Source organism: Humulus lupulus, chromosome 3 (assembly GCF_963169125.1).
Source record: "Humulus lupulus chromosome 3, drHumLupu1.1, whole genome shotgun sequence".
Taxonomy (NCBI): domain Eukaryota; kingdom Viridiplantae; phylum Streptophyta; class Magnoliopsida; order Rosales; family Cannabaceae; genus Humulus; species Humulus lupulus.
The window spans coordinates 263,160,792-263,271,333 of NC_084795.1; the positions used below are offsets into that span (position 1 = coordinate 263,160,792).

General features: G+C 39.4%; 4 protein-coding genes across 6 annotated transcripts; 2 read left to right on the forward strand and 2 right to left on the reverse strand.

Annotated features, from left to right (window-relative positions):
* Positions 1-36,102: 36,102 nt before the first annotated feature.
* LOC133823936 (heme-binding-like protein At3g10130, chloroplastic) lies at positions 36,103-38,586 on the reverse strand. Its single transcript, XM_062256788.1, has 8 exons — positions 38,320-38,586; positions 38,142-38,228; positions 37,983-38,053; positions 37,777-37,878; positions 37,441-37,545; positions 36,853-36,988; positions 36,532-36,641; positions 36,103-36,446 (listed from the first exon to the last, which is right to left on the reverse strand). The coding sequence occupies exons 1-8, from the start codon at positions 38,519-38,521 to the stop codon at positions 36,375-36,377; spliced, it is 885 nt and encodes a 294-aa protein (XP_062112772.1). The 5' UTR covers positions 38,522-38,586; the 3' UTR covers positions 36,103-36,374.
* Positions 38,587-47,607: 9,021 nt separating this feature from the next.
* On the reverse strand, positions 47,608-57,745 carry LOC133823938 (1-(5-phosphoribosyl)-5-[(5-phosphoribosylamino)methylideneamino] imidazole-4-carboxamide isomerase, chloroplastic). The gene is made up of 8 exons (XM_062256790.1): positions 57,412-57,745; positions 57,261-57,322; positions 56,759-56,966; positions 49,744-49,829; positions 49,427-49,528; positions 49,014-49,147; positions 48,358-48,406; positions 47,608-47,990 (listed from the first exon to the last, which is right to left on the reverse strand). The coding sequence occupies exons 1-8, from the start codon at positions 57,536-57,538 to the stop codon at positions 47,814-47,816; spliced, it is 945 nt and encodes a 314-aa protein (XP_062112774.1). The 5' UTR covers positions 57,539-57,745; the 3' UTR covers positions 47,608-47,813.
* A 258-nt stretch (positions 57,746-58,003) lies between these two features.
* Positions 58,004-76,862, forward strand: LOC133823939 (uncharacterized). 3 transcript variants are annotated; one of them, XM_062256792.1, is made up of 4 exons: positions 58,004-58,478; positions 58,841-59,008; positions 59,086-59,445; positions 76,348-76,862. In XM_062256792.1, exons 1-4 carry the CDS (start codon positions 58,254-58,256, stop codon positions 76,516-76,518), a joined length of 924 nt encoding a protein of 307 aa, XP_062112776.1. In that variant the 5' UTR covers positions 58,004-58,253; the 3' UTR covers positions 76,519-76,862. The 3 variants fall into 3 exon arrangements, with proteins under 3 accessions (XP_062112776.1, XP_062112777.1, XP_062112775.1); XM_062256793.1 differs by lacking the exon at positions 76,348-76,862 and adding an exon at positions 71,108-71,582; XM_062256791.1 differs by lacking the exon at positions 76,348-76,862 and having other exon boundaries at positions 59,086-60,221.
* A 1,226-nt stretch (positions 76,863-78,088) lies between these two features.
* On the forward strand, positions 78,089-80,186 carry LOC133825623 (uncharacterized mitochondrial protein AtMg00810-like). The gene is made up of 3 exons (XM_062258538.1): positions 78,089-78,193; positions 78,859-79,790; positions 80,132-80,186. The coding sequence occupies exons 1-3, from the start codon at positions 78,089-78,091 to the stop codon at positions 80,184-80,186; spliced, it is 1,092 nt and encodes a 363-aa protein (XP_062114522.1).
* The last annotated feature ends 30,356 nt before the right edge of the window (positions 80,187-110,542 follow it).

Consider the following 110,542-nt stretch of genomic DNA (forward strand, 5'->3'; position numbering starts at 1 on the left):
TCTCTAACAAGGATATTATAATGGACTATAACGCCTGGATTTGTCTCTGGAACAAATGTCTCAACCTCACTTTGAGTTCCTTTGAAACCATGACATGGGGGAGAAATGTTCTCTTCAAATCGAACTTCTTTATTAATGTTGGGAGACGCTGATGCATTTCTTATACCTCTTTTCTTAACCAATGTCACACATAGAGGAACCAGCTTCTCTATAGATTTTGATGCTAACTCAATGAATGCACGCACATGCCTATCGTTTTTTTATTATGGTAGGTTTGACGGATTGTGAGAGGCATGTGTACGAGACCTCAATTTTCAAGTCATACACACATTTATCCACTTCAAGCTCATCGTACAGAATGTCAAGTAGTTGCTCATACGTCACACCCTTCTCCAAAGGCAGAACTTGATTTTCAGCATCCCTGAAAATCCAATCCCTATTTTCCAGTTCCCAAACACCATTGAATGCAACAAATATGGAAACATTTGAATCTGTATCAAAAAAACAAAAATATAGGTCACAAATTAAAACTATAACATAAAACAACAAAAAATCAATTTCTATCGAGATATGTCGAGGCCTATCGAATACAATCGAGGCAAACAATCCAACGTAATTCTTATTACCTATCGAGGTCTAGTGAGGACACTCGAGGTACATCGAGGCAAACTGCCCAAAAAAATTTCTTTTGAACCCATCGAAGCACATACTACATACATTAAGTTCTATGCCTCCATCAAGGACCATCAAGTAATATCGAGGTAGCCAATTGACATAAAAGTACGAGGGTTTTATAGAGGACTATCGAGCCTCATCGAGGCATATTGAGGTAGCCAATTGACATAAACATATGACGGTTTTATCGAGGACCATCGAACCTCATCGAGGCAGACAAAAAATCCATAAAAAACTAAGAAAGGAACAAAAATCCATTCCAACAGTGAAAAATTACAATAAAGCATGAAGGCATACACAGATCTATTCAAAATAGCACAAGCAATGTAGATAAACAAGTTTCCTCACTACATATAACAAATATATACTTACCCATACGATTTTTGCCCCTAAATCCGAAAAAGAAACCAAAATGAAGTTTTTTTGGCTTGAAAGGGTTCACAATTTGCTCCTAGATCCGAAATACGAAATGAGCTCGAAAATTAGTATAGATTAAGATAATGGTGGCTGCCTTTGTGTATGAGAGCTAAGAGAGATAGAGAGGGAAAATGTGAGAGATAGAGAGTGTAACTCCCACTTCTTTCTACAAATGCATTATAACAATTATGAAAAATAAGAGAAGATATTTTTTATTCATAATTTTGAGTGCATTACAATGTTAATCAAAAGCTAGAGCAATTAAGTAAAGTGGAAGAATAACTAATGAATACACAACTATAATATCCATGGGCATTTCATTAGTATAATACCCATAGAATGATGCAAAGTACAAGCAAACAATCACTAAAGTTATGAGAAATAAAGAGAAATTCATGATTAGATGATGAATTTTTATCTAGAAGGGTAAGAGAGGAAGAAGTTGTTGCATGTAAATGGTTGAAGGAACAACTATTTATAGGACAAAATCTAGCCGTTATGACCGTTGGTGAATAGTGATCCGACCGTTGGAAACAATAACCTGACCGTTGGGAATATAGTTGTTTCTACTGTGAAATTTTAACAATTCTAAGTTTTTGAAGTACCTAATACATGAGAATAATTAATTTATGGATGTTAGAGAAACTTTTTCAGAAAAGTTTGTGAGTAAAAAATGTTGAACTAAGTAATATAAGAAGATTGGGAAATTTTTCATTTTTTTGTTACTATTCATGACACTATTCATAGTGGGTCCCACAGCAGGGTCCGCAAGGGTCCCACAGTAGGGTCCACATGGGTCCCACAACGGGGTCCACCCCATGGGTCCCACATGTTGATGCAGTAATGATACAGTGATGACCTTAGCAAATTACTATGCTTGATATTTTGAATATTTTATTATTTCACCATGCTTGATATTTTAAATATTTTATTATTTTACTATGCAGCATAGTAACCCAAGGTTTTCCTATTAATAAGTTCTTCCAAAATTCATTTTGAATTACAAATCCTCATTTTCTTTCTCTCACTCTGCCTAAAAATCTTCTTAACACCCTTTTAAAGTTCTAAATCTCTAAGATCTAGGCGAAATTTTGTCTGTAACGCTAGCCTACGAAAACCTTTTAGTTAAGCTCCTTCCCGAGCCTTTCAGTTCAGTTATTTAGCTATTATATATATATAGATTATTTTACTATACCGTTATAATGCCAAAATTTATATAAATATTATTTTACTATGTCATTATAATGTCAAAATTTATATATAGATTATGTTACTATGTCGTTATAATGCCAAAAATTTGTATATAGATTATTTTACCATGCCGTTATAATGCCAAAATTTATATATATATTATTCTATCATGCCAATATAATGCCAAATTTATATATAGGCTATTTTACTATGCAGTTATAATACCAAAATTTATATATAGATTATTTTACCATGCCGTTATAATGCCAAAATTTATATATAGATTATTTTACCATGTCGTTATAATGCCAAAATTTATATATAGATTATTTTACCATGTCGTTATAATTTACAATGCCAAAATTGAAATATAAACTATTTTTTTATGTGTCATTATAATACTAAACTTATATAGGCTATGGTCACACGTTAGACTGTTATGGAATTTTATTATATTACCTTATTCCATATTATTATGGACTGATATTATGACCTGGACATTTCCGTATGACCATGACTACGACTTTTAGACCTGGATCTTGCCATGGACAATTATAGTATGACCATACGTCTGAACATAAAATAAACAATAAAATAGGAAAAATAGAATAATAACAATTATAAACTAAAATTACATCATGTAGATTTTATGTAACTTAATCGTTTGTGTTTTTATCAGGAAGCTAACAATTTCGGTTGTTTTATCAGGACGCAAGGTAAGTAGAATCCTCATCTACAACACAAGTTTTTTATGTGTCCTATGTGCAAGTATATGCTTTATATGTTATTCTGCCATATTGTATTTATGCATAAGTTATTTTCAAGCATGTTATATTTATTATGCATAAGCACGCTTAATGTTTACAGATAAATTATTGAAAGCGTTAAAGTAGAGGTGCTGTTTGGGAGACGTATATCCCAAAATGTAATAAGGGAGACGTACTTCCCTATATAATGAATGTTTATGAGGGAGAAATTCCTTATTATCATGTTTATGTTCAGGTGGGAATGTTGTTCCATATGTAATGCCGGCAGCAGCATCCTCTAGGGCCCAAAAGAAAGGAAAGTGAAATAAAGAAAATACATAACATGTGGCACATTTATTTTAATGCATATGAGGTAGTTATTCTGCTTACTAAGCCCTAGCTCATCAGATAATGTTTGTGTTGTAGGTAAGATGCCCAAAATATAAATCATTGATGAGTATAAGTGGAGCCAACATGGCTGTACATATGGGGCTGACCTGAAGGGAGTGGAGTTCTGCTATGCTATATTATAAATAAACGAGATACTTGATTTTATATTTATATTTCATAAAAAGTATTTTGGGAACTTTATAATTTACACAAAGCTTTAAAAGTATTTCGTGAACTTTGTAATTTACATAAAGCTTTTAAATTTATCGGTTGGATACATCTATAGTTCTACATTAAGGTGTTGTAACGCCACGTAAATTATTTATAAAAGTATTAAGATGTGTAAGTAAGATAAAGTTTTTCATTTCGTTGTGAGTATTGTATTGTTTGAAGTTATGAACATTAGTTTGTGTATTGTTTAATAAAGTTTTTTTTTTGTAAATTCAGAATTTCAGTATTGCCACATTCAGGTTAAACTTTGTTTTACACTATATATATGTATGTTAAGAAAGGAGGTCGTTACAGAGAAGGAGAAGACAATAGGAGAAAAAAAGAGGAAAGCTTATATCAGGGGCATTTTGGGAATGAAAGGCAATACTAAAATAAAAATATGATATTTTTTAACTAGGTATTATTTTGACATATGACCCCTATTATGCATCAAAAATCAAATTTCCCTATCAAATTAACTTTTAGCATCAAATACGGAATTACTAAAGAATTGTAGACTAGATGACTTAATTGATAAAATTAGAATTTCATAATCAAATTAATATGGGGTTTTGTTTATATAAATATATATATATATTTACTTTTTTAAGGTTCTTGAATTTTTTTTTCAGAAATACTATCTTAAATTTTTAAAATTGTTTATTTATAAAAATATGGTGTGAAAAAATCAATTAAAAACAAAATACGGTGCTGGTAGTTAGTGCTTTCCATGAGAACATGGTGCCATTTCTCACAGTTGACTTGATCATGTTAGTCAACCCCTTTCGAGTAAACCACCATGGGTTTATTATGGAAGAAATTATCATACATCACTATAATGTATGGATATATATATTCATATCTTGAGTATCAGTATCAATGATGAAGGTTCCATTTAGTTTTGTCTCCTGCTTTGGAGTGTTTTTTTACCTATACCGTTCACACAAGCATAATTCAAATGAATTTAATCTTTTCATTACAATTCCTCTAGTGGCATAATCATAAAACATAATTTCCATTAGTTAATTAAGTTGCCACATTTCACCGTACAGTTAGCTAAATACGAGTAAAGATTCTAATAAAATTTCCTGTACTAACACGCACAATATAAAATGTTATTCTAAGAGACATTGGAGTGCTAGTCACAACTAAAATATGTGTCTGTGCGTAAAATATAAAATAATAAAATTTAATTATATTAGTGTACGTGTTCAATACTACAAATATTGTTCTGATATTAGATAGATATACTCTAAAGTAATTTTCAACAGTTTCTCTGAAGCTATCAAGAAATATCTTCTATTATATAAGTTCATTTATAGTCAACAAACAACACTCACTTTGAGTGCAAGGTTTGTAAAACTACCCTAAAGGAATGCACGAGAAGATGTTGTGATGTCCTTTCAATTGAGTCTTCCAAACTTGGTATGCTAATACATTTGAATGGGGATGAATTTCAACGTACCAGGACGAATGAGAAACTTTGCCTCAACCTGATTGAAGAGATAATAACGCAAGTAATGAACTAACCCCACAGTTATTGGCATTAAAAGTTTGGTTAATGGTTTATACTTTATATAAGTTTCATCACATTATGGGTTGGTAGGTAAAATTCTTCAAACCTTGCAAAATCATAATAATAACAATAAGCAGACTAGTAATAGTCACTTTGGATTATAGTGGGAGGTATATATATATAATATTCAATGTCCACTAAGTAATAAAAACGCCCCACTATGAAGGCCCCTCTCATTACTAGCTAGGTTGCAATTATCCAGAGTAGCTTGCTTTACTACCATCTTGCCCAAAAGTACACAATGCCATGAAAATAACATGTATTTCTAGTGAGTGAGAAATGCTAAATACACTATGTAATTATACTATTTTATGTTTGTTTTCTTACATAAACGAATGACACGTGTATTTTACTAATGATTTAAAAATATATTAAAATATAAAAAATTAAATAATATTCATATATCATGCATGATGAAAGAGAATATAAAAGAAAGTACAATAGAGAATTTTCTCTGTAATCCTCATTTCTCATTCCAATGTCTATATTTTTGTGCCTGTCAAATAAATTTAAGGACAAGTATCACGTGAATTAATATGATTTTTTTTCCCATAACTACTGTTTGATAGGTATTAATATTCAGAAAAGAAATTAAGCAAAACGTAGCATAGTACTTTGAAGGAATTTCTCTATCAATAAGCATTAATTATATAGCAACAAATGTAGAAAGCAAAATGTGTTTTTTTGAGAGTCTCACGTTATTTTGAAATACTTTCTTAGAAAGGTATAAAGAATGGTGGTTTTAGCTTTAGAATTGTATAAAGAACCGTGGTTTTACCTCCTACAAAATTGATTATTCTTTTTGGATAAAAATATTTTTTTTATTATAACGCGAGGAGTGTTTGTATTGTACATTCTAGGCAGCCACAGAACATCCTATAGAGAGTCACCTATAGTACACAACTCAAACTAGTTTATTAATTTATTTGATAATTTGATTCCTTGTTAAGATCTGCAACAAGAGGCTATTTATTTTAAACTCTCCTACTACGTTCCCAATCCTATATAGCAAACATTAATGCTTCAAGCATAGTACTGTTTGATAGCTATTAATATTCATAAAAGAAATTAAGTAATACGGGCCATATAGCATTGTACTTCCTGTGAAGTAATCTCTCTATCAATAAGCATTATAGCAACAATGTAGAAAGCAAAAAGTGTCTTTGAGTCTCATATATTCTCAAGAGTCCCACATTGATTTGAAATAAAAAAAATTTAGAAGTGTATATAGAATTGTAGTTTTAGTTTCAAGTTTGTGTACTATAAGGGTACCCACCTTTGTGGAATGAAAGAGTGATGAACCCCAATGGTACCCTACTCTCTCTACAAAAATGGTTATCCTTTTTGGATTATAACAATTTGATACTAAAATAATCTTTTTATTTATTAAAATGTTTTTTTAAGTAGTAAACAGAGAATTAGTAGAGCTTACTCTTTCCCCTGTTGAATTGCCCAAAAATAGTTTTTTTCCATTTGATTTTCTTTTGTCTATTTACTATGGGAAAAAGAGACAAAGAAGAATGAGAAAATACATTTTTCTTTTAAATTCAATTTTTTATGATTACCAACTTAATTATTTAAATTAAGTAATTAATTGCTATACCGTTACAGAAATGTTTAAACGGACACAGAAACTGTTTGAAAAGAAACTAGATATGTTTAAACAATTTATCAATAGAAGATAAAAACAAACATAAAGTAAAGAACACACGAAATTTTACGTGATATCAGCAATCTTTTCAGATTACTACTAGTCCACGGGACCAGGCCCAGAGAATGAAATTTATTAGAAGAATATCTAAACGATTACAAAACCAAATTGACTTATACAAATAAAGACTCCCTCTTGAATTTTTCGCAACTGTTGTAATCTAAACTCCTAATCAAATTTCTGATGTGCTAAGATCTTGAACTCCCTTCAAATCATAGCACTTGCACTTTTCCTCCCGAAAAGTGACTCACGAGCAAGACTTCTCCCGAAGCTTGATGAACAATGACCAAGTATGTTCAACCTGCACAATTAGCACAAAGAAAACAATACAGATGTACACTGTAATAAACCACTAAGAACTTGTTGGACTCAAGTTCTTCACACAATAAAAAACTCTCTCTAAAACTTGAAAATATTTGAAAAATAATACACCAAGAGAGATCAAGAAAAACAAACGACCTAAGGATGTATATATACCCTTTAGAATCTCTTTAGGTCGTGGAAAACAAATTAGAAACCAATCAGCCAATAAATAGAAAATCTTCCCAAAAATGAAAGTCAGAATCTGTTCAAACAAACTGGCAATCCGTTCAAACAGATTCATTGAACCTGGACAGTTTTTAAACCCAGTTTCCTTAAATAAATAAGGAAACAATATATACATTATCTCTACAAGCTATACACGGTTTCTAGACAAACAAATCAGATCAAGAAATTGAAATAAATACCAATAATTTCCATATATACAAAAGTCAAGGAAAGATATTCTTTTATAGGAAATTGTATATTTATTTTATTAACATATATAGAATAATCTGATTAGAAAACATTTCACAGTAAAACAAGAAACAAACCATTTCTAAAATACCATACAATATATTTCGAAAATACATCCATAATTAATTTTGTCAATTTTATCTAATATGCCAATAAAGGATTTTACACCTTTCATGTATAATAATTTATCTAGATACATAACAATTGCAGAAAAAATTGAATATGATTGTCACAAAAATTAAGGAGAACGTTAGAGTATACCTCCAGCCATTGATTTTGATAATCTCGATCTAACAGCTTTAGATATGCAAAAAGAAAAGAAAAGAGTATCAGTGAGGGTAAAGAACTTCCAAGCTATCGGAATGAGCATTGAGCTAGATGACCAGAACCCTATATTTATATAGGTGAGACATTCCATCAAGGTTTCTGCCACAATTGATGTCAGAATATATGACAATCAATAGGATATGAAATATTGGGCAACTCAATATTGAGTAACCACCTTAAATGTTGATCATATTTAGAATATTTGTCAATTAATCTCAATATTGACTTTAATCATAATTATTTAGAATTATGGTTTTTGGTAACTCTAACTAATTTAATAAAATATTCTAACATTCTCCCACTTGGTCTGCATTTAAACTAAAGTATTACTTAAGTCCAATGATTATTCTTGTTAGGCAACAACCACATGAATCATATCAATATGTCATCTTTTATGACGAGTATTATCTTCCATGTATTACAATGTATTTATTACTTAACAATAAACTTTATGTGGCAATGCAACTTAATGAATAAACCCTATGTTTATTCAGGTCCAATGAAGATAAATTTTCTCAAATGAAATTAAGGTGCACATGAATATGAGAAAATATCTAAATAAGAGCTTCATTAATAACTTTTAATGAAAAATTACATAAGGGAAATAGAATCTCATATATTCACTTTATGATCCTTGAATTTATGTAGTGGCATGCCTTTAGTCAAGGGATCTACAATCATTCAATTTAGTGCTTGTGTGCTTAATGACAACTTTCATTTTCTTTAACACGCTCATTCATGGCTAAATACATAATGTTGATATGCTAGCTTCAACTACAATTATTGTTGTTTCAAGCCATATATATTGCAGCTGAATTTGTCGCAATGTTTTTCTTGATGGCTTAGAAATAGAATCTACAACTCTAAGACCTAAAACTCTAAAATTATACACCATACGATGTATCCTCAAAACAATTAATGAATCTGACTTCTAAAGTGGAAATATCAATCGGGGTTTTCATTAACACAACTCTACTAGTAGATATAAAAACATAATCAAATGTTGAATTATGTGAATCAATATAACCGGAGAGATCTAAATCTGAGTAGTTAACTATTTCCATATTGTCAATTTGTCTCAATATATGCATGTAATCATTGGTATCATAAAGATACCTCATCACTTTCCATGTAGATCTTAGGTAGTCTAAACTTAAATTATTCTAATATCTTCCCATCATACTAACAGTAAATGTAATGTCGGTTTTGAGCATACATTAGGCTCCCGACAGCAGAAGCATAAGGAATGTTCTTCATTTCTTCCATTTCCGTATCATTATCTAAATATTGTCTCAAATTTAATTTATCACCCTTAACAGGTAAATAATCTTTCATCTGAAATCTTTTTAAAATACATTGATAGACCTAAAATACATTGATATCTATCTCGATAGATCTTAATGTCAATGGCATAAGATGCATCACCCATATCCTTCATCTCAAAGTTCTTTGAGAGGAAATGTTTCACCTCATGGAGAAAACCCCTATCATTGGTTGCAAGAAGAATATCATTCACATATAAAACAAGAAAACAAATCTTACTCCCACTAACCTTCCAGTATATACATTGATCCATGGCATTCTCTTCAAACCCAAAGGAAGAGATGACATCATGGAATTTTAAATATCATTGGTAGGACACTTGTTTTAACCTATAGATGGACTTTTTTAAGCTTGCATACCAAGTGCTCACCATCACTAGAGGAGAATCCTTCTGATTGTTTCATGTATACTTCCTCCTCTAAGTAACTATTTAGGAAAACAGTTTTCACATCCATTTGTTGTAGCTCTAAATCAAAATGAGCAACTAATGCCAATATTACTCTAATGGAATCTTTCTTAGAAACAGGAGAAAAGGTTTACGTGTAATCAATTCCTTCTTTTTTAGTGAATCATTTAGCAACAAGTCTCACTTTATGTCTCTCAGTGTTTCTTAATGAGTCTTTCTTTGTTTGAAGACCGGCTTACACCCAATGGCCCTCGCCCCATTAGGCAACTCAATAAGATCACAGTCTTCATTGCTCTTCATAGAATTCATTTCTTCATTCATGACATTGTACCACAATTTCAATTCTTAACTATCCATGGTTTGTGAAAATGTTTCTAAATATTTTCCGGCTCCAATATTATAGTCAGATTCTTGCAAATATATAATGTAGTCACTATGAATTTCCGATTTTGTCATTCTAGTGGATCTTCTTAAGGCTACACCAGCAAGCTCTTGGGGAGCAGGTGCCTCAGCTGGTTGTTCATCAACTGCAGGTAATTCGTGAACAACTTAATCCATTGGAATATCATCATCGACTTGTGGATTTTCAATGACTTGTGGTGGTTGTTCAACATCCTTTGAACTTGAGAGATGCATTAAACCACTATCAATCTTGATGCTGAGGTGGAAGTTTCTAAATGATCTTTCTCAGAATTTGAGTCATTTGATTGATCACTCCCATTACTTAAGTCATTTTCAAGATATTTTGCATTTCTTGATTCCATAATCCTAGTGTTATGAGATGGACATTAGAATTTGTAACATTTGGACCTTTCAGCATATCCAATGAAATACCTACTAATGGTCCTATGGTCCAGTTTCTTTTCTTATGGATTATATACCCTAACTTCAGATGAGCATCCCCAAATGCGTACATGTTGCAAACTCGGTTTCCAACATTCAAAAGGTGTTGTTGAGACTGCCTTGGTTGGAACATTGTTTAATATGTACACAGTTGTTTTTTGAGTTTCAATCCAGAAGGATTTAGGAAGTTTGGAGTTGCTGCTAAGCATACTCCACACCATATCCAATAGTGTTCGGTTTCTTCTTTCTGGAACACCATTTTGCTCGGGTGTACCGGTCATGATGTATTGGGCAGTGATCCCATTTTCTTCACACAAAAAAAACCTTGCAAACGGGCCAGGTGTTTTTCCATCCTTGATGTATCTACCATAATATTCTCCACCCCTATCGATCTCACTATCTTAATTTTCTTATTGCATCATTTCTCTACTTCAGCTTTAAATGTCTTAAAGACATCCAATGCTTTGATTTTGTTATGAAGTAAGTAAAGATACATGTAACGTGAGTAATCATCTATAATGGAGATGAAGTATTTCTGAGCATATGAGTCCATATCTGGACTACATATATCTGTATGTACGACTTCTAATATATCAAAATTTCTATGGACACCACTTTTCTTAAACTTGTTGGTATGCTTTCCTTTAATGCTATCCATACAAGTTACAAAGTTGATAAAATCCAAGGTATATTAAGTACCCCATCATTTACTAACAATTTAATTATATTAATGGAGATATGTCTCAATCTCCGGTGCCACAATGTAGAGGAATCCTCATTCATAACACATCTCTTATTGCCAGTGTGAACATGCATAACATTATTAGTGGTATTATTTTGCATATTAATGTAGTAAAGACCATCAGACACTGTATTATTCCCAACACATTCATATTGATATAATAGATTAAAATATTTGTTAGAAAATGTAAAGGAATATTAAAAAAGGTACAAATCTTGAAATTGAAATCAAGTTTCTATAAAAACTTGGAACATAAAAGATCTTTTCTTACTTTAAAACAAAACTACTACTTAAAACTAAAGTGCATGTTCTTATAGCTTCCACATGTGAGCCCATCTTGTTTCTGGATAAGATGATTTGCTCACTTCCTACTGGCTTCATTAGGTTTTGTAAACCTTGAACGAAAACTGAAATGTGGATTGTTGATCTATAATCAATCCAACATGTCTTAATGTTAACATTAACCATATTAGATTCATAACATACATATGAAATTAGAGTTCTAGTGGTGATGGCGGGTGTTTTATAGATCTTAATTGCACAGAAAAAGTCTATGCAACTTGGATGGAGGAGAATACTCTCCTCCCACACTTTGGAGTTATCACCTCAAAGTTCGAGAAGTTCTTTTGGGACATTAGAATAAATGGGTTGTAATGTTGCATGAATAGGATTACAAGTTTATCAGTATAAAGTTTTGAGGTTTATATAAATTCATGTTTTTTATCAATGGACAAACATGCTGAAGATGAAATTTAATTAAACAAAAATTACATATGGGCTAAATTTTTAATTTAATAAGTTTATATGTACATTATGATAGTTTAATCAAACAATTGAAAAACTTAAGGTTCGATATTTTTATCTAAATAAACTTTATGATAAACTATTAAATTAATTATCATAATCATGTGGGTAGATTAAGAAAATTAATTCAATATAATATTTCAATTAATTATATAAACATAATAAAATCCATGTGTTGTAAAATTATTATATATATATATATAATTAATCACAATTTATGTCCATTATGTGATCCTAATCAGCTTAATATATAATTTTATATAATTAAATATGTGTCTACTCTCTAATTATTTAAAATTATATGGTTCACTAGATATTATGTTTTTAGGCTCTACTTAACTCCTAAGAACAACTATGCAGCAACATAATAGATAATCATTAAGGGTGCTCCTAGTGTGGCCGTCCGAAGATCATCAAAAATCATTCTAGATTGAACATTGTCTCAGCTTCATGCTTTTCCATGTTAACCACAAAATAATTTTTGTATTATTCATAACTTAATTATTCTATCTAAGTAATTATTCTAATTAATTAGAGAATATTTTATGAATCTTAAAGTGCTAAATTTTAACTGAACTGTATCTTAAAAATTTTATGAATCCAATTTATTTAGCACATAAATTATAATTAATGTCTAAAATATTTATGTGATCCTTATTGCCATGTAATATATAATTTTATTTAATTAAAGATGTTGTGGCTACTCTATAATCAAATAAAATTATATGAATCACTTACACATTTTATGTATGCTTAAAATTTTATGAAATTTTATGAGTATATTTTAGGGTTTATACATTTTTAGACCCTGTGTTTTACCTCATTACCTGTTTGGACCATGTGTATTGACAAATTATTTTTTGGACCCTGTGTTTTGTAAAATAGTTTAAATAGGCTCATAAACCTGATTTTGTTGAACAAACAATTAAATATAACAACACAATTCTTAGGCAGATTGATTGTATTTTTGTTTTGAGTTGTCAGTTTGATGAATTATTTGTGATTTTAGTTCAAAAAAATTTGATCAAAATTGAGTTTAGGAGTCTATTTGAACTATTTTAAAAAACATAGGGTCCCAAAAAGTAATTTGTCAAAACACAGGGTTCAAATAGGTAATGAGACAAAACACAAGGTCTAAAAAAGTATAATCCTTATATTTTATATAGCAAAAATTAAGTATAATTTAATGTATATTATATTAATTTCTATGCACTTAATTATACTCGTAAATTGTAATAAATTACATAACATGAATAAGATTATGTAATTAGCATTCAAGCACAAAAAGTACAAATATGGAATATATATCATGCATTTAAACCCTAAAATCATACATATAATTTCTCAAAATTAAATGTACTAATAATAAATATTGCATGAATTAAAACATAAATAAACATACAAAATTAGTATAATCCACTACATTTATATGTATGATAAAAAATAAATGCAATAATTTCATAAATAATTAAATGGCATAATTAATTTAAAAAATTAATACTTAATAAGGTAATAAATCAAGTACATGATATTTGGTAAATTAATAAACAATTGTACTAAAACTTAATTGTAAAACATTAAATGTAATTACATACCCAAATTAGTACAATTATAATTATAGCATGCTCATAAAAAAATTTAAAAAATCCTGCAATAAATATACCAAATCATTTTTTTTTTGCACATTTTAACTAAATTCCAAAAAACATATAAATTACCAAAATTATAAGCATAATTAAAATAAGAAAAATTAAAAAAATTAAAATTTATTGCCTAAATTAATGTAGAAATCAAGAAAAATATAAATTTCAAAATATTTTGAAAAACTTAAATTTTTAGATTTTTCTTAATTAATTTTTTTTTTAAACTGCCATGGGGAAGTTTTTTTCCCCTTTATTGTGTCGTTTGGATTGTCAAAACGATGAATCATTTTTCTTCATCAATCGAGGAAACGACTTGTTGTTTCCTGTCATCTTCTTTAGTGAACCGGGTCACTTTGACCTGGTTGTCTATAAGTGGGTCACGCTGACCCACCTTCAAACTCGGTCGGAAAAAGCCATTTTTGACGTCGAATTTGAGATTTTAAAACCCATATCAAACCAAAATGCATGGATTTGGGTATTTATGGCTTTATTTTTCATAAACAACAACTTAAAAACAATCATGAATATCAAAAACAAATTCGGTCATTATCGGGTCTGTAGTTTCAACGACTTTAGGAGTTTGAAAACTTGTTTTGAACGCACCAAATCATTAGGAAACATAAGCTTAAGAGTTATTAATGTTATTTAGATTGAAAAACGATTTGAATCAAAAAACCAAAAAACTTAGGCTATGAACCTTCGGCCATGAATGTGTGATGTCAAAAGCTCCTTAATCTGAGTTTATAACAAGTTTTCCACTCTTAAAATCATTTCCCATTTATGAACTTAAAGATTTATAGTCTTAGGTTGTTAAAGAAACAACAATAAACCAAACTTTGATTTTCCTTAAGTTTCAACCATTAACATAAATGCAAAATTTTAAAAAACTTTGCTTTTGTAAGTTTGAGACTCATTTTTCTTTCACAAAATCATTAGAAACGTGAACTAAAGGATTTCTAATGCTATTCTTTATGGAAAAATAAATTTTAATTAACAACAAAATTTGCAGATATATAAGGAAACATATTCTTTAGTTTTATTGCCCAAAACAGTTAGAAATTTAATAAATGAAGCATTAATCCTAACATCAAAAAGCAATAAAAACGCAAATATACAATTCATATACACGAATAAATATGTGTATATATGAAGACAAAGCATATATAAATCATATAAATATATATATATATATGCATGCAACAATATCATGGCAGAGGCAAACGTGGCTCTTGATACCAAAATGTAGGATAATTTATCTAGATGCATAACAATCTTAATATACATAATAGACTAAATAGGATTGTCAAAAAAATAGGAGATCGTTAGAGTATACCTCCAGCCATTGATTTTGATAATCTCGATCTAACATCTTTAGAGCTGCAAAAAGAAAATAAAAGAGTATTAGTGAGAATAAATGACTTACAAGCTCTCACTAGCTCTTTAGATGGAGTATGAGTTGAGCTTGGGAACCAGAACCCTATATTTATATAGGTGAGATATTCCATCAAGGTCTCTGCCACAATTGATGTTACAATATATGACAATCAATAGGATATGAAATATTGGGTAACTCAATATTGAGTGACTACCTTAAATGCTGACCATATTGAGAATATTTGTCAATTAATCCCAATATTTACTTTAATCATAATTAATTAGAATTATGGTTTTGGTAACTCTAATTAATTTAATAAAATATTCTAACATTTCACACACACAAAAAAACAAAAATGTTTCATTCTCTCTCAGATTACCGAGTATACCAGCATGAAGAGTGTGTATTTCGGCCTTCCTTCAATGCAATAGGAGATCAAGATAGAGGTGTTTCTGAACTATTTTTACTCTGGGGACAGCATGACTTGTAGACTACTTGCATATTATAAGCAGCCACGATATATCTTGAAGAGAGAGTCCTAGTCTTGCGACTGAGGTAGTAACTTTATTTGATAATTTCATTCTTTGTTAATATAAACAGCAACAGACTATTTTAAACCCTCCTACTATGTTCCCAACCCTATATAGGAAACATTATTTATATATTTATTTGTTTCTATGAATACATATATATATATAAAAAAAGATATTTCCGGCATACATACCCAATGTTTTCGGGTTTATACACTTATATACCCAATCTTTATTTTTGACGGTAAAATCACCCAACGTTACTTTTTCCTTGCAGCCGTCACCACCAGCTCCGTTGAGAGGTAAAAATGGACACATGTAAGGTGGAGATTAAATGGCCTTTTTTCTTTTTTCATTTACATTTTAAAACAAATAACTATTTGTAAAACTATTTTAATTAAATATAAAACAAATAAAAATTAAATTCTTATTGACTGAATATAAACAAAAAGTTGATAAACCTAAGGGTCGAAATTAAAAAAATTACCCAAAGTATACTGCACTTGGTATTCTAAAAACACGACCATTGAAGACGATGAAGAGAACTCTTGCTCGGAGACGAATCGATAATGCATCTTTGGCGGCTACCAGGGGATGACCCACCAAAATACAGTAAGAATCTTTGCATTTTTTTCCCTTTTGTTTTGTCTAATCAGTAATTTTTTAGGGGTTTTGGGGTTTGACGATTTGACCGATTATGGTTTTTAACTGGGTTTGTTTGGTCTGCGAAAACTTATATAAAAATTATTTCTTTATGTGGTCAATGGTGCTAGTTGACTTTGATGACAGTGTGTAGTACTTGTTTTTGTTGGTAAGTTAGGTGTGTGTATTATTAAAGGCATTGTGGGGTACATACTTTTGAAGAAAGTGTAGTTTCACATGTGCATTCACTTTATTTGGTCATTGTTTTGGAATCTTTTTATATGTGTAGAAGGAATATATGCTTTGGTTGGAGTGGATTTTTTGTCTGTCTTGGGCTGTCTTGGTCATTTCAAAACAATATTTTAATCATGTACCTTATTGAATGGCAGGGGTGAGAATGTGCACTTTGACTATTGTGATTGAGAGTATTTCAACAGATACACCTTTGAGGAAATTGCAATGGAACTTGGCTATGAGCTGCTAGTAGGATTTTGGTGGAGGCCATTTAGGAATTTGGTAAATGAGGGTGCAATGTTAAGTTCAGATGAGAGCATTAGGGTGATGATTTTTGATATGGATAGAAGGGGATATAGACAAATTGACATTTTCTTAGTGCTTCCTGATAAGACCATTTCTGGTTCGTTCCTTAAGAGTCGAAAACCAGTTGTGAGACCTTGCTGCAGAATTCAAATTGCCTGATAAAGTTGATGTTAATGAGGATGTTGTAGTGAACCCACCAGGGCATCCAGAGGGATTTGTGAATGAGTTGGAGGCATCTGATGAGGAGTTAACTCACTCAAATGAAGACAGTGAGGATGTTGAAGATAGGAAGATGACCAAGGTTTTTATTTGCAAAAAAAATGAAGATGAAGACTCGGATAATGTGGAAATAATTGATCTAGACAATTTGGACCAGGAGGAGGACCAAGAACAAGGCCAAGAGGCCCAGACAGCATATGAAGAGGGACATGATTCGCAACAAGCCCAAGTACCCACTGAACAAGCCCAGGAGGTAATAACAAAGAGTGGGGTTAAGAAAAGGAAGGGTAAACAGCCACAAAATGGAAGTGCAAAGGAAAAAAGAAAGAAGAAGACTAGATCTGATGAAGAGGATGATTTTGAGCTGGAGGAGGAAGAATATGCTAGCCAAAAAGAGTATGAGAAGGACTTACAAAACAGCACTGATCCTAGAGAATGGTGGTCTTCAGTGACACAGTTGTGTAATGAGAAAGATGGAGATGAATATGATGGTATAGTGTCTGAAGATGACTTGGTTAGTTTGCATAGTGATGATGAGGACAATCCAACTAGGAAGGGCACAAGTGAACATAACTCAAGAGCAAAATTTGACGAATTCAAGTTCAAGCTTGGCATGGAATTTCCTACCATTGATCATCTAAGGTATGCCTTGAAAGAGTACTTTATCAAGACTGATAGACAATATTATTTTGTTTTCAATGATAAACATAGGCTTAGAGCGAAATGCAAAGCTAAAGGATGTAAATGGGTTATATATGCAATGTTACTGAATAGGGATGGAAAAATTGTTAGAGTTAATACATAAGTGGATGTGCACGAGTGTGGTATAGTATTTGATAACAAACATGTTACTAGTGGTTGGTTAGCCAAACATTTCTTGGAGCAATTCAGGCAGAATCCAAATATGGAGTACCCGGGGTTCAAGAGATGACATCTGCTACAAAATTTAGTATTGTTTCAGATTGGATTTTCTATAGAACTAAGAATAAAGCCAGAGTGATGTTGGAGGGATATGTAAAAGATCAATAAGCAATCCTTGATGATTATTGCAAGCAGTTACTGGAACCAAACCCAGGTAGCACTGCTACACTTGTGGAGGGAAAAAGAGTGTTTGAAAGGGTTTACATTTGTTTAAAAGCGTGTAAAGATGGTTTCAATAAGGGTTGCAGGCCTTTAATAGGCTGAGATGGATGTTTCTTAAAAGGATATTGCATAAGGATGTTGTTGGCAGCTATTGGGATAGACCCAAATAACTCTCAGTATCCAATTGCTTATGCATTAGTTCAAAAGGAAAACAAGGATTCATGTACATGGTTTCTAAAGCTACTTGTTGAGGATCTTGAGATTGAGAGGTCTGCCACATTTACAATGATGAGTGACAAGCAAAAGGGCCTAGCAAATGCCTTGGCTGCCATTTTTTAGATTGCAAAAATTAGATTATGTGCGAGGCATCTTCATGCCAATTTCAAAAAAGAGCATCCTGGTCTGCTTCTTAAGTAGATGTTGTGAGCTTGTGCAAGGGCAACAACACCTGTGGAATTCACAAGAAAGATGAATGAGATAAAAGATGTGGATGAAAAGGCATACCTTAAAGAAAGCACCAACAATGTTATATGCTTCTTAATAACCTCTGCGAAAGCTTTAATGCAGCAATTTTTCCTGAAAGGAACAAGGCCATTGTGAAACTGTTGGAGAATATTTGATTCTGGCTAATGTGTAGGTTTCAAACCAACAGGGAGGCTGTTAAGAATGGGTACACCCAGTCAATAAAAAGATCTTGGAACTTATTGAGAAACACAAGCAGGTTGCAAGACATTGCAACACACCCATTGCAGGCAGTGTCAAATTCCAAGTGTCTGTCAAAGGAGTGGAAACACTGGTGGTTGACTTGGTTGCCAAAAAGTGCACTTGCAGGGGATTCAATTGACTGGTTGTTGGGAATTGTGCCCTTAAATCAATTGTAGTAGAAAATGGCTTAAATGAATTAAATTATTGTAGATATATATAGCTTATGTATTATATTATTGCTAATAATATTAAGTAAATATCATAAAATTCCCAAGTTCATCTATGTGGTCTCAATCTCACATTGGTATGAGATGGCCAAGATTGAGATAATGAACTTAAATAGTTCTCAGTAAAATAAAGTTATGGAATCTTTAGATTAATTACTGCTAGTACGATCCACTAGTATTATGAATACATATGACCCAGATCCGGGTTACTAGTGTAGTAGGACACTTTAGTGGAGGTACTTTGCATGCTAATAGTATGTAAAACTGGACCAGATGTGATTTAATAATACTTGTTTAAATATCATTTCGTAGTATTATAAAACTGTTACACCCAGATTTCGAGCCATAAGAATTGTGATCTCGAAAGCTAGATTCGTAATGAATGGACTCGTAATGTCTGGAACATGTCCGAAGCTTAGGCATCGAGCCTGCGAAGAGATGACTTCGAAGATGGTAGCCTTGAGATCCTCACAAGCTCGAAAGACAGACAACGAAGTACGTCTGTTCTCAGGAGGGCCTCGGATCAGGGGCTCCGAGCCTGACACAAGTATGAGCTCGAAGTCATGTGATCTCGGGAAGATGCTATAGCTCGAAAGTCGATAAGATACCTGGGTGAATAGGGCCTTGGTGATATAAGATAATAACTTTGAATATCTTAGTGAATCATCAATGAGAGACGCGGTCTACATTGATGGCTATAAATCCCCTATAATCAAGGGATATTAATTGTTCAGTTATACGCCCCCTGATCTTCAGGGGACGTTTCCTTGTATATAGGATTACAGGCTTTGAATGCCATTAAATTTATTTGCATACAGAATAACTTCCCGAAATATGTGGGATAGTATTCTGAAATCTTCTCTATAAATAGAGAGGTCATGCACCATTGTAAAGGACGGAATTTTTGTGATCTTGAGAGAAAACTCTGGAAAATTCATCCTTGAAGAATTTTCAGAGATCAACTTAAGTTTAATAACAAAGACTCGTGGACTAGGAAGATTTAACTGCTGAACCACGTAAAAAATCTCATTTGCGTTATCATATTTATTGGCCATTACTGATTATTGTTTTCGTGCTCTTATTTCACTGTTGACGAAAAATGGCGTCAACAGTTTGGTGCTTTCATTGAGAGCCTTAAGCATTCAGTCCCTGAACAAGTTATGGCCGCTAATAATCAGAACGTTCCTGAAGAAAATTATCCAAGACGTCCTGGGAAACAGCCGATGGAAAACCCAGATGTTGAAGAAAGAAGTGGATCCTCCGATTCTCGGGGACCACCCGCTCCACCAAGATATGAGGACATGTATTACAATCCTGAGCGATATGTTCCCATTGTGGAACTTGAGAACCGGCAGCTGAAACAGCAATTGGCAGAAGCCAACAAGCGGAATGAGGAGTTAGCGAGGATAGCCGCAGAGGCGCAGGTGGCTCAGCCCCCGCCTCCGCGTGAAAACCAAGCTCCTCCTCCTAGGGACGTGCATGTTCCTCCCCGCAGGCCCCGTGGGCGTCCACGAAAGAATGCTGCCACAAGAAGGTCGGCACAACCTCCGGCGCCAGCAGAGCCATCCACTCCCTCTAGGCCCCAAAGAAGTACCCGGGCTGGGGCCCCGGTTAATCCACCTGTGGAAATACTTGCGGGAACTGAGAACAACTGAGAACAACTGAGCCCCTCAAGTCCCTGGGAGCGCACCAAATTCAACCAACCCATCTCGGGCAAACTCCGGACCGTCTAGGCCGTGAAATGGGTGGCAGCCACCGTCACCCATACAGTTCCCTCCATCACCTATAAGATATCCTTCACCCCCTCGCAGGAATGCTCAACTAGTTCGAGATCAGGATGAAATGCGTGCGGGGAGGAGACAAGGAAACAGGGAGGCTTTCAAGGAGCGGAGAGGCGCCCTATCAGAAAGAAGTCAAACATCTCGGTCTCGCACGGTGGAAACGAGGCGGCATGGAAAAGATCCATCTCGAAATAACCATGCGACAAGTTTTACTAGTGACGACTCTGGATATACCAGATCGGTCAGCATGCATGATCGAGGTCGTAAGAATACTGGAAGCCGCAAGAATCGCTCCGACCTACGAGAACATTTGAATCAAAGTCAAGGTAATGTTGACCCGATAAACCCAGACCTGAGGGATCGCTTGAATAGGCGTAAAGACCCCCTGCGAAGGCGCGAGCCTGGAATTGTGATCGACAACAACCGATTCCAGACGGTTCACCTCGCGGACCCAGTCCAGGAAAGAATTGATCAGTTAGAAAAGGCCTTCAGGCTTTTGAAAAATGAGCAAGGTCAGGATCGATATGACGATTCTGATGAGGAGCTTGAACCGTTCGCTCCTCACATTTCCAACACTCCATTTCCCCAAGGATTCTGGATCCCTCACATCCCCACGTTTGAGGGAAAGTCTGACCCGTACAGCCATTTGGGTACATTCAATACCATAATGAGAGCAAGTAACGTGGGTTACGAGCTCAGATGCATGTTATTTCCAGCATCACTGACAGGACCAGCCAAAAGCTGGTTCGAAAAATATAAAAGACACTCAATAACCTCTTAGGATCAGCTGTCGAAAGACTTCAAGAAGCAGTTCAGAGCCATGATGGGGGTTAGACCCGAGGCGTCAACCCTGACTAACATTCGGCAGCAGCCAGGAGAGACATTGAAAAGTTACCTTACGAGGTTTAACTTGGAAGTTGCCCGAGCTCAGAATGTGGATGATAGCGGCCACTTAATGGCTGTTCAAGCCGGAGTTACACCAGGAAGTGCTCTCTGGGATGACATGCAGAGAAAACCGGTGAGGTCACTAACCGAGTTTAACAAACGAGCACAGAGGTTTGTCAATGTAGAGGAAGCAAGGTCGACACTTAATGTGACTTCCCAGCCCGTAACTACAATGATAAACGTGAACTCTGCCTCAACCTCGGCAGACCCATCAGCTTCAAAGCCTGCTACGAAAAACCCTTCCAAGAGGAAAAAGAACGAAGGGAATAACCCCGAGGCCGAAGGAGGAAAGAAAAAGAAAGGGGAGAGATATTTCTCCGTCTACAGAGTGTACACCGAGCTCAACGAGTCTCGGGAGAACATATACCTAGTTAATGAAAACCAGGTCCCCTTTAGGTGTCCAGACCCAATGAGAAATCAGAAGTCCAAGAGGGACTCCAGCAAGTATTGTCGATTTCACAGAGACACCGGGCATACTACTGATGAATGTCGACAGATGAAAGACGAGATCGAAGGATTGATCTCGAGGGCTTACTTTAGACAATATGTCAAGAACCAGAGTACTAATCAGGCGACCGCGAGGCAAAGAGCAGCCGCATCGCAGCCCACACAAAACAATAATTCCCGAGCTAGGGAAGAAGATAGGCCGCCTCCGATAAATGGAGAAGACGTGATAACCATCTCGGGAGGGCCTCATCCCGCGGGCATGGGCAGAAATGCCCAAAAGAGATACGTTAACGAGCTGAAGACTGGGGACGGGTCTCCCTATGAACCCGAACCGAGAGCTCCAAAAAGTCAGAGGATTGAATCCCAACCAATAACCTTCACTGAGGAAGACGCGTCCCATGTTCAATTTCCTCACCATGATCCACTGGTCATCACTCTCCAGCTGGCAAATAAAAGGGTCCACCGAGTTCTCATAGACAATGGGAGCTCAGTTAACATTCTCTATAAAGCAACCCTCGAAAAGATGGGACTCTCCCTTCGTGACCTGAAAGTGTGTGCGACTACTTTATACAGCTTTTCAGGAGAAGGGACCGCCTGCATGGGATCCATCGAGCTCCCCGTAACCTTGGGAAACTACCCGGTCTTAGCAACCAAGATGATGGAGTTCGTGGTAGTGGATCTACCTTCAGCCTACAATGTGCTGCTCGGGAGACCTGCCCTGGTTGGGCTGGGGGCAGTCTCATCAGTAAGGCATCTGGCCCTTAAGTTCCCGACCCCTAGCGGCGTCGGGACATTGAAGGGAGATCAGTTAGCTGGAAGAGAGTGCTACAACATTTCCTTAAGAGGAAAGAAACAGACGAGCGCACAAGCACTCGTCATTATTCAAGGTAAAGACGGGACGGTCTTAGAGATTGATGAAGAGATCGATCCAATGGTTGAGGAGAAAGCTGACCTCGAACCCTTAGAAGAGCTCGAAGAAATTCAGCTCGAGGAAACTGATCCCTCGAAAAAGGTAAAAGTTGGAAAACACCTCCAGGAAGAGACAAAATAGCAACTAACTTGCTTTTTAAAGAAAAACCATGACGTTTTCGCATGGTCACATTCGAACATGGTAGGGATAAGTCCGAATATAGCAAGCCACGCACTAAATATAGATAAAAGCTTCCCTCCGAAGCAACAAAAGTGAAGACAACTGGATGATGACAGAAAGAAGGCACTGAAGGAGGAGGTCGACAGGTTAAAAGCAAACCGATTCATTAGGGATGCTTTTTACCCTAACTGGGTAGCCAATCCGGTGTTGGTCCCAAAGCCTAATGGGACATGGCGGGCCTGTATTGACTATTCGAACCTCAACAAATCTTGCCCAAAGGACTGTTTTCCATTACCAAGGATTGACCAGCTCGTGGATGCCACGGCGGGGCATGGCCTGATGTCGTTCATGGATGCCTATTCTAGATATAACCAAATTCCCATGCATGCCCCCGACCAGGAACATACGAGCTTCATAATGGATAAGGGGCTATACTGCTATAATGTCATGCCATTCGGGCTCAAAAATGTTGGGGCCACATACCAGCGGCTCGTGAACATGATGTTTTCAGAACAGATAGGGAACAACATGGAAGTTTATGTTAACGACATGCTTTTCAAGTCTCAACTTAACAATAACCATGTTGATGACCTCAAAGAGTGCTTTGGCGTGCTCCGAAAGTATGACATGAAACTAAATCCCCATAAGTGTACTTTCGGAGTATCTTCAGGAAAATTCCTGGGCTTTATCGTGAACGCTCGTGGAATAGAAGCCAACCCTGACAAGATCCAGGCCCTGATTGACATGCCCTCACCTCGAAGACACAAGGATGTCCAAAGTTTGACCGACAGGATGGCGGCCCTAAGTAGGTTCATTTCAAAATCTACGGATCATTGTCTTCCGTTTTTCAACCTTTTGAGGGGAGGTAAGAAATTTGAATGGATGGAGGAGTGCGAGCTGGCTTTCCAGGAGCTTAAAAAGCACCTCGCAGAACCCCCCATCTTGTCAAAACCTGTTACGGGAGAAGTACTGTACCTATACCTTTCCACCACCGAACACGCGATAAGTGCAGTGCTCGTGCGAGAAGAAGAGAAGGTACAGAGACCTGTTTATTACATCAGTAAAAGGTTACTGGGGGCAGAGTCGAGATACCCCTTGATGGAGAAGCTGGCTCTCATCTTAATTCATTCATCTCGTAAACTTCAACCCTACTTTCAGGCGCATCCCATCCATGTGTTGACTGATCAACCACTTAGGCAAGTCTTGTCTAAACCGGAGGCTTCAGGTCGACTTCTTAAATGGGCTGTTGATCTCGAACAGTTTGAGATCACCTACCACCTGAGGATGACCATTAGGGCACAGGCGTTGGCAGACTTTATAGTAGAATGTACTGGCATGGCCAACGACGAGGTTATAACCCCGGCCCACGAGCTGTGGAAACTTTACGTCGACGGCTCATCTAATGAAAATGGATCAGGGGCAGGGGTCATTTTGGTTACCCCCGCAGGGAGCAGATTCCATTATGCCTTAAGATTTGACTTCAAGGCGTCGAATAATGAGGCCGAATACGAGGCTTTACTGGCGGGACTTCGTATAGCCAAGGAGCTCAAAGCTAAAGCAATACATTGCTACAGCGACTCCCAGCTCGTGGTTAATCAAATCTTGGGAGAATACCAGGCTCGTGGCATGAGAATGGCAGCTTATTTGGAGAAGGCAAAATCCTCATTGGAGTATTTCGAATTTTATGCAATCGAACAGGTTCCCCGAGAGCGGAACTCAAATGCTAATGCCTTAGCTCGGCTCGCCACCTCTGCTGAGAATGATGAACTGAACGTTGTGCCAATAGAACACCTCTCGGCACCTAGCATTAACGAGCCAGAGGAGGAAGATGTGTGTATGATTGAGTCAGAGCCTACCTGGATGACCCTGATAGTTGAATATCTCGAGAACAGAGTCCTTCCAAAAGACCGGAGCCAGGCTCGAAAATTAATGTATCAACTTCCCTGTTACACCATTTTGGATGGAAAGCTGTACAGAAGGGGGTATTCCATGCCATTACTTCAGTGCGTAACTCCACCCGAAGCTAAGAAGATCATTAAAGAAATTCATGAAGGGTTCTGCGGAGATCACACCGAGGGGCATAGCCTATCCAAGAAAATCATACGCCAAGGATATTTCTGGCCTACCATTAAATCGGATTCTTTCGAGTACGTGAAGAAATGCAACAAATCCCAGAGATTTGCCACGATTCCTCGAGCTCCACCATCCAAGCTAATCATGTTGACTTCCCGATAGCCATTCGCGGTATGGGAAATCGACCTCATAGGCTCTCTCCCCACTGGCAAGGGCGGCGTGAAATATGTTGTAGTCGCTGTGGATTACTTCACAAAGTGGACAGAGGCTGAACCGTTGGCAACAATAACTTCCAAAAAAGTCCTTGACTTCGTGGTAGAAAATATCGTATGCCGATATGGGATGCCGAGGAAAATTGTGTCCGACAACGGAACCTAGTTCGATAGCGACTTGTTTACCGACTTTTGTGAGAAGAATGGAATAATAAAGAGTTTTTTGTCAGTAGCTCATCCTCAGGCGAATGGCCAGGTCGAAGCTATAAACAAAACTCTCAAGAGTTCGCTAAAGAAAAAGTTGGAGGAAGCAAAGGGACGATGGCCCGAAGAATTGCCCCAAGTCCTATGGGGATATAGGACTACAGCTTGAACATCAACAGGACATACCCCATTCTCTCTAGCATACGGATGCGAGGCAATGTTGCCTATCGAGGTCGAAATTCCAACAATCCGAACTCACATTTATGACCAAAACTCAAATCACACTCAGCTCGAAGAAACCTTAGACTTTTTTGAAGAAAAGAGAAACGAGGCTCAGCTGAGGAACGCGGCCTACCAGCAACGAGCTACCAGGTATTTCAACAAAAGGGTTCGAGATCGAAAGTTTGGTGTGGGAGATCTGGTGTTGAGACGCGTATTTTTGGTAACACGAGATCCAGCAGCTGGTGTGCTCGGGCCAAATTGGGAAGGACCATACCAGATAGAGTCAGTCATCTGGCCCGGTGTTTACAAGCTAGCGAGATTGGATGGGAGCCTGGTACCGCGAGCATGGAATGGTGAACACCTAAGACCTTACTACCAATAGTATAGGAAGAGTGTTGCCTGTAACCATGATTTTTTATCTGTACTAATTTGTCTACTTTTGAATTCCATCAAATAAAGATCTATTTTGTTCAATATGTTATATCTCTTTTTATTTTTGCAATCTCTCTTAATTTAATAACCTATGGTCACACTCATAGGATATTAAGGGGGCATCATTGGTATATATACCATCAGCTTGAAAAATAAAATAACATTCACGAAATACATACAAGTGTTTGGATGTAACCAGATGCGCGAGCTTAGATAGTTTGGACGTAACCGAATTATCAAAAACATACAAGTATTTGGATGTAACCAGATGTGCGAGCTTAGATAGTTTGGACGTAACCAAATTATCAAAAGATAAAAATGTTTGGATATAACCAAATATACGAACTAGGTTAAAGATATAAGTGTATGGACTACAAACCAAACATGACCTTAATAGGTTTGGAGCAAACCAGCTAAAACTAATCGACGATAAGTTGGAACCTAAACCTACTTCGAGATAAGTCGAGATCGAGGCTGGATTATCTTATGGGAAAATAGTTTCGAACTCATAACCTCGGAGAAATAACCAAGGACGAGAAAAAGTAACTAAGCAATAAGATATAACTAAACCACTTGCATTACACACCATACAAGTACTTTCGGGTTCATGGTTAAAGTAATATCCGACCTTGATAAATAACGAGATCGGAAGCGGATAATTCGAGCAAATGATGCATGAACACGTCAAGTCTTGAGCCTAAATCCAAACTATGTTTGTATGAATAAATAAACATATTCGATTCTTTAATATAAAATGTGCAAAATATTTTGAACCAAGAAATGTAAAGCATATGCATTAAAATAAAAAGAAATTGTACCAACCCTACGGGCATAAATTAAAGTAATTACAAAAATAAGGGGACGCAGCCCCAAGATAAGATTTCCCCCGAGATCAGATTCAAGAAGGAGCACCCTCCTTGGCCTTCTCAGCGTCAGCAGCATTGGACCCCTCAGAACGAATAGCATGACTATCCTTCTGAGCACCCTCGGAGGCGGCCTCCCGAGCAGCCTCTTCTGCCTCAAACCGAGCATTCCACTTATCTAGAAGCTTCGCCTCATGAGGACCTAGGAAGCTGGTATCGAGGTCTTCGTTATTGGCCCACATTCTGTACATGGCAAAATCAACCGCCTGGTCCTTCTTCTCTTTATACTCAGCAAGGAGGCGAGCCTTTTCACCCTCAATTATATCAAAAGTAGCGGCCTGGTCTTCTTCGAGCTTTTTGTTAGACTCTTGGAGCCGAGTGTTCTCCTTCTCAAGCTCTGCGAGCCCGACATTCTCTTTCTCGAGCTCCGCGAGCCTAGCATTCAGCTTCTCAAGCTCGGATGCCTTGGCCTTAAGCTCCTCGGCTCCTGCCTCAAGCTTTGCATTTGCTGTCTTCAGGTCATCACTTGCTTTGAGTTGAAGATCCTTCGCCTCCTGAGCATTAGACTTGCTCGAATGGATCTCGTTGTTCAACTTATAGTTGAGCTGGGCAGTAACAGCAAGAGTCTGACAAAAGAAAAAATCTTCATTAACACCAGGACTGTATAAATATAACTAAGAAGTAGAGGAAAAGTTACCGCGGCGGCAAGCTCAATACTCTTCTCATAGAGGGCAGTGCAGTCTCGGGCATTGTTCAAAAATTGCCATTAAGGAGCGTCGAAACTGCTAAAGCTCTGGCCAATTCGGGACATAACATCTGAGCCCAGCATAGACCCATGGGATCCAGCCGCATTGTCAATTACATAATCCTCGACGTGAGTAGAAACTGACAGCTTGTGAGCTCGAGAAGCAGAAGGCTTTCTGGGAGGTGGACCAAGTGTCAGCTGGACCACTACAGGAAGTTGGGGCTCGGCCATAATGGAGGCACCGACCTGTGAAGTTGGCGCCACGATGGAGGCACTGAGCTGCGAAGTCGGCGCCACGATGGAGCTCCTAACAGGCAGAGCCAGGGGAGGAGGTGTTTTTTCAGTCCTCTTGGGGACTTTGGCAGGCCGGTCAACCTTTCGTGACCCCCCCCCCCCTGGGACGCTTGCTCCTCTTGGCACCGCCACTCTCGAGGATGTTGTCAAGGTCGGAATCCATCTTGCCTACACAATCACGCCACAATGTGAATCATAACAAAAAGAAAAAGTATATAAAGTGATTCAGCATCGCGTAGATATACAAAATAATGATAGAATAAACCTAACTAGAACTCTCCTCCGAGCTCGAACTCGGAGACCATGAAATTCCCCCATCTTCAGAAGAGGCGGGGGGAGTACCTTCCCTATAGGTGGACGTCAACCTCGAAAGGTCCCTATAGTCATTGATCCCATATTGGACGGCTATCCCATCCCACACCTCGTTCAGACTGTACATAATGTCATACTTCCCGAGCCAACTATCAAACCTATGAACCCGGTCATCTACCCAAGTCCATATATAGAAGTGGTCCCTATCATCCGGGCATAAAACTAACCTATCGGGTTTGTGATTTAATAAGGTGGGGGACCAAATTTTCGAGCTAAGGATGACTGTACCTTGATCATCTGAGCCTGAGCTCGAAGATTCGTCGTTGGCCTCGTTCCCCGACTGCGGGCTCCGCCGGCGAACCGGAGGCGGGGGCCTCACCTCTCTCCTCTGAGGGAGGATGCCAGTTGGCAGTGGCACAAGCTCCCAGAGGTGGTACTTTTTATTGGACCAATCCGAGGTGGACTGGCCATCTCCCAAAAGCCCACAAGCTCGGAGCTTACTCTCATGCAAAAGATATGAGAGAGACCTCCTGCCATAAGGGAGTTGGAGCAGAGTCTCTCTACGCTCCTTCATCGCATCGTCCGAAGTAGGACGATGAAAGTTGGCTGGAAAATAAGACACATTTCAACTAAGTGTGAACCTACAAACAAAAGTCCGAGCACAGAAATAAAGAAGGTTGGGATACTTACGGATCCATCTGAATGAGTAATATCGAGACGGGGATAGGCCATCTGTCCAGAAGAAGGCCTTCTTGACGCCAGGTGGATGATTAGGAAGGTCCTCAAACATCTTTTTCTCTTTGGGGTAGCTCGAGAGATAGTAGAAGCCGTCTCCTCCCCGAGCTCGGGAGGGATTGCTTTTCAGACAGAAGAGATATAAAATCTCCTGTGGTGAAGGTCCTTTCCACTTCAGCTTGTGGTATAACGACCTCAGGGCAGACAGAACCCGGTAAGAATTGGTGTTGAGCTGGAATGGAGCCAGCCCAACAAAGTCCATGAAGTCCTTGAAGAATGACTTCAAAGGCAGTAACGCTCCTGCCTTCATATGCTCTTGGCTCCAAGCCGCGTACCTCAGTTTGTTATCTGGATTTCCATCTCCTGGGGCACGACAGCTTCGCTCGCTGGGGGTAGGGGCTCGACACCTTAGGGTGCTTGACAGCTTGAGACCGTGGAAGGCCAGAATATCAGTTATCTGACCTAGTGAAGTAACCGAGCTCCAGTAGTGCTCGGCCTCAAAGAAATCCCTCCTCGGTTGTGAGGTAGAAGGCTCCCCCATCACTGAAAATTGGAGCTCTCCTGGACTGTATGCAATGGTCACTTTTAACTTAAGGTCGAGGGGGATCGGCCTGGGTCCTGAATCAGATTCCGGATAAAGGGCCTCTCGAAGGGTTCTCCTTTTCCTTTCTATGACCTCAACGATTTGGTGGGGATAATGAGCTCGGGTCTCCTCCTGTTCGCGCGCGAGGTCGTATTCGCGAATCAAACGCTGATTTCGAGCAAACAACGACTCTGGGCTCGGGGTTTTTGGCGAGTAAGGGATTGCCAGCAACGACCCCCACCGTCTTTCCAGATTCTGTGACATCTAGCGAGAAAGAAAAAATGGTGAGGGCCATGCATGCAAGGGTTCAAGAATTGCGAGCTTGACAAGACAAGCTCGAAGAATGCTTGGATATGAAACGAGCTCGATACTAAAACCCCGATTAAAGAGTCGGAACGTGTATTCTTCGAGAAAAAGGAGGAGAGTGGATAAAATTTTTAAAAATCCCGAAATATCAGGGAAAAAGGGTGACGGTTATTCAGAAATGGTAATCTTGGGTATCGTGCGTTCTTTAAAACCAAGATTGTGTACCTGATATCTTGGCATGCAAGATATGTCTTTCAAATTTTGAAAACCCAGGAAAAAAGAGACTTGGTTCTACATCAAAACTGGGTTTGGGACCAGTGACTTAAACCTAGCATGGAGACTTAAACGTGAAAGCCTATCGGTCAAAAGTCTCCTAGCGTGACAAACTAAGAAAATAAACTAGTGCATTCACAGAAATAAAAGAACAACACAGACAGAAACTGGCATAAAGAAAAACAAAAAGATCATCGGATACTTACACACTGACGGCGATTGCAGAGAAATCGTTGATTGAAGGAGAGGCTGCAGGTATAACCTTACGGTCTTGAGCAAACTAGTGCTCCTTTGTTTCTTCGGCTGGGAAAACATACACAAGCCAAAAGCTCTCTGAAATGGCTTCTGGTTTCGTCCCTTTTCTTTTGTCTCTAATGCGTATAAAATAAGAGGAAGACGGTGACTGGGGTCTTATATATAGATGGTAAAGAAAGGTTAATCTGAGCCATTGGCCAGAATCCTCATAAAATCCAATGGTCAGGGATTGATGACATGATGGTACCAAAAAGGTGGCAGGCAAATGATCGTGGGTGGATTTCCAAGGTACTCGAGTACCTTGAATGAGCAATACCCAACTGACACGTGTCCATTTTCAAGTATGTGACGGTGCGGTTCCTGAAGAAAGTAGTTCAAAAGTTTCCTTCTCATAGGATTCGAACAAATACTTTTGAGGGGGCAAAATGTTACACCCAGATTTCGAGCCATAAGAATTGTAATCTCGAAAGCTAGATTCGTAATGAATGGACTCGTAATGTCTGGAACATGTCCGAAGCTTAGGCATCGAGCCTGCGAAGAGATGACTTCGAAGATGGTAGCCTCGAGATCCTCACAAGCTCGAAAGACAGACACCGAAGTATGTCTGTTCTCAGGAGGGCCTCGGATCAGGGGCTCCGAGCCTGACACAAGTATAAGCTCGAAGTCATGTGATCTCGGGAAGATGCTATAGCTCGAAAGTCGATAAGATACCTGGGTGAATAGGGCCTTGGCGATATAAGATAATAACTTTGAATATCTTAGTGAATCATCAATGAGAGACGCAGTCTACATTGATGGCTATAAATCCCCTATAATCAAGGGATATTAATTGTTCAGTTATACGCCCCCTGATCTTCAGGGGACGTTTCCTTGTATATAGGATTACAGGCTTTGAATGCCATTAAATTTATTTGCATACACAGAATAACTTCCCGAAATATGTGGGATAGTATTCTGAAATCTTCTCTATAAATAGAGAGGTCATGCACCATTGTAAAGGACGGAATTTTTGTGATCTTGAGAGAAAACTCTGGAAAATTCATCCTTGAAGAATTTTCAGAGATCAACTTATGTTTAATAACAAAGACTCGTGGACTAGGCAGATTTAACTGCTGAACCACGTAAAAAATCTCATTTGTGTTATCATATTTATTGGCCATTACTGATTATTGTTTTCGTGCTCTTATTTCACTGTTGACGAAAAATGGCGTCAACAAAAACATATCAATTGATGATCATATACAAACTGATCTTAATCTTGGAGTTACTATGAACTCCTATATATGTCACTTGATCCTTTTATTCATGCATCACGGTTTGTCAAAATGATCAGGCTAAGAACTATTGTTTTAGGGACTCAAGTATGTATATGGCTGGGGACATAACTTAACAGATATGGAATCTATACCTTCTTATAGATTGAATGATGGTTCCCTATTGGGTTGGCTTTTGGAACTGAAAAGGTTATTGACGTCAAATTCATAATCAGATTATGAACTAACCTTCACTAGTAAAGCCAATGGTACATTAGGAATCAAGATATAATTAAAATGGTAAAATGGTAATTTTATTCCCATTTAATTATGAATCATCAATAGAGGATTAATTTGTATGTAATGATTATATCAATAGACACTTTATGATACAATAAAGTACTCAGTAAATATATGTATTTAATTCTCAAAAGTTCAGTCTCATATTTATAGTGGAATAATCATGAGATTAATAAATATGATTATTGAATCAAAGAGTTTTGGTTAATAATCTTTTATTTATTGGAGCTTGGAATTATTAGTCCATAGGTCCTCGGGGCGGCTCAATCAACACTAATTAAGGTAAGAGTTAATACAAAGGTTAAACTGTGAATGGACTATTTGAGATAATATTTATTTCTCGGGATAAATGTGCAATTATGTGATAATTGAAGTTGCACAATTTATTATTGCATTTGTGCAATTTCGAAATTGTGTAGAAATAAAAGAAATTGATTTGAATCAATTATTTTATTTAAGTGTGAATAAATAAATATGGATAGTCAAAATTGGTTTTGATTATTATATTTATTTAATTAATAATAAGATGATAATGGAAATTCAAATTTTGAATTTTGAAATTTGAAATTTAAGTTGTAATCTTTTTCCTTTAAAGATATACTTTATTTGAATATCTAATTATTAATTAAAATAAAAACACATGAAAAATCAAAATCTCATTTTTTTAAGGATAGGCCACACGCATAGGGCTTGGACTGCTCTATGTGTGTGAAACATCTGATGTTATCAGATATTGGTTTTTCATTTTTATTTTTAATTAATTAAATAAATATTTTAAAAAGGTGTTTTAAAATGGAATGTTAGATTTTTGCCTATTATCATTATTATAAAAGATGATTGATTTTTATTTATTATTATTATGGTAATAATGTCTATATATTCTATTTGATAGAAAATAGAAACAACAAGTCTTTACAAGTTTTATACAGAGAAGAAAAACTTTCATCTTTTTCACAAAACAAAAAAAACATTTTCTCTCTAGCTTATAATCAAAAGTCACATGTGTTGAGAATACTTTTGATTCACAAAATTGATCCTTGTTCTCTATGTGCCCACCCACATCTTGAGGTGTAGAAAACGTCTTGGAAGATCTAGGAGTGAGTACTCCAACAAGGATAGAAAGATTGAAACATATACGAAAAGATTCAAGGATTCTTGATAGACTACAAGAGGTAAATCATTTTCGTATTATTTTTCATATTCATATTATATATTGATTAACATATTGCATATTAAAATATCCTCTTATAAAGATTGTTTATATGAAAAATTTTGTTGTATACCATTACCGCAATTTTTGCTGCGCACTAGGAACCGTTCCTAACACTGGCATCCCTTGTCCTCATGCACTGGCTTGCATTTGGGCATCTGTTTTGGATTTCTTGGACTACATTGAGGACTAGTACAAAAAGGATGCTTACATTGCTGCATATGTTGGGATAACTGAACCCATGCCCAGCCCTGACAAATGGCCTCAAACTGGCCTAAACTTGATACTTCCACCTCCAGAGCATGCCTTACCAGGCAGACCAAAAAAAAAAAAGAAACAGAAGTGCAGATGAACCACCACCTGAAGCCACAAAAACTCGAAGGACAGGTCAACTACAACATTGCAGTAATTGCAAGCAGACAGGGCACTCTAAAGTGACTTGTTCAAATCCTACTGCTGTTCAGGTTAATTTCTTTTTTATCACTAACTTTTAATTGTTGTGATAATGTTCTAAGTGGCCTAACATGATCAATATCACCACTGCAGCGAAATGCTCCAAAGAAAAGGGGCAAACCAAAAAAGTTGAATCTATAGCCTGAGATTGTCAAAAGTAATCAAAGGAGAACTAGACAGAAAGCAAGGGAACAAACCTCTACATTTCAGCAACAAGAATGAATGCAAAGCATATGATGACTGTTTTTTGTTAGCCAAGACTATTTTTTGGTTAGCCATGGAGATCACCTTTTGTAAATGACTTACTGTTGTAATATCTCCCTTAGACAATGGTTATTGGCTTTTAGTATTATATCCACTCTTTATGCATAGCTTTAATATGTTAATTTCTTGTTTTGGAACCAAACTCTGCTTAATTATGCATAGTTGTAATATGTTGGCTATGTTTGTTTTGGAACCAAACTCTGCTTAATTTTGCAGCAAGTGAATATCAGTTTATTTTCAAATGTTGTTTAGCCACTCAATTAATTAGTATCTTTCTATTGGTATCTGGTTTCCATTTTCATTTATTTATTTACCGTGAAATATATTAGTAAAGTATGTATAATGGCAACATAATGTATAGAAATTGCAAACTGGTTTTCTTTTATTCAAATAATCCATATGGACAAAATATAAGGCATCAGGGTGTGTACCAACGAATACAATACAAATTTTCATTTACATATCAACCAACAAGCAACCATACAAACAAACACAAATATCAGTACACTTATTCTTATGCTCGGATTAAGCCAATCATGGCCATCCCTATTTGCAACAACTTGCTCTCCCAGATACCATTTTCCACATACCATTGGCCCTTGCATTCTAACTTCATGTTCAATAGTCTGTATAGGACCTGAGAAATTGGCAATCTCATATTCCAGCTCCCTAATTTTTCTAAGCAGCCCTGGTATGACATTTTTGGATCTATGACACATTTCAGGGTCAACCCATTTGAAAATTTTGTATCCACCTTCTGACCGAAAATTCATAAACACATATAAACCAAACAATTTACATTATAGTTCTAACGTTATAATCATCCTAAAAAAACCCAGGTAAACCATATATTACTCTCATCTTGTAGCAAGATATGAACCTTCTGCCCGGATTATCATCGGTCCAGGAAGTCCTCTCAACCCGCGGTAACCCACAGAAACAACTGATGCTAGATTGAGCATTGGATGTTTGAAATCCCATTTTCGTCCCTGGCCTCCTGCAAGAACTCTCATAATTGTAACTTTGCTTCCTTCAATGTCCTAGTTCGAAAAATGTCTGGGTATTATGAGATTCTTCGATTTTTTATTTTAGGTTTAACTGCAATCCTTAGGTTTTAGGTTTATATTCAGTCAAAAATAATTTAATTTTTATTTGTTTTATATTTAACTAAAATAGTTTTAAAAATAATTATTTGTTTTAAAATGTAAATGAAAAAAAGAAAAATGACCGCTTAACGGAGCTGGTGGTGACGGCTGCAAGAAAAAGGTAACATTTGGTGGTTTTACCGTCAAAAATAAAGATTGGTATATAAGTGTATAAACCCACAAACATTAGGTATTTATGCCGCAAATATCCCTAAAAACATCTAATTTCTTAATTTCGATAGTCATAATATGTAATGGTCACATTTGATAAGATTAGATTAAAATAATATATAAAAAGAAGTGTGGAAAAATAAATGAGATAATTATTTACCAACAATACATTATGAGAACAAATTGGATATGAAGCTATAATTTTTTTCTTCTGCCATTGAATATATGAAAACAAGGGTTTGGAGAAAATAAAATTATCCTAAACTTAGGATTAAGTTATCCCATGCTAGGTGGATTAAGTAGGTTGTTTGATTAAATTTTTTTTTAATCATCTCTAATTTTATAACAAAATCACATGATAAATATTTAATCCTATCCAATCCAATCCTATCTTTTAAATATGATCAATATATATTTAAGACCCTTTCAATGTTTGACTAGAACAAACTATTACGCTTGTATAGATTCCCTTGACTTACCACTTCAGCAGAAGATCGGGGAGCATAAAATGCTAGTTACTTCAATATACATTTGAGGGTACTGTTCATCTATGTATATAAGTATATAAATTGTGAAGTAAGATGCAACTTCTAGTAACTTTACAAGATCACTATACATAGTAATACCTGATTTTGGAAGATGCCAAAGCTATCATTTACAATAATTAATCACACCAAAACTTTAAAGTTGCTAAATAGCAATAGCTACTCTCTGTTTTCAAGTTCGAGTGCAATCTCATTACGGCGTTGAAAGGGGAGTGTAAATGGCGGATTATACTGCAAATGAAATTTAAAATGTCTTTGAATAAACAAAAAAATGAATGGAGAACTTTCTGTGCAATATTTCATTCATAATTCTTACCTGAGAAACTTCTACTGAAGCGCCCTCCTTCACTTGAAATCGTTTGTCATTCTTTAAAGCTTTTCTTAATTTGGATTCACGTTGTTTAACTTCTTCATCAGTAACGAAACCTGATTTGACATGAAGAACATAAACTGCCATGTTATAATTCCATGTGTCACATTCGATACTCCTCAGAGGACTATGCACAAGTGCCTAATCACTACATATAACATAATAAATCAAGAAAATACTGTTGAATTTATCAGGAAGCAGAACAACAGATCCCAAACATCACACCAAAACTTCCATGAAGTAAGAGAGTTCACAGATCAAGCAAACCTGAAAAAGCAACAACTGCAACAATTTTTTTTGGAACCTCCTTGATCTTCACAGATGGGTTGTTGGGCAAGGGCACGTCTGCACCATACTTTGAAGGCAAGACAAAAGACATCTGCCACTTATCTTGATCTTCCACCTATAAAAAAATTTAGGTAAATAAGATCATGATAAAAGGGAGATAACAAAATATGAATTTGAACAATAAAATAGGAAAAAAAAACCACTTCCAGTGTTAAAAGTAACAGTTCTTTTCAATTCTCAAAAAGAAATATAATCGAGACTCACCTCTAGAACAAACGAAGCAGTGTGACTCGACTACAATTTACATGGCCAAGCATATGCAGGTTAAAGTTTTTTACATTCTCATTCATTAATGAAAAAAAAAATGGAAATGTTTAATTGTTAAAGTTTACCAAAGCATATCATTATTACATAAGATTTTTTTGTCCTCCTAGATCATCTCAGAGACTCGTAATGAATATCATGACAGATACAACAAAGTGCATTTGTGAGTATCTTCAATCACCTATAAAAAGTTTTACTAATATCAGTAACTAGTCAAGCAACCAACCAATGCAGAAAGCTTACCCTCTTTGTTATAACAGGAGTTGTCATTTCCATTTTCTCCCCGTTAGGTTGAGCTTTACGTGTAATAACTGGTGTGGTCATCTCCATCTGCTCCCTTTTTGTATTCTAAAGCACAGCAATACCAACAAGGAGACTATTAAAAACCCAAATGTAGGAATAAAACATCTTATGCCACTCGAGATTGCCTCAAGTGATGAGGTCGGGTGTGTGTGAGAGAGTAAGGGATTTCGGTTTAAACCTCAGCTGAAACTAAATAAGGGATAATATTTTAAAACATTCGAAACATGTCGAACTTAATTTATAATTCAAAAAAGAAAGCAAAAATAGTAAATTTACCTTACCAAACAGGTATTCGGCTAAGACATTGAAGGATTGAGAAGCTCCATTGAAATCAAAACCAGTTTTTCCAGGCATCGTCGTCTCCGCTATAAAATAAGGCTGTTTTCATGATAAAAAAACAACAATTTTATATTTATTTAGAAATAGAAAAAAAAAACAAAAAAAAAAGACATCACAAAAGGTATTTAAACTAAATTCATTACCTCAATTTCCCTTATCTCATACTGGTCTATTCTACTCAAAACCCTAAAATTCAATGTCTCAATATCCGGAACTGCACCAAAAACACAAAGTAACCAAACACGAAAAACCGAGAACTCAACTCTATAAATCGTCTCACAACCCAAATTTTGCAGAAATACCTGTCATCAGAGCTTCCTCAAGAGTGCGCGACTCGAACCTTTTCGGGAATACGTATTTTGCTGTTTCGGTAGCCAACTCCGCCAAAACTGCCCCCAAAAATAGAAAATCAAAGCAAATTAGATTGAGAATGGTTCAATAAGATTAAGCACAGTAGTGGTGTAGCTATTGAACATTTACGTCGCTGAGAAGTGGAGGAGGTTTGAGAAGCGAGAGCCAAGACGAGAGACACTCGAGCTTCGAAAGCAGACATGGACCTTCTTCTTGGCGGGACTTGCGTGGCTCTATTGGCAGCCATGGAGATTGTTGTCATCGATCTGTTAAGGAAGGTTAGAGATGAGGAAATGGTTGGGAATACGGATGAGATTCCATGGGCGGCCATGGAAGTTTTGCAGAGAGTTGAGACTTTTTTTTCTTCTTCTTCTTTTGGATTTGGTTTTGAAAATCCGTTGGTTATGATATATACATTTTTTTTCTTTTTTAATTTTTACCGGGAACTAACTGTTGTTGCTATGTCATCCGCTTATTATTATTTTTTAATTTATAACTAACAAATGATTTGTCGTTTTTCTTTGCCGAGCCATAAATGCAGCAAACGACAAGCCGTTCGCATGAGAAGTACAGTTTGCAAGGGAAACGACATAATGTTAACATACTTAAAATGTAGCTAACACAAAGCTTTCCTTTTCCACATGTATGTCAGAAAACAAAAATAATAATCTTTCATTTAAATAGGCTCAAAATTATTGTTAGGTGTTAAATATATGAGGGGTTCTTTTTTAAAATTTGTTTGATAAAAAATGACTATTATTAACTTTTTTTTTAAAATTATCCTACAATCTCTTAAAGTTTTTAAAAAGATGGTGTTAAGTTTTTTAAAACATGTTTTATAAATTTTTTTATTATATAAATACATTATCTGTATACACCAAACAAATACCTAACAAATATTAAAAATCTACTCAATATTTACTACACATATACTTTTTCCCTCTCTATACATATATATAAAGCAAATTAAAAAAAGAATTAGGTTAGGTATATAGCACGCGTGCAACAAACTATTTAAATGTATCATACATTATTTGGAATTTCTTTTGAATTTGTGGAATATCCCTTGTAACTACATTATACATCATTATGTAAAAAAATAGAGTTACAACTTATTAATGTATCAAAAAAAACTAAAAATTATAGATAGTCAGTAAAATTAATCAATACCGAATAATTTATATATATATTTATATATATTGTATGTGTTTTCACCGAGAGACACACGGCACGCTTTAAGGGGAATTAAGATTCCTCGTAAGCTGATTAAGTCTCTCGGAGCCTACTCTGGCTCCACATGAGGTAAGTCCATCCTTCGCCATAGCTCACCGCCACCAGAGGAGTACATCCTCCAAGAAGTGTCACTTCCCGAGAACCATGTCCCAAGATGGTGCTCTGAGTCTCACTACAAGACTGTCTCCTCCCTACAGCTCGTCTAGGTCTGCGAGGACCTTCCTCCGGCCCAGGAGAAAGGTGGCCAGGTGTCAAGCACAATGACCTTAGATCGCCGATAGCTTTCTGACATCGACTATCACATGAATTGTGATGTCGATTATGTACAAGCGGCAAAATGGATATCCCACAACGCCGCCTGACACGAGAAAACGTGTAGCTACCACCCTAACAGTGTCAGAGGCATTTTCCCCAACAAAGTAGTGGGCTGACATTCCCTTCTATGGGCCTATTAAGATACGTTAGAGCCCACCAACTCATTTACCACAAGAATGTACATTTATCATGTAATAAATCTCCATTAAGGAAGAATAATAATAATCAACTCCAATTAAAAAGCTTAATTTCCCCAACAGCCTATTAATAGGATTAGGGCACACATTGTAAATGATCTCAATTTTTACTTTCAGAGTGAGCCTATACTGTAATGCCCCAAATTCCCTAATATGGCTTAGTGCCTGGATTAGGGGGCCGGGAGGCAATAATTGAATTAATTGAGTGTTTATGTGTTATGAGCATGTTATTATATGAATTATGTGAGTTATATTATAATATGACTATATTGGCATGTTTAGGTGTATTAAACATGCATGTGGGCCCATTTCTTATTAGAATGGCATTTTCGTAATTTTGGCTCTTTGATGACATATTTGAATATATGTATGATATATGATTGTGACCACATTATTATGTGGATATATTTGAGTTATCCGGCACGAGGCGATCCTAGGGGACAAGTTAGCAGTTTAGTCATAACGAGGTCAAATACATGGTTCGGGGTGAGCCTAGGGGTATTTTAGTAATTTAGCATATTATCGAGATCTATCAGGTGATGGGGAAATTATTTAATGATAATTTGAGGATATTGGAGATAATGGTAATTTATGAGACATTAATTATGATTAACGGGGAAAAGTGGCAAATTGTAACGCCCTAAACTCCAGGGACCGTTACGGTGTGCCTTGTAAACAGTGTTAAACTCGCTAATCGAGTCATTTGGCCAAAATCGTGTACTAAGTATGATTAGCAGTTTAGGGATTAAAAATTTTGGTTAAGATGTAACGTTTCACTAGAACGTTTATTATATACATTGGGATCCCAAAAATATAATTTAAAGGTTTATTACAAGAAATTTACAACCAACCGGTCTAAGCGGCAAAACAGGGTTTAACCCTAGCTCCTTTCCTTCAAACCTCGGCCGTGGCAGTCGAGCAGCTGCATATGTACACATCGCCACCTCAGTTCTCCAACTCAAGGATGGTCCAGCTTTCTTTTGCCTTTACCTGCACCACATAGCACCTGTGAGCCGAAGCCCAGCAAGAAAACTCAATATGATCATGAACAGTAATAACATGTCATCAAATCATAAGGCACACGCCTAGCAGATATAGCCCTAGTCAAGTAGGCAAACAAATCCATGTAATGATGGGTATCCAGGATTAGAAATCCTGCCCTCCTAAGTGGATGACTATCAAGTCAATCTCAATCAGATAAATGATTTAACACTGGTGGTTTCGGTAACCATACCGGGCTGATAGCCCTGAATAAAAGAGTGACAGTGGTACAAGTCACTAAGGTGGGTTCCGTTCCCTTTATAAATAAGTGATCCTTTCACTAGCTTAAACAGGATAGGTGCATGATGATTAGTCACCAACATAACCTTCCTCATGACCCTAGAGTCATAACTATGGAACACTGTTCCCTAGCCATGTGACAAGCAGTCACCTAGGCCTTAGGCTCTGGCTCTGAGTAACTAGTCCTAGACTAGCCAAGCGGTTATAATTTTCATCGACCTTCGGGTCGGTCCAGCATTAATACCCCATATGAGTCATTCAACGCTGATATCGATTAGATCTAATCTTCATTCGGCCCTACGTTCTTGACTCTTATGCCGTTTCTGACTCTCAGGTCAGTGATACACGGCCAGTGCCGATCCTGAACAGTTGGTGCCACACACACAAGCAAGCAATGCTACCAGACATATATCATATGTCAAATATCCAAATATAAGGCATTCCGCATGCTTACTTAACCACTACCAGCATAATTAGGACCATGCATAAACACAGAGGCTCAAGCTCTGAACAATCTCATATTCAATACTCATAGCATGCCCTAATCACATGTTTCTCGTGCAGCACAAGCATCACATTTAATCACTTGACATGCCTCAATCATAACCATGCATATCACATTTAATCATCCAACATGCATGTCATATATACACAGGGTGCAGTTTTCTTACCTCTGATTCGAACGAGAATTAATATAAGAACGACCCTTGAGAACGATCAACCTTTAAGCCTTTAGCGGTTACCTAGTCATAACCAAATATGGGACACCATCAGTAAAATGAACACCAAAGGTTCCCAAACCAAGATCTAGCCTCCGGGACATCGATCCCCACTAATACGGGTAGTAGGAACAATCCCGAGGCCTAAAACCAAGTTCCCGGGCTCAAACCTGTCCAAGGGTTGTAGCCCTAACCCCTTGGGTCGCGACCCCCAGCCACTCTAGGAGGAAGGGCCGCGGCGCCCTACACCTAGGGCCGCGGCGCCCTACACCTAGGGTCACGGCGCCCAGCAAGGCAAAAACCTCCCCAGCAGCTTCTTCAAGCTAGGGTCACGGCACCCAAGAACAGGGTCGCGGCCCCCAACCCAGAACCAGCCATAAACCTGATTTTCTTCATCCCAAACCTTCCAAAAACATACCTAAACACTTCCAAATCATCAAATCAAACTTCCCAAGCTTCCCAATGATCCAAAACCTTCAAATCCCGAGGCTCAAACGAACCAAAAACCCAACGATTCACAAAATCCAATTCTAAGCTTAAAAACTTTAAAAACTTAAAACTTGAATTACATGCAATTTAGTTGTTTCCAACTAAATCCTTCGACTAATAAGCTTCCAATCTTTCCTAGGATCGCTATGCCTCAATCCTCGCTTGATTCCGACTCCTAGAACTCGAGATTTCTTCGAAAATGCTTTAAACGGTAAAATGAACTATCGGGAAGAGAGAGAGAGATTTTCTAACGTACGGTTCTATCTGACAAGCTACTTCAAGCTTAAGTAACCTCAAATAAAACCTAGTGCTCGGGGTCCCAAAAACACCCCCGGGGACATTATAGTCAAAACTCCTGAAATTTCCTCCTGATCTCAATAACTCCCAATTTATCATCAAATAACATCCTCATAACTCAATATCCCAATAAAAGGATCCCGTTATGACAAAACCGCTAATCAATAATATAAGACCGTCTCATGCCGAATAGCTCGAATATATCTCGATAATAATGGGATCTCATTCACAAATCACCATATGCACCCAAATATACAAATATACAAATATGCCCTCAACAGGCCAAATTACCAAAATACCCTAATAATCAAATGTGGACCCACATGCATGCATATAACATCATATTATAATATAATTTACATAAACATGCATATTACCATTTAATAACATAATAAATCAATTATGGCCCTCCCGACCTCCTAATCAGGGTCTTAATCCTTATTAGGAAATTTGGGGCATTACACAAATGGTGGTAACTAACCAAAGTGCCCTTGAGAGAATTGGAGAGGAAAATTTGGGTTAAGGGTATTTAGGTCTTTTGGATAGACCTTAGCTTGACTCATCTGGTTTGGAAGGCTGTGGAAAGTAAAGGAACACTCAGAAAACAAAAGGAAAAGCTATCACTCTCTCTTTCCTGTAGCTCTCTCTCTCTCCCTCCTTGGTGACTTGATTATTTTGAAGATTTTGAGGAAACAAAACTTGGGAATCAAAGGGTTGGTGATTAGGATCAAGCTAGGAGTAACTTGGGGCCATAATTCAACTATTGGAGGTAAGATTCGCTCTGTTTGTCAGTTTGATTTCTGGTGGTTTAGGTTTTGTTAGAATTTTAAACCTTGATGGGTTTGGATTTGAGTTGGTTATTGGGATGTTTGGGATGCATATGTTGTGTAATAATGATTTTGGGACTCAATTGGGACTTTGGGGGAACCTTGGGGTGATTTTGGAAGGTTTAGGTTTGGAGAAAACACAGGAAAACCCCAGTTTTTCTGGGTTCGCGAAGGAGCGTTGCAGTGCTGTTCTTCCGAGCCGCGGCGCAGGGATGTTCTAGAGCAGGGAGCCCTGGCTGTGTGCCGCGTCACTTGGGGGGCTCCGCTGCATCGCTAGGCCAAATTTCAAGATCCCAAAAATCCAATTTTTAGGGTTTTTTCCCAGGGGCTCGGAGGACGACTTCACTACCCCGTTTGGTGGAATGGGAGGTCCTGAGAGCACGGGATTGGTCCCGGGATTCATTTATGGAATCAAATATTGATAAGATATTATCTATGGGCTGTGACTAGGTTATCGCTAAGGCTCAAGAGAGGATCATTCTCGGGAGTCGTGCTTGCTTGCTTATTTGCTTGTGCTTGGACCAAAGGTAAGAAAACTACACCCGATGCGTAAGATACATGATTAGGGCTCAGCCCCATTGTTAAATGTATTATGATTAGGGCTCGGCCCCGTTGTTAAATGTATTATGATTAGGGCTCGGCCCATTGTTGAGTGTATTATGATTAGGGCTCGGCCCCGTTGTCGAAAGTATTATGATTGGGGCTCGGCCCTACTGTCAAATGTAATATGATTGGGGCTTGGCCCAACTAGTAAATGTATTATGATTGGGGCTTGGCCCAACTATTAAATGCAAACATGATTAGAGCTCGGGGCCAGCTAATGAGCATGATTATAATTATGTGTGTGTATACCTGCGTAAGTACATTGTAATGCGTTGTATCTGTGTATGATGAATGTATTATATGTATGTATGTTCCCGACTGGGAGGTTCGGCTTATAAGTCGAAAGTCTATCTATTGCACCTAACTAAGAGCCCGACCTGCTAGTCAAGGGTATATTTGATTAAAAAGGGGCTCAGTTTATAAGCCGCCGGACAAAAAAGGCTCGGATTATAAGCCAAGGGACTATAGGGCCCCGGCTTATAAGCTGAGCGATTTAAAAGGGCTCGACTTATGAGTCGAGGAGTTTACAAGGCTCGACTTATAAGTCGAAGGATTACGAGGCCCAACTTATAAGTCGAGGGTTTACAAGGCTTGACTTATGAGTCGAGAGTCTACAAGGCTCGACTTATGAGTCGAGGGTTTGCAAGGCTCGGCTTATGAGCCATGATCGACATTATGCACGTTAAGCACAGGTCGTTATGGCTAGACCACCCAGGGAGTGCATTATGCACTTGACTGGCTCGGATGCCATAGGAATGAATGGGAGTGCATTATGCACTTGACTAGCTCAGATGTCATAGGAATGAATGGAAGTGCGACATGCACTTGTGTGACCTTATGGTCACTTGCTTGTACAGTGTGTATGCTTGGTTCCAGTTATTACTGTTCAGCATGCTGTTATATTTTGTGGACTATCTGAATTTGTTAATGTGTCTTCTTGCTGAGTCTTTTGGCTCATGGGTGCTTTGTGGTGCAGGTAAGGGTAAGGAGAACCTTGGTCAGCCATGAGTTGGAGAGTGTTAGGGGCGATGTGTACATATGCAGTCTACTCGACCACCACGGCTGAGGTATCTATGGGGAAACTAGGGATGGACCCTGTTTTGCCGCTTAGGTCGGCTTATCTTGTATCCCTGAGTTGTAAACAAATTTTAAAAATTGTATTTTTGGGAACCCATGTAAAGACTAAAGTTTTCTTTTAATGGAAATATTTATTCGTTGACCAAGATTTTTAATACATAAAACATTAGGGGCTTAATCACATGTTTTAGTCTAAATGACTCGTTTAGCGAGTCCCGCACTATTTTAAACACGCGTGGTAACGGACCCTAATTAGCAGGGCGTTACATATATGCTTCCTAAAACCCAAGAGAACTTGAGCTTTGTAAGTTATTAGCATCCTTATACAAGTGACTCATGGACTAGGATTGATTCACAACCTAGAACCACGTAAAAACTTGTGTTTCATTCTTCTTTTTCTTTAAGCTTTAGTTTAATTAGTTGTTAGCAAAAAAGCTAGTCAACAATATATATATATATTAGGTATAAGCAATGTGCAATACACGTTTGCTTAGTTTTATTTTTAAATTATTATATTTTTTAATTATCAAATAAATTTTAAATAAATAAACAATGTCATATATTATAAAAGAATAACACCAATATATTTAAAAAAAATTAAGCTAAAACATTGTCTATAATTTTAAAAGAAATAAATAATATCATAATTTTTATTTTAAAAAAAATCGGCAAACGAGGAATCCATTAGATACGCATTTTTTACATATAAAAATATGATGTATTCTAATTTTAAAGTAATTATTTGATGTTATTTATTAGTTATAAATTTAGTGTTCATAATAATTTAATTTTTTGTATTTTTTATGTTTTGATTTATATATTATATGTGGTAATTTTAATTTTAAAATTAAATACTTTTTTTCTAATTTTCTTTTAGAAAAAATATTCAATAAAATAAAATATTTAGAAATTCTAAATTAAAAGTATGAATTTAAAAATTTTATTTGATCAAATTTTAATTATATAATTAAAAAAAAATAAAGCGAACAAAATTTATATATAAATATATATTATTCAATTAATGGCCATAGCAATTAAAATAGGTAATTTATTATTAAAAAACTAAATGACAAAATAAGAAATACATATATTTATATCTATTGGTAATAGTTTGGATAAACAAAATATATTAAGTGATAATATAAATAATTAATAAAAGAAAGAAAAAAATAAATTTAAACACAAATATTTTTTTGTAATAATTTTTCAAGCATAATTGAAAGAGTAATTTAAATGTTTTAATATGAAAATTTAAAATATGTGATGAGAAATTATTATGAATTATTTTTTATTTTTTTATTTTTATTTTCAATTTATTTACCTTATTTAGATAACTTTACTATTTTTTTTTTATTTTTTTAAAATGTGTTAGAAAAAAATAAAAAAAAGTGTTAAATCTATCATAAACTAACATTTATAATATAGAGTAAATGGCTCCTAAAATACACAATGTTTTCAAAAAGTTGTACTTTTATACCTAATCTTTTTTTTGTGGTAAATATACTCAATATTTTCAAAATGTTGCACTTTTATACCCAAACTTTTTTTTGGCGGTACATATACTTAATGTTTTTAAAATGTTGCACTTTTATACTTATTTTTTATTATTTTAATAAATAATAAGAAAGTGAAGAGAAAATATATGATTTTAATTATTTTTTAAACTTTAAATTATTTTTTCTTTCTTATTCTTTCTCAAAATAACTATTTTAAATTAAACATTAATAAATATTTTATTAAAATTAATAAAAATGATTTAAAATAATTAAAATCTTATATATTTCCATCAATTTAAAATATAAGGTTAATTATTTTGATTAATTTTCTAATCTTAATTTTTTTTATTATTTTAAATGTGAAAAATAATTAAAAAAAAATAAAAAATAACTAAAATCATATATTTTACGAAAAACTTTCTTATTATTTCTCAAAACAATTTTACAAAATAAGTATAAAAGTGCAACACTTTAAAAATATTAAGTATATTTACTGCCAAAAAAGATTTAGGTATAAAAGTGTAACATTTTAAAAATATTGAGTATATTTACCGGAAAAAAAATTGAGTATAAAAATACAACATTTTAAAAACATTTGGTGTTTTAGGTGTCATTTGCTCTATAATATTTATTAAAGATGCAAATCCTCACAACACTTGGGTCATCCTACTTCTTGAAAAGGCGGAGACAATACCTCTTGTTGTGACAAATTAAGTTTCAAAAGCCCATTATCACACCAGTCAAAGAGCCATCAGACCCTTTAAAGTCACCTTTTTTACTAATTTACAAGGTTTTTCTCAGGATGTCTTTCATCAAGCGAAAGGGGCAATAAATGGAATAAACTAACCAAGAGAAAATATATATATACATAATGTACAAAAACTGTAAAAAGGTTACTAGATGTAAATTTCTCTCCAAAATAAATACTACAAGATAAAAGTTTCCTCTGTTAGCCTTAAGTTGCATAGGCTGACTTTGAGTTCACAAGTCACACTCCAGTGTCCATAAATTACAAGTAAAAGAAGTCAAAATCCATTTTGAAGCTAGAAATGATAAAAGCACGACATATAAAAGAACATGACTAGGATACTAGACTGTCAAGATCTGTTGCCGGGCATGCCAATCAACCACATCTGTGTAGGCCAAGTTGCCTCCAAAGATGTCCAAAGCGCTTCCCACTGTGACATCCACACGCCCCTTTCCTGCCATTCTTATTACCTCTAAATCGGCCATGACTGTGACACCACCAGCATAAGTGACCGGAATCTGGCACCAGCAAGATTGTTTTAAATTCAAAATTGTTCATGTTCATTCAATATGAGGATGTGAGCAACTACTTTTGAATGCCTCAATTGTGATGCATTTTGCATTAGTGCATAAAAGTCTTTCATCAATTGTGATGCGTTTTGCATTAGTGCATAACAGTCTTTCATCAATGACAGAAAACAGTAAAGCAGTGGCTCCCAGGTTGAATAGTAGAGGTATTCATGTCATAAAAATTGTACAAGGGTGAATCAAATGGCAGATATAACCGTATTCTAAGTTGGAATCGAATAAATCTACATGAAGAGTGTTTTCAGCAAATCTGGTAGTTAGACTTGAAATCATAAAGGTAACATATCAGGTAACTAACCGGGGAATGTTTTCCAAGCAATGCTACAAGCTCTTCATCAATGCCCAGCCTACAAGAGAGATATAAGAGAAGTTTGAAGATGGTGGAAGAAAAAAAAAACAGAATTTTTCTTTCTACTACTTTTCATTTTAACCCTCATCTAGAGAGGCTACCATAGTAATTTACTAAAGTCATGATCATAGGCAAGGACATTTGAAGCTTTTCATAGCTTTGACTCATCATATTTGTCAACTCTACAAGTATGATAATCTTGAGCTTCCAACATTTCTGTAATTGGTATCTAATAACAGCACATTTAGGGCACATGATAAGTACAGCCACTGCTGGATACGAAGTATCTATTAACTCATAATTTTTTAGATACTTGATAAGTACAGCATTGCTTGATACAGAATATCTATTTTGACTCGGTCAAAATTTTGTATCCAGCAATAGCAATGTCCTTACTTGTCATGTGTCCTGAAAGATCCATGTCATGCTATCTGTACGATAGACAAATGGCAACTATACGGAGAAGCAGGAGTGATATAGCACAATCAAGGAGATTTATGGGGAAGATGGAAATCTGTTATTATTTAGTAGATATATTATCTCCGGACTATAGGTATTAATGATTAACCCGAGTTAAGGTATAACGATAGCAATATAAAACTTACTTTTTCCCTTCAACATCAACACCATGGACCAGAAATTCATCCGCATAGTTGGCAAGAAAATCCAATACTTGCTCATCCAGATACACATCACTGAACTTCTGCCATCTATCAGTGACAATTGCATATTTACCTTCCTGCCAATCAAAGCCAACAGAGACGGGACCAAGGAGTAGTTAGCTGATATAATTATCTTCACGCTATTGGTTTTATAAATTTGAGATATCATTAAACTCGGTATACTAGATTTTATGAAAGTTGCTCGATACTACAGTTCAGAAACTCTCCTTAGCTCCAAACGAGGTAGAAAAAAAAAGATCCTAATATATCTAAATATCCTGGCTAAATCCATTCCATTTGAAAACTCACGAACGCATAATTCCTATGCATAAGAGAATAATATCCTTTGAACTAACCTTCTTTCTGCAGCTGAGGTCCAATATAAGTCTTTCCTTTCCAACAACACGAACAAGATCCTCAAGCCTCTCAAGGTCCATTTTCCCATTGTTGAATACATACTACAAGAAAACAAAGATCAAAATATTAAAAGATAACAGATTTTGAAAAAAAGTGCCCAAAATAGGACAGTTTTCCTTCAAAAGAATTTTGCAAAATATATGTGGTATGCGTAATTCAGATCATGTGTCCTAGATCACATTGCTAATTCATGGTAATGCAAAGTAAGACAAGAACAGCTATGATAATTTATCATTTGAAAACATTTGTTTCATACCGATGTGACAATCACATGGCTAGCCCCTTCCACTATGTAACTCAAAGCATTGTCAGAGTTAATCCCACCTCCAACTTGCAGACCGCCTAGATATTTCCAGTCCTCGCAGTAAGTTCAGCAGAGGAAAAATCTGTAAGCTATTAAACGTATTATCAACTCATAGATCAAAGCTGCAAGTGGGCAAACTAAAGGCACTCCACTGATTTGAAATCTCAGTATGTGAAATGAGAAAAGAAATAACATGGCTTTACCGAAGATATCAATTGTGGCAGGTTTATTAGTAATTTCAAGCTTTATTGGTAAGAAATATTGAAATTTATCTTCTATGATACTTAACAATGATTATATGTCTAATTAGAATGAGATCGAATGAGAGAGATCTAGAGATCGAATGAGAGAAAGTTCGAGTTTTTCACATAACCCCACTGGTTTTGTGAAGCAAAATATCCATTTCCCCACTGGAATTGGACGTAAAAATGTTTCTGTTCTTGATAAGTCCAGTAACTTCCCTCATCGCTATTGGAGTTTCAAAACAGAGCACAAGGTATTCATGGTCACTTTCACCAACGACGGTGGGGCAGTCCGATTGTGTGAAAGAACAAGGTTTTCTGGATTTGAGATTAGGCTGTCCTTAGAAGGCGCAAGGTGGTTGGTTGATGAGATTAGGCGGTTGTCGGCCTCGAAGGATGCGAATAGGAAAGGTTTCAGAAGCGCTTTCAGGAACAATAACCAAAGGGTGACATTTGAATGTTTCAAAAATATCAGAGGAGTTTTTCTCAAAGTTTCAACCTTTATTCATAGTGCTATTAGATGCGTCATTATCCCGGAGGAAGGTTGGGAATCATGCTGGATGGAGCTGAACAATTGCCTTCTTGGTTCGATTGGGAGACAGGCAGGTTTCAACCAGAAGGAGTTACATCAAAAAGCTAGCCTATCTAAGAAATCATGGGCCTTTCAACCAGAAGGAGTTACATCAAAAAGCTAGCCTATCTAAAAAATCATGGGCCTCTGTGGTAGCAGGGATTGAAGAGAAGGAGAGTGATGATAAGCTTAGAAGTCGAGCCAGTCAATTCTTCTCGGGCAAAAAGGGTCATGCAGTGCTGGTGTTTCGCAGCAAAAGCCAGCATCAGTGGAAGACAATTTTGGAAGGATTACAGGAAGTTCTAGGAGTCAAGGTGGATTCAACTTTTGTGTCTGATGATAGAATGATTATTTGGTGCCCTCATGAAAGCTTACAACAGGAACTAATACGTAGAAGGGAGATCACTATTGCAGACATGCAAATTTTTTTTCAACCTTGGAATTGGTATAATCAGGTGGCAAATAGGAAAGTCAGTTGTTTCCAAAATTGGATTGGGATCGAGGGCATCCCTCTCAATATCTGGAATCATCACGTGTTCAAGGTCATTGGGACTCTTTGTGGTGGTTTAATGGCAGTGGACAAAGGTTCTTTAGAGATGAGAGATATTTCTTTTGCGCGGCTGAGAATGTTTGGAGATTCTAATGGCTTCATTCCGGGCTCAATCTCCCTGCCATATGAAGGAAGCAGCATAGCTTTAAAGTTATTCAACCTAGATGATCAGCCTTTTCAGTCCCAAGTTGGTGTCCGAAGTTTGGGAGTTAAGAACGTGGTTGTTGATAGAGGAGTACAGCTTGAAGAAAATAAAGGAAAATCAAAGGAGATTCAAAGAGTCAGGAGAAAAGTCTGGGTTAGAAAAACAACCCAGGTTCCGGAGGTTGTTTCTGAGATCCTGACGGCGCCTACAGAGGTTCAGAGGGAGGGATGTCCAGTTGGGGTGGCGCCGGGGTCCAGCGATGCAACGGTTGAGGTGATGCCGGAGATCAACCAAAGCGTTTCCCAGTCTCACGGCATCATTAATGAGGTGGCGGATTTTCAGTGTGCAGATCGCTTAACAGCAGGGACCGTTTCCCTAACTTCTTGCTCCCCTTTAAAGTCTATTTTCCAAAGACTTTTTTCTGACTTATCCTGTGCAGTAAAGGAGAAGGATAGCATGTGTAACCGTTTCTCTTCTTTCAAAATTCCCACGTGTTCTATGCAGAAGGCTATGCTTTCTTTTTCATTTGGAAGGTTGGGCTGGGCTTTCACTTTGAATAACAGGGCTGCATCTTTTATTATTCAGTTTTTACATGTTAGGGCTCTCTTCAATCCAAGGTTTATGGACTTTGAAGTGGGCTGCCGACCATTGAAGAATTTAAAAACACCATGGACTAGACCCCTTCGAAGGTTTAGAAGCCCAAAGACTTGTGAGGACTTCGGCAAAGGCAAAATTTTACTTTGGAAAGACCATTCAAAAACAGTTCGGTGCCGTGGGGAGGTTTCTCTTCAAAAGTCAGCTATAGAAGAGACGGGCTTTGACTTTTTATCTAAAAGCCTGAAAGTTTATCAACGTAGGCCTAAGGATTTATGCCCAGAGAGTTTTTCTCTTTTAGAAGAACAACTAGAGACATCGATGTCTAGTGGTCAAGATGTGGAAGAGGATGAATTCATTGGTTCAGTGGAAGATGGTATTTTGGAAAATTGTAGTTCAGAGGAGGAGGATGTTGATTTGGACTCTGAGGTAGACAGGGAGGAATTTGAAGATATCTTAGTCCAAGCTAGAAGGCTGTGGGGTGAAGAAGTTGAAGAGGAAGGTTTGGTGGTTAACCAGGTTTCAGGATCCCAGAAAGTGAACGTGGGTTCAGAGAAAATTACTGTGGTAGAGATGGACAAGCCTCATGACTACTCCAGACTTGCTTCAGTGATGGAATCGTTTGGAATTTCTTTACTGACTAGCAATCAAGGGGAGGTAGAGATCGGGAGCCCTTTTTCTTTGCCTAAAAAGAGTGTTCGTGAACTTAAGAAACTTGAGTTTAATGTTAATTTTGATAAGAAGAGAAAGTTTGGGCGTCGAAAATTCTCATGAAGATTTTATCATGGAATGTAAGGGGCAGCGACAATAAAGAGAAGCGGCGGGCGATTAAAGAAACCATCTGTAAGGTAAATCCTGACATTATCGTGCTTCAAGAGGTGAAAAAGATTAAAATTAACAGGAGTTTCATAGGGAGTATTTGGAGATCCAGATTTAAAGCTTGGATTTTTCAGCCGGCAATAGGAAGATCAGGCGGAACTTTAGTGGTTTGGGATACTCGTAGCGTGTCAGTTTTGGATTCTTTGGTAGGGGAGTTCACAGTTTCCATTCGAATTGAGGCTGAGGGTAAGGACCCTTGGTGGTTTTCCGGTGTCTACGGGCCTGTGGTTTATGGTAAACGGGATAGTTTTTGGGATGAGTTAGCAGGGTTACATGTCATCTGTGGTAGTCATTGGTGTTTGGGGGGAGATTTTAATGTGGTAAGGAGAGGAGATGAGAAACTAAATAGCTCGTCCAACACTAGTAGCATGAAGAATTTTGACGCACTCATTAGAGAGATGAACTTGGTGGATCCTGAGCTCCATAATGGTCGTTTTACTTGGACTAATTTCAGACAGAGGCCTATTTGTAGTAGGCTTGACAGATTTTTATTTTCGCCACTATGGACTGAGTTTTATCCTTTCATTCGCCAGGAAGTGTTGGTTCGTCTCGTCTCAGACCATTGTCCTATTGTGTTGGATTCCAACCCCCCTTCGTGGGGCCCTAGCCCGTTCAGATTTAATAATTCTTGGCTTGAGCATAAAGATTTCAAGGCTCTTTGTCAAAAGTGGTGGAGCTCGTCTACGTTGTTGGGGTGGCCGGGTTATGGTTTCATGGAAAAACTTTCGTTGGTTAAAGATAAAATTAAGGGGTGGAGTCGGGAGGTTTTTGAGTCAAGATCTTTGCTTAAACAGTCCTTGGAAAGAAGGATGTTTGAGTTGGATAGATTAGAGGAAGGTGGCCAGTGGAATGATCATTTACTTATGGGGCGAAGGAAGATTAAGAAAGAATGGCAGCAAGTTGTTTTTGAAGAGGAGAGAGGAGTTTGGTTTAAGTCAAAATGTCAATGGGCTAATCAAGGAGATTCTAATTCAAGGCTCTTCCATAGTATCCTTAGTGCTCGTAAAGCTAGGAATTTCATCTCTAGAATTGAGCAAGAGGACGGTACTATCCTAGACAAAGATGTGGATATTGAAAAGGCAATTGTTGGTTTTTACTCTTCGCTGTATTCAAATGTCCATAGGAGGTGGAGTGGTGTGGAAGGTATCTCTTGGGAGCCTATTCCTTCCTTTTTGTCCTCTCTCCTTGAGAGGCCATTCTCGGAAGAGGAAATTCGTCGATCATTTTTCGAGTGCGATGGGTCTAAGGCTCCGGGACCGGATGGATTCTCTATGGCTTTCTATCAGGATAATTGGGATACAATCAAGACTGATATTCAGGCTGTGTTCGATGGCTTCTTTAAGGATGGGGTTATTCATGGGAAGACCAATGAGACATACATTTGCCTAATCCCGAAGAAGTTGAATAGTTGTCGGGTGCGAGATTTCAGGCCAATCAGTTTGGTGACTAGTCTCTACAAAATTATTTCAAAGGTGCTGGCTGGTCGTCTTAGAGGAGTTCTTTCTGATACAATTGCTGAGACTCAAGGTGCCTTCGTAGAGGGTAGGCAGATTTTGGATACGGTGTTAGTGGCTAATGAGGCGGTGGAGGAGTATCGGAGTAAAGGAAAGAAGGGTTGGGTTTTCAAAATTGATTTTGCGAAAGCCTACGATTGTGTCGATTGGGATTTCCTGGGCTTTGTTCTGGATAAGAAAGGTTTTGGTGAAGTTTGGAGGAAGTGGATGCGGGGGTGTATGTCTTCTGTTACGTTCTCGGTGTTTTTAAATGGGAGACCAAGAGGGAAATTTAAGGGTTCAAGAGGTCTTCGCCAAGGGGACCCCCTTTCACCTTTTTTGTTTACCTTGGTTGTTGATGTTTTGGGGAGGATGGTGGACAAGGCCAAGAGCGTCTCGGCATTACGAGGTTTCAAAGTAGGAAAAGATCTTGTGGAAGTCGGCCACCTTCAGTTCGCGGACGATACTATCTTCTTTCTGGAAGATAATGAATCTCTGTCAACGCTGCTGGATATTCTGAGCGTCTTTGGTGTGGTTTCTGGTCTTTCTATTAATCTGCAGAAATGCCAATTGTTAGGGATTAACTTGGAGGAGGAAATAGTTGAACTTCGTGCAAGGGAGATTGGGTGTGAGGTGGGTCAATGGCCTATGAAGTATTTGGGTCTTCCTCTGGGGGCTTCCCCTCGCAACAAAGGTTTTTGGGAGCCCGTCGTTTCGAGCTGTGTTAAGCGGTTGGATGGGTGGAAATGTGCTTTCCTTTCTAGGGGAGGTAGATTGACACTTATTCAATCGATTCTTTCTTCTCTTCCGGTGTATTACTTGTCGTTGTTCCGTATTCCTAAAGGGGTGATAGATGTTTTGGAAAAGTTGATGCGGGACTTTCTTTGGGGAGGTGCGGATCACAACAAGTCGGACCATCTGGTCTCTTGGAAAGAAGTTTGTAAATCTCGGGACCATGGTGGCCTTGGAATTGGTAATCTGGAAGCAAGAAATAAGGCTTTGCTCATGAAGTGGCTGTGGCGTTTTCCGTTGGAAAAAGATACCTTGTGGCATAGAGTGGTGCTGAGTAGATATGGGGGGATGGAGGTTTTTGGGACACTGGTAGAGGAGGGAGGTTGTCTGTCCGTGGTCCGTGGAAAAATATTTATTCTCTTTATGAGGAATATCTTCAGTTGGTTAGTTTCAAGGTGGGGAAAGGGGATCGTATTCGTTTCTGGGAAGACACTTGGATTAACAGTGCACCTTTAAAGTATCAATTCCCTGATCTATTTTTGGTTTCTACCTCCAGTAACTGTTTGATTAAGGATTTGGTGGTTCTCGGAGGAGAGTCGGGCTTGGATATTGTGGGGTGGGATTTGCGTTTTAGAAGGAATTTGTTTCAAAGGGAGATCACCAGCATTACCGAGTTGTCACGGTTGTTAGAGAGGGTGGCTTTGCCAGCAATTTTGGAAGATCGGAGGGCTTGGATTCCTGACGTTAGTGAAGTCTTCTCTTGCAAGTCGGCCTTTTGGAGGTTGAGTTATGCTCAGTTGGGTTCAGTTCGGGAGTGGGCAAAGTCTTTGTGGAAAAGTGTCTCTCCCTCGAAAGTTAAAGTGTTTGGTTGGTTGGTTTTCAACGATAAATTAAATACTATAGACAACATGCAGAGAAGAAGACCTTACCATTGCTTGTCCCCTGGGTGGTGCGTTTGTTGCAAGCAGGCAGGGGAATCCTCTAGCCATTTATTCACAGATTGTCGTCTTGCTAGAAATGTGTGGGGAAAAGTCTTAGCGGAGTTTGGTATTCTTTGGTGCATGCCCTCTAATTGTTCTCAATTGTTCCTGACAAGGTTAGGGGGCGGTAAGCGGGTTTCTCGCCTGTGGCAAACTACCGTTCTGGCAACGTTTTGGGCCTTATGGTTAAAGCGAAATAATAGACTCTTCGAAGATATTTCCAATACTTCTGAGTCTATTTGGGATAAGATAAAATTCTGGGTGGCTACCTGGGTTTATCGAAACAAATGTTTTGGGGGGGTTGCCTTTTCGGACCTTATTAGAGATTGGAGCAATTTCTGGTTTTAATTTTTGGGTTTGGGGTCTGTTGTGCTTTTTCTAGTTGTAACCACGGTATTCCTCCGCCATAAGTGAGGGCTCTCAATTTTATTGGGAGGAGGTCAGCCTTTTTGACCTCTGTCTCTTTTTTCAAAAAACAATGATTATATGTCTGAAGTAAAACTTAAGTCAACCAACAGAGAACTTTCTCATTCAAGAAAATTCATTATCAAAAGGATAACTTATTTGATGTAATGGATAACCATTAACCAATCAACTTGACTTGAGATGCTGTATTAATAATAACATCATTACTAGAGGACGAATTCATATATTCTGATTCCAAGATTAGACTTATATGAAATGAAATCTAGCAAATTTCCAAATACATTGTAAAAAAAAGAAAAAATTTGACGAGAATATTTCATATCGAAGGAAAAATTATTCAGCATATGCAGCTTACCAGGATAGGCATGTAATGCTTCTATAGCTGCAGCTTTGCTCAAAGGGTCTGCTCCGAGCATGATCACATGACCACCTGTAAGTCCATATTCTTTGTACAAATTTGCATACTCAGCAGCTGATTTATCAGATTCAAAATTGGTTACAAGACTCGACCCATCTTCTTTAGAGTCGCTAAGGGTTGAACCCACAATCTGTTTCACTCTTCCCTGGAGAAAATATAATAGAGGAACAACAAATATGAAACTTTTATTGCTATTTCATGTCATGCCAATCCAAACAAAGGAAAGCACCATAAAGAATAATTTTAATCTAAAAACCAAAGTTCGTATGATTTTCCCATCTCTCATTAACCTTAAATCAGCTACTACAAAAACCATAAAGATAGTTTCTTTTCCTGTATATATGAAATGGGGAAAGCCTTAGATTTTCTATTATATACTTGCATATAAAATGAAAGTAAAGACTGAAAGGAACGATGGAAGAAATAAATCCAAAAATACCTTGTGTATATCAATGCAGGGTCGAAAACGAACCGCACAGAAGATGGAGAACCGCTTAAATACTAAATAAAAAATAAGATTCCAAGGTGAGTTCAATAAAAATGGAGCTGTGAAGACCAAGTAGTAAAAGCAGAAAGAAGAAAAAACTCACTGGGAGCCGGAGAAGGCGAAGCTACGGTGAACTTGGGCTTGTTTAGGCGACAAAACGAGGAGGGTCGAGCTGCGCCGAACGAGCTCAAGTCGCAGGGTGAGGCTACATCGAGGCTATGGAGTTTCATTGTGGTCTCAGTTATTACAGAGGCGTAGCTTTGTGGTTGAATTGAGGCTGCGTATAGAAGAGAGGAGAGATTCAAACGGCGACACTTCGTTTTGATGTTCCTGCTTGTAAAGCTGGTTTTTTATAAAAAAGTATATATTAAATTTTATGGGAGTTTCTAATTATTCTATTGGGGAAAAAAGATTTTGGATCTTGGTTGTGAAAAAGTTATTGATGCCTGTTTTGCAAAATGAGATAAAATAGTATGTCACCCAATTTGATAAAACTTTTTAAATATATGACCAAAATACTTTCATATTTTTACTTGAAGAAACTAAATAATTAAAATTAGATTTTAAAATAAAAAAGAAATTAAATTGATTTTAAAATAATTTTTTTAATTAAACATATATATTTTTAATTCTAAATGTAATTTAAATTAAACCTAAAAGCAAAATTAAATATACAACCTAAACTTAACAACAACAACAAAAAAAAAAGCAAACTCCTACTAAAAAAACAAAGTCAAAATTGGATGTGGGCATTACTTTCTTCTTCTGCTGTTGGCATCACTTTCCTCCTTTTATTGTGATCTCACCCCATCGTCCACTCAATGCCGAAGTCAAAACCTATAATGAGGTCGCCATTGGAAGGAATCATGGGCCATGGGTGAAGTTTCCCTTGCTTTGGGACAGATCTGGGCTTAGTTGGTTGAGGTTGTGAGTGGGCCACTATGTATGTCATGGATTCACAAAGGGCAATGGCAACAAAGGACTGATGGAGGGAGATATCGGACAGAGTTCTCATCTTCACAGTCGGAGCTTGGACGAGGCTTAGGTAATGTCGTGAATGGAGCTTGGACGAGGTCGAGAACGGACGATGAGCAAGAAGACTGGAGGTGTTGGGTCAATGATGGGCAATGGCGGATCTGGGCCTCTTTTCCTGTTCTTAGTTCAGTAAAGGTTTAAGTTTTTTATTCCTCCATTGGTTTTTGTTTTTAATACATATGGTTTGATGCTTGAGGACAAAGAACAAACCAATGTTTGAGTTTTGATTTTAATTTTGAAATGTGATTAGAAATCTAGGTTAATATATTAGATTTATAGGCTTATTCTGTTTTGTATTTCTCTTTTGTTATTTTTATTTATTAGTTTGTTACGATATTATTGGTCTTATGCTGACCTTTACTAGTTAGTTATGATCTTTATTATCTTTCAGCTTATTACTTTGTTATATATAGCCCTTAGTTACTAGATTGTATGTCATTCAATTCAGATTAATAAAAACTTTTTCTTCTTTCACTCATTCCGTGTTATGGTATCAGATCCCGGAAGATAAGCTTCCCCGACGATCCGACTTCTTCTCCAATCCTCTTCCTGCTTGCCGTACTTCCTTCTCCGACAACGCAGCGTTTTTCGATTCTTCCGAACCTGTGTTTCGTTTGGTTCCATTCATCTCGATTCAACCAGTTTCTCAAGATCTTCTTGCACTGGTTTTCTCATCTGCTCTCTATTTCTTGATCTCTTTTATTCGATTTTTCTTGTCTTTTCAGTTGTTTTCACTATACAGAATATGTCGACTAGTGGCCTTCCTCCATCATCAACTTTCGTGGTCGATGACAATGTCTCCTCAACTGTGGATGAATCACAGAATCCAACTGGACAACCTAACCAGAATTCTCAAACTACTCACTCATTACAATCTCTTGAAGATCCAGCTGACCCTTATTACCTTCATCACGCTGACAACCCTGGCAACGTTTTGGTCTCTCAATATCTCACAGGTCAAAACAACTATCCTTCTTGGAGCAGAGCAATGAAGCTCTCAATATCAGTCAAGAACAAAATGGGGTTTCTCAATACATCTATTCCTAAGCCTTCATCCACAGATGTGTCTCTCTACAACGCTTGGGTTCATAACAACAACATGGTAATTTCTTGGATCCTTAACTCTGTTTCTAAAGAAATTTTAGCGAGTATCCTATATGATGAATCTGCAGCAGAAATTTGGCAAGATCTTAAAGTTAGGTTTCAGCATCAAAACAGACCACACATATTCAATCTAAGGAAAGAATTAATGAATCTTGTACGCCCTGATTTTCCCACAGGCTGATTAGCGAGTTGAGGTACGGCCTAATCATGATTACCATGAGGACGTCCCCAAGACCGGAGCTGCCATCGTACGATCCTACCTCCTTGGCTGGAGGTAACCTAAGGGTTCGCCAAGATTACTTGAGGACTGAGTGTGGACTCTGAATGCCGCAGGTCGAGGGAAGCATCCAGCTCGTGGTACGAGCTGGAGTTGGAGGCTGTGACCTTTTATAAAATCAACCACGCAAGATAAACGTGCATATATCAGACATCACGTGTCTGATATGTCCCTGACTTCTCGGATACGCAGCAGGAATGTGCGCATTCAGACACCCACGACTGGGTTGGGCCGTGCGGCCCATTATCCCCTTACCTATTGATTTGACCACACTTATGTGTCAGGTTTAGGAATAAATCATGAATGTCTCAGAGTTGACATGATAGGTAAGAAGGTCACGGGATGACCTTCTTACCAACTTCCAGGTGCCTTCTCCTATAAATATGGAGACCTTGGGAGTTAATAGGGGTTGGATTCTATATTGTAAGAAATATCCTGTAAAAGAATACCCAGTATATAGCAATAATATTGACTAGTGGAGTAGAAGGATTTTAACCTTTGAACCACTTAAAAAACGTATTTGGTGTCACCATCTCATTTCCAAGATCATTCATCTATTTCGGTTCAACACAAGCACTAATCCCTTTCTCTTCTTTTCTTAATTATCTGTTGGCGAAGAACTGCGTCAACAGTTTGGTGCTTTCATTGAGAGCAAGTTCGATTAGTGCTGTCGCAAACATCCAACTATGGTGACTACTCGATCCAGGCACGGTAACGAGACAGAACAGCATGGGCAGGAGGCTCATCATATTGCCATCCCTGGTGAACAAATTCTTGAAGTCCAACAGCGGCCAGGCAAACAGCTGGCGGGCCAAGACGACACTGGAAGTTCGGCGCCTCGGCCACCTAATCCGAACCCATGTTATTACACTACGGTGGAGATGGAGAATGCTCAGCTGAGGAGCCAGCTAGCAATAGCTAACCAGCAGATCAAGGATGTGCTGGCTCGACTACCCCCTCTCACAACCGACGCTAACGTCGGAGAGAGGCAAGGCGAGGCTCCTAAGTCTCGCCGGGGTAATCGGTCTAGGCATAGCCGCTCGGACAGACGTCCGACAGCCAACTCCATTCCTTCATCGCACCGTCGAGAGGCAAACTTCAGAGAAGTGCCTAGAGCCGGACAACAGCAGTACAGCCGCTCGGTCAGAACTTCGACTCCTAGCTCCCAACTAGCCTCGAGCGCGCCCAAGGCAGCTCGAGGAAATTCCAGAAGGAGGTCCGGGGAGGGTTCACAGCGTCAACCCGTCCCCAACAGCCGTCCTGCACCTCGTCCAGATCGCCAGGCGCGGGACCCGCAGGTTGGCAGGGCCGAGAGGCCCCCACCTAACCTCATCCGTCCTAACGAAACCAGGATCGCCTCTTCGGTCAGGCATCCTCCATCTCCTCCTCGGCCCATCCGAGATATTCCAGCCTACGGAAGTAGCAGGAAAAACTCGCCATCAGCCGGACCTTCCCGACGGAGCAGGGCGCTGAGAGAAAGCCCAGATCCTCACCACCAAAGGTGGACCCCGAGCCTATCTAACAGGAGCTACTGGACTAGAAGTCGCCGGAGCGACCTCTCTGGCGGAGACCTGCGTCAGCGTCTAAGTTTGGCACAAAGTCCACAAGCCACCCAAGGGGGCGACCTGCGAGATTGACTTAACTCTCATAAAGGGGAGCCAGCAGGAGGCGACAACCATGCTCGCTCAGGGGGGGCCCTGTCCGAAGCACGTAACGGCGGGAATGCCCCAAATAACCTATCTCAAGATAGGAGGGGCAATAACCCACCAAATATGTACAATGGATCTGGAGCACAGCCCCGGAATAACCAAGGACATCAGAACCAAACCCTCGAGCGCCTGGCCCAGATGGAGGAGCTGATGAGGAAGCTCCTGTCGGAGAAAGAGAAAGATGAGTACGATTCGGGGGACGAGATGGAGCTCTTCGCCCCCAGCATAGCAGCAACGGCGTACCCACCTGGTTTTCGTATGCCGCACCTGTCCAAGTTCAATGGGAACGGAGACCCGTCGGATCACCTGGGGATGTTTAACACCCTGATGATGGCCCACAACATTGGCCCCGAGCTGAGATGTTTGATATTCCCTTCCACACTGACTGGACCAGCCAGGCAGTGGTTCAAGCAAGGCAAAAGACAGTCAATCAGCTCTTGGAAAACTTTCTCAGCTGATTTCAAAAGGGCATTCCGAGCCTCCCAGGCTGCCCACGTTCAGGCCGACTCTCTGTCTAACGTGAGGCAGTAGCCCGGCGAAACCCTGAAGGCTTACCTGAGCAGGTTTGCGAACGTCGCTGCTCAGGCCAGAGATGTGGATGACAGCTCCAAGCTCATGGCCATGAGGACTGGAATCCTCATGGGAGGAGAGCTCTGGAAGGATATACAAAGGAAGGGAGTTAGCTCGGTTAACCAGTTCCTTAACAGGGCTCAGGAATGGATTAACTTGGAGGAGGCTGAAGCCTCAGCTACAGGAACCGGCCAGGTCCCTGAGCAGCCTGCTGGAGTGGGGACGGAGGTCGTGGCGGCAACCCAAAACGTCACACAGAATAACCAACTCGGTGGAGGCAAAAGAAAGGGGAATGGCGAGGGCAGCCAGCACGGCCAAAAGAAGAATAAGTCCATAGACAAGTTCAAGCCCGTTTATGCGACTTATACAGAGCTCCTAGCTAATTCTACTCGCCTCCCCTGGAAGAGGCCCGAGCCGTTGAAGCACCAAAAGGGGAAGAGAGACACCTCCAAGTTTTGCCGCTTTCACAACGATGTTGGCCACAATACTGATGAATGTAGGCATTTAAAAGATGAGATCGAGACTCTCATCCGAGCCGGCCCCTTGGCTCAGTACGCGCGGAACAGGGTCCCAACAAGTCGACCTGCTCCAGAAGTCCCGGCCAGTCAGCCCGGGTCTCGGGTAGATCAGGACGTCCCTCCTCCCGTGATAGGAGGGGAGATATCCACCATCTCTGGAGGTCCGCATATGGCTGGCACGAGCAGGGGTGCCCAGAAGAGGTACGTAAATGAAATCAAAGCGCATAATGGAGTAGAGTTCGTCCCGGAGCAGCGTCTGCCAAAGCAGCAGTGATTGGAGAGATAACCAATTATTTTCACTGAAGAAGATGCGGGACATGTCCAGTTCTCGCACAATGACCCTCTGGTCGTGGCGGTTCAGCTCGCCAATCGGAGGGTTAGGAGGGTGCTGATCGACAACGGAAGCTCCATAAACCTCCTATTCCGGTCCACATTAGAGAAGATGGGTTTGACTATCGCCGAGCTGAAGGCGACCTCCATGATGTTGTATGGTTTTTCGGGAGAAGGATCAGCGGCCATAAGGATGATCGAGCTGGTGATCACCCTAGGAGAAGGACCTCGGACAGTCTCCAAACTCCTCGAGTTCGTGGTCATCGACTGTTGTGCTGCATACAACGCAATTTTGGGACGACCTACGCTCATAGCTTTTGAGGCCGTCACTTCCATTCGCCACCTCGCGATGAAGTTCCCTACCTCCACGGGAATATGCACTGTCCATGGCGATCAGCTCGCTGCCAGGGAATGCTACAGCATTTCCATGAAGGGAAAATCTAAACCCGGGCAGCTGGCAATGGCCATCCAAGGTGGTGAAGAGGAATCTCAGGAACCCTTAGCTGATCCTGAGATTGAAAAACCTCAAAGCGCCGAAGGGGAAAATATCGTCTTAAGTGAGGATATCGACCCCCGAATAGGCGAGGACAGATCCGAGCTCCAGGCTATTGAGGAGCTCGAAGAAGTAAGCATCGATACGCAGAACCCGTCACGGATGGTCAAGCTCGAAAAAAACCTCTGTAGCGAGAGGAAAGCAGAGCTGATCAAATTTCTGCGGGATAACCTGGATGTGTTTGCGTGGTCACACGAGGACATGGTGGGAATCAGACCGAGTGTCATCATGCACACACTTCATCTGGATAAAAGCGTTCCTGCAAAGTCCGAGAAGCAGAGACGCCTAGGAACAACCCGGGCTGAAGCCTTAGAGGAAGAAGTAGCCTGGCTCAAGAAATGCGGCTTTATCCGTGAAGCCAAGTTTCCAATTTGGGTCGCCAACCCCGTGCTGGTCCCGAAGCCCAACGGGAAGTGGCGGACCTGCATCGACTTCTCTGACCTGAATAAAGCCTGCCCTAAGGATTGTTTTCCATTGCCAAGGATAGACCAGTTGGTGGATGCCACGGCGGGGCACGAGCTCATGTCCTTTATGGACGCGTACTCAGGCTACAATCAGATCGCCATGAATCTGACAGACCAAGAACACACCAGCTTCATGACCTCGAATAACGTTTATTGTTACAAGGTCATGTCGTTCGGGCTGAAGAACGTCGGTGCTACCTATCAGAGGTTGGTGAATAGAATGTTCGCAGACCAGATCGGAAAAACACATGGAAGTGTACGTTGATGACATGCTAGTCAAGTCAAAGACTGCTGATAACCATGTTTCTGACCTGGAAGAATGCTTCAAGATACTACGAGAGTATGGCATGAGGCTTAATCCACAGAAGTGCACTTTTGGAGTCGCGTCGAGAAAATTCGTGGGTTTCATCGTCAATACCCGGGGAATCATGGAAAACCCCGACAAGATCAGATCATTGCTCGAGCTTCCCTCACCTAGGTCGCGCAAAGATGTCCAAGGCCTGACAGGAAGGGTGGCAGCCCTCAACCGGTTTATTTTGAAGTCCACCGATAAGTCCTTGCCATTCTACAACCTGCTCCGAGGAAATAAGAAGTTCGAATGGATAGAAGAGTGCAAAAGCACTTTCCTCGACCTGAAGGCACATCTGGCCGAGCCACCCGTACTATCCAAACCAAAAGCAGGAGAGCCTCTTTTCCTCTACCTAGCTGTCACGGAGGATGCAGCCAGTGCCGTATTAGTTCGGGAAGAAGATCGGGTTCAGAAACCAGTCTACTACATCAGCAAGAGACTTCTCGGAGCTGAATCTCGGTACCCGTTGATGGAGAAATTGGCGTTCTGCCTTATCATGGCCTCGCGAAAGCTCAGGCCGTACTTCCAGTCCCACTCAATACACATCATGACCGATCAACCTTTAAGGCAGGTTTTGCAAAAACCTGAAGCATCAGAACGCTTGTTAAAGTGGGCTATCGAACTCAGTCAATTCGAGATTTTATACACCCCATGAACTGCTATAAAAAGTCAGGCCCTAGCCGATTTTGTAGCAGAGTGTACAGGATTCCGGGAGGATCCTGCAGAGGACTCACCCCAGGTCACCTCGTCCCAGGCATCGTGGAGGATCTTCGTGGATGGTTCATCCAACGAGAACAGCTCCGGAGCTGGAATCATTTTGATATCCCCGAGGGACATAGATTCCACTCGGCGTTGAGATTCGGATTCAAGGCCTCCAACAACGAGGCCGAATACAAAGCGCCGGGATGAGGATAGCCCAGGAGCTGAAGGCGAGCTCCGTCCAGTGCTTCAGTGACTCCCAGCTCATGGTAGACCAAGTTCTGGGCGAATATCAAGCACGGGGACCTAAGATGGCTGCCTACCTAGCAAAGGTAAAAGTGGAACTGTCCGCGTTTGGGCGAGGCACGATCGAGCAGATACCTTGGGAGCAGAATGCTAATGCAGACGCTCTTGCCAAGCTCGCCACCTCCGGGGAGACGGAGACCTTGGGGTTAGTGCCAATATAATTCTTGGAGAAACCAAGTATAGAGGAAGTCAGGACGGAGGTCGAGATGATCGACGCCAGGCCGACCTGGATGACTCCCATCCTTGAGTATCTCATCGAGGGAAGGCTACCTGAAGGGCGTAATGATGCGCGGCGAGTTCTGTATCAAGCTCCCAGGTACACTATTGTAGATGGGGTGTTATATCGACGTGGGCACTCCCTACCTCTCCTACGGTGTGTTCTTCCAGACGGAGCAAAGGCCATTCTGCAGGAAGTGCATGAGGGTTTTTGCAAAGATCACACTGGGGGGCAAAGCTTGGCCTTAAAGGTCCTGAGGCAAGGTTATTACTGGCCAACTCTGTCCAAAGACTCAATCTCATACGTGAAGAAGTGCGACAAGTGTCAACGATTCGCCACAGTTGCCCGAGCTCCCCCAGTAGAGCTAAAGATGATCTCGTCCCCATGGCCGTTTGCAGTTTGGGGGATCGACTTGGTTGGCGCCCTCCTTACTGGAAAAGGCGGGGTCCGTTACGCCATGGTGGCCATCGACTACTTTACGAAGTGGGCTGAGGTAGAACCTCTGGCAATGATAACTTCCAAAAAAGTCCTTGACTTCATGGTTAAAAGCATTATCTGCCGATTTGGGCTGCCCAAGAAGATCGTTTCCGACAATGGGACTCAGTTCGACAGCGACCTGTTTACCGAATTTTGCAAAAGGTACGGAATTGTGAAAAGTTTCTCCTCCATGGCCTATCCTCAGGCGAACGGCCAGGTCGAGGTTGTCAACAAGACTCTCAAGGCGAGCCTCAAGAAGAGACTAGATGAAGCGAAGGGGGTCTGGCCAAAACAGCTCCCCCAGGTCCTGTGGGCATACCGGACCTCGCATCGGACTCCTACGGGTCATACTCCTTTTTCCCTGACCTTTGGGAGTGAGGCAGTCCTCCCCGTGGAGATTAAGGTACTTTCGTATAGGGTCCAGTCATATGACCAGGACCGCAACCACGAGCTACTGTGCGCTTCCCTTGACTTGGTTGATGAAAGACGAGAAGATTCGCAACTCCAGCTCACCCATTATAAGCAGAAGATCACTCGCTATTTCAACTCAAAAGTCAAGAATCGCGCCTTTAACGTTGGCGACCTGGTCCTCAGGAGAGTTTTCTTGGCCAGTAAGGATGCCAAAGATGGAGTCTTGGGACCGAACTGGGAAGAGCCATATCAAGTCATCGAGGTCATTAAGGAGGGAACTTATAAGTTAGCTTGTCTTGATGGAGGGGCAGTTCCACAGACTTGGAACGCCATCCATTTGAAGAAATATTATCAATGATTCACTTGTAAGGCCTGAAAGGCCATTTTTTATGTATTAAGCAATGAGAATTAACTTTTTGTTTATATTTGTACATGTTTTCAAGTGTAATCTAAAGTAACCACGAAAGACCATTTCCCAGTTACTTGGGGGGCATATGGTACCTTGATATAACCAGGTCGCCTTAATGACTTAGAAGTTGATTCATTTCGATTGATCGTTGTTTTTCTTAAAAAACGCGAGATATTGATAAGGATTAACGCGAACTAAGTCCTATCCTGGATCTAACCAGGTCGCCTTAAAACTTAGAAGTTAATTTAAATCGGTTGATTGTTGCTTTTCTTAAAGAGCACGAGATATTGATAAAAGTTAACACGGACTAAGTTTTCAAATTAAGTTCCTGGATATAACCAGGTCATAAAACTTAGAAGTTGACTTAAATCAATTGATTGTTGCTTTTTTTTAAAGAGCACGAGATATTGATAAAAGTTAACACGAACTAAGTTTTCAAATTAAGTTCCTGGATACAACCAGGTCATAAAACTTAGAAGTTGACTTAAATCAATTGATTGTTGTTTTTTTTTTAAGAGCACGAGGTATTGATAAAAGTTAACATGAACTAAGTTTTCAAATTAAGTTCCTGGATACAACCAGGTCATAAAACTTGGAAGTTAATTTAAATCGATTGATTGTTGTTCTTCCTAAAGAGCACGAGATATTGATAAAAATTAACACGAACTAAGTTTTTTCAAAATAGTAACTAAAGTGCGCAAAGACAAGGAAATAAGTCAATTAAAAATAAAATTGATAAATTGATTGTCTCGAGGTGGAAACATCTCGTGCATAAGTTACACAAAAAATATATATATAAAGGAGTGGGAGCAAAAAAGGAAGGCCCTAAGCTCCACCAAGCTGCCCCGTGGAGGTCGCCGTCTCGCCCTTCTGCTCAGCTACGCTGGAGACTTCCCTGGCCTCGGAAGGTGCCTCTTTCTCGAGGCGAGCTTTAAACCCTTCTAGCAAAGGCTCCCAGACTTCCGCTGCTAAGAAGGAGAAATCGCCATCCGGGTTGTAGGCTCAGCAGTTATAGAGCATGTCCTCCAGAGCGGTGCTGGAGGCTGCCTGCTCGGCTTCCAGGGCGGTTTTGGCTCCAGCCTTCGCTGTATCCAGCTCCGCCCGCGCAGCGGCAAGGGTAGCCTCGGCCTTCGCAGCGTCTAGCTCCGCCCGCGCAGCGGCAAGGGCGGCCTTGGTTGCCTCGACCTCCTGAAGCTTGGGACGGGCTCCTTCCAGCTCGGCCTGCGTGGCCGCCAGGGCGTCCTTAACCACCTGATGCTCCCCCTGCAGCGGGAGGAATAGTTCCCACGACCTGGGCGGCTGCTCCTTCTCCTTGGCAGGAGACTTGGATAGGGTCCCGGCGCCTTTCTTCAGCATCCGGAGCTTCTTCATTCTGGGCCCAACGGCCCCAGCTGAGGAGTTCCCCCCAATGAGCGCAGCCCGCAGACTTTGTCCCCCGGACTGAGACATCTCTTCTGTCAAAACAAAGATATGGTTAGCGCACAAGTCAACATTCATGCAAAAACAAAAGCAAAGGAGAAATTCAAGTATATATAAATACTAAAAGGGAATCCTACCCCCCGAGCTAGAGGAAGAGCCTATGGTTACGTCCATCGGCCCCAGAGCTCCTGCGGGAGAATCTAAGTCGACTATTTCCCGAGCTGGTGCAAGTTCTAGATCCGACATGGGTTCCGGGCTAAATTCTTCTACATATTGCCTAAGTCCCAGAGCTACGGCACCCCTCCGGAGTGATGGCCATGACCGAAGGTTGGTCCCATACTCCTCAAATAGGATCGACCTAAAGGCTAGGGTGTTATCTACGACTACGGTACCCCTAGGGGCGGCTATCTTGGTAATCCAGCACGAGCTGGTCGACACAGTGGAGCAGGGTTGTATCCAGGTTCGGATCACATCGGTGGCATTGGACGATCTATTTGGGATTATACCTAGCTAGCCGGGGGTCAGCAGTGGCCCTATCTAAATTCCTAAACATGTAAGGGTTACCTTGGCCAGAAGGACCCGCAGCTGCTCCGAACTGGATCCTCTCCTCGTCCGTTCTCTGGGCGACCTCCAACGCCCGCTTCCTGTTCCTCATGAGGGGAACCTCGTCCTCCTCGTCCTCCTCATCTTCATCCCCTGCGACCTCCTCCACGATGATAGGCCTTGTATCGCGAGCTGGGGGAAGCGCCCGGGACCTCCTCAGGTTCAGAGTCTGACCTTCGGAGATCAGCTTACAGGCCAGCATCGTCTCGTCTGTCACGAGCAGACGATAATCCTTTTCACTGGGGGGCAAGTCCGCCAGTGTCTCGTACTTGGCCCCGAGGGTCATAGATTTCTCTGTCCTCGCGAAGTTTGCTGCAGAATTATCCTAAGTCAGAAACGGATAAAAGGGAAGCTAAACGATACTTAACTTACTAGCTAAGGTTGAAAATCACTTACGAGGACGATTGAAGTAGTGGAGCTCGCAGTTTCGGAACCCCGTCGACATAAAGAATTGATCTTTAAAGTCATTGGGGTGGCTGGGCAGCTCGATGACCGCAACCGTGTTGGGGAACTGGGCTAAGTAATAAAACCCGTCGCCTCGCCCCCGCTGCTCTGGGCTGGCCTTAAGGTAGAAGAAATACAGGATGTCCGCAGGAGTGGGGACCTCACACTCCTGTTTCAGAAACAAGTACCTTAACCCCGCCAGCAGACGGTAAGAGTTGAGGGGGAGCTGGAATGGGGCTAACCTCACGTAATTGAGGAAATCGGTGAAATACTGATCCAACGGGAGGAAGGCCTCCGCCTTGAAATGCTCGTCACTCCACGCCGAGAATGCCTCGTCGAGCAACGCGCAACTCCGTTCGCCCTCTGCGGGAGGTCGGGCTATCATAGATTCTCTCCCCAGCTCGATCTTGTGGGAGAGGAAGATCTTGTTTACCTTCGCCTGGTCGGTAATCTTTGAGACGATCCTCTCCGCCTCAAAGAACGCGTCAGGGGCCACCTCGAGCTCCTGTTCCACTGCTGGCCCGAAGTTGGGGATCGGGGATTCGGCCATCACCGCCTTTCCTTTGTCTTGCTAGGAGGCCGAGCTGCTGGCGGTCCTTTTTGGGGCATTCTTCTTCGGTGCCATCTGGTCGCCTAGCCAACTGATGGACCCAAAATGGGTGTGTTTAAAAATTTATAAATCGCAAGCGCACGAATCGTTCATATAGAATAGTGATCGTGTAAGCAAGGATGTCGAACCCAAAGGAGTTGTCTAAAATTGGAAAGAGAACTATTTTAAACCAAAATTAATAAATTCTAACCTAGCTCCAAAGATTGATGAGAATTTGTGACAATAAAATAAACTAAAAGATAATAATAAAGATATTAAAGACAATATATAAATATAAATTAATAATAGAAATCAAGATAGTAAAATAAGATTATTAAGGATTAAAATCCACAAAATATAAGTTCAACAATATTTATAAGTACATTGATTCCCAAGTTTTAGTGATAGTTAAAATAAATCAAACTATCATTTTCTAAATAGATTTATAATTTTAAGCACAAATTATTTCTAAAATGATAGGATTTTTCTTCACTTTTCAAAATTATAATTTCAAAGCATTTAGTGTAAATCAATCTAATGAAATAACAAATAAATCAATGAACATTATTTATAAGGCAAAACATAATATTTTTGCTCTAAGTATGGATGTGTACAATTTAATGACACATTTTACACAAAGAATATTATGTTTTTGCACTAATGAAGAACAAAGTATAAAAATGTGCTAACAATCCAAAATACATGATATTTAAGATGAAAGAAGATATTTGAAGAAGAAAATTCCATAAACTTTGTTGCACAAAATGGGAAATCAACATACAAAATAAATACTATCTAGTTACAAAATGTTTCATCATCACCTTAATAATCTTAAAAAGATTAGAAACACATAACTAGAATAGCAAATACACACTAAAAATTACAAACATAAATAGGAAAATTTGGAGGAGAAACCCCCAAATTTTTCCTCTAAATATACATAGAAAAAAAAATAAAAAGAAGAAGAAGATGAAGAGAATTGAGAGGTTTTGAATGTGTAGAAATTATGGTATATTAACCTCCCTAAAATGGACATCAAACTCCCTTATTTATAGCCAAAAAATGATAATTAAAATAATCAATTTAAATTAATTAAATTGATTAAATTAATTTAATTAATTATAATATGGTAAATATGGGTAAATTATAGGGTGTAATAATGATGTTTTGGGGTAAAATGTGTAGAAAGTGGGGTAAAAATATTAGTATTTTTTACAATAGGGGACAATGGTACTTTGTGGTATTTTTATGGGCTCAAGAAAATTGTTTTGTGGCTGTTGCATGGCTGTGTTGGCACCTGTGAAATGGCATGGCAGGGAGGTAGGCGGCAAGTGCTGAAGGAGAAATGGGCTAGCCTTGACTTGGGCCTTGGCTTCATGCATTCGGCTGGGTGATGAAGTAAGGAACCGAAGAAGCTGCTGGAGGGAAGCTTCAGTTAGTGATTGGAGGTGGCTGGGAAGGAAACGCTCATGTCTTGTTGGGGAGAAGGAAATGGTCATGTGAGACCATTATGGAAGCTGATGATGGTTGGAGAGCTTATGGGCTTCCCTGGGCCTTGCTTATGGCATTTCAAGAATGCCACTTTTTCTTTCTTTCTTTACTTTAAAAATGCCACCTTTCCTTTATTTTCTTTACTTTTCAAGAGCATAAATTCCCTACAAAATAAATATAAAATAAATTATAATACAATATTTTCAACTATAAAATAAATCAATTTAATTCTTTGAAAATATTAATTATAACTTAATTTATATTTTACATTTAAGTTTAATAATACAACATTTTTTTACCACTAACTTAACAATAATAATTCAAATAATTAACTACAACATTTTACAATAAAATAACTATAAAAACACACAAAAGTATATAAAATCATGATAAGACTAATAAATTTAAAATTACTTAAAAACTTAATAAATTACTTAAAAACTCAAGAATTAAGCAACAATTAGCACATAAAAAGTGGTAAAATAACTCTATTTTGTAGAGTTATCACGAACAAAAGAAAAGATTTCAGAAAAGGCGACCTAAGCATGAAGAAGAATCAAGTGTTCTTTGCACGAGCTGAGGTAAGCCCAGCCCGTGGAGAGTGAGACCACGCGGTTCTAAGAACACGCGCCTGTGCTCCCAACAGATCCCCGATTACTCAGAATTCGTGTGTCAGGAGGGTCAGTTTAGAATTTTGCCTTGGAGGGAAAGTTCCAATAAGCAAGAAAGGAAAAACCGTCTGTGAAGCGTGTCCCCTAAGCTACCCGGTTTTGCACCCAAAATACTGGATATTTTGAACCAGCATACCAAAAATCCTACCCCAAAATTTTCCCTAGAAAATGCATCCTATAAACCATGCTTCTAAATGGTTTTCTACTGCAAATATGCCCTAACCTAAAAGGCTTTCTCCCTTCATTCCCACAAAAAACCAGCAAAACCCTTGCATGCGGCTACAGTAAATATTTACCTAAGCTACAGTGAAAAATAATTTCAAAACATGCACAGTCAAGAGACTTACAAAATGTTTGAGTGGGAAGAGGATGAAGGAATCGCCTAGGTTGGGGCTTCGTCGAAGTGGGTGATTCCAAAGCTCCGCAGGAGTCTTTGCGCCTGAGTTTTTGGAACGCCGAAGATGGTAACCAAAAATAGAAAAAATGGGGGATTTTTTAGAGCAAGAAGAAGAGGAAAAATTCTGAGAAATTTCAAATGAAAGGGTGGCCCATGCGTAGGGTGGCCACCCCTTTTATATACATGAAGGGTCATGTGAAGAGGGCCGTTGGATTGCCCTGATATGGGATCCAAGGTCCTCCACTCGAAAAACGAAACGACGGCTGAGTATAGGCTAGGCCATTAAATGCGGTTCTCGGAAGACGTACCGTCACCAACCACGATGTTCCACGTATTCGTCACCTGCGTAGAATGTGGAATATGAAGACTTCAGGGGAAGCCTAAAAGCCCCTACTGTGGTCCTACACGACGTCGTGTACCACGAGCAGGGGCTTGGGGGGCAGATGTACGCCCTGATTTTCCCATGGGCTGATTAGCGAGCTGAGGTACAGCCTAATCATGATTACCATGAGGACGTCCCCAAGACCGGAGCTGCCATCGTACGATCCTACCTCCTTGGCTCGAGGTAACCTAAGGGTTCGCTAAGATTACTTGAGGACTGAGTATGGACTCTGAATGCCGCAGGTCGAGGGAAGCATCCAGCTCGTGGTACGAGCTGGAGTTGGAGGCTGTGACCTTTTATAAAGTCAACCACGCAAGATAAACGTGCATATATCAGACATCACGTGTCTGATATGTCTCTGACTTCTCGGACACGCAGCAGGAACGTGCGCATTTAGACACCCACGACTGGGTTGGGCCGTGCGACCCATTATCCCCTTACCTATTGCTTTGACCACACTTATGTGTCAGGTTTAGGAATAAATCATGAATGTCTCAGAGTTGACATGATAGGTAAGAAGGTCACGGGATGACCTTCTTACCAACTTCCAGGTGCCTTCTCCTATAAATATGGAGACCTTGGGAGTTAATAGGGGTTGGATTCTATATTATAAGAAATATCCTGTAAAAGAATACCCAGTATATAGCAATAATATTGACTAGTGGAGTAGAAGGATTTTAACCTTTGAACCACTTAAAAAAACGTATTTGGTGTCACCATCTCATTTCCAAGATCATTCATCTATTTCGGTTCAACACAAGCACTAATCCCTTTCTCTTCTTTTCTTAATTATCTGTTGGCGAAGAACCGCGTCAACAAATCTTAAGCAAGATGTGCAAATAGTGAGCATGTACTGTACAAGGCTGAAAACAATTTGGGAAGAACTTTCAAGTTATAAACCAAGTTGTACATGTAACAATTGTACGTGTGGTGGAGTTAAGAAATTACAGGAGCAATACCACATGGAGTACATCATGTCATTCCTCATGGGTCTCAAAGATTCATACTCCCAAATACGTAGAAACATCTTCTCATGGATCCACTTCCAGATCTTAGCAGAGCCTTTCATTTGGTTACCCAAGAAGAGAACCAGCGTGGAGATACCACATTTGAACCTACACCTTCCATGGCCTTTGCTCTTCAAAATAATAAGTCCTCATCTCAAAGATCTACCTCAGCTGCATCCAAACATTACCCTCCAAGAAAGAACCGACCTTTTTGCACTCATTGTAATGTTCTTGGACATTCAATTAAGAAATGTTACAAGCTACATGGTTACCCTCCTGGATATAACAAGCCAAAGGCACCTAAAGATGTTGTTGCAAATCAAGTTCAAACTAGTTAGGACATCAACCAACACAGCAATGATACTCCTACTCTTCTTCCTCAACTAACATCAACTCAGTATCAGCAGTTACTCAATCTTTTGGCTGCTCAAAATTCTGGTATGACTCCTTCAGAACACACCTCTTCAACATGTAGTGAAGGTATAATTTTATCCACTAATTCATCTCTTCCTTTTGTTGATTCATGGATTTTGGACTTTGGAGCAACACGACACATTTGCTCAAACACAAAAGCTTTTCAATTTATTTGTCTTATAAATCCAACTAAACTTATCTTACCAAATAATGAGATTTTATTAGTTCATCATAGTGGATTTGTTGCCCTTTCTACTAACCTTGTTCTTACTGATGTCCTTTATGTCCCTGTTTTCAGTACAATATTATATCAGTAAGTTCTTTAACAACACTTGGTTCCATTTCCCTTTGTTTCACTTCTGATTATTTCTATATACAGGATATGCTCAGCCAAAGGATGATTGGCACGGGTAAAACCAAAAATGGTCTCTACATATTGGATAAGCAATCATCTGAACATACTGTCCTTTCCATTTCAGCAGATACTTGGCATTCAAGATTAGGAAATTTATCTCATAAAAGATTAGATATGTTAAGTTTTACTTTACATTGTAACACTTCTTCTCTACACAAACATTCACCTTGTTATATCTGTCCAAAGGCAAAACAAAAGAAATTATCTTTTCCAAATAATAATCATTTTTCTGCTCATGTGTTTGATCTAGTTCATTGTGACATCTGGGGTCCCTATCATATACCATCCTACTACAATCATAAATATTTTATGACTTTAATGGATGATTGTTCTCGATTTACTTGGATCTATTTGCTTAAACAAAAATCTGATGCACTCATCATCATACCACAATTTTTATCTCTTATTCTAACTCAATTTAACAGTACTCTTAAGAGTTTTAGATCAGACAATGCCCCTGAATATGCATTCACTGACCTATTCTATCAAAAGGGAATCCTGCATCAATTTACTTATGTAGAGACCCTTGAACAAAATGCCATTGCAGAAAGAAAACATCAACATTTATTAAATGTTGCACGTGCATTTTATTTTCAAGCTGATTTGCCCATTAAGTTTTGGACTGACTGTGTATTGACTGTTGCCTACTTAATCAACAGAATTCCTACACCTTTTTTGAAGCATAAAACTCCTTTTGAAATTATGTACAATAAATCCCCTTAGTATAGCCATTTGAGAACTTTTGGCTGCTTAGTGTTTGCCTCTACTCTTACTACTCATAGAACAAAATTCGATTCTAGAGCACGTACTTACATTTTTATAGGATATCCGCAAGGTGTAAAAGGATATAGACTTTATGATTTAAATACTAAAGATTTTTTTTTATATCTAGAAATGTTATTTTTCATGAAAATATTTTTCCATTTAAGAAACTCAATGCATCTAATCTTCCCACTGATCCTTTTACTAATATTGTTTTACCCTCTACTGAAATTACTAACACTCCAATTACAGATTATGATATTTACAACAATCATGCTCCTTCTAACAATCATTTGCAGCATTTAGATGATCAACGCGATCTGCCTCTTGAAGAAAATAACAGCTCAGTTGATACTTTTGTTATTCCTTCGGACTCTACTTCTTTGGATACGCCTACTCCCACATCAAATGCCTCTCACACTCCTCTAAGGCGCTCCAATCGTGTCTCCAAGCCACCACGTTATCTTAGAGATTTTGAATGCCATTCCATACAGAAACTTACCTCCTCTGCTCCTTATCATATTCAAACTTTTATGTCTTTCTCTAACTTGTCTCATTCTCACAAGGCTTTTATTTGTGCAGTTTCCACTCATCCTGAACCACAATCTTATAAGCAAGTTGTCTTACAAGATTCCTGGGTTCGCGCTATGACAACTGAACTGCAATCTCTTCAAGCCAATAATACTTGGTCTATTGTGCCACTTTCACCTAACAAGAAACCAATTGGGTGTCGTTGGGTTTACAAAATCAAACTCAACAGTGATGGCTCTATTAAACATTATAAGGCCTGTTTGGTAACTCAAGGTTTATCCCAACAAGAAGGCTTAGACTTCTTTGACACTTTCTCACCAGTGGCAAAGATGGTCACACTCAAGCTTCTCTTTGCAATTTCAACTATTAAAAAGTGGCATACCTTACAACTAGATATAAATAACATTTTTCTAAATGGTGGCTTAAATGAGGATGTATATATGTCTCTTCCACAAGGTCTTAATGTTTCTCAATCTTCTTGTGCAGGTTCTCCTCTTGTTTGTAAGCTGCACAAATCCATTTATGGGCTTCAGCAATCCTCTAGGCAATGGTACAAGAAGTTATTTGATGCTCTCATTGCAGATGGGTTCCAACAATCACAAGCAAATTATACACTTTTCACTAGAGGCAAAGATAATACTTGCATCGCTCTCTTAGTCTATGTAACAACCTAAAATTACTAATAAGGCTTAAGGGCCTTGATTAGTGTGTCGAGAGGGCATAATTGGTTTATGTGTGATTTAAGTGATTTAATGTATGATTATGTGATCATCGTGCTTTATATGATTATATGGATATATGAAATGCATGATTATGAGTATTAGTATGCATGTAGATAATGTTTAGCTTATAGGAGCATATTTGTAATTTTGGCCCGTTGACGGCATAAATGTGATTATCTGCGATAAATTTTTGAGACCACATTATTATGTGAATATATTTGCAACATATGGCTCGAGACGGTCCTAGTAAGTGGTTTGGCGAAATAGTCACGGTGGGGATTTATACCCGGCTCGGGGGAGCCTGGGGATATTTTCAGGAATTTAGGAGATATATTGGAGATTATTAGACATTAGGTAAATAATTGGTGATTATTTGGATGACTGGATTTAAGTGGTAAATATTAGGGACACTTGAGGAACTAGTGGGAATTGGGAATAAATGACCATTCTACCCCTAGAATAAGTTAAAGGGTTATTTAATTTGGGAGGGTATAATGGTCATTTCCTAAAGTTAAAGATTTATTAAGCTTTTATGTTAGATTAAGGCAAAAGAATTGAGAAGAGTTTAGGAAAGAAAGAAGGAAAAAGAGGTTCAACTCTCTTCTCTCTCTCTCACACACGCATCCCTCTCTCTCTCTCTTGCTTCATTTGGATATTGAAGCTTAGCTTCAAGGTGGGAACACATTCTAAGCTTAGGCTGGGGGAAACTTTGAGGAAAATTGAAGGAGAATTCAGGTGGGTGATTGAGCTGTGATTTGAGGTAAAATTCTGAGCTTTCATCTCTGAATTTTACTAGGTTTATGTTAAGGAACTTTGAATATTTGAATGTATGAATTGGAGTGAGTTTTGGGTATTAAATTGGCTGAGTGTTGAGTGGTGAATTCTTCTGAGTTGGGGTATTGTTTTTGGTGCAATTGTTTAGGAGATTTATGTTTAAAGTAAATGGATTAAGATGTTGAGTTAGTAGTTGGTTTGGTGTTGAATTTGGGGAAGTTTTGAGGGAAAATTCTGGGTAGAATTTAGGTGTTCATGGCTGGAAGAAGAAGGAGGAAAACCCAGGTTTTCCCTGGGTTCACAGGGCGCGCCGCGACTTGCTTGGCCAAGTCGCGACCCGCCTCCCCTTTGGTGTGAGAGCTTGCTCCTTGACTTGGGGCAAGTCGCGACTAGCTGAGCCAAATCGCGACCCGCCTGGGAGTTTTGAGCTTAAAGGAGTTATTAGTGTTGTTAGGGCTCGAGGGTTCGAACCTAAGGGCTCGGGACAATTTCTACTGCCCGGTTTAGTAGAAATTGAGGTCTCGGAGGTTAGTGTTGTTCCCTAAGTATTTTATTTCTTATTGGAAGTTGATAGATATCGATAACTCTTGTGACTAGGTTTGTCGCCAAGGCTCGAGGCTAGGGATCGTGCTCAGAATCAGTTCACCTTCTCCGCTCAGAATCAAAGGTAAGAAAACTGCACCCGGTTATGTGACTATGTTGGGACTAAGAGTGCCCTATACTTGTATACAATGTTGTATGATGGTATTATGCCATGTGAGTATGAAATGAACGATCTAAGAGTGCCGGAATTAATATCGGCGCACAAGGACGTGGCTTGGCCACTAATAGCTGAGGTTAATAATATAATCATTGAGCTCGGCCTAAGGGAGCCAGATCAGTGGGATAAACAGAGGGTGCGGCCTAAGGGTGTCGACCCTGGATATTGTGTGATATGTTTACTGTTGTTAATATGATGATTATGGCATGCTTATTACCTGGATGATTGATTATTGATTTGTTGACTGATATCGCTGATTATGTGAACAATGTGGGCTACTGAGTGTCTGATTAATGATTTATGATGTATTTGATTACTGTCATTGATTATGCTCTATTATATGGTTTTCTTGCTGGGCCTTGGCTCACAGGTGCTACGTGGTGCAGGTAAAGACAAGGGTAAGCTGGACCAACCCTGAATTGGAGAGCTCTGGGGGCGGAATGTACATAGTCGGCTGCTCAGCCGCAACAGCCAAGGGATGATATAACCTAAAAGGCCTATTTTTCCATTAGAGTGGCTTGTGGTTGTATATAACCTTTGGAAATTTTGTAAATTGTTATTTAACCCTATTTTTGGGATCCCGTGTATCAAACGTTTATTTATATGAAAATTTATCTTTTATGACCAAAATATTTTAACCCTAGTTCAATAATAGTTTAGTGTCACATTTTCAACTAAACGACTTAATTAGCAAGTCTTGCACCTTTATAAAAACACACTATAACGGTCTTGGTTATCCAGGACGTTACAGTCTACGTTGATGATATTGTCCTCATCAGGCCCAACCTCAATGAGCTTCAGCGTTTTCAAGAGTCCCTTCATACCCAGTTCAAACTCAAGGCACTCGGCATGCTCAAATACTTCCTTGGTTTTGAAATTACTCGCTCAAAATCTGGTCTCTTCCTCTCTCAACGCCAGTACACACTTCAGTTACTTGAAGACACATGCTATCTTGGAAGTAAACCAGCAAAATCGCCAATGGACCCAAGGTTGAAGTTCACTGACCAGCAAGGTGACCTTCTTTCTGATCCTTCCCGGTATAGGAGACTTGTTGGCCGTCTTCTGTACTTGACCCTCTCCAGACCTGACATCACATACTCTATCCACACTCTTAGCCAATTCATGGCCACTCCACGTACAGAACATCTCCAAGCTATCCATCATCTTCTAAGATACCTCAAGGGTCGACCGGGTCAAGGACTTCTCTATTCCTCTTCTTCTTCACTTCATCTCAGGGGTTTTTCAGATTCAGATTGGGCTTCCTGCTCGGTTACTAGACGATCCACTACAGGTTTTTGCATCTTTTTAGGCGATTGTTTAGTTTCTTGGCGCACAAAGAAACTACCTACAATTTCTAAAAGCTCTACCAAAGCTAAATATCATGCCTTAGCTGCTACTGCCAGTGAGATTACATGGATTCAATACCTTCTCAAAGATCTTCAAATTCTCTCATCTACACCAGCCTTTATCTACTGTGATAACCAGTCAACTATTCACATAGCTAATAACCCTACTTTCCATGAGAGAACCAAGCATATTGAGCTTGATTGTCACTTTATTAGAGACAAAGTCAAGACCTGCTCCATTCGATTGATTCCTATCAGCAGCAACCTTTCAACTAGCTTACGCATTCACAAAGGCATTGCCTTTCACCACTCTTCATTCTCACGTTAGTAAGATGGATGTACATGATATATACAGTCCATCTAAAGGGGAGGAGAGGATATTAGATTTATATGCTTATTATGTTTTGTATTTCTCTTTTGTTATTTTTATTTATTAGTTTGTTACAATATTATTGGTCTTATGCTAACCTTTACTAGTTAGTTAGGATCTTTATTATCTTTCAACTTATTACTTTGTTATATATAACACTTAGTTACTAGATTGTATGTCATTCAATTAAGATTAATAAAAACATTTTTCTTCTTTCACTCATTCCATGTTAAAATATGATAATAAATCTAGGTTTCGATTTTATACTGTGATTTTTATTTTGAAATCTGGGTTGCAGTTGCAAGAGTCACATTGATGTTGATTTTGAGTTCATAGATATGTTAATGTTGTGATTTTAATTTTAATTTTGATTTTTGTTGATCTTTTGAGATTTTGGATTTTGTGTTTATGAATTTTGGATGTGTTATTTCTAATTTGGGATTTTTATGTTTTATGACTATAGATGAACAAGTTTATGGAAATTTTTGGGATGAATATAGTGGGAAATTAAAAAAGTTTAAATTTTATATTTATTTTTAATTTAGGATTGGTTTTATTTTGTTTTATAATTAAATTTTTTTTAATTTTAAAATCAATTTAATTTATTCAAGGGTATTTTTGTCATATTAAAAATTAGTTTAACCAAAATTAGACTCAATGTACTATTTTGCATTTTGTTCCATTTTGCAAAAAGCAATGTCCAAATTGTCATTTTCTAATACAGAGAGTCTGATAGATAATTTTTGTACAACACAGAATCCAAAATATTTTTTACCATATCTATTTTATGGCTTTTTATCCAAATTTATGTTTATGATTTTTTTTTCTTTATATTTTTGTATATTATCACCTCTTAATTAAGTTTCTTAAATTGGGAGATTAGTTTTGTAAAATCTAATCTATTTTTTTAATATTAATTTGATATTATATAACGATTTGTTTTATTTTATTTTATAATGTAACTAGAAAATAGAAACATACTTCGTGCAACATGTATACTATTTAAAGTTAAGTATATTTAAATAATTTTATATTTATTTAAATGATGTTTGAAAAAAAAAATAGTACATATGACTGCAGAAAATAATTAGAACTTGAACACAATATTAAAAATATAAGGAGTGCTATAAAGGGACATTGCACAACCTCCCTTTGAATCTTTTAGACAATTAATGATATTGCACAACCTCCCTTTGAATCCTTCAGACAATTAGTGACTGATTGACATATGTAAAATCAATTTGATTTTTTAAAGGATTTTTTTCATATATGGACAAAATAAGGTTGATTTTAATTTTTATAATGTTGAATAAAGTTTTTTTTACATAAATACGGAGATATGAAAATTTTAACAAAATTACGACTTCTTCCTTACCTAGGTGCCATCAACACAACATCAAACTCCATAAACGTTGCCCATCAAGCTACTCAAAACCAACGAAAATTAAATGTAGCAATCTAAAATCAATATAGTAAAGATATAGAATGAATGAGGGCAAAGAGATCACTAGAAAAACATTAAAAAAAACAAGGTACGTAAGAAATACAAATCCAAACCCACAGATTCATTGTTTGATATTTCGAAATTGAAGTGCCAATTTAATCCTACTAGTTGAAGGTTGATATAGCTAAATATATAAATTGTAAAATTGTTGAATATTTGATCTATTTATTTTTTTGTTATAATAGATTGTATCATCATTCAAGATAGTAAGTACAATTAAGAGGAATGAAATATCCAAACTAAAAAGTTTATCTTCTAACCAAAAAGCATGCTAAATCAATCTATGAGCTGCATTGTAAAATAATCAATGCAACTACATGAAAAATAGATGTTTTCAGAGCTTTAAACAAAATAAACTTAGTGAAAAAAAAACTATAAAAGTCCACAATCTTGAACTAAAGTCACATCAACATATTGATAAAAATATACATGTACATCAAACAAAAATGAATAAGTAAAAGAGTTATTCTATTATGAATGAAAAAGAAAAACCCGGCTAAAAAAATCTAACCAAAAGGAAGAGTGTCCCTTTTGTTAGAAACTAGATTTATACAATTTGAAAAGTCTAAAAAACTTCAATACAATAACATATTAATATATACATAACTACTATAATAATATTTATAAAACTTAAGATTAAAATAAAAAGTTGAACTAAATAAGGATAGAAAACACCCCCAAAATAAGAAATAGTTACTAAGAAAATTAGTTTAAAACCATATTAAGATAACTCTAAATTAGTATTATATTTAAAATCTTCAATAAATAACTATACTTAACTATTAAAATATAAAAAGTAAATCTTAATACATAAACATTAAATAACCAACTTAAATAGCTTTTATATTCTTTCAAATAATCAACTTAAATAGCTATAAATATAAATTAAATGGAGAAAAGTATTTTTTTTAATATTCTTTCAATCCACCAAAGAAAAAGAATTTTATATGATAAACGTTATAAAATTATTACAAAATACGATTAATTTCTAATATAAAAAAGTTGTAAAGAAATAAAAAATTGACAAGTGAGTGAATAATATGGAAATAAAATAAAAGTAACAGTTATATGCATGTACCTATACATTGAGATGATGAAAACAATTGAAAATGTCAAATATTTAGCTTGAAAAATAGAATAAAAGAACATATAAAAAATGAGAAATCAAACTCATAATATTTTAACATGAGAAATTTAATGAAACAGAGTTTATTTTGAAATCTTTTTTATATGACTATTTATATAATGTTGTTGTTGTGTTGTTCACGTTGATGTTACTGGCCCTAGGAAATAAATTCAGATTTAGAAAACTATTCTTTTGGCAAAATTTACAAATTCAAATCAAAAGTTGAAAAAAACAACCATCCTCGAGTAATTGTGGATTTGTAGTTGACGTTTTGAATATATATATATATATATATATATCATTGTTGGTATTAAATTAGAAAAATAAGAATACACAGCGGAGTAGGATCTTTTAAAAAATTATTAATACCAACCAAGATCATACATATATAGATATATTAAATAATACATAAAGATAATAGATATTACGTCTTGTAGCCTATCAAGTGTCATTGAATCTTTTTGTATAAATCAATGAACTTCCTATCCTTTTTGAAAGCTCACATCTTAGCCTTCCAAGTCAATCATCAAACACACAAGGAAGTGTGTGGACACGTAGGATTCAAATGTTGATTTAGAACTCTTTAAATGTACTCAACATATCATGAGATCTGGAGAAGTTTAAGAAGAAAGAGGCTATAAAAATTTCTAGAATTTCATGTTAAGGAAATTTTAAAAGTATTACTTATTTTCAAGTTTATAAAGATAATTAACTAATTTAATTAATTTTTATTTTATTTAAAATAAAATTGGTCAGTTACATCTATTTTAATTATTTAATCTTAAATTATATTTAAAAAAGAATAATTAAATATAATTAAATACACAAATTAATTTAAAATTCAAAATTCAAATCCATGGATAGAAAATATCTCTGGTAGGTGTCACTCACTGTGCAACACAGTGAGTGGTGTGAGCCACTTAGTGGCTCTTCTTGATTTTCTCATTTGTGTTATTTAATATATAATCTCTATTATATACAATACTTTTACTAAGATGTTTATCCATATCAGTAATCTGAATCTAGATTAATCGCATTCTGTATGCTTAGTAAATCATACTAGTAATCATTCATTAAAGATTCATTACTTTTAATATGTTACTAACTATTTTATTAATTGTATATGATCTTAATTCTCTCGGACTAATACAAAATCATATCTTCATAAATGAATATGAAATTTTCTTGATATTTATATAAATTATTCAAACAATAATTATAATATTAAAATATAATAAAATTATAATTTTATTTAAATCAATAAAATGTATTTACATATTTTTAGAGCATAAATCCTAATTCATGTTCTTTTGGGGTTGAGACAACATGGATGTCTCTAAAATTGAGATATAAATTGTATAATTGCTTAATATTTGATCTTTAATTGTTTTTTTTTTAATATTTGTTGTTATTTATGTGACCGGGTTGCAATCTGGTTGATTTTCAAAATTTAATAGGAAAAAATTGTCTTGTTATTATGGGAAAAAGTCTACAAACAAGAAGGTTATTTTGAACTTTTTATTCAATATACATTGTATATGTCGTGTTGTTGTGGCAGTGTTGATGTTATTAAAACTAAGATATAAACTGTATAATTTCAATTGTTGACATTCTAAATTAAAACAAGAGTTTGGGTTTTGTACTTTTCATGAAATGGAATCAATACCAATCTTGATAAAAAGGAATGGACCAAAGATATGTAGCAAGTGGAGAATTGATATCAAAGCATTGCAACTATGATGACCTAATCCAAAAGATATGTAGTCAACGCAAGATCAACGCAAAATCAACAACAAGTCAACAATGGTCTCCGATGGTGGTGTTGTCGTGAAAATTTGAAGAAGTTTCGGGGGTTTGGGTTGTGTTTAGGAGAGAAGGGGTTCTCGGTGGTGGGCTGGTGCTTGGCTTTTATGTGATTTTCTTCTATTTGTATTTTGATTTTCAGTTTTTATTTAGTTTTATTACTTATGTTTCAGTTTGTTTAGTTTTCACAATAATGGTGTTTTGCACCTACCATTTCATGCCCTCATTATTGGGGTATGTGGCTTGCTTGACAATGTTTTGTTGGGCCGATTTAGTAGATCTAATTGACGTGTCTATATTGGACAACACTTGGATGGATCTTTTTCAAATTTGGCTCAAGATGTTGTTCATATGTTTATTTATCCCTTATTTTATGTTCTATTGGCGTGATGCATAGGTATTCATAAGATGGGTGAATCTTTGCTTTATTTTCAAAATGATGTCTTGATTGTATTTAGGTCTTTATTTATTATTAGGGTTGATAACTATTTGATGGTGGACATTGTAAACGACTCAGTAGTTAGCCTATGTAGATCATTTAAATTTGCTTTGTAAGCAATTTGACTTGTCATGTACATTATTGGATCAATTCTATTATTGAAAATTATCTATTACTTTAAAAAAAACGATCTCTAAGTATTATCAATGATTTTTTTTTTTTAATTTACAAGTAAAACACTTTTAGAAAAGTATCCTAATATAAATATCAAATCTAAAATAATATACTATAAATATATCATCCTAGTATTGTTTGAAATTGTAGTAAAAAATCACATTGTTAGGATAAATGATGACTTGCGACATTGACATTCTCACAAAACATTGAAGATACATCTTTTAGGAGAATTTTGTATTGCACCTCAAAATTTATTAGGAAATTTACAATTATATACTTAAAATTAAAAGTATTTACAAAAATACATTTGTACGCCCTGATTCTCCCACGGGCTGTTAGCGAGCTGAGATACGGCCTAATCATGTCTACCACGTGGACATCCCCAAGACCGGAGCTGCCATCGCAAGATCCTACCTCCTTAGCTCGAGGTAACCTAAAGGTTCGCCAAGATTACTTAAGGATCGAGTCTGGACTCTGAAGGCCACAGGTTGAGGGAAGCATCCAGCTCGTGGTACGAGCTAGAGTTGGAGGCTGTCACCTTTTATAAAGTCAACCACGCAAGGTAAACGTGCATATATCAGACATCACGTGTCTGATATATCCCTGACTTTTCGGACACGCAACATGAATGTGCATATTCTGGCACCCACGACTAGGTTGGGCCGTGCGACCCATTATCCCCCTTACCTATTGATTAGACCACACTTCATGTGTCAGGTTTTAGGAATTAATCATGAATGTCACAGAGTTAACATGATAGGTAAGAAGGTCACGGGATGACCTTCTTACCAACTCCCAGGTGTCATCTCCTATAAATATGGAGACCATGGGAGTTGCAAAGGGTTGGATTCTATTGTGTAAGGAAATACCCTGTAAAAGAATACCAAGCACATAACAATAATATTGACTGGTGGAGTAGAAGGATTTTAACCTTTGAACCACCTAAAAAACGTATTTGTGTCACCAGTCCATTTACAAAGATCATTCATCTATTTCGGTTCATAGTTAAGCACTAATCCCTTCCTCTTATTTTCTTAATTACCTGTTGGCGAATAACCGCGTCAACAGTTTGGTGCTTTCATTGAGAGCTAGTTAGATTGGTGCTGTCGCAAACATCCAACTATGGTGACCACTCGATCCAGACACGGTAACGAGACGAAACAACATGATGGGCAGGAGGCTCATCATATCGCCATCCCCAGTGAAAAAATTCCTAAGGTCCAACAGCGGCCGGGCAAACAGCCGGTGGGCCAAGATGACACTGGAAGTTTGGCGCCCCGGCCACCTAATCCAAACCCAGATTTTTACACTGCGGTAGAGATGGAAAACGCTCAGCTGAGGAGCCAACTAGCAAAAGCTAATCAGCAGATCAAGGATGTGTTGGCCCGACTACCCCCTCTTACAACCGACGCTAACGTCGGAAAGAGGCAAGGCGAGACTCATAAGTCCCGCCGGGGTAATCGGTCCAGGCCTAGCCACTCGGATAGACCTCCGACAGCCAACTCTATTCCCTCATCGCACAATTGAGAGGCAAACTTCGAAGAAATGCCTAGAGCCGAACAACAGCACAGTTGCTCGGTCCGAACTTCAACTCCCAGCTCCCAAACAGCCTCGAGCGCGCCCAAGAGAGCTCGAGGAAATTCCAGAAGAAGATCCGGGGGGCTCACAACATCAGCCCGTCCCCACCAGACGTCTGGCGCCTCGTCCAGATCGCCAGGCGTGGGACTCGCAGGTTGGCAGGGCTGAAAGGCCCCCACCTAACTTGATTCACCCTGACGGAACCAGGATCGCATCACCGGTCAGGCATCCTCCGTCTCCAATAAGATATTCATCTCCTCCTCGGCCCATCCGAGATATTCCAGCCTACGGAAGTAGCAGGAGAAACCCGCCGTCTGCAGGACCTACCCGACGCAGCAGGGCGCCGAGAGAGAGCCCGGATCCTCACCCCCAAAGGCGGACTCCGAGCTTCTCTAGCAGGAGCTACTGGATCGGTAGTCGCCGGAGTGACCTTTCTGGCGGAGACCTGCGTCAGCGTTTAAGCTTGGCACAAAGTCATCAAACCACCCAGGGGGGCGACCTGCGAGATCGCCTTAACTCTCATAGAGGGGAACCAGTAGGAGGTGGCAGCCATGCTCGCTCAGGGGGAGACCTATCTGAGGTGCGTAACGGCGAGAATGCCCCAAATAACCTATCTCAAGATAGGAGGGGCAATAACCCACCAAACGTACACAGTGGATCCGGAGCTGTTGAGCAGCCCCAGAATAACCAAGGAAATTAGGACAAAACCCTCGAGCACCTGGCTCAGATGGAGGAGCTAATGAGGAAGCTCCTGTCGGAGAAAGAGAAAGATGAGTATGATTCGGGGGATGAGCTGGAACTCTTCGCCCCCAGCATAGCGGCAACGGCATACACACCCGGTTTCCGTATGCCGCACCTGTCCAAGTTCAATGGAGACGGAGATCCGTCGGATCATCTGGGGATGTTCAACACCCTAATGATGGCCCACAACATTGGCCTTGAGCTGAGGTGTCTGATATTTCCCGCCACACTGACTGGACCAGCCAGGCAGTGGCTCAAGCAAAGCAAAAGACAATCAATCTGCTCCTGGAAAACTTTCTCGGATGACTTCAAAAGGGCATTTCGAGCCTCCCAGGCTGCCCACGTCAAGGCCGACTCTCTGGCTAACGTGAGGCAGCAGCCCGACGAGCCTTTGAAGGCTTACCTGAGCAGGTTCACGAACGTCGTTGCTCGGGCCAGAGACGCAGATGACAGCTCTAAGCTCATGGCCTTGAGAACTGGAATCCTCGTCGGAGGGGGACTCTGGAAAGATATACAAATGAAGGGAGTTAGCTCAGTGAACGAATTCCTAAATAGGGCCCAGGAATGGATCAACTTGGAGGAGGCCGAAGCCTCAGCTGCAGGAACCTGCCAGGTCCCTGAGCAGCCCGCTGGAGTGGGAACGGAGGTCGTGATAGCGACCCAAAACGTTACACAGAATAACCAGTTCGGTGGAGGCAAAAGAAAGGGGAATGGCGAGGGCAGCCAACACGGCCCAAAGAAGAATAAGTCCGTAGACAAGTTCAAGCCCGTCTACGCGACTTATACAGAGCTCACCCACTCTAGGGAGAACATCTTCCTAGCTAACTCCACTCGCCTCCCCTGGAAGTGGTCGGAGCCATTAAAGCACCAAAAGGGGAGGAGAGACACCTCCAAGTTTTGCCGTTTTCACAACGACGTCGGCCACAATACTGATGATTGTAGGCATTTGAAATATGAGATCGAGACTCTCATCAGAGCCGGTCCCTTGGCTCAGTACGCGCGGAACAGGGTTCCAGCAAGTCGACCTGCTCCAGAAGTCCCGGTCAGTCAGCCTGGGTCTCGGATAGATCAGGACGTCCCTCCTCCCGTGATAGGAGGAGAGATATCCATAATCTCTGGAGGACCGCATTTAGTCGACGCGAGCAGGGGTGCCCAGAAGAGGTACGTAAACGAACTCAAGGCGCATAACGGAGTCGATTTCGTCTTGGAGCAGCGTCACGCAAAGCAGCAACGATTGGAGAAGCAACCAATCATTTTTATGGAGGAAGATGCTGGAAATGTGCAGTTCCCCCATAACGACCCTCTGGTCGTAGTAGTGTAGCTCGCTAATCGGAGGGTTAGGAGAGTGCTGATCGATAATGGGAGCTCGGTAAACCTTCTATTCCGGTCCACGCTGGAGAAGATGGGTTTGACTGTCGCCGAGCTGAAGGCGACCTCCATGATGTTGTATGGTTTTTCGGGAGAAGGATCAACGACCATAGGGACGATCGAGCTGGTGATCACCCTAGGAGAAGGACCTCGGACAGCCTCCAAACTCCTCGAGTTCATGGTCATCGACTGCTCCGCTGCGTACAACGCAATTTTGGGCCGACCCACACTCATAGCTTTTGAGGCAATCACTTCTGTTCGCCACCTCGCGATGAAATTCCCTACTTCCACGGGAATATGCACGGTCCGTGGCGATCAACTCGCTGCCAGGGAATGCTACAGCATTTCTATGAAGGGAAAATCGAAACCCGGGCAGCTAGCAATGGCCATCCAAGGCGGAGGAGAGGAATCTCAGGGACCTTTAGCTGATCCTGAGATTGAAAAACCTTAGAGCGCCAAAGGGGAAAATATCGTCTTAAGTGAGGATATTGACCCCCGAATAGGCGAGGATAGTTCCGAGCTCCAGGCTATTGAAGAGCTCGAGGAAGTAAGCGTCGATCTACATAACCCTTCACGGATGGTCAAGCTCGGGAAAAACCTCTGTAACAAGAGGAAAGCGGAGCTGATCAAGTTTCTGCGGGACAACCTGGATGTGTTTGCATGGTCGCACGAGGATATGGTGGGAATTAGTCCGAGTGTCATCATGCACACCCTTCATCTGGACAAGAGCGTTCCTGCAAAGTCCCAGAAGCAGAGGCGCCTGGGAACAACCCGGGCTGAGGCCTTAGAGGAAGAGGTAGCCCGGCTCAAGAAATGCGGCTTTGTTCGTGAAGCCAAGTTTCCGATTTGGGTCGTCAACCCCGTGCTGGTCCCGAAGCCCAACGAGAAGTGGCGGACCTGCATCGACTTCTCCGACCTGAATAAAGCCTGCCCTAAAGATTGTTTTCCCTTGCCAAGGATTGACCAATTGGTGGATGCCACAGCGGGGCACGAGCTCATGTCCTTTATGGACGCGTACTCAGGCTACAATCAGATCGCCATGAATCCGGCGGACCAGGAGCACACCAGCTTCATGACCCCGACTAACGTCTATTGTTATAAGGTCATGTCTTTCAGGCTGAAGAACGCCGGGGCTACGTACCATAGGTTAGTAAATAGAATGTTCGCCAACCAGATCGGGAAGAACATAGAAGTGTACGTTGATGACATGCTGGTCAAGTCAAAAACTGCCGATAACCATGTTTCCGACCTGGAGGAATGCTTCAAGATACTACGGGAGTATGGCATGAGGCTTAATCCACAGAAGTGCACTTTTGGAGTCGCATCTAGAAAATTCCTGGGTTTCATCGTCAATACCCGAGGAATCGAGGCAAACCCCGACAAGATCAGATCATTGCTCGAGCTTCCCTCACCCAGGTCGCGCAAAGACGTCCAAGGCCTGACAGGAAGGGTGATAGCCCTCAATCGGTTTATTTCAAAATCCACCGATAAGTGCTTGCCATTCTACAACCTGCTCCGAGGAAATAAGAAGTTCGAGTGGACAGAAGAGTGCGAAAGCGCTTTCCTCGACCTGAAGGCACATCTGGCCGAGCCACCCGTATTATCCAAACCAAAGGCAGGAGAGCCTCTTTTTCTCTACCTAGCTGTCACAAAGGATGCAGCTAGTGCCGTATTGGTCCGAGAAGAAGACCGGGTTCAGAGACCTGTCTATTACATCAGCAAGAGACTTCTCGGAGCTGAATCCCGGTACCCGTTGATGGAGAAATTGGCGTTCTGCCTTATCACAGCCTCTCGAAAGCTCAGGCCGTACTTCCAGTCCCAATCAATACACGTCATAACCGATCAGCCTTTAAGGCAGGTTTTGCAAAAGCCTAAAGCATCGGGATGTCTGTTAAAGTGGGCTATCGAACTCAGTCAGTTCGAGATTTTATACACCCCACGAACTGCTATAAAAAGTCAGGCCCTGGCCGATTTTGTAGCAGAGTGCACAGGATTCCGGGAGGACCCTGTAGAAGACTCACCCTAGCTCACCTCGGCCCAGGCGTCGTGGAGGATCTTCGTGGATGGTTCATCCAATGAGAACGGCTCCGGACTGGAATCATTTTAATATCCCCTGAGGGACATAGATTCCACTCGGCGCTGAGATTCGGATTCAAGGCCTTCAACAACGAGGCCGAATAAAAAGCTTTGCTGGCCGGGTTAAGAATAGCCCAGGAGCTGAAGGCGAGCTCCGTTCAGTGCTTCAGTGATTCCCAGCTTGTGGTAAACCAGGTGCTGGGCGAATATCAAGCACGAGGACCCAAGATGGCTGCCTACCTAGCAAAGGTAAAAGTCGAGTTGTCTGCATTTGGGCGAGGCTCAATCGAGCAGATACCTCGGGAGCAGAACGCTAATGCAGACGCTCTTGCCAAGCTCACCACTTCCGGGAAGACGGAGGCTTTGGGGTTAGTGCCGGTAGAATTCTTGGAGAAACCAAGTATAGAAGAAGTCAGGACGGAGGTCGAGATGATCGACGCCAAGCCGACCTGGATGACCCCCATCCTCGAGTATCTCACCGAAGGGAAGCTACCTGAAGGGTGTAATGACGCCCGGCAGATACTGTATCAAGCTCCCAGGTATACGATGGTAGATGGTACGCTGTACCGATGTGGGCACTCCCTACCTCTCCTATGATGTGTTCTTCCAGGAGAACCAAAGGCCATCCTGCAGGAAGTGCATGAGGGTTTTTGCGGAGATCACACTGGGGGGCAAAGCTTGGCCCTAAAGGTCCTGAGGCAAGGATATTACTGGCCCACTTTGTCCAAGGACTCGATCTCGTATGTCAAGAAGTGCGACAAGTGCCAGCGATTCGCCACCGTTGCCCGAGCTCCCCCAGTCGAGCTGAAGATGATCTCTTCCCCATGGCCATTTGCAGTTTGGGGGATCGACTTAGTTGGCGCCCTCCCTACTGGAAAAGGTGAGGTCCGTTACGACGTGGTGGCCATCGACTACTTTACGAAGTGGGCTGAGGCAGAACCTTTTGTAACGCCCCAACTCCTGGGACCGTTACGGTGTGCCTTGTAAACAGTGCTAAACTCGCTAATCGAGTCATTTGGCCAAAATCGTGAACTAAGTATGATTAGCAGTTTAGGGATTAAAAACTTTGGCTAGGATGTAACGTTTCACTAGAACGTTTAATATATACATTGGGATCCCGAAAACATAAATTTCAGAGTCTATTACAGAAAATATTTACAACAGGCCGTTCTAAGCGGCAAAACAGGGTTCAACCCTAGTTCCACTTTAAACCTCGGCCGTGGCGGACGAGCAGCTGCATATGTACACGTCATCACCTAAGCTCTCCAACTCAAGGATGGTCTAACTTCCTCTTGCCTTTACCTGCACCACATAGCACCCGTGAGCCAAAGCCCAGCAAGAAAACATAATACTTCTCATAAACATTATCACATGATTATCATTATAATCACACTGAACATAACGCTTTCAAACCAATAAGTGAACATCACATGATTCAAGAGGGAGAGTGGCTGCTAGGTAAGCCACTAGCCTCCAAGTGCATATCTCAATCATCGACCCTCGAGGTCGGTCTTGCATTAATGCTCTTTGAGTCATTCAATGCTGATAGTCGATTAGATCTAATCTCCGTTGGCTTGCGTGGTACACGCTAAAGCCGTTCTGACTAATGAGTCAGCGCTACGTGACCAGTGTCCAGTATCACTGCCGAACCTGACTAATAAGTCCCAGCTTCACAGTTAACACTAACACCTTTGCCAATTCTGACTGATGAGTCAGTGCATCGTGACCAGTGCCCAGTACCACTGCCGAACCTGACTAATGAGTCACAACTTCACTGTTGATACTAGCACCTTTGCCAAATCTGACTAATTAGTCAGTGCCATGCACAAGTAAGCAATGCTATCAATATGTATCATATGCCAGTTATCCAAGAATAGGGCATTCAACATGCTTACCAAATAGTTGCTAGCATAATCATGATCATGCACAAACCCAGAGACTCAAGCTCTGACCAATCTCATATTCATCACTCATGGCATGCCCTAATCATATGTCTCTCGTGCATCACATGCATCACACTTAATCATCAAGCATGCCTCAATAATAATCATATGCAAAATATCCAGCAATCCAACATGCACCAATAACAGCCATGCATGTCACGTTTAATAGTCAACCAGCATGCATCAAGAATAGCCATTCATGTCATATATAATAATCAACCAACATGCATCATAATAGCCATGCATGCCACATATACACAGGGTGCAGTTTTCTTACCTCAGATTCGAGCTAGAACCAATATAAGAACGACCCTTGAGAACGATCAACCTTCAAGCCCTTAGCGGTCACCTAATCATAACCAAATATGGAACACCATCAATAACATGATAATCAAAGGTTTCCACACCAATATCTATCCTCCAAGAGACCAATCCAAACTAATCCAAGTAGTAGGGACACTCCTGAGGCCCATAGCTAAGTTCCCGGGGTCAAAACGAGCAAACGGGGTGACAAGCAGGGCAAGGGCTGTGGCCCTAGCACCTTGGGCCGCGCCCCCCAGGGTTCTCTGAGGCAAGGGCCGCGGCGCCCTCCATCAAGGGCCGCGGCGCCCAGCAAGGCCAATTTCCTGACACCTGCTTCATCAAACTAGGGCCGCGGCGCCCTCCATCAAGGGTCGCGGCGCCCAGCAAGGCCAATTTCCTGACACCTGCTTCATCAAACTAGGGCCGCGGCGCTCAAGAACAGGGCCGCGGCCCCCAACCCTGGGCCATTCCCAAACGTGTTTAAGCACTCCAAATCCTCCAAAAACATACCCAAACATTCCCCAATCATCAAATCAAAGTTCCCAAGCTTCCCAATACTCCAAAACCCTCAAAACCCAAGGCTCAAACCGACCAAAAACTCAACAATTAACAAAATCCAATTCTAAGCTTAGAAACTTTAAAAACTTAAAACTTCAAACTTAGATTACCTTTGATTGGGTTGTTTTCCGTCAAATCCTTCGGTTAATAAGCTCCTAATATTTCCTAGGATCACTATGCCTCGACCCTCGCTTGATTCCGACTCCTAGAACTCAAGATTTCCTAAAAAATGCTCAAACGGTATAACGAACCGTCAGAGAGAAAACGAAAGGTTTTCTAACGTACGTTCTTATCTAACAAGCTACTTCAAGCTTAAGTAACCTCAAATAAAACCTAGTGCTCGGGGTCCCGTAAACACCCCCGGGGACACTATAGTCAAAACTTCTAGAATTTCACCCTGATCTCAAATATTCCCAATCTATCACCAAATAAACATTTCTATTACCCCAAAATTGACCCCGTTATGACGAAACCGCTAATCCATTATATATGACCGTCTCATGCCGAATAGCTCGAATATATATCCATAATAATGAAATCTCATTCACGAATTACAGTATGCACCCAATTTACAAATATGCCATCAACAGGCCAAATTACCAAAATGCCCTTATAAGTATAAATACACCCATATGCATGCATTCACCATCATATACTAATATAATTCACGTAAACATGCATATAATCATTAAATATCATAATAAATCAATTATGGCCCTCCCGGCCTCCTAATCAAGGTCCTAAACCTTATTAGGGAATTTGGGGCATTACACCTTTGGCAACAATAACTTCCAAAAAAGTCCTCGACTTCATGGTTAAGAGCATTATCTGCCGATTCGGGCTGCCCAAGAAGATCGTTTCCGACAATGGGACTCAGTTCGACAGCAACCTGTTCACCGAATTTTGTGAAAGGTACGAAATTGTGAAAAGTTTCTCCTCCGTGGCCTATCCTTAGGCGAATGGCCAGGTCGAGGCTGTCAACAAGACTCTAAAAGCGAGCCTCAAGAAGAGACTAGATGAAGCGAAGGGGGTCTGTCCAAAACAGCTCCCCCAGGTTCTATGGGCATACCGGACCTCGCATCGGACTCCTACGGGTCATACTCCTTTCTCCCTGACCTTTGGGAGTGAGGCAGTCCTCCTTGTGGAGATTAAGGTACTTTTGCATAGGGTCCAGGCATATGACCAGGACCGCAACCACGAGCTACTTTGCGCTTCCCTTGACTTGGTTGACGAAAGATGAGAAGATTCGCAACTCCAGTTCGCACATTACCAGCAAAAAATCACTCGTTATTTCAACTCAAAAGTCAAAAAGCGCGCCTTTAGCATTGGCGACCTGGTCCTCAGGAGGGTTTTCTTAGCTGGTAAGGATCCCAAAGATGGAGTATTGGGACCGAATTGGGAAGGGCCATATCAAGTCATCGAGGTCATTAAAGAGGGAACTTATAAATTAGCTCGGCTTGATGGAGGGGCAGTCCCACAAACTTGGAACGCCATCCATTTGAAGAAATATTATCAATGACCCCCTTGTAAGGCCTAAAAGTCCATTTTTTATGTATTAAGCAATGAGAATTAACTTTTCATTTATAATTGTACATATTTACAAGTGTAATCTAAAGTAACCACGAAAGACCCTTTCCCGGTTACTTGGGGGGCATATGGTACCTTGATATAACCAGGTCGCCTTAAAGAATTAGAAGTTAATTCAATCGATTGATCATTGTTTTTCTTAAAAGACATGAGATATTGATAAAGGATTAACGCGAACTAAGTCCTATCCTGGATTTAACCAGGTCGCCTTAAAGACTTAGAAGTTAATTCAAATCAATTGATCGTTGTTTTTCTTAAAAGACACGAGATATTGATAAAAATTAACGCAAACTAAGTCCTATCCTGGATTTAACCAGGTCTTCATAAAACTTAGAAGTTAATTTAAATCGATTGATCGTTGCTTTTCTTAAAGAGCACGAGATATTGATAAAAATTAACACGAACTAAGTTTTCAAACTAAGTTCCTGGACATAACCAGATCATAAAACTTAGAAGTTAATTTAAATCGATTGATCGTTGCTTTTCTTAAAGAGCATGAGATATGGATAAAAATTAACACGAACTAAGTTTTCAAACTAAGTTCCTGGACATAACCAGGTCACAAAACTTAGAAGTTAATTTAAATTGATTGATCGTTGTTTTTCTTAAAAAGCACGAGATATTGATAAAAATTAACGCGAACTAAGTTTTTCAAAGCAGTAACATAAATGTGTAAAGGCAAAAGGAAGTAAACCATTCAAAGGTAAAGATTGATAAAACCGATTGTCTCGGGGTAAAAAAAAAAAACCTCATGCAAAGTTACACACAAAAAAAATGAGAATACTAAAGGAATGGGTGCAAAACGGAAAGGCCCTAGGCTCCACCAGTCGGCCCCGTGGAGGTCGCCGTCTCGCCCTCCTGCTCGGCTACGACGAAGACTTCCCCGGTCTCAGAAGGTGCCTCTTTCTGGAGGCGAGCTTTAAACCCCTCCAGCAAGGGTTCCCAGACGTCCGCTCCCAAGACGGAGAAATCACCGTCCGAGTTGTAGACCCAGCAGTGGTAGAGCATGTCCTCCATGGCGGTGCTGCAGGCTGCCTTCTCGGCTTCCAGGGCAGCCTTGGCCTCCTCGGCCCCAGCCTTCGTAGTGTCTAGCTCTGCCCGCGCAGCGGCGAGGGCGACTTTGGTAGCCTCGACCTCTTGAAGCTTGGGACGGGCTTATTCCCGCTCGGCCTGCACGGCCGCCAGGGCATCCTTGGCCTCTTTTTCTTTCTGTTGGGCCATCTGCAAGGAAGTTTGATGGGTGGCCACAACCGCCTGATGCTCGCCCCTCATATCCTCGAGCTGGGCCTTGGCCCTGGCTATGCTCTGGTGAAGGGCCAAGACGCTCTGCAAAAACAAAGAGGCAACTGCCTTAGGAAAAAAAAAAAGAGGAAAAGCAGGGCAAGGCATGATAATCAAAAATGAGGGTAAAGTGAACTTACCGTTAGGGCCATGCCCAATGACGATTCCATTACGCCCACCAGGCTCCTGGTTTCGATGGCCCGCAGCTCCCTCTCATTGAAGCGGTAGAATTGGCTGACGACATAGCTCGCCGTCTCATACACCGTCCCCCGAAAGACATCTGGAATCTTCTCCAAGTCCTAGGGGTCCACCGGGATGCGCACCTCGGGAGGCGCAATTGCCGAAGCCCCGGGCCCCGCCCCTGTGTCCCGGACGAAGGCCGGAGGGGGTGGGGCATGCTCCCCCCCACAGCAGGAGGTGCAGTTTCCTCGGCCTGGGCGGCTGGGGGCTGCTCTTTCTCCTTTGCAGGAGACTTGGTTGGGGTCCCAGCGGCTTTCTTCGCCACCCGAAGCTTCTTCATTTTGGGCCCAGAGGCCCCAGCTGAGGAGTTCCCTCCGGTGAACATAGCTCACAGATTTTTTCCCCCGGGCTGAGACATCTCCTTTGGCAAAACAAAGACAACATCAATATGTCAGTAAGCAGTCATACAAAAACAAAAACAAGGAGGAAAAAAGCGAAACTCAAGTATATATATACATACTAAAAGGAATCCTACCCCTAGAGCTAGAAGAGGAATCTATGGTTACGACCATCGGCCCCGGAGCTTCTGCGGGGGAATCTAAGACAATTACTTCTCGAGCTGGCGCTGGTTCTGGATCCGAGGTTGTCTCAGGACTAGACTCTTTTATGTATTTCCTAAGACCCGGAGCTACGACACCCTCCCGGAGTGATGGCCATGACCAAAGGTTGGTCCCATACTCCTCGAATAGGACCGACCTAAAGGCTAAGGTGTTGTCTACAACTATGGTACCCCTAAGGCGGCTACTTTCATAATCCAACACGAGCTGGTAAATGCATTGGAGCAGGGTTTCATCAAAGTCTGGGTCACTTTGATGGTGTTGGACGAGCTGTTTGGGATTGAACCTAGCTAGCCGGGGGTCTGCAGTGGCCCTATCTAAGTTCCTAAACATATATGGGTTACCTTGGCCGGAGGGACCTACAGCTACTCCGGACCGGATCCTCTCCTCGTCTATTCTTTGGGCAACCTCCAGCGCCCGCTTCCTCGTCCTCACGAGGGGCACCTCGTCCTCCTCGTCCTCCTCATCCTCATCCCCCGCGACCTCCTCCACGAGGATAGGCCTCATGTCGCAAGCTGGGGGAGGCACCCGAGGCCTCCTCAAGTTCAGAGTCTGGCCTGGGGGGATTAGCTTGCAGGCCAGCATCATCTCGTCTGTCACAAGCTGGCGATAGTCCTTTTCACTGGGGGGCAAACCCGCCAGTGTCTCGTACTGGCTCCCGAGGATCACAGACTTCTCTGTCCTTGTGAAGATAGCTGCAGAATTAATCTAAGTCAGAAATGGATACAGAGGGAGCTAACCGATACTTAACTTACGAGCTAAGGTTGAAAGGCACTTACGAGGACGGTTGAAGTAGTGCAGCTCGCAGTTTCGGAACCCCGTCGACATAAAGAATTGATCTTTGAAGTCGTTGGGGTGGCTGGGCAGCTTTATGACCGCAGCCGTGTTGGGGAATCGGGTCAAGTAATAGAACCCGTCGCCTCTCCCCCGCTGCTCCGGGCTGGCCTTGAGGCAGAAGAAATACAGAATGTCTGCAGGAGTGGGGACCTCCCACTCCTGTTTCAAGAACAGGTATCTTAACCCCGCCAATAAATGGTAAGAGTTGGGGGGGAGCTGGAATGGGGCCAACCTCACGTAGTTGAGGAAATCGGCGAAGTACTGGTCCGGCGGGAGGAAAGCCCCCACCTTGAAATGTTCGTCGCTCCAGGCCGAGAACACCTCATCAAGCGACGCACAGCTCCGCTCGCCTTCTAGGGGAGGTCGGGCAATCACGAATCCTCTCCCCAGCTCGATGTTATGGGAGAGGAATATTTTGTTTACCCTCGCCTGGTCAGTGATCTTCAAGACGATCTTCTCCGCCTCGAAGAACGCATCGGGGGCCACCTCGAGCTCCCGTTCCACCGCTGGGCCGAAGCTGGGAATCGGGGATTCAGCCATCACCTCCTTTCCCTTGTTTTGTTGGGAGGACGAGCTGCCTACGGACTTCTTGGGAGCGTTCTTCTTGGGTCCCATCTGGTCGCCTAGCGAACAAAAAGAATAAATTTTAGAAAAAGGCGACCTAAAAATGGAGAAGAATCTGAATGTTTCCTTGACACGAGCTGAGGTAAGCCCAGCCCGTGGAGAGTGAGACCACCCAGTTCTATGAACACACGCCTGTGCTCCCAACAGATCCCCGATTACTCAGAATTCGTGTGTCAGGAGGGTCAGGATAGAAATTTTCCTTGGAAGGAAAGTTTCGATAGGCGAGAGGTGCAAAACCGCCTGTGAAGCGTGTCCCCTAAGCTACCCGGTTTTGCACCCAAAGTACTGGATACGTTAAACCAGCATACCTAAAATCCTACCCAGAAAATTTCCCCAGAAAACACACCCTATAAACCGTGCTCCTAAATGGTTTTATACTACAAGCGATACCCTAACCTAAAAGGCTTTCACCCTTTATGCCCACAAAAAACCAATAAAACCTTGCATGCGGCTACAGTAAATATTTACCTAGGCTACAGTGAAAAATAATTTCAAAACATGCACAGTCAGGGGACTTACAGAGTGTTCTGGTTGAGAAGAGGATGAAGGGATCGCCTGGGTTGGGGCTTCATCGGAGTAGTTGATTCCAAAGCTTCAAGGGAGCCCTTACACCTGAACTTCTTGAGCGCTGGGAATGGCAGCCGGAAAGAAGAAGGTTTTTCTTTTGAAGATGAAGAAGAGAGAAGAAGAAGAAAATTTTTGAAAAATTTCAAATAAACGGGTGGCCCATGCGTAAGGTGGCCGCCCCTTTTATATATGTGAAAGGCCGCGTGAGGAAGGCCGTTGGATTGCCCTGATGTGGGATCCAAGGCTCTTCACTCGAAAGACGAAACGACGGCTGAGTATAGGCTAGGCCATTTAATGCGGTTCTCGGAAGACGTACCATCACCAACCACGATGTTCCATGTATTCGGCGCCTGCGTAGAATGTGGAATATGAAGAGGTCATGGGGAAGACTAAAAGCCCCTACTGTGGCCCTACACTATGTCGTGTACCATGAGCAGGGGCTTGGGGGGCAAATGTACGCCCTGATTTTCCCACGGGCTGTTAGCGAGCTGAGATACGGCCTAATCATGTCTACCACGTGGACATCCCCAAGACCGGAGCTGCCATCGCAAGATCCTACCTCCTTAGCTCGAGGTAACCTAAAGGTTCGCCAAGATTACTTAAGGACCGAGTCTGGACTCTGAAGGCCATAGGTCGAGGGAAGCATCCAGCTTGTGGTACGAGCTAGAGTTGGAGGCTGTGACCTTTTATAAAGTCAACCACGCAAGGTAAACGTGCATGTATCAGACATCACGTGTCTGATATATCCCTGACTTTTCGGACACGCAGCATGAACGTGCGTATTTTGGCACCCACGATTAGGTTGGGCCGTGCGGCCCATTATCCCCCTTACCTATTGATTAGACCACACTTCATGTGTCGGGTTTTAGGAATTAATCATGAATGTCACAGAGTTGACATGATAGGTAAGAAGGTCACGGGATGACCTTCTTACCAACTCCCAGGTGCCCTCTCCTATAAATATGGAGACCCTGAGAGTTGCAAAGGGTTGGATTCTATTGTGTAAGGAAATACCCTGTAAAAGAATACCAAGCACATAGCAATAATATTGACTGGTGGAGTAGAAGGATTTTAACCTTGAACCACGTAAAAAACGTATTTGTGTCACCAGTCCATTTACAAAGATCATTCATCTATTTCAGTTCATAGTTAAGCACTAATCCCTTCATCTTATTTTTTTAATTACCTGTTGGCGAAGAACCGCGTCAACAACATTCAACTAAATTATTTATACAAATATCGGTGCCACCGCAGCATAGCATACAAGATTTTGAAATTTTTTTTGAGAAATCCCGCAACCCAAAATTTTTGTTTTTTTTCTAGGTTGTAAAAAGTTACATTTTTGTTGGTTACGATACCAATAAGATACCAATTGATTAATTTTTTTTTAAAAAGCTTTATTTTTAGATCATATTATTTCAGTACCTTTTGGTTACCTCCAAAATTCATTTGTAGACATCTTAATATATCAATTAGTTATTTTTATGTTATATTATGGTATTTTATTATTTAACAAATATTTTTGTAACCTTCAAGCTTATTTAAGAAACTAATGAGTTGTCATATAGTATAATAAGTTACCATATAGTTTATTAATAAAAATTAATTTAGTATACTATACGGTAACTTTTAATAGACTTTTTTAGTCACTCGTGTAATTTACATGTCTTATTATTAAAATATTTTTATGTTATTTTCAAGTCTATTTTAAAAACTAATTAGTTATCATATAGTATAAAAGTTACTCCTATACTTTCAAGTTATCATGAATAACTTATTAAAAGTTGGTACTATTTAGTATACTGCATAGTTATTTTTAAAAGTTACATTTTCGTTGCTTTTAAAATTATTTAAGATACCAATTAGTTACCTTTTTATATATGAGTAAATTTTTTAGTATACCACAAATTTAAAGCAACCAATAAATTTAGTGAGTTACCAAAAAGAGTCTTCTTATGTTTTATTTAAAAGTTACTAAACAATATCATACATAATATATTTTAAAAAGTTTACTTGAAATGTTTCTAAAATAGTTTTAAAGTTGTTTAGAATACCATAGGGTATCTTTTAAATGTAAAATAAGAATACAAATTTTGGTATATTAAATTTTATTTAAGTTTAAAAATTAGTTACTTATTGGTTAACAAAATATAAAAAAAAACTAAAATGTTACTTTTTATTCTAGTTATATTCTCCGACGACGGCAAAAAAAACATATGTTTCCCACATATCAAAATGATCACCTTAAAGAGTAGGTCGTGATGGTACCACTCTTGAGCCCAACCGACTAGCGGTGTGGTTGAATTTTTTTTTGAAGTTAAGGAGAAGAGAGAATGAAAGAAACGGAAAAAAAAAAAAGTGGAAAAAGTAGAGAGCGAGAGGAGAGATATGTGACAAAAACATAGCATCAAGAATAATTTTTCTCTTTTAAAACGTTATAGTGTTTATATAAACGTCAAAAGTGTATTTTAAATAAGCGAAGACATTCTTGTAATTAAGTTAGAAAAGCATTGCTACATGTAAATTTTCCAAACTTATTTTACAAACGTAGATATTTATAAGGGTTTATACCTTTTTGGACCCTGTGTTTTTTTCCATTACCTGTTTGGACTCTGTATTTTGACAAATTATTTTTTGGACCCTATGTTTTGTAAAATAGTTAAAATAGAACTCTAAATCCAATTTTGGTCAATATTTTCTAAACTAAAATCATACATAATTTACCAAACTAATAATTTAGAACAAAAATAAAATCATTCTGCTTAAAAACTGTGTTGTTATATTCAATTTTTTCTTCATCAAAATTGAGTTTAAGGTTCTATTTTAACCATTTTACAAAACATAGGGTCCAAAAAGTAATTTTTTAGAACACAGGGTCCAAACAGATAATGGGGAAAAACACAGGGTCCAAAAAGGTATAAACCCTATTTATAATTTCATTTTTTTATATGACAGTGTACATTGTATTTATTTATAACATCTTGTAAATTTTCATAAAATTTTAAATAATTTATTGTACAAAAATCAAAGCTCAAACAATAATTATTCAGACAGGAGGGATGTGCACCATAGAGACTCCCTATCTTTTATATAAATAAGCGAGGAACTATTTGAGTTTTATTACTTTTTTGAGCAATTTAGTTTTATGCATGACCGAAAAAATAAAAATAAAAAGAACTAAATATGTAACTAGTCAAACAGTCCTATTTTGGGATGGGGAGGAGGAAGATGATAAGGCCAAATAAAATCCACCATTTGACATGTATTTTAAACTATTTGAAGAAAATACTTTCAAAGTTAAAAAAAAAGAAGTTAAAATTACATATAGCATTGTATATTTTAAAATAATTTGAAAAATATGGATAACATTTTGTAACAATTTTATTACTGTTTATTACAATTTTCTATTTAGTTTGTAAATGTTTACAAAATTATAACATATGGTTACAAACTTGTAAACTTTAGTTACAAACTTGTAAATTTTGGTTACAAAAAAACTGTATTGTTACAAATTTGTAAACTTAAAATATATATATACCCATGTGTATTTTTATAATTTTTCAAGATTCCATATTTTTAGTATTTTTTTTCAAAATCTTAAATTGTTACACCCAAATTTCGAAATCGTCATAAATGAGCTTCGAAATGTAGGATCGTAAAGTGTAAGCTTGAAAATGTTGAGTGAGGGCTCAACACTTGTATAAATCAACATGTTTCCTGATTTGTTCCAATTGGCGACTGGGCACCAATTAAGAAGGTTCGAGCTTAAGCATCAAGCTCGAAAGGATGGATCTTCTCTGAAGTCTGAGTGAAATTCGAACCTTCATTGCAAGCTCGAAGAGGTTGATCTCCGAAGGTTAAGCTCGATGAAATCACTGGCTAAGGATGAGGCTAACTAGAATGACGAGCTCGTGATGTTGGTCGATCTCAAAAGTGTGTTCGAGGTCGATAATCCAGTTTGAATGCGGTTGCTGTTAGAAAATCCTTATTCCTTGGGGATTTGTTGTAATCTAATAATAAATCTCGATTATCATGAGATATTACATGATTAATATATTTAATTATATGTATTTTAAATTTGAATTTTAACTTCCCAAAATAAAATGAAAGATATTTTGTTAACCAGTCTATAAATAGACTGGAGAATTTCGTTTGTAGATACACACAATTTGGTATTGAGAATACTCTCCTAAATTGCTTTGTAAAAGCTTTAAGAGAATTCCACCACTCAATAATATTGACTCGTGGACTAGGCAGATTTTAACTGATGAACCACGTAAAATTTCGATTCTTCTGATTTATTTTCTTAATTCTGTGTTTAGTGCTCTTGGAGATTTAAGTTGACGAAAAACGACGTCAGCAATTTGGTGCTTTCATTAAGAGCATTAAGCAAGTCGTTAGATTGTTTAATAAAAAACCTCTTGAATTACGAATGGCCGCCACAAACAACCCTAGTACTGGTGGGCGACCATTGCCCCAAATATCGGAGGAGAAAACTTCTCACACTGAAGATTATCCACGTTGACCTGGGAAGCAGCCCATGACTAACCAGGGCCCAGAGGAAGGGAATGCATCCTCTGATTCCAAAGGACCGCCTACTCTCAGGCCTGACGACGATCTCTACTACAATCCAGAGAGGTACAGTCCTATTGTTGAACTGGAGAATCGCCAACTGTGCCAACAATTGGCAGAAGCTACAAGGTGCAACGAAGAGTTGACCAAACAGACTGCAGAGGTCCAAACACCACCCCAGAGGCCAAGAGGACCACCCCAAGGGAGCACGACCGGCAAGAGAGCTGAGCAAGGGGCCCACCAGGCTCAGCTGAGGCCCAGAACAAACCCTGGCGATGAACGCCCTAGGATAAATACTCGAGTTGAGGCCACTGAAAATCCAACTGCGGAAGTCTCTACAGGAACAGGGAATAACCAAGCTCCTCCAGCAACTCGGAATTATAACCCTGAAGCAATCAGGAACAACCCAGAACCTGTCCGAACCAATTCTGGACCATCCAGACCCAACGATGGGAGGCCACCACCATCACCTATAAGACATCCACCCTCTCCAATAAGACACCCCTCACCAGTCCGAGAAGCACCACAGCCTGCACCACAAAGGCCTTCTCGCAGTGGCAGTCGATATGGGAACCGTCAGGCCAGGTCTGGACATAGGGGCGAAAGGGAGGCTACTCGAGAACACATGGCTCCCTAACCATCGGGAAGCCATGTGTCGAGATCACAAACGGCTGGGGCGAGGAGGCTAGTGGAAGATCCACCTCGTAACCACCGAGCCCCTCAGCCAGAGAGAAACGTTAGCTTCATAAGTGGGAGCTCAGACTACACTCGGTCTGTAAGCATATATAATACCGAGCCCAGGAATATTGGAAATCAAGGCAATCATCCTGACCTTCGAGATCACCTCAACCATAACCGGGGGCAAGCCAATCCCACAAACCCTGACCTGCGCGACCATTTGAACAGTAAAAAATAGTCGGCATATGGAAATCAGTATAACCCTGTACCGGGACAAGGAGCTGGAGTTTTTATAAACAATAATCAGCTCCCCTAAGTACAAGCTCAGCCTCCGATGGACTTGGTCCAGGAGAGAATTGACCAACTCGAAAGAGCGTTCAAACTCCTTCAGGATGAAAGGAACAGGGATAAGGCGGAAAACTTTGATGAGGAGCTCGAGCCTTTTGCCTCACATATCTCTAACACTCCATTTCCACAGGGGTTTAGGATACCCCATGTAGCACCATTTGATGGGAACTCAGACCCATACAGTCATCTAAGCACATTCAATACCATCACGCGAGCCAACAATGTTGGTTATGAGCTCCGATGTATGTTATTCTCAGCTACTCTGACATGACCAACAAAAAAATGGTTCGAAAAGTTTATAAGACATTCAATCTCATCTTGGGATTAGCTAGCGAAGGAGTTTAAGAAGCAATTCAAAGCCATGGTAGGCGTCAGGCCCAAAGCCTTGGCTTTGACCAACGTTAGACAACAGTAAGGAGAGTCATTGAAGAGTTACCTTGCAAGGTTTAATATAGAAGTGGTTCGAGCCCTCAACATCGACAACAGTGGCCACCTTATGGCTGTAAGAGTTGGTATATTACCAGGGAGTCCCGTTTGGGAGGATATGCAAAGAAAAATCATAAGTCATTAACCGAGTTCAACATGAGGGCCTAGATATTTGTCAATGTAGAAGAGGCGAGGTCAACCTTAAATCTGACCTTTCAGCCCGTAACTACAACGAAAAATGTTAACTCAGCCTCGACCTCGGATGCCCCATCGACGTCACGACCCTCTGGGGATAACCCTTCAAAAAGAAAGAAAAATGAAGGGAATAACCCCGAGGCAGACGAGGGGAAAAAGAAGAAGGGAGACAATTATTTATCCATTTACACCGTATATACCGAGCTCAATGAGACTCAGGAAAATACCTTCCTTGCCAATGAGAATCAGGTCCCATTTAGACGACCTGACCCAATGTGGAATCAAAAGGCGAAGAGGGACTCCAATAAGTATTGCAGATTCCATAGGGACGTCGGACATACCACTGATGAGTGCCGACAACTGAAGGACGAGATCGTAGGCTTGATCTCGAGGGGATATTTCAGAATATATGTGAGAAACCATAATCCCAATCAAGCCTTGACAGGACAGAGGGCAGCATTTGCGCAACCTGCCCAACAGAACAACTCCTAAGCACGAGAGGATGATCAACCTCTCCCTATAGATGGGGATGATGTGGTAACCATCTCTAGGGGACAACATCTCGCAGGATCAGGCAGAAATGCCCAAAAAAGATACGTAAACGAGCTCAAAACTGGGGACGGTTCTCCCTACGAGCTCGAACCACAAGCTCTGAAGCAGCAGAGGGTTGAAATTCAACCCATCACTTTTACAGAAGAGGATGCGTCACACGTTCAGTTTCTTCACAACAACCCCTTGGTCATCACACTTTAACTCACGAACAGGAGGGTACGTAGGGTCCTGATGGATAATGGGAGCTCTGTTAATATCCTTTACAAGGCCACTCTAGAAAAATGGGACTCATGCTTCGAGATTTGAAAGCCTGTGCAACCACGTTGTACAGATTTTCTGGAGAAGGGATTGCTTGTACGGGGTCCATTGAACTCCCTGTAACCTTGGGAGACTATCCAGTCTCGGTAACCAAGATGATGGAGTTCATGGTGGTGGATGCTTCGTCGACCTACAACGTACTGCTCGGGAGACCAGCCCTGATTGGGTTGGGGGCAGTATCGTCTGTTAGGCACCTGGCCATCAATTTCTCGACGTCTAGTGGCATCGGGACGCTGAAGGGAGACCAGCTCACAGGGAGGAAATGCTACAGCATTTCCGTGAGAAGGAAAAACCAAACAAGTGCACAGACACTTATGGTCATTCGGGAGATGGATGGATCCGTCTTCGAGATAGAAGAAGAAATTGACCCTAGAGTCGAAGAAAGGGCCAATCTCGAACCGCTGGAGGAGCTTGAAGAAGTAGAGCTCGATGAGAAAGATACCACGAGGGTGGTAAAAATAGGAAAAAATCTTTTTGAAAGTGCAAGATAGCACTTAACTTGCTTTTTGAAAGAAAACCAGGACGTATTTGCATGGTCGCACTCAGATATGGTAGGGATAAGTCCGAATGTTATAAGCCACGTACTCAACATTAATAAGAGATTCCCCCCGAAGCAACAAAAATGGAGGCTCCTGGACGATGACTAAAATAAAGCCCTAAAAGAGGAGGTCGAGAGGTTAAAAGAAAATTGGTTTATTTGAGATGCTTTTTATCCCAATCGGATACCTAATCCTGTGCTGGTCCCGAAACCCAATGGCAAATGGCAAACCTGCATCGACTATTCGAACCTCAACAAGGAATGCCCCAAGGACTGCTTTCCCTTGCCTCGAATAGACCAGCTCGTAGATGCCACGACATCATGTCATTCATGGATGCTTATTCTAGATATAACCAGATTTCCATGCATGCACCTGACCAAGAACATCGAGCTTTGTAACAGACAAGGGATTGTACTGTTGGGTTTTATGCCCTTATAAAACCATGTCGGACATGTAGCACGATTTCATATTATCAATAAAAGTAGTAGAAATCATTTAGTTTGACAACTGTGTTGCTTGCTTGTTTTATTACATGATTATTGAAATAATACAAAAATTTATAAAACCCTGAACATATGGATAGTTACAATTATAGTGACTAGGTCACAGTGGATTATAGTTGTAATTATATGTTCAAAAGAACGAGTCCTAAGATTAGATCAGTGCATTGGATTTTCACTGATTAGGCAATCTACGATATGATCTACTTACACATTCAAGGTGTGATGTCTTGTCCAAGGCATCGACCAAGTAGATAAGATCAGATGTATTTAGTTACATCAGACTAGGACCGATATTGATTATTAATTGATAAATAAGTATCGTTGTTATCAAATCTAATCAATGTCACAGCGTTGACCATATATTAAGTCGATCTTAATTCTGAGTGATAATATTCTACTAATTATATTATTTAAATCTTTTGACTTGTTCGTTACCAGCTTACCCTACGGTCTAGCCCATACTTACATCTTGGAGATTTATTAGTGTAATTGAGTGGGAGTATTATTCATAGAAACGAAATCTATAACTTCTGTATGAGAAGTGAAAAGATGATTTCCTTAATTGCTTTGTTCAAAAGGTTAAATGATTGAGATCTCATTTCTGTGATTAAGTTCACGGAAATATCATTTATAAGGAACTTAGTGGGAGTTAAGGATAAAATACTGATGAGGGGTAAAATGGTAATTTGCATCCAGCTCGTTAGTAAGTCATTGATAGAGGATTGACTGATTGTAATGATTATAACAGTGGATAACGTATTTATGGTTTTGAAAATACGTTCTATGAATTCAAGAGTTCAATTCCGAGTCTATAGTGGAGTCACGAGGAATTAATAAGGTAGTGAAATTATTTGTAAATAAATTCATGGTAACTTGTTGGAGCTTGATTTCATGGATCCATGGTCCCCGCATCACCTTTGAGTAAATCATCTAGAATTTCTCAATTAATTGATTTAATTATCAATTAGGATTTTTAAAAGTTGACTAGGTCAATTTTGGAAAATTTACAGAGATATGAGATTTAGATAATAAAAGAGAATCTTTGGGTAAATTTATTAATATTGATAAATTGGTATCAATATAAATAAATAATATTAAATCAAGTTTCAAATTATAATTAGTTAATTTGAATAATGATTTAATTAATTAATTAAAAATAAATAAATAAAAGGTTTTGAATTTAGGCCCAGTTGTGATTTAAATTCAAAACAAAAAGATTAGACCCAAGTCCATTTATGGCAGCCCAAGACTTTTATTTTTGTTTATTATTTTTAATTAATTTAAATTTAAATAAATCCCATTAAGTTGCCTATATAAGGAATATGATATCTAGGGTTTTAGAAGCAAGTCAGTCTCAGTTGATTTGGGTAAGTGAAAACCTAGACACTATAATCCTTTCTTAGCCACAATATTTTCTTCTTTTCTAGATCTTTGTCTCATGTGTTGAGAACTAGCCCACACTAGTTCTAGGTTGATCAAAGGCATGGTGAGGAAGACTGTGTTGCTGATCTTGTTCAATCTCTTGATAATACTCTGCTACAGAAAGGAATCAAGGGTTAGAGAGATTGAAGGATGGAGTTGTTCCAGTTCCGCTGCGTAATGTAAGTTTTTACTTTACTTTGTATTTGTATCAATTTCATAGGAGCATGTTCTAGGAATTTGCATGTTTATTTGAAAATATGTAAATTGCATGAAAATAGATAAAGATCCTACAATGAGTTTTTCCTACATGTACTACTACAACATCATGTCTTTCGAGCTCAAAAATGCTGGAGCCACATACCAAAGACTGGAAAATAGGATGTTTACTGAGCAGATAGGGAATAACATGGAAGTTTATGTGGACGATATGTTGGTCAAATCCAAACATAACAATAACCATGTAGATGATCTCGCTGAATGTTTTGCCGTACTTCAAAAATACAACATGAAATTTAACCCACAAAAATGTTCGTTCAGAGTATCTTCGGGTAAGTTCCTTAGATTCATAGTAAATGCTCGGGGTTAGAGGCTAATCCTGACAAGATCAAAGCTTTAATAAACATGCCCTCACCTCGAAAACATAAAGATGTCCAGAGTTTAACTGGACGAATGACGACCTTAAATAGGTTTATCTCAAAATCTACATATCGATGCCTTCCATTCTTTAATATTTTAAGAGGGGACAAAAAGTTTGAGTGATCGGATGAGTGTGAACTCGTGTTTTAGAATCTTAAGAAACACCTTGCCGAACCACCGATCTTGTCTAAACCTATCACAAGAGAATTTTTGTACTTATACCTTGCCACAACCGAGCACGCCATTAGTGCAGTACTGGTATGGGAGGAAAAGAAAATACAAAAACCTGTAAACTACGTCAGCAAAATATTATTGGGGGTAGAATTGAGATACCCATTAATGGAGAAACTGGCTCTGTGCCTGATGCACGCATCTCGAAAGCTCCGACCATATTTCCAAGCATATCCTATTCATGTGTTAACTGACCAACCACTGAGGCAGGTGTTATCTAAGCCTGAAGCATCCGGAAGATTGTTAAAATGGGTTGTCAAGCTCGGACAGTTTGAGATTACTTATCACCCTAGAACAACAATCAAAGGTCAGGCTTTGGCAGATTTCATTGTTGAATGCACATGGATTTCCAATGATGAAGTTGTAACCCCAGCCCACGAGTTGTGGAGACTTTATGTCAATGGATCCTCTAGTGAAAATGGATCGGGGGCAGGGATCATTCTAATCACCCCAATGGGAAATCACTTCCACTTGGCACTAAGGTTTGGCTTCGAGACGTCAAACAACGAGGCTGAATATGAGGCATTGTTAACAGGACTTTGAATAGCCATCAAGCTTAAAGCAAAGGCCATACATTGCTATAGCGACTCACAACTGTTTGTTAACCAAGTCCTGGGGGAATATCAAGCTCGTGGTATAAAAATGGCCGCTTACCTGGAAAAGGTAAAAGCAACACTCGGAGGGTTTGAGTTCTACGCTATAGAACAAGTCCCCGAGAGCAAAATTCAAATGCAGACGCATTGGCCAGGCTCGCCACAACTAACGAAGCTGATATACACTTAACATGGTTCCGGTAGAATTTCTACTGAACCCGAGTATAAACAAACCTGATGAAGAAGATGTAAGTATGATTGACTCACAACCCACCTGGATCACCCCAATAGTTGACTACCTCGACACCGAAAGTCTCCCAGCAGACCGGAATGAGGCTAGAAAGCTTATGTACCAAATTCCAAGATATACTATTTTGGAAGGAAAAT

Coding starts and splice junctions, on each gene's coding strand:
- LOC133823939 (XM_062256791.1), top strand. CDS start 58,254: ATGTCATGGATTCACAAAGGGCAATGGCAACAAAGGACTGATGGAGGG. Junction 58,479..58,840: donor CTGTTCTTAGTTCAGTAAAG/GTTTAAGTTTTT, acceptor TTATGGTATCAG/ATCCCGGAAGATAAGCTTCC. Junction 59,009..59,085: donor CTCAAGATCTTCTTGCACTG/GTTTTCTCATCT, acceptor TTCACTATACAG/AATATGTCGACTAGTGGCCT.
- LOC133825623 (XM_062258538.1), top strand. CDS start 78,089: ATGTTGTATGATGGTATTATGCCATGTGAGTATGAAATGAACGATCTA. Junction 78,194..78,858: donor CTTGGCCACTAATAGCTGAG/GTTAATAATATA, acceptor TTGGTTATCCAG/GACGTTACAGTCTACGTTGA. Junction 79,791..80,131: donor CACTCTTCATTCTCACGTTA/GTAAGATGGATG, acceptor TCTGGGTTGCAG/TTGCAAGAGTCACATTGATG.
- LOC133823936 (XM_062256788.1), bottom strand. CDS start 38,521: ATGGCCGCCCATGGAATCTCATCCGTATTCCCAACCATTTCCTCATCT. Junction 37,879..37,982: donor ATGAGATAAGGGAAATTGAG/GTAATGAATTTA, acceptor TCATGAAAACAG/CCTTATTTTATAGCGGAGAC. Junction 37,546..37,776: donor CCGAATACCTGTTTGGTAAG/GTAAATTTACTA, acceptor GCTGTGCTTTAG/AATACAAAAAGGGAGCAGAT.
- LOC133823938 (XM_062256790.1), bottom strand. CDS start 57,538: ATGAAACTCCATAGCCTCGATGTAGCCTCACCCTGCGACTTGAGCTCG. Junction 49,830..56,758: donor AGCATTACATGCCTATCCTG/GTAAGCTGCATA, acceptor GGAAATATCTAG/GCGGTCTGCAAGTTGGAGGT. Junction 47,991..48,357: donor TGCTTGGAAAACATTCCCCG/GTTAGTTACCTG, acceptor TGCTGGTGCCAG/ATTCCGGTCACTTATGCTGG.